The sequence below is a fragment of the Psittacula echo genome, assembly GCF_963264785.1.
Source record: "Psittacula echo genome assembly, chromosome: Z".
NCBI classification, from domain to species: Eukaryota; Metazoa; Chordata; class Aves; order Psittaciformes; family Psittacidae; genus Psittacula; species Psittacula echo.
In genome coordinates, this window is record NC_137742.1 from 95,421,281 (window position 1) to 95,564,509 (window position 143,229).

Sequence of the window (143,229 nt, forward strand, 5' to 3'; positions counted from 1 at the left end):
CATAATAATACTCAATTTTGATTTGAAAGTTGACACTTTGTATGTCTTTTCACAGAATTGTAAACAAATACCGAGAAAACTGCTTCACCTAGGGTGCCTTCATGTGTGGTACAAACACTTGTCATTCACAAAAAGAGAGATGTAAATTTATTAAACCAGTAAACACTATTTTTGTAATGTGAGTCACTAATGCATCTCTGGCTTTGTTGTGCTTTGTTTATGGCTACTGTAGTCATTGACTTCCCTTTGTGCACTAAATAGTAAATCTAATCTTGTGGCCAATCAGAAGGTTGTATCACTTCTACTCTGCTCTGCTTTCAGCTGCTACCTGAAAGATGGAGACAAAGCACACTGCTGATGTGAGCTAGAAGGTACTCCACATTTCTTTCCTTGAGACTTGTGTAAAGAGATGCTCAGTGTGGGGTGTCTGTATCCTCAGTGCTGATTCTGAGTCCTCCAGAAAAATGTAGCAGATGTAACCTAAACATTCTGATTTTAGCTCATCATTTATATGATGTCTGAGGAAGGAGTATCCAAAACTGACTGAAAGACGTGATCCCTTGGGATATAGATCCTACATTGTCAGAGTTGTAACTGTGAACAGCTCAGAAGTAGTGGGTTAGAGTTTCATCTCAGGCTGAGCAAAGGGGATGCAATTTTTCTCTTATCATTTGAGCACAAGTCTGCTGTGTAATACCCTTGGTATTTTGCTTTTGAAGTAAGAAAAATTGTGATGTCTTGCCAAGGAAAATCTTACAAGCATTCTCTGTGCGTGCAGAACCTGTCTCTGTTGTCCTCACTCAGGCAAAATTCCCCATTGACTTAGGGGACTGCAGATCAGGTACCCATTTATCACCAAATCGTGATCAAGGATTTAAACACTATCATGAGTTATCAAATATTGATATAGAGACCATTTACAGCCTTGAAGCAATTTCATATTATTTTGGTAAGTGTTCTTGAAGTTCTCAAACTGCACGCGAGGCCAGCTGATAAAATAGATGCTTTCTGTAGCGGTACCTACCATTGTGATCACTGTCATATTGGGGTTGACAGCTGGAACTTACATGTGTGTGTAGCATCTTCCAGCTCTGTATATGCAAGTTGTGCCATTAATGCTTGACTAATTCCATGGGCACGGTAACTCTACAAGAAAGTGTAACTCCAGCTTGGTTTTACACCAGTAACGATTTGTCAATGTGTGCGTGCTTCTTTTCTATTGGTGTTTATGCTAAACAAAAGCCACGAGCTGAAGAATTGTCATGTCTTGCAATACAGAAAGCAGTCTCTGCTTTTAAAATCCATACTGTTACAGCATAATTTAAATGGAGTATTTATCAGTTTTAAATGTCATTTTGCTTTTCCAGTCTTTTGTATATGGGCACAATACTTTTTGTAAATTTTTTTATTTTAATTGTCTTCCTCTTTTTTTCTTTCTGATATTTGAAGATTTGAGCTCTACAGATTTTCATGGTACTCTTCTGATCATGTCTTCATAGTGGTAAAAGTCTGTATTTTTGTATGTAGGGAAAATGGTAGTTTTCTAACACTTATCTTGATCAATATAGTATGGAATCATTTGTGAAGGACTTCCTGTTTAATAAATGGACATATTAAAGTACTAAAACACTGTCTTCAGCTTCATCTATAAAGGCAACATATAAACTGAGTATACCAGAGGTGGTGGGTGGGTGGTCAGTTAGTTGATAATCCAGCAAATGCCATTGCTAAATGTACTTTCTATGCAAGACAACAGCATTGGGGTTAGACATCAAACCAGCCAACCCTGAGTTGTGACTGTCTCTGGCAAGACAAACTTTGTAGATACAGGAGTTAATGAAAAACCATGTGTAAGCAGTCCTTGAGAGGTTATGTGTAACACAAAGCACATGGTACTGCTTTATTGCTGAAGGGGGTTGCTCTTGTGTAAGCTTCCCTCTCTGGTATGCTGTTAACAGGCTGAAATGCTGTGTCATGTGGTTGGCAGCATCACATTCTGGACTGGAAAGGAATTCTGGGGCTGAAATGTCAGAATGAGTGGGTAGTACTCTGCCCCTCATGGGCGGTGGGATCCAAATCCTGCCTTGGTTCAGTTGGAATTTTTGGTATCCAGGCTCTTTAGGTGCAAGGCGAAAGCACTAAGTTAGTAAGGGTAAGAACTGCAGGAACCCGTGGATGGTTGAGTGATAGTTATGAAAGATTTGGGAATATGGATGATGCTCTTGAAACACTGCTTAGGGATAATGTGTGGGAGGTGGACAAAGGTGGGGGTGCAGTTTTGCTTCTAGAAGGATTAACAAAGGAACTCGTGCTCATACAGCTTTTCTGCTACACGATGGGCCAGGTCATTCTGCCTGTGTGGGGCTGTTGGCAGTGTTTGGTATTGTCATCTGCTGCGGTATTGCATCCATTGGACCAGCTTAAAGATCAGACCTTAAAGCAGTTGATGCTAGTTCTCTGAGTAGCATTGTTTTACCTTCTGACCTACAGGTTTTACAGAAAACAGTGTACTGTGAATTCTTCCAGTAAAGGAGGAATCTGTGTTGCAGTGAGGGGGTTTCTGATGCAGTCCTGTTTATTTAGAAATAAAATGAGAGAGATGGTGTCTCCATCCTGTTTTTCTTAAACCAATACTCCCTGCTAAAAGGTGTCTCACGCATTTATAACAAGATAATCTAAATTTTGTCTGCTTCTTTGATGTGTTCTCTCTCTCTTGTTCTCTCTTCATGCTAAAAAAAGATTAAAGGAGGGCTAGGTGGAGCTGCTGCTTGTATTTTTACGTATGCATGGTAATATGTATCTCGCACTTGCTTTTCAGGAGCAGTTTGTATCCTGGGCTTTGGAATGAATCACTTAGCGCTACTGGTTTCAGTCTCTGGTGAGGTTGGGCACAAACTGCCTGCTATGAGGTTTATCTCAGCCTCGTAGCAATGTGTATGTTTCCTCATTTATTTCTGCACTTTAGCAACGCAGGTGTTAGCAACACGCACTGTCAGTGTTTGGTTACAAGTACATGCTTGCTTAATGATACAGGCTGCTGGCCTCCTAGCAGGGGAAGATGCAGCTATAAAATTCAGCCTTAGAAATTTGCACAATGAATGCTTACCAGAAGCATAATGAATGAAAAACATCTGCTTGCCATGCAGAGCATTAAACTGTCTTCTGCCTCCCAGCACACCAGGCTGGTGGAAGCATTCTTCTCAGATAGCACATCACAGGCTGAGATACACAGCGCTTCACTTGGAATTCCTTTGTCAGTTGGAAATGTAAGACTTATGGAACTTCAAACAGTGTCAGGTGAAAAGCAAAATTAAGTGAAGTAATGGACAGAGTGTTACAAGGGCAGCTGAGCCTCTTATCTCAATCAGAATCCAAAAAGGCTGCTTGAAAAGGTCTTGAGAATTCCTTAACGTCACCTGACCACAATCACTGCACAAGACTGGAGCAATCTTCCATAAGGAAGTATGTATAAAAGCTTTTTGATAGGCAAAGGTAGGAGGGAGACCCTTGAACAGCATGAGAGCTGTGTGAAGTATTCACCTGCGATGCCAGCTGATCCATTTCCCTTCCTGTTAGTGACTTTGATTCACAGTGGCTGGATTATGAGAGTTCTTGTGTTGTTTCTACACAGATTTGTTCCACTTTGGAAACTCACCACTCCCTGGGTTTGTCTGCTGCTGAGCGCTCTTCAGCAAGCACTGGAATTAAAAAGGAGAATGGCTGCGTGCTGCAGGTGTGCAGCTTGTGTCACAAGTCTTGAATCTCAGCTATTTTGGTCTTGTTAGTTGAGGAAAACCGACCAACCAAGAAGCTAAAAAACCAAGTAGACTCTTCCTCTCCCTACACTGGACTCTGAGCTTAGTGCAGTATTGCTGGCAGGAGATGAAAGACTGAGCCAATTCCCCACAAATCGGAATTGGGTTTAAAGTAGTTATTTTTAATCGAATTTTCTATTCTGAAATTATACTTATAAAATACTGAAGTGTATTCTATTTCAATCATGGGAACAGATCTTTTTAAATAAAATGCTGGAATCTCACACAAGGGCTTGACCCTGGGAGGCAAACAGCTTAGAAATAAATAGAATCATCAAACACTTGAATGCTGGTAACAAAATTCTCTGGATGGGCAATTAATTGCCTGCCTGCCAGAGCAGTCCTGAGGCAGCTCGTGAGCAATTTTGTTTGCCTCTTCCGTGGATTTTAGGTAGAGCATGAGAGATTGAAAAGTCCTTGATGGGGCTAAGCGTTACTTAGCAACAACTAAAAACACTGATGTGTTATCAGCATTGTTCTCAGACTAAAGCCAAAACACAGCCCTTTACCAGCTACTGAGGAGAAAAATGACTGCTACACCTGAACCCAGGACAAAAGCCTTAGCAGATTCTGGGTTCTAACATGTCTGTGACAGGTAAACCCAAAGGGGACTGCTGGTTATAGTAGTGTCAGCTGCCAAGTAGGACCACAGTATCTCCAGTATCTACTGAATACGCTGAAACTGATTCTTGGTTAAATTCTTTCATGCTTATGTGCTAAAGAGGAAGTTTCTTCTTGCAAGCTGTGTGAGTGTTGAGTCTTCAGTGCTGGCTCTGAGCTATTGGCCACCTCCCCAGGACATGGAATCCTGCCCTATGGAGCTCCTTGAAACACCATTAATCCCACTGGGCAGAGGCAGAGCAATAAAACCAGGTCTTAAATGTAAGTAAAGACACCCAACGCTTCTATTAAAAGAGGTTTAATCCAGCGCGGTTTCTAAATACTAACCATGTACTAGTATCCAGCTGTAACATGCAGTACAATTTTTTTAATTAAAAAAGAGAAATACAAAATAATTGACTATAAAAAATGAGCCCAGGTCCCCTGACGTCACAGTACGTGCCAGTAAAATACGACAAAAAAGAACAGAACTATGGAATCTCATGCAGGAAGAGGTCCAAAGAGCCTTCTCATAATAGCAAAGATTATTTGTTTATTTGATTATTTGTTACAGTGAGAAGCAACCCTTTGTTTTTTGCTTCTGTTCCCTCAGTGGTCTGGAGACGAGATGTGGAGCTGCCCAATGGACAGCTCTTGTGTCTGACAGCACCTTCCCAGGCCCCTGCTTACTGTTGGGTACCGGATTCTGCCCATCAGCAGCCAGCTGCTAACAGGGAATTGGAACCTGAGTGGTGATCTTGTTCCAAAGGAAATCTGCTTTTACTGGTTTATCCCCATTTTCCATTTACTCTGTCAGTACCATCTGTTCTCATTTTAATTACTTCTTCTGAAGGCCACCTGTTCTGGTACTGTATGAATTATTAAAAACGTACACAGGTTTCTTTGAAATAGACCCATCTGATGCCGTATGTAGGAAGCACACTGTGCTTTTTCCAAGCAGTGTGTGGTGGACACCAAGTATGTCAGGATCGGTTGTGCTACCACTGCGAGCACCTTCAGAAACTTCAAATGCAGGCGGCTTTTCCCCCAGACTACTACACCAGCGATGTAAATCGTGTCTTCCTGGGGTGGGTGGGAAAAACCCAACAACCAAAACACACACACCCCAAAAAGGGGTCTGGGAAAATGAATTTCATTGCAGACATTCTCCAGTCTGGAGGTTGTTGTTTTGGCCTTTCACAGTGGGGGGGATGCACTGCCCTCCTGGGGCCCAGGGATCCTGAGTTATACAGAAAGAGCTGTCTGCTTTGCACACCCAGCAGACCAAGTCCAGCACTGCTCCTCCTGGGAGGACAGGCGTTTGCAACACAGGGCATGAGGTCAGACAGTGGTTGAGATCCTGCACACAAATATTTACAGGCTTCAACAGGCAGCTGTTGGATGATATTTGACAAGCCTTCCTCACCTGCATGTGCAAACACATACAAGGGCTTCCACACAAGTGGTAGAGAGGAGGCTGCTAAGATGATGCCTCATCTGTTCTACCTTGTATCTGTGGTGACATTGCAGAGATGGGATGTGACCCCATCCAAGCAGCTTAAAAAGGTGATACTGAATGCTTGATGAGGCAGCTACGCTGCAGCACAGCTGCACTCTGAGGTTTGTTCTTGCTGCAGATTTCCAGTTATCGCTTTTTCTTGTCGCAGATAGGCAGTAAATATAAATGTGTTGAAACCAACCTGTCAGCTATAACCTATGCCTTCAGTGCTTGAGATGGTGGAATACTCAGACTTCAGATAAAGAAATACTGTTAGTTAATCAAGAAAAATACAAATAAAGTAGAGGCATTCTCAGCCTCTCTTCTTTGGCACAGCAAGAAGTATAAAAGCTATGAGTGTTACAGATTTGGGATTAATAAAGCATATTAAAAGCTCCACTTACATGATTAAAATATTATGATCCTGTTTACTCAGTACATTGTAGTGCTGAGGAAGGATGGGCAATGGAGAATTGAGATGGGCTGTCTGGATACAGACCTCTGGGAGAGGTTGAACTACCGTAAAACATGTAGTTCTGAAGGATTGTCTAATGGCATTGGGAATAGTCTCCTCTTCCACATCACTGCCCTGTTTGTGCTTTCATGATTCTGTAAACAATGAGGTGGAAAGAGAATACCAAGGCTGAAATAAGGGAAATATTTCAATCGGCAGTGCATTCAGCAAAGAGGAAAGTGCCTGATGATCTTCCCTTCACACTTGGTTGCTGCTCAGTTCTTCAGTCCGAGTCAGAATTGGAGTCCTCATCTGAAATGTAAGACAAGAACCAATAGTAAAAATGAAAACTGGCCACCTGCACATCCGCCTCAGCTCTTGCTGGGAGCGGTACACTGCTCTTTAGCAGGCATGTGCTTCAAAGGATGTGGCATATTTAGGAAAAGGTTTGTAACATGACCGTTCTTTCTAGTATGATGGAGCTTTAAATGGTGTCTCAAAGGACTTGAGAAATGCTGCTCAGAAGCACTTAGACCACTCCAATATACGTAACAGTTCAGACAGAAGAAGCTGCAGAGGTATTACTGTTAATGTGATCACCAAGAGGAAGTCTGCTGAAGACCCGCTTCCTGTACTAGAATGTTGGTGGGGGTCACAGTTAAGCACTGCCAGTTAAACCTATCTGAAAGCTTTAAGATGTTAAGAAATCCCAACAGGCACAGAGGGGTACATCTTGCCCAAGCTTGAGACTCCGCTTGCAAGGAAGTGTGGGATGTTTGACCTCAGCAGGGAAGAGCCCCAGTGTGAACACAAGTTTGGTGCTGGAGAAGCAGTGCTGCAGGGCAAAGCTTTTCTTGCACAGTCAAATCTTCAACACAAAGCTGCATGACTGCATATTTGTAAGTTTATAAATTTGTCTCTCCATCTCCAGGGAAATCTGGTCTAACCTTTAGCCTGAATCTGTACCCTTGTCATCTGATTTTCTTCTGAGGTTTGTGGGGATGGACAGTTTTTAGTCTTGTCTGTTTCCTAGGATGTGTTCCTTCAATTCTTCATTTCTTTGTTTCTCGGCCTAAAGTTTGCAAAACATTTTACAGTCTACTAGAATACCTAGAAAATACTATTAGCATTACTTTAGACCTTCAGTGAGTCTGTACACATCTGGGGTGTTTGTTTCTGAGAGGTTTTGGAGGGTGAGATCTTTTGATCTGTTTTTAGGTGTGGAGCAGTCATTCTCATCTGTGTGGGTGCAATGAGTAGTAGTGAGGCATGACGCCTGATCTGAACTCCTGAGTACTGCAAAATAGCTACTTGTGTCCTGGCTTGACTTGAAATGAGTTTTAACTTCCAACAGCAGGTCCCTCTTTTTATCTTTGACTGGATCTGTCTAACCTGAGGTAGACTGTACCTCCCATATTAAAAAGAAATTTGATAACAATCCTGTTAATTTTATGCCTTGTGGTCCTCAAATTTCAAGGTCATTTGCCCATAGATGGTTAAAGCTTGACCCTGAATAATAGGTAATCATGACAAAGAGATGGTAAAAAGAAAGTGACATGCAAAACTGTGGACTAATGGACGTTAAGTTCTAAAAAATATTTTTCAAGTTATAAAAATTAAGTGAATTATTAAGTTATTTAAAAGGGCAGATGTTTGTCTTTGAAGTAAGACACTTTGGGAAGAAAAAGGTCTGTTCTGCACAATAATTTCTATAATGGGATTTGAGGCCTTTCAAAGTTAGATGGCGTAAAACTCTTGAGAAACTTCCCATTCCTGGCTTGCCAGTTCTCTTTATGAATCACTTAAATTCCAGATGTATTTTAAGACTAAGCAGCTTCATAATTCCGTATAGTTGTGGCATACAAACCCAAGGTAGCCAAGAATAGAAACTGTTCTGAGTGAGTGCTCTTGCTCCCCTGTGAAGGGTGAAATGGAGAAGAAAATCTCACATTACGTGCTCATATAACCAAAACAGGGAATTTCACCTACCCTCTGACTTGTGCCCTTCAGGGGAATCAGAACTGCCTTGCTTGAGAAAAGTAACCAGGTCATTGAAGGTTATGTAGAAATCAATGGCATACACTATCGTGGCTATAAATCCAAACACCTAAAATGGCAAAATAATACTCTTTAACGACAGGTCATGTCCAAAACAAATGAAAATAAGCCTAACCAACACAACAATTCTTAAAGAAGACTGAGGCTTAATTTTTTTGGCCTGTGCCTTCCTAAAAAGACAGGGAAGGGAAATGCCTTGTGACCCACTGCCATCAACTAAATTACAGCTAATTTGGGAGCCTGAGTAGCAACGTCTGCCATTGCCCTGTCAGATGCATCCTTAACTGTTCCCCAGGCTACATCCCTCCCTGGCTCTGGGCACATTCTGAGCATGAGCATCAGCGATGCCCTGTGCTGGGAGCTAACACAGATTGTAGCCTGCTCCTCCAACCTCCCAGGGCTTCTCTTTGCCACCAAGAAATCACCCCAGTTCCTCTGGAAATACTTTTTACAGGTTTGCAAGGAGACATGTCTACTGCAGAGTGAACTAGACTGAGATTAAATGATTCCGCAGGAACCCATTTAGTGTCAAAGAAGTGGCAGCGTGGCAAGAATAGCCTGGCTTTCACTCTGAGAAGCTAGGGTAAATGCAGGGTGTGTTGCACCACATTTAAATGGAGTGACAAAGATTGAAACAAGGTCTTTGTTTTGAAATCGTGTATTACTTGGGATGGTTTGTTAAGGGCTGATGGGTAATTCTGCTGGGTATTGTTCTTCCCTATCTTTTAAAGTTATTATGCAAATTTTATTTATGTTGCATACATTATTGATGTTTAGAGTCAAGTTGCGGGTGGAGAGGCTGTATCTTATTTCTGAACACAAAATGTTGTTGATGAATGCTCTCTCGGGGGCAGCCCATACACTGGAGTGTAAAATGACACTGCTCTTGTTTCAACTCATCCAAGTAAAATGAAGTACTAGAGGCAGGAGGCTGAGATTACTTAATTTAGGCTGTCCTTAGTAGTCACATGTTTGATTTATTTTTTCATTATTATTATTCCCTCCACTCAAGGAACTTGATGTTCTTTGCAGCAACAGAAAACTCTTCCCTGTACAGCTGGTGAAATTAAAAAGCAGAATGGGCGTCTTCCATAAGTAGTACAGTTAACACTGAGCAGCACTGTCAGGATGAAAAAGCTATTCACTGATTCAAAACTTGTTTTTCTAACTAATTGACCATTTCTTCCTTGCCTTAGGCAAACCTAAATCTCAGTTAGTTAATTGAAGAAATGTATGATACTTGCAATGGGGTCAAAACTGAATTGTTTCTGAAGTACATCCATACCCATTTCACCAAAATACTCAAGTGGAAAGCTCATGTCTACTTACTCCTGCTGCTTTAGATGCTCCGTCGTTATATTTTGAGACAGCAGCAATTGAAATGGCAAAGTAAATAATGGCAGCAGTGACACACCTCAAGAAATCCTGTAAAATAGGCAATGTTGCATTCTCAGATTAGTCATGAATCCCAGCACAGAAGATCCTGTAAAAAAGATTTCAGAAATGGCCACTAAAACCCTCTGTTGTTGCATCAGTGGACTGGCCTGATGCTGCAGCGTGACTGCAGACTGCTGTTTTGTAGCGGATGAATTGCTCATCTGGGAAATATTTTAAATGAGAGATGACCAGAATCTTGGCATAAGCTTCTGCTCTTACAGATGCGGGTAAAAATCCTACTTTTACCAGGCTTATGACAGGCAGACCTTTCTTCAGGCCGAGAAGGGCTAGCTTTCTGTGAGGCTAAGCCTGGAGCACAGCACTGTCTGCTCTAATGGAAGAATCATTTGAAATACCTAAAGAAATCTCATCTTTACACAGAACTCCTGCAGTACCGGAGGCTCTGCAGGAGCATACCAGTTCCTATGGGGAACTCGGGTGTGCCTGTTTCTGTATAGAAGTAAGCCTGTCTGTAGGAACTGTAGTAGTTAGGAACGAAATACTTTTAACATTTAAAACTATGATTTATACTTAGTACGTACACTTGTAATTCTGCAGGCTAACCTAAGTGAACATACCTGTTGCTGTCAGAGAAATATGTGCTCCTGTGGCTGAGACTGCAGCTTGGCAGGGCAGGGGCCATGCTCTGTAACACAAGCAGTGGTGTGCTGGGGAAACAGTGTTTCTGAACTGTGTATTAAATAAGGAGCTGTGATTCCCAGGGCACGTGTAAATCATGTGAGCTGGAATACTGATATCCTGACCTCCGCTCACAATTAGATCTTCTGCCTTTTCAGAAGGCAGATGGATAAGTAAGATACTGCCTCAGAACACAAATCTTACAAGAAACTCGACTCTCTTGAAGTCAGGACAAGGTCAGTTATCTATGTTTGGCAGCTGGAGTGTATTATGGTAATGGACATAATAAACATGCAAGAGCTTTTTTTGGTCTTAGTTCTGGAATCAGAGGTGCGTAAAAAACAGGAAAATGATGGGACTGAGATTACCATCGCGAAACCACGCACAGTCACAGTCAAAGTCACTGCTATTTTTTATCCACCAGTGGACTTGCTAATGTTATTTTTATACATTGAGAGCTCTAATTCAAATCTCACTTATGATGAACTATTGCTAGACTGTACCAAAAGAGAATCCAGATCGATTAGATTACCATTCTTTTTTGAAGTATTTGTACTGGTAGGCAAATGCTCTCTTTATAACGTAGATTTGAAGCAACAGAGACATCCAGTGGCAGCGTGCAGTAACCACCTGCAATTACAAACCTGGAAACTGCCCAAGGAATAGCCAGCCAGTGTTTCCTTTGTGTGAATGAGCATCTGCTGGCAAGAGCTGCAGGGCTTCTCCCTTAATGAAACAGCTGTCAGCTGGTTTGCACATGAGTATGACTGCATCTCAACAGCACTTACCTGAGAATTTAAAAACACTAGTAAAGTATATGCATTGCTATATAGCCTGCCCCAGCTTCCCCATTTTTAAGGGTGGCTATAGCTATATTAAGGAGCCCTGAGCAGTGGTTAGGCTTAGGCTGGTGTTGCCTGCTTCTGAAAATCCAGCCCTAAGCCATTTGCCTGGAATAGGGCATAAATTCCATGCCTTAATACAACCATGCTTTGTGTCAGCACCAAGAAAGCTATAGTATGTAATACAGCATAGTTTAAAGAGTGCTCTGGGTCCTTTTAAATACAAGGCAATGCAGACAAGTTTCTAATAAGAGGGATAAGTTATTAACAGTCAGCCTAAATTCCTGTATAGTCCATTTTACTCATCTTACACTGTACAGTGAAATCTTTGAAACTGCACATTTCACTTACCATCAAAGGCCAGTAGAGTCCTTTAAACTTCTCATTAAGTTTGGAAGCGTAGGCAAAAAAAAGGAACAGTGCCAGCAGAAACTCGAGGAGCGGTGCCATCATGAAAGAGGTAGCTTGAGACGCAATATAGCAGATAAAGATGATAAATGACAGCACCTACAGTAAAGAGAAAACTAGTTATTCTCTTGGACTAGCAGAGCCTCAGGCAGCTGAGCAGCTTTGAGGCAGTGTTCTGTCAGTGCTGCTGGTGATGGCATTATCTTGCTTCCTTTTTTTTCTTCTTTCCTTAGGCCAAATGAGTTTTCTTGTTTAGCATAGAATAAATCTAAGGTAATGGCATTTATTTCAATGTGTATGAAATTGACTTTCCGGAGCGCGGTGGATTTGCACCTCTCAGAGTCAGTAATTTGCTCTGGATTGTGAACACTGCTGACAGTGTAATTCTGAAAATAGAGTGGGGCATTGCCAAGCAAAGAGAGCTTTAAGCTTTCAACTGTGACTGCTCTCATTTGAAACCCAAATCATTGCTCAGATAGCCCAGAGTAACACAGCACTGAATATCTTCTTAGAGCTAAAAGAAAAAAGTCTGCTGTTGATGGATAGAAAAGAGCTGAGAAGTAATTACTCTGTGATTTCTAGAAGTCTCAGGGTCTACTTTTCCAGTGTAGACAGCTGGTTTAGAGCCTAATTGGATAGGTAACTCCCATACATTTGATTTACCTCCACGATAATTTATAATTACAAAGTAATAAGAAATAGCATTTGTTTTCCCATTCAATTAAAAGACCCTCAGAACACAGTTTATGGCTTAAACCAGAGAGTTTCACAACGGAAAAATGGTGAAAGAAAACGCATTTTCACCTAAACCACAGCACTGAAGTGCTTCTGGACTTTCAGCTGCTGTATTTGTGAAAGTGGGAGGTGAGGAAACCATGCAGAAACTTTACAAAATTTTCATATGACACGCTGTGAGCTGGTCACCTCTGGGCAGAGGCTCCAGCCCTGCTGCTCTACTGCATTCTACTGCAATCTACTGATTGCTGTTTTCTTCAAATTAGCTCAAAATAATAATACTAATAAAACGTAGCTAGCATGCTGAATAAAACACCTCCCGCAAGTGTATTATGTGCTAGTTTACACCTGAGTTGCTCTGTTCAGCCTTTCTTCTTGGAGACAAATCTCTGCCTAAGCAATGCTCAGAGATGCTTCTGGTCAACGTAGGTGCTGTTTGCGTGTTAGATTACAAGGAATTTCTGAACTTTTAAATGCTAAACTGTGGCACTGATATTCTCACTCATATAATACTGAAAATAGATGTGTTATTTTTCCCCAGATGGCACACAAAAAGGCAGATGTGGCTTCTTGCAAAGCACAAATGTTGGCACTGTGCTCATCAATGCATTCGCCTCATTCAGTTTCATATCTATGGATTTATTTGCTGCTACCACATGTTCCTGGGAACCAATAGTACCTCAAAAAAAATCAACCCCAAATCATTATTATATGTAAGTGAAAAGGCTCCTAGAATTAATTAATAAATATTCTTATTAGCAGTCAGTCAACCTTCAAATACATATATCAATAGAGCCTATTTAGGTTTAAGGCCAACTACAGTTCAAGCCTGTTGAAATAAATCCTTAATTAAAAAGCCTTTATTCCAAGCCTGGGTTTTGGGGAAAGTGGTCAGTCCTTCACCAGGATGGTAATAGCTAGAGTATATTGTTTAGATCCATTAGGGCTGGGTGGTGAAGTCTGAGAGGATGTGACATTTTTAGTAAGATACTATATTTATCTTAATGTCTATGCATTGTTCTCGTTTCACTGGGTTGTATGAACTGATCTGGTGTAATACACAGAGTTCACTTTTACATCTAGGCCGTTATCCTGTTTTGTTATTATTTGCTTATTGCTTCCATAGCCTCTTTGCAGCTTTTTCCAGGGTTTTCATATAGCATTCACTGTATCTTCTCCTTAACGTGGTATTGTATTTCTGAAAAGTAGTGAGTTCTGTTTGAAAAGAAGTGGATATAACAGAACTTGCAAAACTACTAAGAGGAAAGAGAGGACTTCCTCCTTCCTATCACACCTCCTATTCCCTTCCCACCCCCAAGGAATTCAGCCAGAAAGACTGGACTTTAACTCTGGCAGTCTGCTTCACTTGCATTTGTGGAACATAATTTAGACATGGTTTCATGTTTTCTTCATTTAAAAAGAAATCATCACGTAGCTAGGACATTTTTTTTCTTTCATTCTGATGTTTAAAAGGAAATCTCTTCCTTTTTCTGGCTAAAGGCAAGTGTGATAGCTGAGATGTATAGACAGAGGGGTAAGCAGGGACAAACAGCAGCAGGGAGGAGAGGCCTTCAGGATAAGTCCCACCTACCAACCCCCTTTCAGTAGCTGAGCATTAGACCTGAACTGAACTTGTTAGATCACTTATGAAAGGATGAAATGCAGTGTTAAATAATACATCATACTACAGCAGCGAGGGGAGGTAGAGAGGCAAATTTCAGGTATGTAAGTTGATGACGCACAGGGAGATCACTTTGATCTCGATTCTGTTCAATACAGTAACTCCTGTGCTCTGCCTGCCTTTATACAGAGAAAAAGTTTTCCTGTCAAAAGCCTTAACTTTTAGGTGAAATGAAGAGCCTTTGTGTTCTTTTAAGATCAGCTTTACAGTAGTTTATGCAACTTAAGGTTCCTGCTGTCTTTCCCTCACGCTGATGGCCCTGGGCTGGTCTGTGTGGTTTGAAATGCAGTGCAGTGCCCAAGACTCTGCTGTTAATGTGGCTCAGGATGCAACAGAAACTTGTTTTGTGATAAGAGCACACCGAGGGGCTCCTGCTCTGGTGTGCTGCTGGGATTCCTGCTTCGGTGCAAGGTAAGTTGCTGAAGAGACAAAGGCATCAGTCTGAGCATTTCAGCTTTCTAATTCGGACTGATCCAGAGAACTTGGCATCTGGGGAAATACTGGTTGTCCATTTAAAAATCTAGTTAACAGGACAGTTACTTGCTCAAACAAATCCTCAGTTACCGGTAGGATTGCAGCAGTCTCCTGCTGCCTGTTCCTCAGCCCTGATGAACAGTACCAATACTCTTGCCATCACCACCACGAGTGGGGGGCTCGAGTTCCAGCCCATCGCAGCTCCCTGCTCCTCACCTCTACTTATCAGCACCCCCCTGTTGTGCTGGTGAAGTGCACATTAAAGCCACATTAAAAATACCCAACACCCTTGATTTGCAAGAATTCCCTTGATTTCAATGGATTCCTGATGATACAGTAAAAGGGAAAGAATCTGACATGAAGTGTGATTACTGCTCTCATTTTGGAGGCGTTCAGAGACTGGAAAGGCCCAAGGAAGATTTTGTGAAATACCCACCTATAAAATAATGGACCAGATTTTGAGAATGAAGGTTAAAAGATAGTATTTTAGACGCTACAGCCTTCATTGAAGCAAGGCTGGAAGGGCAGGCAGGCATTAGAAAGAGCAAGAGAAACAAAAGGAAGGAGGTGCCTGATGGCTCTGTAGGGCTTGTTCTTTTTTGTTTTCTTTGGTCTCCCTGGTGGCAGTGTCACAGCCCTGACGTGGATTTTGATGTCAGATCTACTAGGTAACTTGGGGACAGCCCTGTGTAATAGGAGAGCCCTAAAGCTGCTGGCTTTTGATAATGTTTCTCGTTTCTTCGTTTAGAGATCATTTCCTCTTCTGGTAAGTGGAGTGCATGGACTCCCTGAGCAATAGTGGATATTACCTATTACTGCCTTTTCTGAATTACAGAGGTAAGTAGGTATCTTATCTTGTCTGACCATTGAATTGCAGTGCCACTAACTGCAGCACCTGACGTCATCTAAAAATCTGTAATTTAAAAAACACACCTCTCCCCCCACCATACACTGTCTGTCTGTACCCAGAACTCATGAACACCTATTTGCTTTCCCAGACTTCAAGTTTTTGAGACAAACATCTGGCAAACCAAAAACTGCTCAAAACTGACAAACTCTAAAGCAACATTCAGAACATAACCTGACCCTTCTAAAGACCGTCAGATGATCAAAGCATATCAAGCTTGTTCTGCACCTTTTTACTGCAGCTACATGTTTAAAAATGATTTCAGAGAAGGCCAAGCAATGGGATCTTGTAATTTTTCAACAGCTCTGTATCTGTGCTATAAGAGAAAACAAGCCAAAACCAAATTCCAACAGCTAGAAAGGAAGTTCGGCTCAATGCATTTGCAAGTTCATTTCTAGTACTTTCAGACTCAGAAAGCACCGCTGCTTCTGGGAAAAAAAAAAATAGTGTTTTATCAGTTTTGTCCATTTGCATATACAAAGGGGAGGTCTTTGTCCCTTGGGATTACATCCTCAGCATTGACAGCAGCTATTGAAAGTTTATCGTGATTGCCAGCTCCACTGTGGAATAAGACGTGGATGCAGAAAGCTGTAGCTCAGTGAAGCACAGAACAGGATCCTTTTATAGTCTGGAAGTTGTAAGATTATAGAAAATCCTGGCAAAAAAAGAAGCCTGATTTGTTCACTGAGCACCTTTTTTTTTTTCGTGTGTGTGGGAATGAGACTGTACATAAAAGAGAAAGAACTATTAAATATTACTTTTTCTTTTTTAAAGGAGCTTCTCTGGTATTGTGTTTCAAAATAAATTTTCTCCCACATTAATTCTTACTCAATACTGTGTTGCACGGCTTCTTCAACTGGCCAGGCATTATGAAGTTATACTTCATTATATAATTAGCTTGCACTGGAAGGCATGAAAAATAGAGTTACAATGGTTAGAGAGCACTGGGCTCCTTAAGGGTGGGAGGACTGCTGAAGTGCTGAGGTCAGGGCAGATCGAGAAGGCGTTAGCTCTGTGCAGGGAGAACAGAGCTGCTGCAGCCCACTGGGGACAACACACATGCCAGGAAGCAGCTGACATCATTGCACACTACTGCACATGCCCCAGAGCCCTCCGCTTGCCGTCCACACCATCAAATGCATCAAATGCTCCTCATGTGCCCTCCTTGGAAAAGAACAGGTTTGCTTAACAGTTTTAAAAGTGGCTTGTGGTGATCTCTTCTGGGCAATAGTAAATTTGTTATTGCTCTTTGGCAGAGAGAGTGACAGTAGGTCACAGAATGGTTTGGGTTGGAAGGGACCTTAGAGCTCATCCAGTTCCAACCTCCTGCCGCAGGCAGGGACACCTTCCACTAGACCAGGTTGCTTCAAGCCGCATCCAACCTGGCCTTGAACACTGCCAGTGATGGGGCAGCCACAGATTCTCTGGACAATCGGTGCCAGGGCCTCACCACCCTCACAGGGAAGAACTTCTGCCTAATGTCTCATCTAAATCTTCCGTTAGCTTCAAACCATTGCCCCTGTCCTATCCCTACATGCTGCTCTCCACATTTCTTGTTGTCCCCTTTAGGCACTGAAAGCTGTTCTAAGGCTGAACAAGCCCAACACTCTCAGCCTGTCTCCATAGAACAGGCACTCACCCAGCGGTCTCTGCTATGTTACTTCTTCATTGTACTTATCACGGAGGCAGTTCTGGTTCCCCCAGAGTTAGCTGCAAGAGTTGCTTTCTGGCTACAGGCGCAGTCAAAGGCACAGGGATTGTCTTCAAAGGAGGTTTTACACAGAGCAGCTGGAAGTTTCAGTTATGAAGGTCAGTTCAGAGGAGACTGAAAAGACAGAAGAGAGACAGGAAAAGAGAAGAAAAACAGGCACAATGATTTCTACATCCTTTGTGTGACCACAAAGGTGACACAACCTTATACAGGACAACCTTATATAGTCATACTACATTTCTATTAAAAAACTACATAGTGCCACTGTGTACTGGCTTCAGGGGACTAAGGAGATGACAATCACAGTAGTTGCCAGAACAAGCACAAAAGCTTGACTGAAACAGCCAGGATGAGCAGCAGGACACATAAATGTAAATCTTGCCTGGACAAGCTCTGGTGGCAGGTATGAGAGCGTCTGTTAAATGGTTTCAACATGGGATAGAGGGAACTGAAAAATGCATCTCTTAATGAGGGAAAAGAGCATGGGTGAGATGCTGACCTTCAAGACAGCAACTTCAGTACTCAGAAAAAATAAGTAGCTTAAGAGGAGTGTTAAAATATATGGAAGAAATAATGGTATGAGGAGGGGACAGAAAGGGAAAAAAATCAACCTGGGAGATTAAAAATGGTGATTAGAAAGTGGAGGTGCAAGACAGTAAGAATAAACAGGCTCAGGAGAGACAGCAAAGCTTATACATGTATTTGATGTTACTGCTTTGTGGCTGTGCAGCTATCCCAGGTGGAATAAAAAATTAATGAGGCAGGAAGATGAGAAGGAAAAGGAACAGAGGGATGGGGGGAACTTCCTTCTCTGAATAAAATTTGAGATTCTAATTAAGCTTCTTTCTGTAATCGGCTTCATCACCAGCCTAACTTGCTCTAGAGGAAGCATCAGAATGCCCAGACCTGATAGACCCCAGAGCACTCTGCATGCCAACATGAAACTTGCACCTGAACACTGTGAAGATCCATACTCGCTTCATGTGAAAATGTATGAAAATGTATGAAAAGGTTACTTTTGACAGCAAGTGGCTATAAGGTTCCTTCATCTGAACAAAGCAATCCTCGCTGCTGAGGGAATCTGCTGAAGCTGACTTCTGTTCCCTTTCTGCCATACCCAGAAAAGCAGAAGTGTAACCATCTACTCCAGTCAACACAAATCTGCAAGTCGCTGCTTTGCTTCAGTGGTAATATATTTTTCAGTATGTGGTCGTTTGTATCTTACATGTTGAAAAAGCTGACTTGGCATTTCCTGCAGCGGAACAGAAAGCCTCCGATTTACCTGCAGACATGCCAGTATTTGCATGACTTTAAATACAGAGAAATAAAGCACATCCCTTGGGACTTGCCAAGCTGCTGAATAATAATAATGTGAGAGAGGTATTTGATAATAATGAGAACCCCATTTTCTTTCTAAACAAAGGACACTATTCAAAATCTGTATCTCATGAATTATTATTTACATATGTTTATGCAGAACACAACTCCGCTCCACATCAGTGCTGTGTCAAAGAGGGAAAAATCACACATTTGAGAGGAGAAACACAAAGCTAAAGATGAAACACAGATATAAACTGTGATAGATTTAACTTGGACTCATCTTCAATTATTTGGCACCGCATTTCTCTAATTGTACACAGACTGGATTTGTTCTGGGGCCTATGTTGCCTTCAAGGGTTTCTTCTAGTAAAGCTGAGACAACAGGAGAGAAACTACCACTGCCTCCCCTCTGTCAGGAAATGACACCCTTGGCACGTGGGCTGGCCCACAAACGGCGACAGAAAGCTTTGCGGCAGCCTCAGCAGATCGGATTTTAGTGCTGCATCCAGCCAGCCAAACCCTCGGGAAGCCCTGAGTGGTCTCACACAGGATAAGCCTCTGTTTTGTCAAGACAGAGCAGTTTTTATTACTCCAAGGAGGCATAATCAGTACTTCTCTATGACAACAAAAGGGTGAGTCTGATCCCATGACCAAAACAGTATTCCTCAAATATGTCATTATTTGGAGATGTTAAAAAGCCAGCCTGTCTGAAAGTCATCGTTTACTGGCTGTAGGCTTCTATAGGAAATTCCAGTATATATTATAGAACATAACAAAAATGAGTACCAAAGGAGGGAAGTTAGTTGGTTTGGCATGTTCTAAACGTGTGTTTTTGCAAACTGCAAATGCTGTATGACCGATGGGGATACATGGAGTTTTTACAGCACATGTGGCCTCAGCTCCCCAGCCCGAGGTCTGTGTTCCCCACTGCGAAAGTCATCCTCATCTCCTGGATGAATGGGTTTTCCTCTCAAATCCAGCCGTGCATCTCCTGTCTGTTCCCAACAGCTTCACAAACTCACAGGGATGGTCAGGGAGTCTAACGGCACTGCCCCCTTCTGCCCACACCTCCCCCTTCTCCTGCCTGAATTTCCCCGTTTCCTTCTCCGAGCTAGCACAGCGGATAGCCATACACACCTTACATGTCTTAACAGTGCTCCATGTTTAGTTTAGCTCCATGACTGCCAGTTTGAGCTGTCCTAATCTTAGACTACTTGCTGTCAAAAAAATAGAGAAGTTAGTGTTTGAATCTCTCCTTATTTCTAGTATAAATGATGTTGAAGGTATAATTTTCAAACAACTAAAGTCCTCTTAAAATTTAACTTTTTATTTGAAATACCCACTGCCCATGGGGGTAAATTTTCTTAAAAACCACCAGTACCTTAAGGGGAGCTGCAAGAAATTTGGAGAGGGACTTCTTACAAAGGCATGTAGTGTCCGTCAGAGGGGAGACTTAGATTAGACATTAGGAAGAAACCTTCCCTGTGAGGGTAGTGAGGCCCTCGCACAGGGTGCCCAGAGAAGCTGTGGCTGCCTCATCCCTGGCAGTGTTCAAGGCCAGGTTGGATGGGGCTTGGAGCAACCTGGTCTAGTGGAAAGTGTCCCTGCACATGGCAACGGGTTGGAGCTGCATGACCTCTAAGGTCCCTTCCAACCCAAACCAGCCTGTGATTCTCTCTCCCTACCAGGCAGGTACTCTTTCATCCATCAGGCTTTAAGCCTTTACAAGTAAAATACCAAAAAGCGTTACACTAGAAATCACCAGCCTGATCTTGGGACTTGGCCCTAGAGCAACAAATGTGGTGTAGTTCTGGGGGAGCAGTGTTTCCCATTATTGCTGCCGCTGACTGTTTGGTCTTTTCACAGTAAGTGAACTGTCCCCACAGCGTGTCTCTCTCTGAGGTCAGGGCACACGCAGCTTTTGGTGCACTCAGGACCAAAGCTGGTAGATAATTATGCCCTATGTAATGCCACACACCATCAGTTGGTGAGTAAGGACCTTCCTGATGTACTGAGAACATACTCATACCAAGCCTCCCTCCATGGCACTAGGAGATAAACCAGATCTGGTCAGCTGTGGTCACTGTATCCACACTGCGGGTAGGTTAAAACGAAATCAAAGCCGTTTTTACCCGAAGAGCGTTCCTGCTAACGAGGAACAAGGCCGGCGGCACCGGGAGCTCAACGTGACCGGTCAGTCGGTTTCCGAGCGCGTCTGCCAGGACAGGCTCAGCGGCGCCGCACCCCGAGCTCTCCCCATGCCGCAGCGGGTGCTCGCGGGCTGCCCCTCAGCCGCGCCCGCCTCAGCCAGCACCGCGCTGCAGCCGGGCGGCTGCCGGAGCCAACTGCCGCGTGCGCGCCCGGAGCCCCCTCCGCGGGTGGGGGCCGCGATCCGGCCCCGGCGGCCCCCCCCTTGCCCCGCTCCCGCCCTTACCGACTCGGCGAGCAGGAGCCGCCCCTTGCGGGAGCGCAGCAGCTCCGCCGGCAAAAGCAGCGGGCGCGGCCCGGGCGGCGGCTCGGCTGCCCCCGGCTCCTCCATGGCGGCGAGCGGCGGCCGCGGGGCGCGTGCGGGTGCGGGGTGTTTTTTGAAGGAGGGAAGCGGAAATCGTGACCCTGCGGAAACGTGAAAAAAAACTTTCAGCATCCCCAAATCTGGGGGGTGGCGGCCGCGCCGCGGGCATGGGACGTGCCCTGCGACACCCGTTTGACTGTACCCACCCTTCTCACGGCGCTGGGGAGACGCTGCGGGTGTTTTCGGAGCTATCCTGAACACGAACGTTAAAACTGAGGGATCAAAACGCCTCGGCAAGGAAGCGTTCACACGGGCTTAAGCAGCCATCGGCAGGGAGGCTGGTCGCTGGAGCGAGGAGCACAGCACAGCGGGGTGAAATCTGTTCCCAGCAGTGTTTACTGGTACATTAAATACTTCCTTTAAGTACGCTTAATGAATGACTGTTAAATAATGCACGTAAGCCCATGTATATTTTCTTTTTATTACAGAAAGACAAGTGTAAAATTAATCTTCATTCAGGTAAAAGTTAACCTTCATACAGGTAAAAATGTAATTAGACTTACAAAACAGGAGAATTTTCTGTGAAGTTTATACTTGTGAACAAAGGTGAACACATGAAAAATACAAATTCTTTAAAAAATAACAGTAAACCGGTCATCAGTGGAGAAATCGTTCTTTTACTAAAATGTTACTATTATTTGGCAGGAGCAGTCCTTTCTCTTCGTCCACCAAAGCTAATCTTCCAGAAAACAACTGCATCGACAACACAGAGAATAAGCAATATAAACCCAAACACCTATAAAAATAATAATAAAGTTAGTTTCCCCATGGAATCTCTTTCACTGTAGTGATTCATATACCATTCCTCAAAGCAGCAGTAGATACATCTTCCTAACCTGGTTCTTGTATAATCTAAATATATGTGAGATTCGAGGCAGCTGATAAATAACATCTGTATTTAAACCCCATCAGCCTTTCATACAGCAGTCCACAACCTGGCTTTGCCCGAAGTCTATGTGAAGCCCTGGAGATTATGACTTCTCTTTGAAAACTGCATGATGCCAGATGCTGCTTTTATCCGAAATTAAAACTTTTTTGTGTCTTCAAGGATGCCTAATTAAGTATGGTATTGGCCTGGAGGAAATGCAGCATTTGTAGAAACAAGCTGATCGGGGACAAAAAATAGCACTCCTCTCCTCTGAAGCTCTGAATGGGAAACATTCCAAATTGAAAATATACACATATTTTAAAAATACACATGGAAAATGTCAGATGTTCTCCCCAAACTTTTTTTCCAAGGTACTTGCTCAGTCTCCTGCTTCCAACTTAATTTCACAACTGACAATATAAATTATATCCTAGCACTTATCAGGAAGTCTCCTTTCTGCTCAGGATGGCATGGCCAGCGAGAACGCCAGCCTTCCCTCTCATCAAGTCTCTTAAGCTGATTTTGAAAATCTCCTGAGGCTTCTGGGCTTCTGATGGTGGCTTGTCACATTTGAGCTTTTCTTGTACCTCGGAAGCCTTACGTACTTTCAAAACTGAGGGCCTCCCCCTTTTTGTTTCTTAATGTTAATTATATTCGTTTTCATTTGACTTAAAAATTACAGTTGTTTAAACTATTAAACTGGTTTGATCTTAAGTACACAAAAATCACATAGTTTGAAAAAAAATCAAACCCCTTTTCAACTGCCAGGATTTCTCAGTTTGTGTCAGAAAAAAATAATAACACACGTCAGGAGGGAGGTGCCAGCATGTCTGTTAATAAAGTTTCCACTCTTTTTTAACCAGAGTGTAGGAATTTCTTCTGAAATAGTGTAACCAAATGGGATAGTCCTAAAAGAGCTACAGGTTCTCCCACTGAGGATTGATGGAAGATTTATTCCATATTGCAAGATGTGGAAGCAAATATCAGTTACTCCAGGAGTTTTCAGTGTTAGTACTTCTGAATAGCAACTCCCAAGTCTAGTAATATCTTTAAATTATGTGTGATTTGAAGATTATTTTTTTAGTGAGATTCTATTTAGTGAGATTTAGTGAGATTAAAATTTTTAGTAAGATTGAACATGTCTTTACTTTTTAGTATGTTCTTCCACAACCGTTATTTTCACAGTCTTACCACAACAGAAGGATACCAAGAGGTGCAAATCCTGTCCACTTTAAGAACTGAAATGCCTTAATGTTGCTACTTACTCCTCCTGCCAGTGTCGCCTTGTTGGTCTTGATTACTACTGCAAACAAGCACACAACGAGGAGGAACAACGCTGCAATCACCGAGTTAAAAATATCCTGAAACAGCCAGTGGAAGCAAAATATTTATTCTGAAATACACACCTGAAGAACATGAACAGAGCCCAGTTTTGTGCAAATCATCAAAAATCTCTGATTTGCTAGGACAGTGGAACTACAGATACCCATGTCAGATCGATAGTGACACCCAGTGGTTTGATGTTAAAAGGAACGCTTGCGAAGAAACTTCCTCATTTTACCTTTCTGGGTTTTTTTTTTCAGTCAAATTTATGCAACTTGGCTACGCTTGATAGACTAAAGCAGCAAATAAATATTTCAGTGAAAGTGTATGGTTAATTTGTGGAACAAAAAATGAAAATACAGTATTACAAAGCTAAGCGAATGATGCTAACTGCAAGAGGGACTGCAGGGGGACACAAGCCAGCTGTTGAGCAATCAATGTGAAAGAACCTCTAGGAAAAACTGGATCAGCAACAATGGAACTCAGGTTTGCTCCAGCTTTATGGCAACGATGCCTGAGATAGCTGACTACAACCCTCAGAATGAGGCTGAGAGCTGGGGTTGTTCAGAAGGCTCCAGGGAGACCTTAATGTGGCTTCCAGTGCATGGCACAAGAAGAAATGTGGAGGGGCTTTTGACGAGGGCATATAGGGACAGGACAAGGTGGAATGGCTTTAAACTGACAGCAGGAAGATTCGGATTAGACATTAGGCAGAAGTTCTTCCCTGAGAGGGTGCTGAGGCACTGGTTCAGTGTGCCCAGAGAAGCTGTGGCTGCCCCATACCTGGCAGTGTTCAAGGCCAGGTTGGACGGGGCTTGCAGCAACCTTGTCTAGAGGAAGGTGTCCCTGTCTGTGGCAAGGGTGTTGGAACTAGGGTGAGTTTTAAGGTCCATTCCAACCGAAACCGTTCTATGATTCTATGCACAGGCCATCATCGGGTGGGTGAGATCCCTTCATTTTGGGGCCCGCCAGTACTCACGGCCAGAGGCCAGAACAGCCAGGTCATCTTTTTATCGAGCTTCAGCAGGTACAGGAGGAAGAACAGCGCCGTGATCACCACCTCCATGCCGGCCAGAGCCGCGTACGTCCCGCGGGAACGGCCGCCCAAGAAGCAGAAGAACATCACGCACGCCAGCAGCTGCGGGGACACAGGAGGAGTAACGCGTGTGTGTTTGTGGGGTGTGTGTGTGTGTGTGTGTGTGTGTGTGTGTCTGTGTCTGTGTGTGTTACCACTGAGTCGACCCCCGCCCGCACTCCCGGGCCGTCCCCGCCCTCTCGGGAGCGCAGGACCCCGCGGATAGGCCCGCCCGGCCCCGCCCAGCTCCGCTCCGCTCCCCTCAGCGCTTACGATGCGGGCGATCTTAATGCAGCCCCGCAGGGAGCGGGGGAAGGCGCTGTCCACCTCCACCAGCGCCATGGCTGCGGCGCGCCGCAGCACCCACACCCGTCCGCTGGAGCTGGAGTTAGGGACGGAGATAGGGCTAGAGCCAGCTCCTCCCCGGCGCTCCCCTGGCGACGGAAGTGAACGTGCAACGGCCGGAAGCGGTTGTGTTGGGGCAGTGCCGGGGCCGAAGACGGGGATGGGCGATGTGGCGGTTGGGCGCGGCCTGGGCGCGGCCCGGTGCGCTGCGTGGGGCCCAGGGCCGGCGGGGCCGGGGTCGGAATAGCGGCGTGGCAGGGGCCGCCTGTGTGGGGGGAGCGGCCGCGGGCTCCCCGGCGGGCGGCCTGGCGTTGCGCTCCCGGCCCAGCCAGAGCGGCGCTGGCGGCTGTAAGTCCGCGTGCGGGGGGCGGGGCCCGAGGTCGGGGCAGTGGTGGGACCCTGCTAGACAGGGAGGTGCGGGAGCGGCCGGCGGGGAGGAGACAGCTGCTCTCCGCACAACGACCTGGGTCGTGGCCACCCGAGCGTCAGCCAGTGGTGGTGGCGGCGGCAGGGGAGGGAGAGAGGGTTCAGAGCTCAGCGCTCTCAAATCCCTCAGCAGCGGTGACGCGGTGTGGGGAGCCACCACATCTCGTAAGAGGGTGGAGCAAGATTCCCCCTCTACCATTGCAGCCTGAGCAAACTTCCTTCCGGCCTCTTGCACGTCGTGGCCCTGATAGGCTTTGTGAGCCCTGACTGGGAGCGTTGAGGAACCAAGCCCACCCTTGTTGTCTGTTTTGTTTTGTTAAAGGTCTGGTAATCCTAGCGTTGCTTGTGTAAGCTTTATATAGGTAGTTTTGGGATGTAAGGCATCTAAATTACGTGTCTTGGAGGTGTGTTTGCATCTTCATGCTCGCCCAGTGTTGTAACCGGGCCTCCGAAGTCATTGGGCCTTGCACCACAGCTGGTATTTCCAAAATTCATTGGTTTTTTTCCCCCAGTGTAAACTAGCTGAGGATCTGTAAGTGTAAGAGAACTCTGAAGGAGGCACTCTCTATTTGCCTCCTTGTAGTGTTAAGGACAACAGAGAACTTAAGGTAAACCCTTGTCCGTGTATGCTGTAACGTGTCAGTTGCATGACCCAGTGATTACCCAGACCCTTAAAGATGGGTAATTTGGCAAAATTTTTTATTAAGCAATAGGGAACCTAAAAAGCTCATGGAGGGTTTGACATTAAGAGGCTCGCTATAGCTTTAAGTTGCAAAGAGCTCCTTCTTATTTGTAACTCCTGTTTATTTCCGATCTAGATAAACACCTGATAAAAGAAGATGGTAGGAAGACAGTTGTGAGTATTTGTTTTACTTGGGGCATTAAGGTGGGTCTGATGCTGCGGCTCGCTTGGCACAAGGCTATGCTTGCTGTGTTCTGTGAACTGCAGTACAGCCATGAGGGATTTGTGTCAGTGCATGGTGTTGCGCAGGGACAGGTGTCGACTGAAAATAGATAATGTATTTTATGCATTAAGCTGTCTGTTTAATGGATGCTGAATTTACTGCTTCAGTTGGCACTTATTTTAAGTTGAAGGAAGTTGAACGCAAAGTGTTGCAGTCTTGGAGGTGAGTTGTGGCAGACAGTGTGGGATAGCACCAGACCACCTATGACCCTCTGAGGCTCTTGGGGGCTGGGAAGACCGAGTGTCTTTGTATGAAGTAATTGAGTTGCGTTATAGGGAAATAGTATGCTTGATGTGGAAATAATAACGCATTTTTTAACAGTGATACTCTTTTTCATCAGGTATGTGTTGAGGGGAACATTGCGAGTGGAAAAACAACATGCCTGGATTATTTTGCACAAACTACTAACATTGAGGTACCGGGTGTGCATTTCATTGTCTTTATGTACATCATTAAGCAGCTGCTTGTCTTGACAAAATTGACGGAAGTATTGTCCTTTGGTGAGCTAACGGAGCAGTAGGCTGTAAGCCAGTGCACAGACTGGTGCCTGCCCTGCAAGTACAGACAGTCAAACTCTAGAAGAGAAATTCAGATCATTGTACTTTAGAGTACAGGATGCCCAAGTTTCAGTAAAACCTGTGGATTAGAGGTTGTACCTCTGTAAAGTAACAGCAGTCCATGTTCGTTGGGCACATTTGGGTGTGCTTGTTTGCTCTTTCATCTCACATCTTAGATATATTATGAATAAGCAAAGAAGTAATGATGTAAAATTCTGATGTCATGTAATGGAGATCCCAGTAAATGGATGGCTTTTTAAAAAATGAAAAATCTGTTGTATTTTTTTTCTGGAGATTTCTTAGGCTGGTATGGTATTTGATTTCATACGCTTAGAGCAAGATTAGTATTTTAGACAAAATCATGATCAGACCTTAGTGAGGTATTGCTTTTGTGGATATCAGGTAGGCATTCCCTGGCAGGCCTGGGAACACACTGATAAAAAGTACTACGCTTCCCCATAGAAATGCTGGGTTGCCAGATGTTATTTGGTAATTGAACAGGAATGATCCTTATGGGTAAGGATAAATCCAAAATGTAGCAACGTTTAATTTGCATATAGTGCAACATTTTTTAAAAAGCCAGTGAACTAACTCCCCAGGCTTACCAGCTTCTCTTAGGCCTGGCTCTGCAGTGTTATTAGAGTTTGAACCAGATAAGTCTGTTGTGATTTTACCTATTCAGGGTAGAAGCTTTTCTGGTCATTTTCATAAAAGTTTTGAGTACTTTTTGTTTGTTAGATCACAAAAATAAAATGAGAAGGAGTATGATAGCATTCTTATCTTCTTTGCGCATTTTTCTCTGAGAAATTAATTTGTGAGGAAATGAACTGGGCATTGAAGTGCATTCAGGACTCAGCTAAGTCATTCCTTCCCTTACATGGGACTGATTTTGAAAAAGCAAAATTATATCCAGGCTAGTTAGGTAGTTAATCCAGCGTTTTATTTTGGCTGTTTAAAAATGCTAAAATGAAATTGTATATTAATATTTCTCTATTTTTAAACAGTGTTCATTATTACTTTTTGTATTAGGGGATTCAGTGCTGTTTTCTGAAGAGGGATGAGCTTTCTAACACAAGTCCTGAATACTGTGACTTACTGAATGAGTGTTCATTAAAAATAGCTGTAGGTCTGTAGGGTCAAATTAAGTATTTTGAATCTAAACCGTGTTTAACATGGAATAATTACTTTTAACAAGGTTTTGACAGAACCAGTGGCAAAGTGGAGGAATGTTCGTGGTCATAATATCCTGGTAAGTCACAGGAGTTGTTTCTACAATTATAATTACTGCTCTTTTAGAAAGACATGAATGAGGACTTCTTATTGATCAGCAGAACTGTTATGAAAGGTATGGTCATAAACTCATACAACAAAAGATCTGTTTCAGTGATTAAGACATGCATCTAGTAGAAATATTGCATATAAAATGTGGTTTCATCAAGGACTAGGTCTTTTATTTTGTATGAGCTAAAGAAATTCACAGAAAGGTAAGTCCTGAGTGTGACAGTTGTTTCTGAATCTCATTGTGCCTGTTTCAGAGAAGGGAAGAAGGTCACTTGGAAAATAAGGGGTGAATCTGATAGGTTGATACTGTTTGACTGCTGAAGATAAGGAAGATTCAGTCCTGTGAGGTGTCAGGAGCTTCTGATGTCTTGTGGGTGGTTATTGTTTCTTGGAACTGTTCCCCACAGCTATGTCCCTGTGTCACAGCTGTGCTTGGGAACAGCTGTCAGAGCTCTGGATACATCTGCAGATCTGCTTTTGCTGGGGTGGTAGAAGTGGTTTCTGATGCCAGTCTTTGCTGCTTGTGTGGTCATCTCTATTGCAAAAAATCTCATTGCTGGCTGAGATGGGTATCTATGCTCAAGCTCATGTGGAATTTGCTGTCAGTGCAATGGTGTGGATACACCCCAAACCACACTGCCCAAACATGTATTTGATACATAGCATAGGTCCTCCAGAAAAGTAAGTTCTTGCTACTAGAAGTTGCTGATGTTTTACTCTCTTATTATTAGTAAAAGGATGGGACATGCTTAGCTGTGTCACACATTATCACAGCGATCTGCACACTTCAGAGTGTTTTTTCATTCTGATCTTGGATAGGGAGAAAAGGAGGAGGTCAGGTCTATGGACTGAAGCCATGCTCCTGACTTAAAGCTTGTCACCTCAGCAAAATAGACAATGAATGATGCTTTATTTCATGTCAGATCTTTTTCTCTGCTTTGCAGGATAGACTGTTGCTTGTAAATGTATGTGTGTGTGGAATTGCAGTGCTCAGAAAGTGGAAGATACAAGAACTGCTTTGAGGATGATTTGGGAAGAACAATTGTCTGTGTTAAAAGACACCTTTTCTGAGGCCCAGACCATACTGGAACCACATATGCATTTCTGGATGGCCTGGGTATTCTGGGAGTCTGTCAGTGCCCAAGAACAGAGTAGCAGATACGTTTGGGTTTTTTTAATTACTGAACATATCTGAACTGTTTCAAATGAGCTCTGTCTTGGTCCTGACCGTTCCAGGTGCAGAAACTAATTCCTGTTGACTTCAGAGAACGTTCCAAACACCCCACTTAGGCATTCTAAGGACCAGGACTGTAACTCTTGCATCAGTATCGCGGAGAGCAATTGATCACTTAATTCTTGTCAAACCTGGTGTCAGGTGTTTGCGTGCACTTCTTTTAGCAATTCTGTTGTAGAGCAAAAGCTCACTAAATACTGAACTTCACTTTTTTTGCTGTTTGACCTAACAAAAGTGCCTGCCTCTCTTGCTTCCATCTCTAACCCCAGGGCTTAATGTACCAAGATGCATCAAGATGGGGGATAACATTACAGACTTACATACAGCTTACCATGTTGGAGCAACATACCAGACCAATGGTAAATAAACTTCTTTTTATTTAAAAAAAAGAATTAGATGTGATTATGAGTAATAAATATTTTTAACCTTTTATCCAAAAGGCAACGTGCTGTTTGTGTTCTTTCCTTGTGCGACTTTTTATAGTGCAAAGACATTGTTGATACGCTCAACATGTGCTCCAGGAGTGAAACATCTGCCTCCTGCCTGCTTAGAACTTTTACTTGCCCAAACAAATACTGTTTTTTTAATACCACCCTTACAAGCTAGACTTGCACAGATGCCTTCCGTCATTACACGTCAGTGACTTGTCTGTAATTGGCATCTATGTAAATGGAGCTTAGATCTTTGGGAAATATTAGGTAATCTTAAAGGTAGTGCTAGTATTCATTCTGCTGCTCTCTGCTGTCTACCACAGATTTAGCCATAGCGCCTTGTGTTTATCCAAAACGCTTCCATTAAATTTGATACTTTTTTTTCCTCCAAATAGTTTGCATCCTTTTTTTTTCTTGTATTTTTTTTTTCAGTTATTCTGTATCTATTTTCACATGCTACCTTTTTTATCAAGATCTTTTCTCTTTCCTTCAAGCATCTTTTGTTACATTCTGTGCTACATCTTCCATTCCCTGATTACAAGATCTGATTTTAGGTGGCATGCTTATATCTTGGTGATTGTTCTTGCATTATGTTTTCTGAGTTTGTGTCAGGGCAAACTTTCAAAAGTACCACACGATAGTGATACTGCATGTATAATCATTAACTTTTTGGAAGAGGTGTTTTTCCAAGACAGGTGTCATTCTGCTACAGAAGAAGTTCATTCAGAAATTCCTGAGGATTGCCCTTTGTTTCAATCTGAGCTTTGCTGTCCTTTGTCACTTGAACTTTGCTGGAGCAGTGTTGCTTCCATGATCATTAACATGCAGAATACCTGATTGGAAGGAGCTGTGCCAGGGTTACCTTGCTCTGCAGGGGCTAGAGAGTGTCAGAGAATCTCTCTTCTCCATAGGAGGCACTGTTTGAACCCATTCAAGACTGACTAAGGCCAGTGCTTTGTCAGATGCAGTTACTTCTGTAGAAAGTTCTGTTTCTTGGTACAGTTATCCTGATGTTAGGGCTGTGCTGTTGACACAGGAACACACTAGAAGGTGGCAATGATTCAGGTAGCAATCATTCCTGATGCTCTGCAAGTTCTAAATGGATTGCTGCTTTTTTATATACTCCTAGTTAACCTCAGCTGAAAGGTACCTTTGAAACTCACCTATGAGTAACAGATTAGTTTTGTAGGTGGTTAATAATGCAGTGATCATAAGTAAGATTAAGAAAACCTGCTTTGTGTTCTTCCAGCCCTCCCAGTAAATTTGTTTATCACTAGATTTGGAGGAACTGAGAATGTTACGTATTTCGTAATGTAAAGGACATGATGTGCAGTATAAGCCTCAAAAGAAACAAACGTGCTGAAAAATGCAGATTGTCAAGTTTTATTTTCTAGATATCCCCCGTACGAATGATGGAGCGATCGATTCACAGTGCAAGATATATTTTTGTAGAAAATTTGTATCAAAGGTACAGTATATAGTCTTATACTTTACTTTCTTGAATTAATATATATATAATTGACATCTATATAATAGATGGTGGAATTCAGGATCTTGTGTGGTAGGACCAGTACAATAGCAAGTAGAATGGCAACCCTGGACTTTAGCAGGGCAAACTTTGGCCTTTTCAAGCAATTGCTAGGGGAAATCCCTTGGGCAAGGCTGCTTGAAGGTAAAGGGGCCCAAGATAGTTGGTTGACATTCAAGAATTGCTTATTCCGAGCTCAAGAGCAGAGCATCCCGACACGTAGGAAGTCAAGGAAGAGGGCCAGGAGACCTGCGTGGCTAAATAAGGAACTGCTGGGTATGCTCAAGTGGAAGAGGAGAGTTTACAGGTCATGGAAGGAGGGGCTGGCCACTCGGGAGGAATATAAGGCTGCTGCTAGAGGATGTAGGAAGGCAGCTAGGATGGCTAAGGCCTCCTTAGAATTAAATCTGGCGAGAGGGGTCAAGGACAACAGAAAGAGCTTTTTCAAATACATAGCTGATAAAACTAACACCAGAGGCAAGGTTGGCCCACTGGTGAATGGGATGGGTGCCCTGGTGACAGAAGATACTGAGATGGCAGAGTTATTGAATGCCTTCTTTGTCTCTGTCTACTCTGCCGGAGGCAGTCCTGAAGAGCCCTGTACTCCTGAGACCTCAGATGAAGTCAGGTCACTGGAGCAGTTTGCCTTAGTCGACGAGGAATGGGTTAGGGACCAGTTGAGCAATCTGGACATCCATAAATCCATGGGTCCAGATGGGATGCACCCGCGGGTGCGGAGGGAACTGGCGGAAGTCATTGCTAGACCACTCTCCATCATCTTTACCAAGTCTTGGGAAACGGGAGAGGTGCCTAAGGACTGGAGGAAAGCAAATGTCACTCCAGTCTTCAAAAAGGGCAAGAAGGAGGACCCGGGTAACTATAGACCGGTCAGCCTCACTTCCATCCCTGGGAAAGTGATGGAACACCTTATCCTTGATGCCCTCTTAAGGCATGTCAAGGATAAGAGGGTTATGAGGGGCAGTCAACATGGCTTTACCAAGGGGAAGTCATGCTTGACCAACCTCATAGCCTTTTATGAGGAAATAACATTGTGGATGGATGATGGCAGAGCGGTGGATGTGGTCTACCTTGACTTCAGCAAAGCATTTGACACAGTCTCCCACAGCATTCTCATAGCTAAATTGAGGAAGTGTGGCCTGGATGATCAGGTAGTGAGGTGGACTGCAAACTGGCTGAAGGACAGAAGCCAGAGAGTTGTAGTCTATGGGGCGGAGTCTAGTTGGAGGCCTGTATCTAGTGGAGTGCCTCAAGGGTCAGTATTGGGACCAGTATTATTTAATATATTCATCAACGATTTAGATGAGGGAATTGAGTGTACTGTCAGCAAGTTTGCTGATGACACTAAGCTGGGAGGAGTGGCTGACACGCCAGAAGGCTGTGCTGCCATCCAGCGGGACCTGGACAGGCTGGAGAGTTGGGCAGGGAGTAACTTGATGAAATATAACAAGGGAAAGTGTAGAGTCCTGCATCTGGGCAGGAACAACCCCAGGTTCCAGTATAGGTTGGGGAACGACCTGTTAGAGAGTAGTGTAGGGGAGAGGGACCTGGGGGTCCTAGTGGATGGCAGGATGACCATGAGCCAACACTCTGCCCTTGTGGCCAAGAAGGCCAATGGCATCCTGGGGTGTATTAGAAGGGGGGTGGTCAGTAGGTCAAGAGAGGTCCTCCTTCCCCTCTACTCTGCCCTGGTGAGACCGCATCTGGAATATGTGTCCAGTTCTGGGCCCCTCAGTTCAAGAAGGACAGGGACCTGCTGGAGAGAGTCCAGCGCAGGGCAACTAAGATGATTAAGCGAGTGGAGCATCTCCCTTATGAGGAAAGGCTGAGGGAGCTGGGTCTCTATAGTTTGGAGAAGAGGAGACTGCGGGGGGACCTTATTAGTGTATATAAATATATAAAGGGGGAGTGTCATGAGGATGGAGCCAGGCTCTTCTCAATGGCAAACAATGATAGGACAAGGGGTAATGGGTATAAACTGGAACACAAGAGGTTCCACTTAAACTTGAGAAGAAACTTCTTCTCAGTGAGGGTGACGGAACACTGGAACAGGCTGCCCAGGGAGGTTATGGAGTCTCCTTCTCTGGAGGCATTCAAAACCCGCCTGGACACATTCCTATGTAACCTTATCTAGGTGTTCCTGCTCTGGCAGGGGGATTGGACTAGATGATCTTTTGAGGTCCCTTCCAATCTCTAACATACTGTGATACTGTGTGACTGATGATGTCTTTGGTAGTCTAAGTGGAGTGCGAGATCTGTCAGTTCTGTGTTGGAGTGGCAGTGTGTTTTGTACAGCACGTGCTACCCACTGGTAGAATAAATGGGCCAGGCGAGAGCCTTTTTCAGAAGTGCTCTTGTGTACAGAGAACATCTTGCTATTCACAACACCATTTCTTGAAATTATCTGTTCTCCAGCTGAACACAAAAATCCTGCTTAAATCAGAGACACATAATGAATAGGAAAAAACCATGAGGATATGTAGAACACACTGTAGGAGGAGACAGCTACCTAGCCTTATCCAACCTAGCATCCAGGATTGGCATTTCTTGCAAGCAGGAACTTGAGTGACAAGCAGGAAATTTAAGTCCCATGCTATTGCTCAGAATCAGGATTCCTAGGCTCAAAATAAACTGCAAACCTCATAGGCCAGTGAGTAGAGAAAGCATGAGAGCTGTTTGTCTCTAAATGTTGCCTCCTGAATTGGGTACTTGCCCCCAGGTGTGCTTGGGCCAGAGGTAGAGCAATCAAGCCTGTGAGAGAAGACTGTGGCCTGAAATAGATAAAAGCATTTATTACCTGTCTGATGTATAAAGCCCCTCCCATACTAACTCAAATAGTGCAGTAATCAGTAGTGTTTGCTTGGGTTTTTTTTATTTGTTTTGTTTAGAATGCTGAGCTTCCATTGAGAAATGCATGTAACAGACTTGTTTTAGTGGATTTTTCAGGGGTTTTCAGGGACAAAACCAGTTTCTTGCCCCTGCCTGCAAGGAGAATGGCCGCATGCCACAAGGTGGCATCCGTGCTACATAAGCTGCTAGTCTGTTACTGGAACTGCTTTGAAAGTTGAGAGAAACTGTGAGATGCGAGGCAAACTCTTTTTTTAAAAAGAGACATCATTTATCCCAGTCTGTATGCAGTGGGAGTGTACTGGAATCTCATTCCCATTTTTAATTACTGATTCTTAATACATCCTCTATAGACTCCCTTTTACCTAAGTTTGGTATTTTATTATTCTTGCTGAGATAACTCCGTGACAGTTGTCTCCAATATTGTCTATGCTGTCTGAATACTGAGTTCACATTAAGCATGTTGAATATTTCACTACTCTTTCCACAAATGTTTTTTACAATGGGAGTAAATTTTATTTACCTGATGTCATTATTTTTTACTGTGCTTTACTGTGGCTCCTGTAATGAATTGTCAGTGCTGCTCTGTAAATCAAGCCTTTCTGGTTTTGTGACACACACTCCAGTAGCTCAGATCTGTTTCAAATAATCCTCATGTAAAGAACTTGAGCAATAAATACCATTGACAGTTGGTATTTATTATTAACAACAATTTGTTGTTATTGTATAAATGTCAGTGTGGTTGATGTTTTTTTTTCTTAGTCACCAGATAATAATTTCTTAACTGTTAATGAAAATAATTAATGTTTGTAACTGTTAATAATGGAAACATTGTGTTAGTGAGGTTTTTTTGTTTTGTGCTTTTTTTTTGTTTGTTTTTGTTTAAGCAAAAAGATTTTGTCTTTTTATTGTATAAACAATGATTTATGAAGCTTTCAGTTTGGGTGGGCGTAATATTGCTCATGTTTTCATTTCACATATGGTGGAGTAAATTTGCAGTAATTCTAGTCAGGTGAAAAAAAATTAGTTTAGGTTTGATCTGTGTGTACTGTTCAGTGAGTGGTGGCTTTTATGTTTATTCAGCGGAAAAATGCCAGAGGTGGATTATGTTGTCCTAAGCGAATGGTTTGACTGGATCCAGAACAACACTGATGTTTCGGTTGATTTGATAGGTAAAATTCTGATGGGATCTGGACGGGCATGTTTGTGGATGGGTTTCCTTGCTGGGAGAAAAAATAATTCTTGTTTTTTGGTTCATAAATAATCACATTATTCAATGTAATGGTGCTTGCAGTGTGTAACATCACGACAGCATGAATTTGTGGATGGTTCATAGATTGATTAACAGTAATGCCAAAGGGGAGGTTCAGTGGTGGTACCCAAGTCAGGATTCTTCCCTTCTATAGTTTGTGAAGTAAGTTTCTTTGCTTTTAAAGCTGATTACATGAACATAACTATATTTTTTGTCATGACAGTTTATTTGCAGACTTCTCCTGAAGTTTGTTATGAGAGGTTAAAGAGAAGATGCAGAGAAGAGGAAAAACTCATTCCTCTGGTAAGGAGTTCCTTCAATATATATGTGGTTACAATGAGCATTAGAACCATAATTATTCCAATCTAAATATTAAAATCGTATCCTGAGTATTGCCAAAATGTGGTGCAGCTGTTTCTACTGCAAACTAAAACTTCAGTATTTAACTTTATTAAAAAAAAATAAAAAAAAATCATGCACACTGACTTTCGGAAGTGTTTTGTTTTAGTAATGTGTACCATAGCTGACTGTTCAGGTGCAGTATTAATCAACTGTTAATCTTTTCTAAGATGTAAAAAAGCAGTTGCTTCAGTATCACTAAATGGTGTGAAAGCACCCAGTTGAAGCACAGATACCTGTGCATGCAGATGCTGAAGATCTGTGTGGGCATTTTCTGTTGTCTGCTGTTACCAGGATGAAAAGTGTCTCTGCTTGTGTCTGTAAAGAAGAAACTTCTTGAAAATTGTTAATGTGGGAATCTGCTTAAAAATAAACTGGTAACCGAATGATCGCTTTTGGTGTCACAGTTTACAGAATGTCCCTTCATTAAACAAGAAGCCTAACCAGAAGTAAATGTAGTTACCTTTGCAGTCCACAGTATGTCTTCTGTATTTCCAGTGTCAGGTAGTTCAGTAGAAGCAATTGTCAGCTGAAGATACATGCAAAGAGCTAAATTTTGGGCCATGTGAAATTTTGCATTGGAGGATAATCCTTGCTGTAATGGATTTGAAGAGACATTGTGTTACTTTGCAGCTCTACTGAGGAGTGTGGGTGAAAAACTATTAATAAAAATGTTAATTGGTCTCCTTTAAAAAACCCCAAACGAATAGTTGATGAAAGGCAGAAGTGCTTTTAGAGGAAATTGAGTCAGTTAGGAAGACATGATCTGGGATTTTAAGGAAATACATTGATACAGAAAATGCCTTCAGTACAGATTCTTTGCAGTCTTGCCCTTTTTGTCCTTCTCTTTTTTGTACATTTCTCTGTAAAATCTTAACCTACACTATACCTCTCAGAGAGAAGTAAGTTTCTTGATCTTAAAAGGAGCTGAGAGCCCTGTACTCCTGTAAGCTGCGTCTTTGAGGTTCTTCATGGTGTGAAACCTTATACTGGAATTAATTTTTCTCAGAAACCTTATGATGCTTTTTAGTTTTGCTAGTGGAAATATCTGATACAGGCTTTTATATATAGTTCTTAACTCCTTCCCAAATGTATAAAAATTGCAATGTGTGTTTCTTCCCTGGGCTTACGTGTTATTTGAATGCCTCTTTTTTAGGAGTATTTAGAAGCTATTCATCAGCTCTATGAAGGGTGGCTCATTAAACGTACACTATTTGAAGTTTCCTGCCCAGTGCTTGTGAGTATTATTTAAGTCATAAACAGCTACGCATATGGAAGATTGTACTCTTCAAATAGCAAGTGTTATTTAGTGGCAAAAGTAACTAAATCTGCTTTACTAATAACCTTTGGGGAATGAAAACCTCAGAAAAACATTTATAGCTATCCATAATGTATAGCATGGAAGTCTGGTCTTCTATCTGTTTGGAATTTAAGGGTCTGTTCACTGTGATTATTTGCAGGATCAGACATGTAGCTTTTCAATGAATGCCCAATTCTGAGCAGAATGCTAACTGGACAGATCTCTAGGAGTGTATCTCTTTAGCATCAGTTGTAGTCCTGTTCTGTTTTGCTCAAAACTAATCATGTTTTATGGTGTCAGTTATTTCTAATGCTTATGTTCTTCTTTTCAAGGTTATTGGAGCTGATCATGACATGCAGAAAATGATAGAGAAGTATGAAGAAAACAAGGACCAGATACTAAACCCATCTAATATGCAACACCATTTATAGAAGTCTGCAGTTGCTGTATTTTATGAAACATGTTTATGAAGTCTGCAGTTTCTGTATTTTATAAAACATGTTTATGAAGTCTGCTTTAAGGTCAATTTTGAGTATTATAAATATTTCTAAGTATAATGGGGTTTGCTTTTGAATTACGCTTTGTGGAATGTTCAGTGGACTTAGTGCTATGAAATGTTGAGGTACAAGTCATAAACAGAATATAAGTTAATTCCCTTTCATGTTTTTAGGTTCTCCATCAGCTTTATTGTGTCAGTTTTACTCAGCTGTCAATTTTATCCCATTTCCCACTTCACTGCTGCTTCCTATAAGTAACCAGATTTTCTTCTTTTTTGATCCCCAAAGACAACCCTATTTTTGTAATTTGAAAGAAATAGTTTCATACAAGAAGTGGGATGTCCTTTTTTATTATTAGTGGAAGCAAATGAAGTTTCAAGTTAAAGCATCAAGTTTTGTTAAATAGGTCTTTTCAGGTTGAAAAAGGAGGTCTTACTCTAATCCTACCTATGCTAGTGCAGTTTCATTGAATTCAGTAAATTTCTTCCGCTTTGCATGAAATCACAACGTAGTTGTTCTGAGGATAACTACACAGTAGTATAGTCCCACTGAATTCAGTGGCAAAAAAAGAGTAACAGTTTTCAGAAGTGATTGCAGAGTGGCTCCGAGGCTTTTTTTAAAAAAAGGCTAATTTCTCTCTGGTGCTCATGAAGTCACTGGCCCTGCTATGGCTTAGTTAGGACTAGTTAAAATACAGGGTGCATAGAAGTGTATTTGTTGTTCTTTTCAAATGGTTATAAAAATCCTAGAGTTAATTGATCACTTAACTATTTTGGATTCTTCAGTTGTTCTTTTTTTTTTTTTTTTTTTTTTTTTTTACAAAGAAAAATACAGATGGCTGTCTGGGTTGACATCTTGATCAGTTTATTGTGACTTACAGGTACTTGGACAGCAGAGAAAAATAGTGGGGATTTCATCGTTAGCTAAAGTGTTGAGTTGTCCTTAATTTCTGTTTGACCTCAGTGTTGTTTTCAAGATAATCCTTTTAATGCAGTAGTTCTGACTGTTTTCATGTTACTTTTTCTGTTTGAGGGGAATGATTCCTGAAGTACAGTGTGTATATATATATATATAGGTATTTTTTTTTTTGTAATAGTTTTGGTTGGTTTAATTATAGCAAGCATGGTTAGCAGTGCTTAAAAACACACAGTTGAGCATCTATCATGCCTTTGTAGTGAATGCTTCTGAAAATGGCTAACATCCAGGACTTAAGTGATCAAAGTACCAACTGACTGCATACATTTGTCTGTAACTTGTTGGAGAATACAAATTTTCAGTTACGTGGCTTTTCCTGTTCCACCTGATTTTGAACAATATCTGATGGTGTCACTTTCAGAAATCATTTCACTGTTTTTATTTTAGTTTTGTGATGGCTGTTTTTGTGGTATGTCTAAAAAGCATTGTGATTGCTTTCCAAGTCAGGAAATGCAGTTCTTGTCTTGTTATTGCCATATTTCCATTTCCCCCTCTCCTCCCCCTCCCCTGCCAAATCTGTACAACTTAATAATGACTACTGCACTGCGAGAGCATTTCCTAGTGAAGTGCTAAATTAGTATACTGAAGCTTGTGAACCACGTGCTGCCATTCTGTTGTTCTGTTGTAAATCTTAAGAGCTCTAGCTTAAATGTAAGATTTTTGTGTGTTAAGTAATTATCTTATTGAAGCTTATTTGTTAGGGGGATTGTAATAATTCTTTAAATGATTAAATGTTCATCATTTTTTCTTCTGTAAGTGACCAAAAGAACTGTTTCTTTGGAAATAGTTTTATAAATTTGAAGTTCAGTCACCGGTAGTTTGTTCTTCATTGTAATTTCATTATGGGTTGTATTAGCCTAGGATGTGTATTTTGCAACCAGTTCAGTTGTTTTGTACAGAGTTATCTTACAGTACAAAGAATGTCACTGTTACCTTTATGATTTTTTGGTTAGATCCCCCATCCCCTTTACTGTATCAAACCAGTAGTTTGGATGGAGGTTACTGATATTCACAGCTATAATGGAATATAGATGGATCATTTATGTAACTTATTTATTAAAAAAACAGATGTGATGGCTAAAGATAGCAAAACAAAATAAATGTGCTATCTAGTATTTTTGTGTATAGATTTTCATATTCAGGAAGGTTGGGGTATTTAATGAAAACTGGGAACAAAACCCAAACAGGTTTCTTGTTATGTGTCGTAAATTTAAAATGTTTGCTGTCTGCTATAGATGTATAGATAAAAATACTTCAGTAATCATAAGTAACTGTTTTAACGCCTGGAATTTCTTTTCTAACTTGAAATCTCTCTATTGATGACAAGAGAGGAAAAGGGGTAATCAGCAGTAGTCTGATATGTATTTTGTTTCTTTTGTAACTAAGAAGCAGTGATGAGGTAGCATGTTGCAAAAGTACTCCTTTCTGTAGGCAGACTGACCTTCATTACCAGTGGAATGGATCATAGAATATAAACAACCTGCTACTGCTCTTGGCTTTTAAAATTTACTCGGTAGTTTGGATATAGCCTATGTGTGGCTTATAGCTGGTTTTGCATGCATTTTGGCTATTCTAGGGTATACTGTCAGAATACTAGAGCAAAATTACAGGTTTTAATTACTTTTAGAATCATAGAATAGTTAGGGTTGGAAAGGACCTTAAGATCATCTAGTTCCAGCCCCCCTGCCACGGGCAGGGACACTGCACACGAAACCATGTCACCCAAGGCCTCATCCAACCTGGCCTTGAACACCGCCAAGGATGGAGCATTCACAACCTCCCTGGGCAACCCATTCCAGTGCCTCACCACCCTAACAGTAAATAATTTCTTCCTTAGATCCAGTCTAAACTTCCTCTGTTTAAGTTTGAACCCGTTACCCTTTGTCCTGTCACTACAGTCGCTGATGAACAGTCCCTCCCCAGCATCCCTGTAGGCCCCCTTCAGATACTGGAAGGCTGCTATGAGGTCTCCACGCAGCCTTCTCTTCTCCAGGCTGAACAGCCCCAACTTTCTCAGCCTGTCTCCATACGGGAGGTGCTCCAGTCCCCTGATCATCCTCGTGGCCCTCCTCTGGACTTGTTCCAACAGTTCCATGTCCTTTTTCTGTTGAGGACACCAGAACTGCACACAATACTCCAGGTGAGGTCTCACGAGAGCAGAGTAGAGGGGCAAGATCACCTCCTTCAACCTGCTGGTCACACTCCTTTTGATGCAGCCCAGGATACGGTTGGTTTCTGGGCTGTGAGTGCACACTGCAGCCGGCTCATGTTCATTTTTTCATTGACCAACACCCCCAAGTCCTTCTCCGCAGGGCTGCTCTGAATCTCTTCTCTGCCTAACCTGTAGCTGTGCCTGGGACTGCTCCGACCCCGGTGTAGGACCTTGCACTTAGCATGGTTAAACTTCATCAGGTTGGCATCAGCCCACCTCACAAGCGTGTCGAGGTCCCTCTGGATGGCATCCCTTCCCTCCAGCGTATCAACCGAACCACACAGCTTGGTGTCATCGGCAAACTTGCTGAGGGCACACTCAATCCCACTGCCCATGTCACCGACAGAGATGTTGAACAAGATCGGTCCCAACACGGATCCCTGAGGGACACCACTCGTTACCGGTCTCCAGGTGGACATTGAGCCATTGACCACAACTCTTTGTGTGTGGCCATCCAGCCAGTTCTTTATCCACTGAGTGGTCCACCCATCAAATTGATGTCTCAACAAATTTAGAGACAAGGATGTCGTGCGGGACAGTGTCGAATACTTTGCACAAGTCCAGGTAGATGACGTCAACTGCTCTGCCCCTGTCCATCAGTTTCGTAGCCCCATCATAGAAGGCCACCAAATTGGTCAGGCAGGATTTCCCCTTAGTGAAGCCACGCTGGCTGTCACCAACCACCTCCTTGTTTTTCATGTGCCTTAGCATGCCTTCCAGGAGAATCTGCTCCAAGAGTTTGCCAGGCACAGAGGTGAGACTGACTGGTCTGTAATTCCCCAGGTCATCCATTTTCCCTTCTTGAAAATGGGGGTTATATTTTCCTTTTTCCAGTCGTCGGGAACTTCACCTGACTGCCATGATTTTTCAAATATGATGGACAGTGGCTCAGCAACTTCATTCACCAGCTCCTTCAGGACCTGCGGATGGATTTCATCAGGTCCCATGGACTTGTGTACGTTTAGGTTTTTAAGATCCTCTCCTACAGTGGTCCTAAGGTCTTCATTCTCACAGTCCCTGCGTTCGCCTTCCAAGACTTGGGTGGCGCGGTCACAGACTTTGCCAGTGAAGACCGAGGCAAAGAAGTCATTAAGAACCTCAGCCTTCTCCAAATCCAGGGTAGCCAGTTCTCCTGATAGCTTCCAGAGGGGGCCTACGTTGTCCCTAGTCTGTTTTTTACTCGCTACATACTATAGAATCCATTCCTGTTATCCTTAACATCCCTAGCCAAGTTCAATTCTAACTGGGCCTTAGCCCTCCTCACCTGGTCCCTAGCTTCCCGGACAGCATCCCTGTATTCTTCCCAGGCCGCCTGTCCCTGCTTCCACCTTCTATAAGCCTCTTTTTTCCTTTGAATTTTCCTGAGCAGCTCCTTATCCATCCAAGGAGGTCTCCTGGCCGTCTTGCTGCACTTCCTTCTAGTCACAATGAGTTCCACATCTAAACTGTGAAGTGTAAAAAGTGGTTATCTCCTCCTGTGTTGCCTTTTCCTTATTACATACTTTAGTCTGAAGAGATGATGTTTTCTCCAGACTTTGTCCTGGTCAGGGTGTCTTAGCAGATGAGTAACATCTGGGAGCAGTATATAAATTGATTTCAAGTAAGACAGACTGGCAAAAATAATAGTATTTAATATTTGCGCTGTCTTAGCCTGGCCTTTTGTGTCTTTTCTTCCAGCACAAGAAGCAGGCTCAGGAGATCTTTGTTGTTTGATTAAACTGTTCAGAACTGACTGTCCAAAACTATAGGCTGCAAGAAACCTTGAAAATTACTTTCACCAGTGTAATTACCACACAGACTACTGCCAACATCAGGGAACAATCCAGCATCTCTCTTCAGTGCACCTCGTCCTGCAGAGTGTGAGAAGTGCTGGGTATTCTGATGTCAGTTGTTCCGAAGATTCAGACCTAAGCTCTTGTTACTCTCCTGAATAATGGCTGTCCTAGCAAGTTACTGTGCTGTTTCATGACTTGGAGAATCCAGTCCTTCGTGTAATGTGTGGAGGTTTAAGTAAACATTGTGGATTTCTAAAGCAGGATGAAGTTGGGTCAGAATTATGGTGGTGTTTTTCCACCCCCAGCATTTGAGGAGGCTGAAAGTTACGGGCCTTTTTGAAGATGAAAAGTTTAGTTTTAGAGCAAAACCTAGCAGTTAGTACATTAGTTCCCACTAATTGAGTGGCATTACTAAAGAGAAATAGTGTCTTAGGTCTTTTTCCATCTTGTTTTTTTTTTTCCTCTTCTGTCTTAACACTGAAATCTGGTTTTCATTCTTGGCTTACAAACAACAGTTTGTTCTAAACCCAGGCTTTTGAGCACCCTAAGGAGAAGTCCAGACAGGCGAGGGTCTATGTGATATGAATGTTACGGGGAAGAAAAATGACTATTGCAAGAGATCCAGAAGGGAGAGGCTGTGACGGACTATAACCCAGCTACCAGGTCTGCTGCCTGAGCTATGTGTCTACACTCAATTAAAAGAGAACTATTCTAATCTAATGCTTGGGAGATCTGACCCATTCAGAGTGGTTGTGTGCAGTGTACACATTTGGAACAGAATTGGCCTACAGTGTCTGTGATGGAAAGACATCCAGTCAGTCAGTAAATCCCCATTCAATTCAGTCAGTCAGGATCAGCTGTAGCACAACTGAAGTTGACAGCTCACTAGAGGATAGACCTGTATTTTAGAAACACAAACCACTTTTCTTTAGAAAGGGCCCCAGGCAGCCCTCTTGCTGTCTAGCAGCACTGCCTAAGTGGTTGCTCTTACTTCAGTTATTAGCCAAGGAGAGGTGCAGTGGTTACTATCAACAGGGGCAGGAGGGCACTGGCTGGTCAGAAATCTTATGGTCCCTTTTACCTGTCCCTCTTCTCAGGTCTGACTGTATTTACAACTAGGATATTAAACCTACCTTACTCACGTGGAAGCAGCTGCACAAAGGATTGCTGCCTATTAAATATGACTTGCCTTTTGTTTCAGCTGGTTTTCAAATCCTTTCTCTTCACTCTTCAGCTTTAACTGTAAATCAGTTGCAAATCCAACAGTAGTTTCTAGTGCAAGACCTTAAAATTCTACCATTTGTACAAGAAGAGAAGTTAAAGGTGTTCCAGCAGCAAGGAAGAAATTCTTTACTGTGAGTAAGGCACTGGAACAGGTTGCCCAGGGAAGCTGTGGCTGCCCCATCCATCCCTGTGTTCAAGGCCAGGCTGGAAAGGGCTTGAGTGTGTGAGGCATCCCTGCCCATGGCAGGGGGGTTGGAACTGGATGATCTTAAAGTCTGTTCCAACCCAAACCATTCTGTGATCCTGTGAATAACAAACTTGCATAAAAATATCCAGAAGACTTAAGTGCATAGTAGCTCTTCCTATGAAGGTAGACAATTAATTAAAACACATAATTTTAATAACCCTCACAGGGAGAAAACACAGCTTTATAAAACCAAAATAGAAAGAACAGATGGGTTCTTGAAAGAAGAGCTAGGAGGCTGCTTGCTCCCCCCTTCCCCAACATAACAGGGGAGATTAGGAAGAGCAAAATCAAGAGAGCTTTTTGGTTGAGACAGAAGTTTAAGAACCAAAGGAAAGGGGGGGGAACCCAAGTGATGCAATGGCAGTAACTTACAACCTCCCCCAAGTAGACTAGTGCCTTGCCAGTCTCTGAGCAATGGCCACCTTGGCAGACAAAACCTCCACCTTCTTCTGCCTCCCCAGTTTTATTGCAAAGCACGATGTTACATGGTATGGTATATCCCTTTGGCCAGTTCAGCTCAGCTGGGTCCCCTTCCCACTTAATCATCACAGGGTATAGTTAGTTAGAAGAAGAGAAGGCTGTGACACTGCAAGCACTCCTCAGCAATAGCCAAAACACTGGTGTATTATCAACAGTTTAGCCACAAATTCTGAACGTATCACTCCAGGGGCTGCCGTGAAGAAAGCTATCTGAATCCTAGCCAGACCCAGAACAGAAGTATTAATTTGTATGTCTGTGTTAATAATACCTGTTTCTCTCAACCCCACCCAAAGCTGAAGGCACTCCGGTCACTTGATGTTAACTGTGGTCAAAATTTTATTCTTCCTCAACTGCTAGAATCAAGTGGTGAGGGGACCTCAACAATTAGTTGTTCAAAAAGCAGAGCTTACTTTTCCGCTCTTGAGGTTTTTCTAGTGTAACCCATATGCTCCTCTTTGAACTTCTGGGGGCTGAAAGTCAATTATAAACAATTTCAGCTAATTCCTTTATACATGAAACAAAACACTTAAGTGCTACTGGAAGTTACTTCAAGCAGTATTGAACTGTCTTTCTAGGTAGCAAGTGTATAAACACACATTGAAGACTGTGCAGAAATACAGTACCAGGGACTGTGTGCCTTTCTGAACTTAATTAAATGTGGTGTATGGCAGAAGTTCTTGGTGCTGGGACTCCAGCTTACAGCTGATCTGATCTAAGACTCCTGGCTCCCTTTCCTTCTCAGCACAATGCTTTTCACACAGCACTCCCACCTAAGAATAGCCCTTATCCCAGCACTAATACTCACTGGGACCCTTCTCTGATCTCATTTTTTTCCTACCATGAGAATGGCAGTTTTCCCCCTTCATTTAAGCAAAATGAACTGGCTCACAGAAAAGTCCAGTTACAGAGAAATAAAATCCAGAGCTGGTGCAGAACGAAGTGGCAGGAACAGAGGTGAAGGAAGTGACAGCAGTAGCTGGATCTCCCTCTTCCAGTAGCAGTGAACAACTACAATGCTTAGTGCTTCTGACATTTGTGGTAGTAGCCACGAAAAATTCTGGTAACGAGTGGAGACAGGTATAAGGAACCTGCAAAACAGGTTACTGCCTCTAGAAAACTGGAAGGGTTCACAAGGCTGTTTCCTTTGTTAAACCTAAAGGAATGTCATAGAACTTTATGAACTTATTTTCAACTGAAAACAGGAATCAACTGAAATCAGCTCAGAGCACAGCTTCATGGGAGTGTAATGAGTTAACAGAAGTGCACTCCAGTACAGCATTTGTAAAGCTATAAAGTGGGTCTTGCAACTTAGAAACACTTAGCTGTTTCTATTTCTATCATTGTACAGCATGCTATACTTGAAGAATACTTCAGAAATAGGTCTGTAAAACTGTTTTCACAAAAGCTAATTACCTCCTTGAAAACATGATCAAGGCCACAAGTGAGAGGAAAAAGCCCAGGCAGATTACAAACAGAAGCACTGGTAGACTCAAGTGCGATGGCATAACATTCCTTGGTCAGTTCTGTCAATAATGACGTAAGGCTCCTGGATTTCATTTGCTTTTGAATTACAGTTCTCCAGCTTTACTTCACTGGATTTGGGAGAGTCACATTCAGGCTGCAAGAGGCTCCTTCTGCCCTCCGTGCTGGTCCTTCTTATGCGTGAAGACCGAACATCAACACTTTGTGGTGGAATGTAGGTGAGGTTAGGGGGCTCTCTAATGTGTCTGAAGCACACAGAAGCTGTATGTGCATTAGCAGTATCCATTAATAGTCTTTTGCTGTCAGAACCAGTAGTGGAATCCTCCACATTCCCAGCAGAACAGCATAGGTCTGAAGATAGCTCAGTATGTGCAGCTGCTCTGTTTTGAATCTGATCATTAGTCAGAAATGTATGGTTTATTTTGGAGTGATTAAATTCTCTTACATACCTGTCACTTGTACTTGCATATGATACTGACTCAGGTTGTCCAGTTTCCTCCACTGGATACGTAAGGTCTTTCTGAGTGTCCTTGATTTGTAGTTTTGTGAAGGTTAAAGACAGCTCACAAATTTCCTCTTCCCTATGGACTCTGCAGCTTTTGACAGATGCAATGTCCTTGTATGGCAGAGACTTCAGCTCATTGGGTGCATCTGCAGGGTCCAGGTCTACGCAATTTATGGCATCGTTAATTTCTGCTTCAACTGACCCTTCAGGGACTTCTTCAGCTTGGTACTCCAAAGTGGTTCTACTGTCACAAGAGTTGTCAGCAAATATCGCAAAGGCTGGCGGACCACTTGCTCCTGGTGAGAGTGGCACAGGCCTGATCTCATTTGCAGCTGACTCTGCAGTGCCTGCCAAAACACATTCTTCACTTAGACTGGCTCTTGGCTTTTTTCCAAAAGCTTTTGGAGAAAGATTCTCACTGAAAATAGGTGTTTGTCTTATCACAATGTCACTATATTTGATAAAGAAGTCCTCGCTGTCTAAGCATTTGCCTGGCAAATGTACAGTGTTAATGATTTGTCTTTGGAGTTCCTGAAGCCTGTTAGTGGATTGAGCAACTGCTAACTGAGGCAAACCATCTTTGATCTTCAGATCCCCAGCAGCTTCAAAGGATGTATCACTAGTAGATGAAGATTTCTGTTGAGTAGCAAGGCACAAAGATGTCTCACCATTTTCTGTATTTTCTAGATTTTCAGTGTCTTCTCCCTGGGGTGTCTGATCTTCTTTGTCTTTATTTCCATGATGCTGGTGCATTTGTGTTCTCTTCTGTAAGGTCTCCTCCAAATTGCCATGTTTTTCTTCATTTGTCATTTCAAGGATGGTTTCACACTCAATTCTTGCCAGGAATATTTCAAATGCAGTCTGCTTCGTTTCTTCATTGTTTCTCTTTTTGACAAGTGAAAACTCTGTTGCTGTTGTTGCAATGTAACCTATTTTCTCCAGTACTGTTTTTACAATGTCATCTGGGAGCACAGATTGAATATAGTAGACAAAATTACCGGTGAATGTCTGAAACAGAATGCAACATGGAAAAAACAGATGAACACTGGGGGAGTGTGGAGTGGAGAGAAGCATGAAAGACTTCCTAAAAATCAAAAGTACTTCAAAAATTACTTAAATCTTTAAATAGCTTATGTTCCTTAAAGTCTGAATTTTGAATCAAAGTGAGTTGGGCTTTTGTAACAGCACTATTTTGTCAGATTCTCAAGCATTATAGCTTTGCTATATATAGCACATTAATTTCAGAGAAGTTACGCCAGTTTAAAGCTGCTGAGATACTGGCTAAGACTATCAATATTCAAAAAGGAAGACTAAGAAAATCATTTTAGTCAAACCAGAGAAACTCAGAAATAAGTCTTATGCTCTCTAGAGAAAAATGGAAGATTTTTAAACAAAACACCATAGAATAAATCCCTGAGATCTAATCTTTTCCTAAAGAAAGACACGATGCACTCACTGTTGATCGTATTTCACAACTGATGACAAGACTTTTTATTTTTTTCCCATGATTCAGACTCCTGCTGTAACTTTACTACTCTCGGATTGCCATTTCTTTGAAAGCACTTTTTGGAAGGAAGATGTAAACCAGCAGAAATACTGCCAAAACACACTCTCTTTGCACAAGCTGTCTGCAAAACATGACTTGAATAAAATGCTGCTGCTGTGTAACGATTAAAAAAACTGTTCAACACCTGCTTGGTTTTGGAGCTACCCCAGGCACAAAGCCTGCTTTGTAAAGTAGAAGTGGTTTTTGGTTTTGTCTGAAACACTACAACAGGACAGACTATGCTGACCTAAGCATGACCAACTCTAGGCAAGTTAGAACAGCACTGAGGAAGGCAGGCATGTCATGACTTCCAGAATCGGGGTACCTTGTTTTCAGGCTACCCAGCTTCAGACTAACTTATCTACTTCTTAGACTGAGACCTAAGCATTGGTCTCATAGGCACAAGCTTGAGGGAGAACAAAACTGATCCCCCCCAAAAGGCCACACTATAATGTAGGACTACTCAGTCCATTCTCAGATAGATTTGTCAACAGTACCTTTCATCCCCCAGCTTCTATTCTTTCTCAAGGGAAAATATGGAGCAGGCACTACTCTGTGTGTGTGTGTAGTCTCAGAGCAGGAGAGACACCGGAAATGTGAGCTAGTATCCTGCATATGACCAGCAACTTTCTATCAGACCTGAATGTACACAAGATACTGGTTGTTCTCTAAGTTGTGCCTTGCAGTAGAATTATTTCAGGCCTTCAGCAGGCCATCCTGCACTCTGGATTACACCCAGTGGTCATCAAAGTTAGATTTTTCAATGAAGCCTGGGATCCTTGTGTTATGAAAGCTGAACCCATGAGCTGTAGACCTGCTTTGCTCTGTTTTAGGGACATGAATGAGTATAATAGTATTTTAAAGCTGTCTGAATGTGCAGATTGGACCTAATGGGCAAGAAGACGGAAAGAAGTGGCTTTTCCTTACCAGCACCTGTGGCTGTAGGAAAGGAAATAAGTTTGCTTCTTGGGTCTTCAGGGATTTTGTCTAAATACAGCAGAGGCTGCGTGTGTTTAAGACTGCTGTCTCTTCTGAGCAACGAGATGTGTTCAGTGTACTAGGGAAGCAGGGTGACCTTGACCACCTTGCTGCCAAAAACAACGGCATTTCCTCTTTCAAAGGCGGTTTTCCTATCCACTTGACCACCTGCTGTCACCAGAGCTAGGATAGATGGTAAAATCTCTGGATCAAAGGGACACTGGCTCATCTGGCCTTTGGCATCAAACTTAGCAAAAGTGGTAACTAATACTGAAAAGCATCCCCTCCTTATAAGCAAATAAAGGTTAACTCTCAGACTGTTAAGAGTTTAAGCCTTTCATGGCATCTTTTTACTTCACCGTGTCACAATAAAAGGTCTCTGCCCAGCGCTCCCGGGAAGGCCCCCGAAGGCCCGGCCTCAGCATAGACAAGACTGCAAACAAAACGAACACCTTGCAGGACCCTCACTGCGCTCAGGGCGCTCCTAACCCGTTCTAAATGGGCTCCTTAAACGCTGCCCCTGGCTCCCGGAGCGCGGGCGCTTTGGCTGTGCCTTCTGCGCCACAGGCCCGGGGAGGCCTCGGAAGGCCGCGGCCGCCAGAACCCGAGGCCGGAGCAGCCTTCCCGGGCCTGGCTGCGCCCATGCCCGAGCCCTACAGCGCTCCCCTACCTTCAGCGACCTGATCTCTTTCCGCCACGGGGAGAGCAGCAGGTTGACGCACAGCAGCTCCAGCACCTCCAGCGCCTTGCGCAGGTCGCTGAGGACGCTGCCGCCCCGCTCGCTGCGGGCCTCCCGGCACCGCTCCGCCATGCAGCGCACATCCAGGGCGCCGCGCCGCCGAGGTCCCAGCAGCCGTCGAGCCCTCGCCTTCAGGGAAGCTTCATCACACACCACTAGCTCCCCTTCCGCCCCTCGAGTCGCGTAATAGGCCAGATAGTCCCGCAACACTTCCTCATCCTCTTCGCCCACCGCCACCTCCTTCATGACAGCGCCAGATCGGCCGGGCCGCTCACTCGCTCGCCCGGCCGCGGCACCCTTCGGCCCGCCATTGGCCGCTGCTCCGTGGCGCCGCGCGGTCAGTGGTGTCCCGCAGTGTCAGTCAGGGCGGGGGGCGGGCGCCACAGCGACCCGAAAGCGAAAGGCGGGAGGGCAGCGCCGCGTGGAGTGGGTTTTGGTGCTGGGTGTGGCCGGTGACGCCCTGAGGTAAGTTCCGTGCTTCCGGGCTCCGCGGCTCCGGGAGCGCTGTGGTTAAATGGGATCTCAGTTTACCTGATCGCAGTCGTACTTCGTTCCTCGTGGATAAGCGGCTGTGTGGTGTTGCAAGCAAACTGGCTTTATCTCTGACTTTCCCGGCAAGAGGATTTAACAAAAACATACGCTTTTGATCGTCATTCCAAGTGAAATGCCATTAGGAAATACTTTTGTAGAATTTGTGCATGGGTAATTGCTATATAAAAATTGCTGATCTAGCCAAGAGGGAAGAGGGGGTCAAATCCCCATGCTACCACCACATGTTCAAATGAGGCCATCTGGCCGTCTGCTGCAACGTCTGAGTTTGCTGCCAAGTGTGCATGCACACGCAGGCAGGGTTGGCTGTGCTCTTAGCAGGATGCCTGCAGGCGGCTGCGCTCTCTTCTCGCCATATGCAAAACTTTACTGACCCGACGAGAGGGGTGCATTTTATGTTTCTGCTCACACCCTCCCACAGGGGCGGGATTGGATCCTTCCAACTTTGCAGTTTTTTTAACTTATAGAATAGCTGTGTTTTGTTAAAGCCTGGTGCGGTACAGCAGAATGATGTAAGGAATCTTGCTTTATTGCTGGTTCTTTTGTTTCACTTCTCAGTCAAGTGTATTTACATAAACAGTAAATACTGAGTTGTCGCATCTGTCTAGCTATTGCTTTATTGTTATTCTCTGAATTAGTTCCCTAGTATAGCTTCCAAGGGCGGAATTTTTCTGTGTTTTGAAGGTCCTAGTACTTCGAAAGCTTGCTTTCTGAAAGGGAAGCTTAATCAATTCCTTGGCATGCGGCATGCGTGTGTGTGTGCTACTAATCCCCTCACTGTCAGTGAGGCAGGGTATTTGCTTATGACCCAGGTCCCCGAAAGCCCCGTGACAGTTCCCTGAGCTATAAGGTTTTCCATCTTCCTTCTTCTTTCTTCAGTGCTATTTTTAAAACATTTTGCAAAGAAATTTTGCTCTTTTCTGAGTGCATTAATTTTGCTTTTTACTGATTTCAGTCTCCTGCAGAAATCCTGCTAGGAGCCATGAGAAAATACTTTTAATTTTTACAGTGTTCTTCCATTGCTTTGTTGTTATTTGAGTTTAGATTAAAACAAACAAAAAGTCCTTTGTGAATGTATTGGGTTAATTTGGAGTGTAAGAGAAGAAAGAATCTATCAAAATTGTTTTTTTTTTTTTAGTTCCTAAAAGACTACAGTAAGGCAAAAGCCTGGTCATTCATCCTAGAAGAGAAGAATTCCATAGAAGAAGAATTCCACAGAAAGGAAAGCCACTTCCAGGTGTGTATGCAACCTGTTGCTGTTTCCCTGTGGTTCAGAAGTTCACAATGTCAATACCTGGTGAATTGCGTCAGGCTATATACCTGACTCTATTTCATTGCAGTTGGGCAGAGGAGGGTTATTGAAACCATATTAATAGGAGATGCAGAAGAACAACTAAGGGAATCAAGGCATTGGACCCAAACCACAAATGGACCATCCTGGGTACTTCTAGGTTCCTTAAAGCTTTAATTTTATTTGTGACTCTCCTGGATATGGAAGCTATTTTTCTTGTTACTTTTTCTTGCTTTAATGGAAGTGAGGTTATATATGCATATGGACCTGTCTGAAATCTGAGCTGTGAATTTATTGTATTATTATGAGTTCAGCAGCCAGTGTTCAAGCATTCATTACTGTGAGCTGAGTAAAAGGGAAATGAGTATGAACTTTTCTGCCTGAGAAGTTTAAATTCATGAGATGCTGTTGGGAACTCAGAAAACATGGATTTTCTTTCTGATCTATTTACAATTCCCACTTCACATGAAGCTAGAGCTATAGGTGCTTGGATTTAATTGTGATGAATGTTTTCACTGAAAGCTTTTTGCTGTGACAACAGTATGGTGTTAGAAATGATGTAGTTCTCAGTGGGTCACTAATGTGGCCTGGGCTAAGAGAACTCGCTTTTCCCAGAGGGTACTGGCAGATCATCTAGGATTTGGAAAGCTGCTAATATTCAGTGACAGAAGTACAACTGCCAGTTCCCAGGCTGTGAAGCAGTGTTAGACACTGACAGACAGTCTTAAAGAGAGGACATGGAAAGCTGGACTAAGACAGGACTGAAACTTGGCCTTTCCATTCCCAGTGACATGTGGAATCTTTCTTTCTCTACAATGTATAAAATACAAATTCTCCATTTCCCTTCAGTTCTAGTATCTAATTTCTACATGATAATGGAGAACAGCTTTCTATTCGCTGTATGCAAAACCAAGAAAAATAACACCTTTCTTTTTCCTTTACTCTAGGCAGTTGGGTTTGCCAGCCTCCTTGACTTGTAGACCCTTGGCCTGGATTCTGTTTCCTAATGGAGCAGTAGTGAGGGGAGACCTATTTTGAATGATTTAGAACAAATAGTGTTGTTTATATGCCTGGGCTGCAGTTATTCGTTTTTCTTCATTTCTTTTCCTTGAAGTATGACATTACTGGCTGCTAGTTAGCCCCTGTTGGTCTCAATGTAGTTCTCAGACATTCTCCTGCAGTCTAGCAGGTTGCTTTGTGTTGTGTGTTTCTGAATTTGAGCCTGCATTTCTCAAGTGCAGGAATTGTATTTGTTTCATTGAACTGTACCTTGTTCTTTCCAGGCTATTTCTGTCTCTTCAAATCCCAGTCCTGCCCTCCTGCATACTTCTGACTCTCCTATTTTAATGTAATTTCCTGATTTTAATAGGTCCCCATTCTCTTTCAAAGCTCTGAAAACCAGCAACACTCAGTATTTTCATTAGGGCATAGGTGATCCCACCTGATGCAGTGTTTAAAAGTAACACAGAGCATCCTGTGTGATAATTATTATTTTAATTTACAGAAGTCTGTGGTTATAATTTTATTCAGAGAGTATTTAACCAGTTTAAGATGGGCAGTGGTTTGTCAGACTGTACTGTGACCAGTTAGATCATTTTGATGTGGTTTCCATTCAGGAAATACACTGTTACCTTGCTGTGCTAACAAATTATCTGTTTGAATATTTCTGGAAATATTGGCCTGTTATTTCCTGGTTTTTTAATTCTTTTTCCTAGGTGGTATGTTGCCATTTTCCAGTCTTCTCACCATAGTCATTTTCAGAGGTACTAATGAATGTGTTTGTGAGGGTTTCTTATGCTTTTTGAAATGCCTGAGAGTACTTCAAGGGTAATAATTTTCACTGCAGCAGAACTGCAGAGTCTTCTCTTTCTGCTTTTGCTGAGCTGGGCTGATCCTGCCTTACTGGTCTCCCTGAGCAGGAGAAACCTGACTGCTCTTATTGCTGCTTATTCCTGTGATTTCTGACAAATGTAAGATCCAAATGTAAGTGGCTGAAGCACAATGTTATGTAGTCAACAGTTGCTCAGTTGCCCAACTAACAGGAAGCTAAAGGCTATGGGTAGTACCAAAGTGATACTGACTCAATAGAAAGCACAATAGAAGCTGTGTCAAATACACGTACATTCTTTACTAAAAGCTTTGTGTAAAGATCAGTACACTAAAAATCAAAGCAAAAGAGTTTACAGAAATACAGTACTGTTACCACATAGCAAGAAACAGCATATCCAAACAGTTTTCTTTCTGATACTAGTGATGTAATGCATGAAAGGCCCATGTTAAGCCTGTTTTAGCAATTGTATTAAATTACGCAACAGTTTACAATAGAATCACAGATGGGTTAGGGACCTTAAAGCTCATCTAGCTCCAGTCCTCTGCCATGGGCAGGGACTTCTTCCACTAGACCAGTTTGCTCAAAGCCATATAATCTGATAGAAACATAGGAGTTTCTTAAAACGAGCATCAGAAAACATTCTTGTCAACTGTGCTGAGATTTATCCAGGATCTTAATTATTTTCCAATAAATGAAAACATGTTCTTTTTGTATCATTACAAGAAATTTTAACACTTTTCCAGTAGTAGCATTGGAAGCTGTTAAGAGCAGCTTTAGAGGTGTGAACTTCTCTTTCTAGTATCGTCTGTTTGCAGAGATATATGGGTTGGATTTAGAAGCCTTTTTCCCTACAACTTTGTTAGATATCACCTAGTTAAAAAGATTAACAAGAGTAGAAAATTCTAAGCTACTCTTGCAAGTGATTGTGGTAAGATACCGCTCAAGGTAGCACATTCTACTTTAAAATCACAGTTTGTTTTTTTCAATGCTTTTCCATAATAAATGACATGACATACACATTTAGTGATAACTTGGAAAAATATTACAGTATGGAAGTGTATGTTTCGGTTGGTTTCCAAATTTTGATGGACTGGTCCCTCATTGTAACTAGAAGGCTTGACTTTACGATGTGCTACACCACAAGAGGGAGTAGATGGCTATTTGTAAGCTATGCTGCTACATACAATGTAGATCACAATGCTAAGGATGCTTAACTTACAAAGTGAAGAAAGACATTTTTCTATAGTATTAATAATGCATTTCTATCATGAGGTAAAATACAAATCCCCTATTTTCATGAGGACTACTTAAAAGCATCTTAATTTGTAAACAACAGATACAAAGTTAGCAGAATAGCATAAAATCCCCGTCAAGTTAAAAGGCAAACAGGTTGAAAGGAGTTCCCAACATGCACAGAAACTGTAAGCATACATAACAGAACAGAGGCTTGCCTGACAGAGGTGAAAAGCCCTCTGTGTTACGTCTTCAGAAGAACCTTCAGGTTTGCTATGTTACAGTAAAGCACTCAAATTTTTGGAGGAGGGAATCACATTTGCCTTGTAATACTTATTAGATTTCTCCTTCCACTTCCCCAGTAGCAACCTGAAGCAGGTCTGGTCTCAGTGCTGTAGCCTGTTCTAGGCAGGTCTCCAAGAACTGCAGAAGACACAGCTATGAAGGCATGTCCTATCCTGCATAAATAAACCCTTGTACTTGCCTTCACTTTTTATATTCCTGCCAATAGACTGACTGGTACATTTTTATGATGGTTTTCATTTCTCACCCCTAATAGATGGTGTCGAGTTTTGATTCTCATTGCAGGATGCTTTGCATACTACAAAACTGTGTACACTAGTACTTTACACAGAGGAATAGTTCTATTGAAGATACAAATGTGAAATACAGCCTACATTCTGGAAATCCCTGCCAGCAGTTTTGCAATGCTAAACTGTGAGTTTTGTTGTTGTTGTTTTGGGTATAGTATCCTGAGAATATTGAGTATCTTGCTGAACTGCAAAAGAATTCTCTTATTTTAGCAAAATACACATTCACTCTCATCTACTTAGCAAAAAATGCATCCTTATCTCATAATGTGCATATCACTCAGTAATAGTATAATCTATACAGCAATAAGAACCATATAATTAGTTTCCATCTAAGTGTTAATTATAATTGTGTCAATCTTTGGAATGTTGAACGATTATTATAGTCGAAAATTATTTGGTATTTACAGAAAATCTAAGTGCAATTTTAATAATTTCGATGATGCTTCCTTTTAAACACAATTACATATTTACTGTACTCATTTTTACATATTCTGTAATGGGGGTAGTAAACTGAAGTCCATTTTATCAGTGTAAAATTATTATTTTTTTTTTGTCAGTAAAAATACCTCTGAGAGATAAGTGGCAATGATCCTCTGATAGCTCTACTAACTAGTACTCGCTGAAGGTGGATTTTAGTCCATACGTGGGGGTACAGTTCTTGTGTACCACGCAAGATTAAACTTTCACATTTGCAGTTTACCTCTGCTGTTCAAGCTAGCGTGGATCTCAAACTTGTATGCAGTTATCAAATGAATGTGTGAGAAGTCCAGATTTAAGAACAAAGGCCACAAAGATTTGTGGGTAGCAAAATTTCAGTGGAAAGGATCATGCCTAATAAAAGAGGTTTCTGCATGAAGTGAGGTTCTTTGTTACTGTGCATGCCAAGTCCAGCATCCATTATTTACATCACAGTAACGCAACTACTAGACGCCAAGGTACTTTGTAATGCTACAGGCTCCTTACTGAAGAAAGAGACCAGTTAGTGACTGAAAACGCAGTCATGCATGGGAATTGACATGAAGAATCTTCTGGGATTCCAGACAATGTCCTTCCCTCAGCACTAGCAGGTTCCTTTGTAGGGCATGCGGCTTCCAGGCCTGCACACAGCTGTAGTAGAGCTTCTGTACTTCTACCAGTTGGTGTTTTGAGGATCCGTTGCCACCTTGTCATCACTTGCTGCTGGTTTCTTCTGAGGAAGCCTTACAGCAGGCTTTGCAATGGTCTGTAAAGCTTGGTACTGGCCAGGCTTTTTCTTTTTCCAAAGAAAAAATGCCAAAATAACATTCTCCTTTTCCTCCTGTATGGTACTGTTAGTCATGCTTTGCAGGCAGTGCCTCTGTCTACTCAAAATACATATTTAGACGAAGAATTATTTTAAAATGCCTTGTTGCCAAGACACTGAATGAAATGTACTACAAAGACAACAAAATACTATTCCTTCTTGAAACCATGCAAAGTATCATAAAATCAACAAGTAGTCTTGAATGGGTAGCACGTATCTACATTAAGAGTGGCTGATTTCATTGTGTTTTGAAATGCTTCAAAACGGTCAGACGCAGATTGCCACTGGTTGTCTTTGATGCTGTGGGATGTCACAGAACTTTGAAGCCAAAAAGGGAAATTTAGGTAAACTTTCAAAGTTTTCTGTAAAAAATAAAATCTCATTGCAACCTGTTTAAAGATATAAAATATGTAAAACTTTCAAAGGTTTTATTTTTCCATTTAAACGGGTTCTGTTGGTTCTTCAGAAGAGTTGAAGGAAAGAGCCACTTTAATTATATGATCTGATTCAGAATGGCTTGATAGGTAGGAGAAGAATTTTTCAGCACTTCAACTGGAACAAGTGATACAGGGGTATTCTGTTGACGTGCTACTGTCTCGTACCGGGAAGTAGCCCCCAAAGCGAGAGGCGACAAAGAGATGGAAGAAGTGGGCCGCTGCAAGTTCTGCAGCCTGACTGGACAATTTGCAGTGCATGCAGACCCACATGCTGCTTCCAGGCCAATGTTTATAGATGTTTCATTTCTTTGACAAGGGTCCGTAACAGAATATGGGGGAGGATTATCTGCGGGCATATGCATTTGTCTTGCTCCTGGCCCCACGCATTCTTCATAGCTGAAAGAAAAAAAAGAGTTTTTCATTAGATTCCTGTGAAAAAATGCCACAGTACATTATTTTCAGCATAACTCAGGCAGGTAAAGTGAGAAGAAAAGGATCGTCTGGTGTTTTGTTCTTCAGCCCACGTTCTTGCTTACCCTGCCGTGTAAGACACTCAAGAACATTGGCACAGCTACAGGTTGGGCAGAGAACAGATTCAAAGCAGGCTTGTGGAGAAGGACTTGGGGGTGTTGGTTGATGAGAAAATGAACATGAGCCGACAGTGTGTGCTTGCAGCCCAGAAATCAACCATATCCTGGGCTGCATCAAAATGAGTGTGACCAGCAGGTCGAAGGAGGTGATCCTGCCCCTCTACTCTGCTCTTGTGAGACCTCACTTGGAGCATTGTGTGCAGTTCTGGTGTCCTCAACATAAAAAGGACATGGAACTGTTGGAACAAGTCCAGAGGAGGGCCACGAGGATGATCAGGGGACTGGAGCACCTCCCGTATGAAGAAGACAGGCTGAGAAAGTTGGGGCTGTTCAGCCTGGAGAAGAGAAGGCTGCGTGGAGACCTCATAGTAGCCTTCCAGTATCTGAAGGGGGCCTACAAGGATGCTGGAGTTAGACTCTTCATTAGGGACTGTAGTGATAGGACAACGGGTAATGGGTTCAAACTTAAAACAGGGGAAATTTAGATTGGATATAAGGAGGAAGTTCTTTACTGTGAGAGTGGTGAGGCCTGGAATGGGTTGCCCAAGGAAGCTGTGAATGCTCCATCCCTGGCAGTGTTCAAGGCCAAGTTGGACAGAGCCTTGGGTGACATGGTTTAGTGTGAGGTGTCCCTGCCCATGGCAGGGGGGTTGGAACTTGATGATCTTAAGGTCCTTTCCAACCCTAACTATTCTATGATTCTGTAATACTTAAAAGCACACCTCCAAATACCTAAAGATCATTCCAGAGGTATTGGTGAAAGTTCAGACCACATTCTCCTGCATGAAAGTAACATGTGTGGCAGGGCCATTCAGCTGAGGTGCCTGGGGATAAGGCCAGTTCCTTACAGCTGGTCATGCAGGAGCAAGAGTCCTGCGGGCTCCCACAAACCTGTGCATGGTGAAGCCCCAGCACAGTGAGGGTTCATTCCTGCTCTCATATGCATATAAGTAACTGAGTTACAAAATGTCTGGGGAAGAAGGAAGTGGTGGTGCTGTTTTGGTCAAAAAAAAGAGCAATGGACAGCTTTAGATGAAGTAAAGTTGTCACATTAAATGCAGTCCTCCTGACTCAAAGGTCTCTGATGCTCAGCCAGCTACAGGTGGTGGGTTGTTTGGGTTGCAGATCTATGCTGGCAGGGGCAGCAGGATTTCTTGCTCAGGTGCACAGCTGTGATGAACAATCTTGACAGACTTGTTCTGGTCATTCAGAAACTTGGGAGACTACCTGTCATGTTCCTCCCGTGAAGAAGGAATACAAGACAGACCAATTTGTGGGGTTTCTGTCAGGAGCCATCTCAGGTCTATCCAGGCTTCATAGTTCTGTCTGTGTCACCAAGCTAGAGCCAAACTATTACCTCCTCACTCTGCTACCATGCTTAGTACTTGCTGTCCTGCTGTGAATGCAGACAGGCACCTTAGATTGGAGCTTGGGCTGCAAAGCCTAGTAAAAAATGAGCCTACATAGACCAGCATGTCTTTGTGTTTTCCCATGATCTGTGTTGCAGGAAGAGGATCGGAGTGGATGGAGTGGGAATAAGCAGGTTTTCTGTGCATTTCTACTGTGCTGTGCTGGCACTGCCCAGCCCTCTGAGCTAAAGGGCTCTGCCGGCATGGCACTGTGGCCTTAGGGAGGGCTGAACCAGAGTGGGTGAATCTGGTCTGTTGTCTGGGTGGTCCACTGTCTGGCTATCCTAGCATCACCTGTTTGTTCACAAATTAAAGCTGACTCCAGTTTTGCTATCAAACCAGCCTAAGCCAGGTGGTATTGAGGAAGGTCCTGTGTTTCCCGGCTCACTGGCTACAGGCAAAGTCAGGAAGAGTCATAACATCATGATCTTAAACGTTGGATCTGCTTTGTGACTGCCTTCTTTAATTGTGGCAAATCTCTCAGTTCTGAAGGAGGAAATGTTTCCTGTAAATAACCACTGCCTACTCAGTTAACCTGAAAAGCAGTTCTGCTGGAGCCAGACAAATTAAGAACCCATTTCCTCAACCACACTAACTGCAGAGCTATTAAGATCTAGGATATTTCCTGAAACTTTGGATATTTAGCATATGCCTTCCCAACAGACTGCAGGCAGTTATTCTGCCCCCTGTAATTGCATTTCTGCCAGGCTAAACCCAAGCTAATAAACCCTACTTGTAGATTGTAAATGGCTTGTGGCAGGGCAGCTTTCATTGGTTAGTGTGAGCTCAAATCTACTGCAAGTAGAAAAATACTTGTTTCTGCTGTTCTCATTCACACCTTTCTCTGAGCACTCCTGAGGATCCTGATGGTATTGTTCTTAGCCCGAGTGATGGAAGTGGGTTTTGGAGAAGGGAAAGGTAAGAAAATGAAATCTTAGTACTAGGTTACTAAATAACTCAAATATCCTCAGGTGTGTTTATTTTTACATCCCTTTTATCTTTCTATTCATGAGGACAATGGTTTTGAATTCAGACTAAAAATTTCAATTGCCCCATCAGAAAGAATACTATTCAAAACCAACTCTGTTCTAAAGATCCTGAATAGGGTTGCTAAATACTTCAGAAACAAGTCCCAGTATGTAGGAGGTAGAACTGCTTTTATCTAGCATAGATAAACAAATAAGGGAAAAGATTTGATAATTTCATAGATAATTGAAAGGATTTCAGTCCAGTCTCTACTAAACCCATTGACACTTTCAAGCATACCTGATATTCTTTTAAAAGATCTTAGTCCTTAGTCAGAGATCAAGGACCTGATGTCCTTAACTCTTCATGAACTCAGTGAAGGAAGAGCCACTCTTTGCAGGATTATTTACTATAAGCTGCGTCTTTACTTAGGTTTTGCTGACCCAAAGCCCAGGGAACTTATTTAAAATCTTTCCACAGATTTTGACAAACTTAATCAGGCTAATGAAGAGCACCTACTGGGTCCTGTTACCACAGTAGAGTGAGTTTCAGTTTTTGAAAGGCCCACAGTGAAGTTTTAGGGTGAAAAATGTTAAATCCTTTTGCTGAGATGTAAAAGGGAAGAAACATTTCTGTCTCCCAGTTCTGGGCTTGGGCTTGGGAAATCTGCTACTCACCTAAAAAAAGAAATGGGCACAGCATGAACCTTCTACTTACTGTTATCTGATCATCTGCATTTCTTTGCCTTGCGTTTACTTAATATCTTTCATAGACTGCAGCTCAGGTCTGTAGAACTAAAACGCTCAGTGGGATAAACAGTGAAATGATCTAATGTGAAGGAGGCTTTTAAGCATCAAGGCAAATGGGTAGCAAATTATGGTTTTCAAGACCTGTCATCTTAGTGTTTAGTTCCAAATATCAATTATATTAGTATTAGGGCACTTTTTCCTCATACATACAATGGATAAAAAATAATTATCTCTTTTCAACAAACCTGAATGCAAGTAATATTCTCCACCCTCATTCTTGGCAATTAAGATCACATTTTAAAAATTGGATATGGCAGTAAAGAACACATACTAGATTTTCAATTCGGTAACTTTTTGGCACCTTCACAGCTGTACCTAAAGATCATTGTGGCCAAGGAGACAACTACAAATCATTCAAGTACTTGTTTGTTTTTTAAATAACTTCTTATATTTCATTAGCAATTTATGGTCTTGATACTCAGTTTCCCATAATCTCTTCTAAGCAGGGTATCTTTGCTTGTAATGCTGACATTGCAAATAACTATTGCTATGATACTGGTAGTGGAGGCTGCAAGTAAGGTTCCTAGCATTTTCTGTTCAGGATAGAAGGGAGATGAATTAAGGTCATGCAAGCAACTTTAACTTTGTGGGCTTTTTCCCTAGCTTCCAAGTGTTTTGTGTGTGGTTTTTTTTTTCTTTCCTCTCCTCTGTTTAACAGCCTCAGTAATTTGGTTGTGCTTTGAATGCTAGTCTACTGCTAGTCTAGAGGTATTCCTGCAGTATAATTAGCTATAAGCATTAATTTTATTTTGCAGTCTCTCCTTCAAAGAAACCATAATATGTAAACTTAGACAGCTTTACCAGGATTTTAAGCAAGTATTATAAGAAGTAATACGCAGTTCTACAGGCAACCATTGTCCAAGTCTGTTGGTGGCTGGAAAATCATTCCTCAAAAGAGGAATTTAAAGAATTACTTATTAAAAATTATAATAGACATAATTTCTTGCAGTTGATTACCATGTATTCAAGTGACTGACACTGGATGAAATCCTTACTGTTATCTTAAAATAAAGTTTCATGTTTAAGGAGAAGAGGCGAATGCGCTCTTGCATTTTACTGCAGTTGAGGTGTGTATCATGAACTAAGTGGTACTGCAAAGTTGTCCTGCAGTGTGGGGTCTGCACCTTCTGGCATACCTTTTAGGTTTCTTTCCTTTGCTGCTGTCTACAATATTTTTTTTTTTTGGCCTAGTTTCTTGTCAGAATTTATTGTCATTGTAGACTATGCTATTCAGTTTTTAAGGGATAATTATATGAGGCAAGGAGGGCTGATGTCTCTTATCTTACTATCATCTTACCACATGTGAACGTGATCTGCAAAGACAAGAATGTTGGTTAAAAAATATAGCAGCTCTTCAAGCTGACCTTGTTGACTCAGAAGGCTGAGGAAGGGGAAATAACTTCATGAATTTGTCAGGTCTCATTGCAACAAATATTAGGGTAAGCTTGTTGCTAAGGAAACCCAAAAGCTTATTTAACTAGCTGTCATTCAGAAATTATGACCCACTCTGGGGAAAGAAGGAGATTCTGTTTACAGAACTTCTTAAGATATAAACAATGGCTAGTGAAAAAAAGGCAAATCTGGGGAATTAATTCTTCTTTGTGAAATAGATGTCATTTTATTTACTCTGTTCATTTGTTATATTTTCTGACTCTACTGAAATTGCTCCTGTTGCATTGTTTCTATTTTGCGGATGACGGACTGTCTTCTTTTAATAATGGTAAACAGAATCACTAAATCTGGAAAATACATGTGCTGACAGATTTAAGCTTTGATGAAAACAACACAGAGGATATTTGTATGATGTTGTTACCTAAAAAAGGAAAGCTGAAACTAGAAAAATACACTAACTCTGTAAAAGAATAATCAAAGGAAAAAATAATGATGTGCTTGATGCCTAAACAAGTAGTTCAGCTCATGATGCCACCTCTGATCATGCAATCTACTGATGATGCTATCTTTGATCGTGCAATCTATTAACAGCTGGTTTTGTAGGACAGCAGCTTGGGAATCTGTCAGTGTTTGAGGTGTTTTTTCTAAGAATACATCTATAGTGATGTTATACATCTTTGGTGATGTACAACTACCATGAAGAAATGTATAATTTTTGACAGAACTGCTCTTACAGTTACATAAGTCATGAGATGAGATATTTTTCTACATTTATTTTTGATACTGACAATTTCCATTTGAGAAACTACGTGCATTTCAATTCTGTAACTTTCTGGCATCTTCACAGGCCTACCTACAGATCACTGTGGCCAAGGAGACAACTACAAATCATTCAAGTAGTGTTGAACTGTGACTATATTTTGAGTTTTCTTTTGCATGCTTTGTCAGTGATTAAAGCATTAGTTTAATATTCTAATATAATAGCAACCCATTCCATATTACTGTCTCATTCATTTAGTTCCATTCTTGAACAGTGACTTAGAATAAAGAGCCAGAACATCCTTATTAAAAAAGAAACACCCTGAACTGCTGGGGCCTAGTAATTAGGAGAATGGTAGTGCAAGAACAAGCAAATACAGTTAAGTGGCACTTCCTTCTATGCAGTTTCAGTCTTCTTAGTTACTATGTTAGTGTGAAACCAAAATCCATTTATCTTTGGGCCTGGATAATATATGAGAATTTTCTACTATGATCCCAAAATACAGTGAGTGAGTGGCTAAGTAACAAACATGTAACAGCTAGAGGAAACAGCCTCAGCATCAGCCAAGAGAGGGCCCTGAGGAATGATCCAAAGCTCTGCACTATTGTCTGGAAATGTTTGGTTGCACAAATGGGGCTATTTAAACAAGGAGGAGACTCCTTTTAAAGTACTCTGAAGGAGCCTCTCTGTTTCTAATAGCTGTAAAATAACACTGATCTCCTAATTTAATTGACTTCTGAGCTCCCAGAGGTGTGGGAAATGCACCTCCAAGCTGCCTACCTGATCTTGAAATAGGTAACCATGAAATGGTTTCTTTTTTTTTCTCTCTTGAAGTTTTTAAATAGTAAAAAATGTAACCCAAGGTATTGTTCAAGGAAACATTTAAGGTTTGAGTAACTTAACCCCTGAAGAGACAGGAAACCTAGAATGATTTTTTTCCCTTGCTTTTTTTCTGTTCATAGTTGTTTCTGGAATTTCTGAATGCATGTAACTACAATAAGACTATTTGTGTGACTATTTGTGTTAATGAGCACTAAAAGTCTGGGTCTTTATTCTGTGCTATGTGTCAAGGTAATCTTGAGGAAGTTGTGACTCTTTGATGAATAAATATTCCAGATGAAAAATGAAATGAAATGTAAACTGTGTTTTCATGAGAACATACACCAGACAGCATTTGAAACTGTATCGTACAGTTTCAAAGTAATTGTGCAGCTTTAAACAATTGAAATACATATTTTAAATCAAGCAAGTAATTCTATGATGAAGGGTTGGAACTAGATTATCTTAAGGTCCTTTCCAACCCTAACTTTTCTATGATTCTATGATTTTCTGTGGTACATTTTAGCCTGGCAATAATTTTATATAGTAAGAACCACTTAATCAAAAGCAGTGTTAGGTTTCTGGATTTGGGAACCATTATTCAGTAAATGACAGTGAAGCTATGGACCTTGTTCAGTAATAATAATTAGTTAAGACAAAATAATCTCTTGTAGCCTCCCAAGCCATGGAGCTAATTCACAAACAGGGTTCTAAACAACAATAGCATTCTTTACAAGTCAGCAGGAATGCTTGGCACCTGCTGATATTTGAGGGAGCTTGCCATATGACATGTTCTAGAATCATATTCCTAGAAAGAGCTTTGCTTTACTTATTCTAGAAATGAATTCTGAGCAGGTGAAGGAATTACTAGCTGCAAGATGCAACAGGCTTGTGTTGGAGTTTTTTTTAATATGTACAGCAATAGTACATAGCAATAGTTTGCACTTCTAGAGTGAAAACTGGGACAGGTCTAGAGAAAGGCTGGTCAGATGAGACAGCCTCCCAGCAGATATTTTTGATGACAGAAAGTGAAGGGAATGTTGTGCCTTGGCCTCACAATGTGCAGGCTGAGGTGTGAGATTTTTGACTAAACTACAAGAAGCTTCAAAACCGAAAGATATGGGTATTTAAGATGAATGGAAACGCCACAAAAAGAAACAGTCAGAAAATGGCTGTAAACAAATTTAAGCTGGAAATAAGAAGGTTGCCATAATAATTAGGAATTAGGTCTGTCCATAGGTATTCTGGAATGAGCATAATGGGGACAAAAGATCTCTACAAACTCTGCAATGGAATGCAGATGTAAATGCATCTGTGCAATTACAATTACAATTGTAAATATTTGTGCATGTACAATTTACAAATTACCATCTCTGCAATGGTAAATTTCTATTAAAAATGAATACCTGCAGCAGCAGGGGTGGGATTGGGTACCTGCATAAGATGCTTTCAAGCCTATGTTCCTCTGACTGAAATGGCTTCCTGAAGGATGATCTGTTAGTAGAAAATAGCAAGATGAAGGCAATGTGAGGGAAAACCTGTCCATAGAGTGGACAGAACTTGATGGTGCTGCCACAAATGTGTCATCAGCTGAGAACCTCACTAGGGCAGGGCTCTGTTTGGAGATATACCAGAGGCATCTGAAGTACCAGTCTGGATACACTTGTTGGAATCTGACGTCTCCAAGGGCTGGCTTGATCTCGGGCATTAAGACAATCTACCTGTGCTCACTAGATGTGCTGTGAAATGCAGATTTTGGGTAAAAGTCCCTTCACAGCAGAGAGGAACTAGCTAACCAAGAAGAAATTAACTTGTTTCTATATATAATATTAATTAGGAGTAGCTACAGGATGTGAAGGGAGAAGCTTTTGGGGATCTAGCTGCTCAGAATTTGGAGCTGAAAGAATTGAGTGTTTTATCTCATGTCATGATTTTCAGTGGATTTAACTGTCCTATTTCCAATAATATTTTTTACTTTACTGACCACAAATCTCAGGATGTTGAAGTGAAATCTGAACTTAACCACAAACATCCATCTTATGCTTGCCAACTGTCATTGGAATGTGCCAAAAACTACTAACCCTGCAAGCTTGTAGGAAAAGTGGCCTTGGCAAAGGAATATAGCACAACATAGCGAGTTTTAAGTTACTTTCCAGAAAGCCTAGTTCTGTCATTCAGGAAAATCTGGGAAGCTGGTTCAAGCCTTCTTCCCTCTGATATGGCTAACTTGTATTCTCAGGATTGGGGAACGGAAAAAATGTCTTAGAAAGTACCTTAAGTAGTGTGTTTGGTTTTTTTTTGCTTTCATATTTTGCGAGAAATTAGGGTCTGTCTTTAAGACACGAGCATTTCCTTTTGCCACTTTAAATGGATTTGCCCATTTAAACAATACAGACTGAACATGGGTATTAAGAGTACTGGAATTTCTGCAACCTAAACCACACAATTTTCTATGAAATTGGTCCTATATAAATTGGGCAAAATGACCAGATGAGGTAGGGTGAACACACTTAATCGTGCAGTCTCTTCCCCCTGAAGTTTTTAATGTGAATACTAGGATAATGGGTGACTAACAGGTTTTCATCATACTGTGCCCTGCAGGACACATTTCAATGTGAAACAGAAAGGGCTTTTGTGGCTTCCATTAAAACTATTCCTGAAGCTAAATCCCTTCATCTCGCTCAGGAGTCATTCCTCAGTGATGTTTAGTATTAGACAGTCATGAGTCACAGATGAAAAACGTGATAACCTTGGTTGCCTAAAGCTCTGTACATACCATTAATATCCAATCACTAAAGAGTAAAAAAGCACTCAGTTGAGTAGGGTGAAATGCATTTCCTCTGCCAAAAAGGTGAAAAGCTGATAAAATTCCTTTTGTGCCAGGAACCTCAAATCTCGTTAGTGTTAGGATTTTAGAGACTCTCATCAAGAAAATGCAATAGTTTTTAATTTATTTGGTCCTTGATTGGTACTGTACTTCAAGCCATTTAAAATATGTAAGATCAAATTATTTTTAAACAGCTTTCTTATTACGTATGTATAAAAAGATAATTAGGAAAGCTCACTATATGTGTCTATGTTACAACGAGCTCTAGGCACAGTGAACATAAGCACGAGCTTGTGATTTCTATCTGTAAAGGTATTATCCACAAAGTGTCAACAGCATGTGTTTGGGATATGTAAAATGACAACTACAGCCAGCTTGATCAAACTTGATCTTGAAAATGCTTAGTTTTCATGCCCACTGTATTTTGTTTTTATATTTCCCTTTTACACCTCATATAAAATGAACCTGACAAATGCTAACACAGATCTGAGATTCATTAGGAAATCATTAGTTATCCTAAAGCGATGTTTATGGATAGTAGCACTGTATATTTTGGGCTGTCAAGACAAATTGACCAAATGGCTTCTCTGTAACCACCTTCCAACTGTGGCAGGCTAATGTCAAAACTCAATGCATGGTATTCCTTTAAATCCACTAAGCAAGTGGTTAGTGGAAGCGTCTATGGTGATAATAAAATTGAGCCTCAAATGAAATTTCTGATTTAGATATCAACATAGTTAAACCATTAACATCCCAAGGCATTTTTCATAAATTATTTTCCCAATTAAAGTTTTTATATAATTAGTATTTTGTATTGGACTTTCAACTGGCGAGTCAAGACTGTCTCAACTGGGCAGACCTGAACAGTTGGTGCTCTCTCGGCCGTAGAAATGGGCACTGTTAACTTTGACTCTGTTTCATCAGCCTTCCCCTAAACTTCCTTTTCCACTCATTTCATGGTTTAAAGCCCAGCTGTAAAATCTAATGAAAATATTCAACACTGATTATAATTATCCCCTTGGCCAAATAGAGGTGGTGTGCTTTCTCCTTAAATCATTTCAGCAAGTATCATTTTAGCAAAAATAGTACGCTGAAGAACACTTGGCTCCGCAGCACCTGGTACACACTGTTGTAATACTGTGGCCTTTTGCATTAGAGCAGGGTGGTTAAATGAAGTTAATGCCTTAGTGTCTGGGGCAGCAGGACACTACCTTTCACTCCTGAATTCCTTCAATTCAAGTATGTTCAGTGTTATTTTGCCAAGGCAGTTGCTTTCCTCACTGCTCTTCATTCCTGTTCTGTTCATGCTACAGTTGCATTATTAGCTTTTGGGAATGCTAGTTTAGCTTTAAATGACATCCTGCACTGCATGAATTAGAAGGAGGAATAGCCAGTGCTACATTTAAGTAAACATACCCTTCAAAACACATGTAACGAGACTGACCCCAGTAAGTTAATATTTTAAATAGAGAAGGTCAACCATGTCTTGTTTTTGCTTCAAGGCTATGTCTGGCAGTCAGTTTTCCTGCTATTAGCACCCATCAGTCCAAATAATTACCATGCTCTACTAATTAGAAAAAATACACTTTAGGTTATGCCATTGTGGGGAGCATAAAGGTAGCTATGCCAAAATTTTTCAGGCTCTTATATAATGCAGTGTATTCATACAATGCTTTTCAACGAATGATTTTCTGAACAGAAAGTTACAATGGACTTTATAATGTATCATTTGTAATTGTAAATATGTCTCTATGTAGCTTTGCTTTCAGCCGTCTGCTAAGCTGTACTTTTCCTGAAGTTTTCTCCAAGTTGTATTGCTGAGATATAAAACAGTAAGATTTTGATGACTTGCCCAAACTACTTTTTCTAAAATATTTAGCTCGTGTAGCAGTGAGAAAATAGCACATTTGACCGTGATGCAGAACCTCAATTAATGGGATAAGTATTTCCTCATGCATGCCGAATTGAATCTTGGGCCCCTCAAGGACTCTTGAGGAAGCAGTGGTTGGACACCTTCATGTCTCTCTGATCGTAGTACTGGGGTCCCAGAATAGTTTCTTAGAACAAGACAGGACACAAGATGTTAACTTGTGCCAGGCTTATTGCAGAAGAAGCTGGAAAATTTATAGGGAAGCACAGATTATCTAGTGCTATCCTATAATACTCACATATTTCCTTTCAGAGAACTCCACAGAGGTGGAAAATCCTTCTTTGTTTCTGTTTCAAACTGGAAATGGAAGCAACCTATAGTTGAATCTTAGGAGAGCTGTCCACTCAAGAAATTCTCAGAACTTGTTCTCAGAAATGTGTCTGACTACCCCCACAAGCTATTGCTTGGGTGGCAGCTGGCAGGCTTATATTAGTAAAGACTTGTGAATGTGGGTCCGAAAAACAGTCTAAATGTTTAAGTGGATTTATATGAAGTTCTACAAATTTAGATGCCAGGCTTAGAATAATTTTTCATATGTGAGCGTTAAGCTAAAATATTTACACCATCTCTAAAAGCCCATTTATTATATAGTTTGACTTTGCAATAAGAGGTTGCTTCTAGACCATGCATAAAATTGAAAAAGCAAAGATGTACATGTTGTATGTTAATATTACTGACTTGCTCTATATTGCATGTGTATACAAGCAGTCAGGAAAGGGGTGGTCTTATGAATATATTGGTTTAATTCAAATCAGAGTCTGCTTAAAAGAAATAAAAGAGAAAAAAAAAAAAAAAAAAAAAGGAAGGGGGGTGTTATGGCTGTTTAACCATTATTTGGTGTTTGTAAGATGCAGCACTACAGAAAGCCTGAAGTGATGTTCTGTTTAAAAACAATTTCTGTTGATTCTTTGGAGGGAGTAACTGAATTCCTTCATTTATTAAGCTGAAGGTGCATCAGCCATGCATAAGGGATAGAGATGGCTTGACATACAACTCCTGTCTCTCACTATGGCCATTTTTGTGTTGTGTGAATGCAGGCACCCCAATGTGGAAGGAGCTGCTATATAATTTCTGGAATAAGTGTCTTTGGAAAGAGCCTCTTACAGTGATGTTTCCTCCCCAGGCAATCAGAACTGTCTGATACTTGAAGGATGCTCTTCTCTGAAGATGCTACTACAATCCTGGCAACTATGGCTCTCCAGAGCAGGTTTGGGTTAAACAGCTAAAACGGTATTTGTCATCCTTTGCAGATTACTGATACAAGATAACCAATCCCAAACAATTTCCTCCCTATCCTAAATTAGGAGATAAAGTACAGTTACTAGGTATGCTAGAAAAGTGTGTTTTCTTCAGTCCTGCTTTTTGATAGAATAGTGGAGCTAAGAAAGCTGAGAAGTCTGACTTGCTAAAAAATATAGGAAGGTTTCTTGCACTTCTCCCTCTTCTGTCCCCCCCCCCCCCCTTTTTTTTGTTTGTTTGGGGTTTTTTGGTTTGGTTTGGGTTTTTTTTGGTTTTGATCTGAAACTGATCTGAGCAGTCTCAAGGTCAGTAATAAATGTAACCTGGAAGATCCTGGAAAAAAATAGGTATTTTTTTTTCCTGGAAGTGAAACTTTGACTTGTAAAATAACTTCTTTCAAGGAAATATGTTACTAAGTGATTTTACTTGTGTGTTTCATTAGTATGCCATCAATATGATAAATTTTAATATGAATGTTACTAAATAAGAATTGGCTGTACACACATCTTTAGTAAAGATACAGTCTGCTAAGGAAGACTTGTACTCAAACTAAACAAGGTAGGTCTGTATTTAGAGTTTGTGTGACCTCATTTTCAGTGGGTATAGGCCTACCAGTTTTATTTTCTCTTTAACCAGCTTTGTACATGCAGAATTGTAACACTCATTCTTAGAAAAGTACTTACCGTGGAGGTGAATCGGAATATATGACATTGACCACACGTTGACGTGTATTCACACTGGCACCAAGCTCAAGATTTGGGGGATACTCCTCTATGCAGGTGGCTCTCAGCTCTCCAAAAGAGCCACCGTAAGAGAAGCCATCTGGAGCTGGAAAAGAAGCAATAAATACTTGCTGCTTTTTTCCTCTATGGTTTCTCTGAGGCAATATCACTGTTCATAACACTGCCATAAATTGGAAAATAAAATCTACCAGAGGCAGAGGAATTAGTGGTGTTCTGGAACAATCAGGTTTCACAGGACATTTCTACTCTTTTAAGAGCAAATTAGCATCATTTGTAGACAAACTGTCTATGGTGTTTCAGCTATGACACTAAATATTCAGTGCTGCCCTACAAGATGCAACTGTCTAAAGCTTTTCTTGTGCCTCAAAGGTTGAAAAGGAGCACTGGTTCTGCTGCATGTAGCCTCAAACAGTAGCAGCATTGCTGAAGCTCCCAGGAGTTGCATACATTGAAACCTTGCCAGTTCTTGCAGGTTTTTAACAGAAAGCCTATGTGTTTGATTATAGGTCTGTGTCTTGAGAAAAAGTTTTTCTCAATAAAAACACAAAAAGTGGAAACCATGGAAAATAGTAGAGAAAATCATCCTCCTGCCTGCTTCAGGCCTTTCTTAATGGTTCCATGCAAGAGCTTCGTAGCTCCACAAAAAACAAAAGTGAGTGCGATTTTCTGTTTTAGAGCATAGTTAGCTAATGCTCAACATTATGGGGTAAATTTCCCTAAGAATGTCCCAGAGTGTGGAAATGCAGCAGTCTCTGCTCCCCTGCCCCCTGCAATTGTCTTCCAAATAAAGTGATCCCTCCTTTTTGCTTGATGCATTAAAATACTACCTGGAGAGAAGGGCCAGCTTCTAAAGTGACATTGAAGTAGCAGTGTCTCTCTCAGCAGAGGGTAGAGGACAGGATTCACTTAAACTGCCTGTTCCTCCTTCTGGCAATTTTCACCTCTGCCAATGTGTTCTCAAGGAATTTACCAGGACTAATCCAGTCTGTCATGCACTGTGCTTTCCTTTGGCTTGATGAGTGAAGGAAGCCAACTTTGTAGTGACTCCCACTGTTCCCATGTTGGCCAGTGGAAGTGTGCTGAGATATTAGGATAGCTTGTGCTAATGTAAAATTTTCACTTAGGTAGACTGGCTCGATTTAGTTTCAGATAATTCTTTCAAATTTCCCTAAAAATATCACCATGATTTTCTATTTCTCTAGCATTGACAGTTCTAATAAGTAGTTTGAAAATTGTCCTTTATGTTTTCATCTGGCTTCAGGGTTTTTAAAGGGGCTGAAATCAGTAATGATTGAATTTTAATGCTATTTTATCATGACAAAATATTTCTGTTCATGGGTAAAACCCACTAATGCCAATTTGCATTTAACTATTTAATCTCAAATTTAGCTACTGAAAAGTAGGAAAAATAGATGTTACAATAATAGTAGACATTAGTTTTCTGGACTTTCCCCCCTTTTTTACCATGGGAGTTTGCATTTCCCTTCTTTTTGAGTCTAAAATTTGTTCCCAAAACAAAGATGATATTCATTTATCTAGATGAATGTTTCTGGAAAAGCCAAAAATAATTATCTCTGGCTCCAGGTGGACAAACTGATCCTAGAAAATGTGTTTCTTTTAGACACAAAAATACTGGTCAAAATAATTAAATGACTGACTTCAGTGGATACTTGATTTACCTTAGTGAAATCAAGATTTGAGCCAATGCTTTTTTATGTAGCTCACTACTATTATCTTATCTATATAAAGAAAAAACCTCAACAATATGCAAAGCACAGAAACTGCAGATATAGGAGCCTAACCACAGGTGACATAACTGTTGTTGCTCCACTCAATTCATTAACCCATTTATCTTTTGAATTTTTACTAGCTGAAGACTTGAGAGTATCCTTTTGTAACTGTTTTTTCCTTAAATATAGAAATAATCAGATCCAGTCATTTCCTTGACAAAGTGGCTTTTAACTTCTGGTCAGCAAACCCAACATTGCCCAAAAATAGAATTTTGTAATTAACTCCTTCCTATTCCCAAATCCTTTTGAGGTACCAGGGGTTTTGTTGTGGAGGGAGGAATTACAGTGATAGCAACTGGGACTTTTTTCATAGAAAACCAGTCTTTTTAACGATGATGACAGTTGTAATGACATTCTGATGCCCTGATGTTCTGTTTATATCTAGTTATTAACTTGTGGTCAGAGAAGTAGTAATTGCCCAGTCACTGTTGTAGGTTGTAGGAAATTAAAACATTCTTCGCTTTCCAACAAATACAAATCACGTTATATGCTATACCAAGGCTATAAGGGGATATGAAAATAAACTTATCAGGAGTCTAGCAATGGAGAAGAAATACTATACTGTATCAAGGGAAAATAAGCTGTTTAAGAAATGCTGTTTTATTGGCCTTGCATGGAACTTGTACTATGTGAATTCAGTGCCAGCACAAAGACGGTATTAAACTACAAAGCTGCCCGTGACCTACTTATCCTATTTTTTTAATTATATTTTCATCCCTTGCACAGCAGCCAGATGCTTTTTGTTGCCTATAGCACTAGAGTATTAATAAAATTAAGCATTACCTTGCTATAACTAGCAATCTTACCATAAAAAACATCTGTTCTTGGACGCTGCCGTCTCAACCGCCTTTCTTTTCGCAGACCACCAACAATGATTGTAATACAGGACAGAAACAGCACAATTCCGATCACAACTCCAGCCACCAGAATAGGTGAAAAAAAGAAATGGGTTTCATTTCCGTGATCACTGTAGTTGGGGAATTCAGTATCTGAGTCGCTGTCATTCACGACTTCTGTACAGCAGAGAGAGAAAGAAATGTCAGCTGTGAAGAAAGACATTTACAAAGTGTGGTTATACAGATGCCAAAACTAAGGGCTTTCAAAGCCTTAAGAGACAGCCTGAGACAGATCAGTCATATGAATTCATGCTTTTATGGACAACCTATTTACTAGATTGCTTGCTGGAGCTGTTAGTAACTGACTCTGGGAGAGTCACTCAGCAATTGTTTCCCTGTTATTGGGGAATATCCTGCTGGAGTTGATGAATGTTACATAATTTTGATTACCTATTCCTGGAAAGATTCTTTGTATAATTATGCTGAAAGAACTGAAGTGCACAAGGAGCAATGTGAAAACTCAAAAACTTGGGCTCCACCTGGTACAGAGAAATTGTGTGTTATGAAGTGTGAAGAGCCTCCAAGGTTTTGCAGACAAGGGTGAATCAGAGGGGCATGCTCTCATTTGTGGAATGAGTTAGCATCCTGAGAAACTGATCTGAAGCAGAGGGGTGAAGTAACTCATTCTTAAGTGACGCACTGGATTTTCATAAGACATGGCTTTTTATTAAGCAGAAGCTTGGGCAATATGACCTGAACATCTAATAAATTGTCAAAATAGAAAACCATCTTAATGAGACTTAAAATTTATTCAGTAAAAACCTGAAAGTAAATAAGCTTAACTTATTGCCCGTTAGGCTCCTCATGTTTAAATAGTAACCCAAGGATGGTGCCACATCTGTGCTTCATCTGTGCTAGTATTCAAACTGGCTACCTGCCTTACGGAGAGGTTAGGTTTGGTGCAGTGATTCATCCTACCTCTAGTTACGCCTAATATTGTGTAAGGAAGGAGCTGTGTGGACAAGCAGACCTCGCCTTCAGTGTTGTGGGGGAGTAGGTATGTCCTGTGCTTCACCAGGTGACTGCAGACTTTGCTGAGCTCTACCTGGCTCTGTGCCTTTGTTCTGCCAAGCAGTTCTACACAGCAACATTACTACTCTTACTTCCACCCCATTTTGATTTTTCAGTTGAAAGGCACTCATGGTGTATGTGGCAAAAACTGTAACTGCTTTCCTCTGCTAACAAAAATCAACAGACCCTCAAGAGGTATTAAGGTCAATAATAGATCACTTAAGGGAAAAAATGGAAACCCCAAGGATATCCCAAACTATGAAAAGTCAGAATACCTCCAGTAATTTATTCCCAGGTCAAATAAGCTTTTGAGACAAGCTAAAGAGAGCATCAGAAGTTAAACAGTAAAGTTCCTCTAGAGAACCAACTGGTGATACATGGTTATACATGTGAACTAATTGCCCAGAGATGTGTTTATGAGGGATTGTGCTGCTGATGGAGGGGAGGTAAATGTTAGAAATTATGGGGAAAAGGGTTTGGGATTACAGCAGATAGAATCCCTGCTTAAGCAGAAGGCTCTGTATGTTTACTTGTGGAAAAAAGTTCGTCATGCAGGAAAGGTAAGTGAATTTGGGCCCAGGTCTTGTAAACAACTTGCAAACCCCACCCATTTTCCTAGCCTTAATCTGTAGTTGATTAAAACAACCCAAACAAACCAACAAACCACAATCAGACACTTCCCCCAGATTAAAAGGAATCTCCCACTAACTGCTCAAGATCAGACTATGTACTGAGTAAATTCGGAATTTTATTGATGCAAGAAATGATTAGAGATGCTGATGTATCAAGACTAGCTTTAAATGTGGCATGGGTTTATTTTTATATCTGGCTATATGGCAGCTGAACAGGTAAATAATTTGTTTCCTACAGAAACTAAGGCTAACAATATTTTGCTCTTTTGAGTGTTTTATAAAGTGATTATATGCTTTTGGAAGTGCAAGTGCATGGATAGATGTTAGCAGATAGTTTTCAGCAATGTTTTCCTCACTCTTTTCCTTTGGGAAGTACCACTTAGTGTCTTGCAGTCACAATAAGCTTTAAAAAAATGATGGCTTCTGGCCAATGTATATTATCATTGGCTCATGCTTGGCATTAAAAGCACTAACTAGAAACAGAAAATAACTGGGGAATTAGCATGTAGTACAGCTTTTGTTATTTTTTTAGAATCACTTGACTGTTGGTTGAGAATCTTTATGAGCAATTAAGATAGCCAGGAAATGTGCTGAGCTTTTAGAAAGCACATTATGCCAACAGAGAAAAATGGACTTTCTGAAAATTCAGCTGGTTCTGAGGCATTAAATCAAAAGGGTATGAAAACCTGTCCTACTTCATACTCTTAGCACAGTTTATGGGCACGGGATATGTTTGAGGGGTAGATTCTGCTGATCTTGTGGGTCAGCAACAGTGCCCAGTACCGCCTACTCCCAATGGCTTTCCACAGCCTTGTTTATTCAGGCTTTTGTAAATTGGGTCTTTTGAAAGACCAGAATATCACAGCAGTGCCAGTTTAAATCACAGTCGCAGGGAATTGACACCTGAACTGAAAGCACTTGTGGATGCTTTACTGGTCATTTTGGCTGACTGGCAAAGATAAAAAGGAAGAATTAACTTTGTTGCCATCGTGGTGAGAACATTGAGCCTGTTCGGTTTCTTTTGTGTGTGTGTGTGTGTTTGTTTTGGTTTTGTTTTTTTTAGTTGTGTATGGAATCCAGCTGGTATCTTAACACACTGACTAGTTTGGAGATTCCTGTGGTGTCACTCAGTGTGAGCACTAATATTTGGTCTTATTTTGCTTTGTAGGAATTTAACAGATTAGCAGTGACTTCAGATAGCGGGTGCTCTCTCTTACACTCTCCACTTGTACTTGAGGTGATGTTTTTTAAGTTTCAAGACAGCTCATTTATCTAGCATGTTCTCAGGGCTTCCTTAGCTGTTCCAAATGTTTTTTATCTCTTGTTTCTCACCATCGTGACTCTTTCTCTTTTTTCATGGTCTTAATCTAATTGAACCCAGTTTCTAGTAAAGACAAGATCTATTGCAATATTGCTCTTATTAGAAAGAATGAATAACTCCTGTTAGCCTAGATCCTAAAACAATATGCAGTTGATAAACTTCTCTTATGGTGTTATTTTCAATTTGACACTGAGTCTAGTCCTATGGACTTTATACTGACTTACTACTGTGGGAATTGCTCAGGTGACTAACTACTACAGAATGAAATACTATGTTGATATAAATTCTGTGGGTTTTGCTTTTTGGCGGGGGGGGGAAGATGTTTACATTACTTTTGGCAAACAAATGCCTTATAAATTTTTCTCTTCTTATCCAAATATACCTTCTTTTGATAAGCTGTACATTTCTGTATATAAAAATGTGATGTGTTTTCATTCACAATAGAAGCATCTGGAAATGTATGTGAAGCCTATAAATATAACAGCAATAGCAGAGTGCTAATTATTTATTTTTTTTTTTAAGGTAAGCTGTATTTTTTCCACGAAACAGCAAATGGTAAACAATAACACGCATAAATATGAATACTTTATACCTAATCCTCTAAATATGAATTACACAGGATACAGAAACCATTGTTTCTCTCCAGTTATGGGAGTTGCGTAACTAACCAGACATGGCACAAACAGAGTGTGCTGGCTGTTAACAGCGGTGAATACAGTGCAAGGGGCACATATGGCTGAGCGAACACTTAATTTATGATGAGAGTACTAGTGGGAAATTGCCTACACTGTCTATTCAATGTTAGACAATAAGTTATCAAGCTGAAAAATCCCTTAAATATCACATTATATTATTTTGCCCAGCGCTCCTGCATCTCAACAGACCAACTTGTGAAGTAGCTCCATGTAACTGAAGGAGGTGTAGTACAACTCAATTTCCTTGGCGTATATTGCGCTCTGTCCTTCTCATTAACCTATCTTTGAAAGGGACCCTTTTTACCCTTTCTAACTTGACAGTAGCTAATGTTGAGGTTTTAGTTGGGTCAGATCCTGTCAGAGGGAAATGCCTTGGTGTGCAGCTGTGTTATGGAAGCCTGATACATCCAAGTTACAGCCCTTCATTAGGAGCAGCTTCTCTCTTACTGAAAAGCAGTCTTTTACCTGCTTGTATCTCAGATGAGACAGAAGTGAAGCACTACATATAAATGAGTATCACTTCCCTCCATACTGACATAGTTCTGTGTTTTTGTTTTTTTTTTTTTTTTTTGTTTGTTTGTTTGGTTGGTTGGTTCTTGCTGTTTGTTTTTGGCTTTTTTTGTGTTTTTTTTTTTTTGTCCTCTGAAGGCACATCAGAACTAGTGAAGCCTCAACGGTCTCTCTAATTGCTTTTTTTTGTTCCCTTTAAAAATCAGAGATAATTTTAAGGCTGGATCTTAGCAAGATAACCAAACCTCTTCCCCTGGTTTCTTTATCTTAATAAAGATGATAATTCATATTATCACTGGAGAGGATGAGACATGGAGTGGCTTTGTTTCCTGGACTGAAATGTGCCTGAACAGCTTATGAAGAGGTGCTGATATCTTGTACTGGAAGGATTTTGTGTGCAGAATTGTACCCCAGTACATCCCTGCCAGCCTCAGTTAAGCCTTGGCTGAGGACAGAATGAGGTTAGTGATTTCTTGCTGAACTAGAGCTGACACACACTGACAGAACAATGTTGTAGTACATGCACACCCTGGGTCAGTACAAGTTGTTTGGTTTGATGATCTAGCACCTCCTATTGCTTTAATATGGTATGCTAACCAAGTGTATAGGACTGGAAATGAATAGGAGGATGGTCTGTATAGGATAGTGCATTGAATGCTTTGATTTTTAAATAATCACAGTGTTTCAAATACTAAGGCAATTTAAAGTATGTTTCTGATATCCTTATTTTTCTTAATCACTGGTGGGGAATATATGTTGGAATATGCGGTCTCTTTATCAAGGTGAAGAAATTGACAGATGGCAAGGAGTTGAGAGGTCCCAGTGAGGCACACTGGGATTGATAAGCTATATTAGTGGAATTGGTAAGATTTTGTTGATCCTGCCTTAATGAACAGTTCCCGTTCAGAGATGATTTCGTCTGCCCAAGAGTGACCAATTGGATTCTGCACTTGCTGCTGTACTGTGAAATAAGCCTCTGGCTGCAGCTGCTATCAGGCTATCAGTGCTATCGCACTGCTCATTTCTGTAGCTCCCAGGCATGAGTTCACAAAATGAATAAGTTAGGTGCATTACAAAAACAAGCTGAAAAAGGTTTTTGGATCACATGCCCTGGTTTTGTACAGAGCATCACTGTAGCAAGGGAGAAGGGGATATTATTCAAGTCGTTGAATGTAAAGGCCCCATACGAGCTGAATCTTTAAAAAAACCCCACAAAAACAGAAAACCCAAACCCTCTGCTGTATTCAAAGCTATTTCATCTGGATCCTGAGGAAGGTTGTAACCCCTCACACGAGATAAATGCCAGGATATCATCTGCTTATGGGGCTTACCTTGGTTATCCCAAGTATACACCAGGAGTGGCTTTAGACTGAAATCTGTCCTGTATTTGATTTACACTTACACTTTATTCAACTCTTATTTTATGCAAGCAACCTGCCAGTTTTAAATGGAATTGCAATTTAACAGGTTTTTATTTTATTTTTAACCTCTCCAATCCCTAGGTGTAGTGAAAGTATTAAAAAAATCAGTAATTCCAAAAAACGAAGAGCTGATGAAGAACATAAAAGGCACAGCTCTGCTCTGTCAGCCATGGTATTGAAATCAGCACATTTTCCATGGTAGTTTAAGTATCTCTGCATCTCACACTGCCTCTTTGACATTTTTTGCTGCATGTTCTAATCATAATTAAAACTTTTCACTGATTAACAGTAAAAAATCAAAACCTTATTCAGACATGAGACAGTGTGATACAGACATTTCAGTTTTATCTGATGCACTCAGCTTAAAGTGAATCTGGAGTATACTTACAGGTACAAAGGCTGCCCATGACCTTGAGAAGCTCATCCAAGGCAGAAAGGGTGGCCTTTCCTCTGAGATATCTAACTCTACCTTTTTATCATGTCTACTGGCTATCAGATAATGACTTTTCTCTTCTTGCATTGACATCCTTATTACAGAGCCAGAATGAATAAGATTGGATCACCAGCAGCCTGTGAATTGAGAATGTCAGAAGCAAAGAGAATGTGCCTGCATAGGGGCTCAGAAAATAAATCTTTTCAGATGCTGTGGCTTTAGGGTATTATGTTGATGTCACAGCAGCATGTATAGGTGCTGTTTCAAATTAACAGGAAAAATATTCCCATCTTCAGATCCTTGGTCTATTTTATCAACATGATAAATACCACTGCAGTAAAACAAATCACTCTGGAAGTATAACAGCCCACTTTGTGATGGACAATATATTTCCTCCCCTATTTTCTCATATACAAACAACATTGAACTAATACAATTTTATAAGTGGGACCTGAACCTATTACTTCTTTCAGAAACTCTGTATTAGGGCTTGGAAATAAGCATCATGAGAATCCTATTTTACCCATTAAAGTGAAGTTACCTTCATAAGCTGAGATCCACCTTATGTTGGTAGTGACTGACTGGGGCAAAAGCAGTATTTTGTTGTTGTTGTGAAAAACTCTCGTATTTTGGCACATAAACTTCTCACATAGAATTTAGGGGGCAAAAATTAGCAATATAATATTTTACCTTTTTATTCTGAGAGGGGAAGGTTTGAATAAAATGTAATTGGCAAATAATTCTGTATTTTAGAATGTCTTCTCCACAGCAGATTGAGCTCTCTCTGCACTGTATATAATGTGACCTAAAAGGTAGCTATAGGGCAGATGACAGGTCATGTAAGATACAGCTCTGGCAGGAAACCTAATCTCTCCTGGGGGAGGGAGCTCAGGGATGGGAGTCACAAGGGATGAAAAAAAAGCTGATTTTTTCTACAGAAAAGTTCCATTCTTTACAAACTTTACTTTCCACCTCCACAGAAAAAGTGAAGGCAGTGATGAAATTCTTGCTAGCGCTAGCAGTAACAACTGGTGAGCAGCTGACTTGTGTTCTCTTGCTTACTATATGTATTTAGGAATCTGTGTATCAGCTATCCACTTTGATTACTATTAAATTGGCTCAAATTTCTGATCATTTTTAAATTACAAAGTTTTGTTTTTTCTTTGTGTTACACTGAACTACTCGATTGGCTCTATTAACCAGCATATTTCAGCAATTGTTAACCTGCTCATGTTATCTGAAAATCTGGAAAAGAGCTAATAAAGATATCTGCAATAAAATTCTGAGACTGAACTAACAACTGAACTTCAGGAATCATATCCACCTTACAGGTACCTCAAACACTCCTTCTAGAGTGCTTGTGGCTATGTGGTGCTCCTCAGTTAGGACTTTTCTATTGAAATAATCCTATTTCTTTTTCCAACCTCATCTCCGGTCTTCAGTAGTAGTAATCTACTAAAAAAAGAATATGTAGAGTAATGATTGACACTTATTGCTTAGAAAATAATGACAACTAAAATACTGATCTAGCTAGTTATGTAAGGACCTGGGTGCTAAGACAGAAACCTGTTAACAAATGCTGGAATTCAAAGATCTTTCTTTAAGGGGTGATATCATATATAATATTTCACAGTCTGTCTTTCCAGGTGATGTGATTTTAAAAAAAATAATTAAAACAGTTTTGCTGTGTTGTTATGCACTTCCATGTGAATTATGGTGTTGATGTTACGGGCTGTACAAAGCCTATAGTATGACGTAGGTTATCATTTGTATCTGTAAAAGCTACAGCAGTATCTGCCTGCATAAATCAAGGAGTTTTCTTATACCATTAAGAAGCGATTTCATTCCCTCAGATTTTGTTTGAATAGGCCTAGGACTTCTGCTTAGACAGCTGCAGGAATGTCAATAATAGCAAACCAGGTATTGATTCCTGGGATGATTTCAGTCGCCTAGTCTTTTTGTTGCTAAAGGAACCACCAGAAGTCAAGGACACTGAAGGATCTGTATAAAAAGCATGGGGAAAAAATCCTTCTTCTTTAAAATCCCTATTGCTTGTTATAAAAGACCCGTCTAGTAAGAGGGTTGGTATATTGGAGTACAGGACTTGCCATACAGCCAAACACTATTCCATGTATCTGCTGAGCTGCTTGGTACATACCATGTATTCTGCACTCTCCCATATTTATCTTTGGCCAGCAGAGCTGAATTGGGTTTAAAAAAAAGTATTTAAGACATTCAGCTGCCTTCCATATACAGCTTATTTTATAGGTTCCATGTAGTTCCTTATAAATAATTTTATGTTGGTTTGAGATGGCAGAGGAAGGACTTAAAAAATAAACCAACCACCTACCCCCCCCCCAAGCCAAGTAGTAGTCTGTAGGAAAGTACATTTATTCACCTTTCTATATCAACTACAGTGTGTATATGTGTGTATTTTAAATATAAAAATGTAATTCCCAATTCAAGGCTAATTTGGCAGAGGACAAACATCAATAGCTGCTAGAGATGAGGTGCTACACCTTCCTGCCTGCTGAGAAGTTGGGAGAGGTCCTGGGTTGCTCCCCAAACAGAAGACATGCTAAGAAGGACTCTCATTTGCAGATGTCCTGAGAGAACATCTGTGTGTGCTGCACCACCTTCCCAGCAATCAGAAGTCTAGGCTGTGGGTAGTCCTCCCTGTTCTTAAAACTAAGTTATTTGTTAAAATGTGGTCTTTTGCATGAAAGAGAGCAGAAAATGGTTTGGTCCCAGAAAATAAGTGTGCTCTGTAGGGGTGGTTCTAATAAAGCTATGTAAATGAAAGCCCTTTTAGGGATACTGCCTGGAATAACATGGAGAGGGAAATTCCATCCAGCTTTCACCTGTGTGTTCACATAATTTTTTTTTTTTTTTTTTATCTTCAATCTAATGTTAAAGGTCACTAACTGTTGTTCTTGCAGTTTATCAGACAATTGTGATTTCATCTCTGGGACAATTTCTTATTTTGGATGAAGCAGAATGATCTTCCTTTGACTATTAACCCACCACTGCAGCACAAATTGACCTTTGATTGCTTCCTGAGCCCTGCTGTTAACTCCTGACATGCCTGTATACAAACCATCCTATCTCCCTTACTTCCATTAATATTCCTATTGGAAATGTGTCTGTTAAATTGTTCCTGTTTACCAACTGGAGGAAAAGAAAAGAAAAAAAAAAAAAGGAATCTTTGAAAAATCTATGGGATTCTTGGTGGCGAAAATACTATCTTGGCTGGTGTAAAATCCTCTTCCATCCCCTTTCCAGTGCATGGGTAAATACATGCAGAAAGATACAAACAACTTTATAATAGAAAAGGAAGTTATTTCTGTCCCTGATCACACATGACTGCAAAGGGATTTTTCATTTACATACCTTCTAACAGCAAAGACTTTTACAAGTGTCAGTTAACAAAAAAGAATCACAGCCCTCACTCACTCCCCCCCAAAAAATACAATACCTCCCACCCCCCAAAAGGTACCGCTTATTCAGTTTTTTCTTACCTGCTTTAATTATCCATTTTAACTATGTCCTGACAGATGTGTTGTTAGGCTCCTTCTCATTGTTAGGCCAAGGGGATTCACATGGTGTGACCAGTTTAGGTGATTCAACTCAACCTAGCTAAACGTACTTGTTCTCTACCAAAAAGGTATATATTACATTATATATGCAATATACAGGAGAACTCACAATGTCCTTCAGTGTGAGGGTGATGTAAAGAGTTTACATTAGAAGAATTTATCACCATCCCAAAACAGATTGCTAAATATGTGCTAGATATGTGAACTGTATGCACCTGCTCTTACGTGGAGGAATATTTGATGGATACAACACAACTTCAATTCTGGCATCATCAATTTGTTGTGCATAAACAACCAGATTAAAAAGCAGTCAAAGATTAAGAGGATATTTAAATTTTATATTGTTTATTACATCAGTAGACAATGATTTTCTTTGTGAAGAAACTGACAGCATGAAAACAGCTCCTATTTTATACAACACAGTAAAATTACAGTGTGTGAGCTGGAGAAAAGTGAATGCTATTCTGAAAAAGGCTTATTCATGAAAGTGATGTAGCACTGAAAGTAATAAAAGGGGGAAAATGGTGGTCCAGGGTTACTAAAGAAATATCAAATCCTAGCAAGACGCAATAGGATGTGTGTCATCTGTACTGGACACTATCTTCATAATGACCTTGCAATTAAGGACTTGGGAGAAATCCCTGCCAACAGCAGTAGAGTCCCAGAGCTTTGAACAGCTTTAAAACCCTGGTCCTTTTTCCTGTAAATGAAAAGAACCTCAAGAGGTATCTTTTTAAGAGGTCCTAATCAAGAGTGGTGGGGGTGTTTTGATACTGTACTACAATGACAGGTTGTTCATGACTTGGAGCAGAAAGAGGTAAATTGGTACAGGAAGGTGAGTGAATGTGGTCTGAAGTTAAGTGGGTTTTTTTCGGTTTGATGGTTTGTGAGAGTCTTTCTCTGGTTGGTTTGTGGGTGATTTTTGTTAGTGTTTTCTGTTGTTTGGGTGTTTATCTTGTCTCCTCACCCCCCCAGTGAAGGTATGAATACTGTCCAAAAATAAAATCTCACCTTCCAGATAGCTTCTACATTGCTATTAGTTGGAGAAATGTGCTAGAAATGTTAAGTATGGTAACCAATGTGTTTTATGGAGCTACACCTACAGCTTTATCATATTCAGCCTGTGCATGTTACAGTATTACAATTAGTTCTAAAGACTGTACTGAGGATTACATAGTGCGAGGACTTTCACTTTAGATCCTCTGGTATGCTTTGTACTAACAGCATGTGATACAAGAATGATCATGCTGTTTGGATTATTAAATTGATATGTTGGTTATCAATACTATCTTGTTAAATCCTTCTGGGGGTTAGATCAGAGTTTTCTAATGAGCAGCTGCTGCATAGTTTCCTGAAATACCAGATTTCAGGGTTGGGCCAGAGAAGACAGGGTTGCTGATAAAAACAGATGGCCTCATTGCTAGGCCATACCTGAGCCTGCAAGCACTAAATGCTTGTGAAGGTATGGGCGACATCACTGATGCAGGAAGTGCCTAGGCTGTTCAGTGTGCTTTTTGGTTCAGTCACTGCTGCTGTTCATCTCCTGTGTTACTTGGAGATAAACCCTCAGTGACAAAAGATTAGAGATAGCCTAATAATGTGTATGTTTGTTCCTCATGTTGCCCTTTATCAATGTTTAGTTACCCAAAAACTGCTGAGAGAAACATACGTATCAACCATAGAAAATTACTGTGACTGGGATAAAAAGTGATGAACAATGTTTAATACATTAATTTGCAGTATTTGTCAAGATGATTATGGACTGTATGAATTATGTGCCTATTTCCTCTGATTAATTTAGCACAAGATTTTTTTTGCTCTCTCACTGACTAGGAAGTAGTATCACTGATGAAGTACAGGATACCCTGTAATTTCTTTTGCACTACCCTGTATCTGAACAAGTCTTCAGTTCATGAGTCATTATAGGAGGAATCAATACAGTGTCCAGTCAAATTATCTTGTGCACTGGCTCAGTTATCTGCTTATCTCTCAATTGTTCCCAAACATAAAATTACAAAGAAGCAGACACTTCACTGAGGTAGAATTCCAAAGGAGCAGGATGCCAGTAAGATGTGCTGGGGGAATGCTGTCTTTTCAAAGCTGCATTCATACCACTTTTACATGTGCAGTGTTCATGTATATGCATAGTGACCATGATAGAAGATCAGATGAATTATTCATCCATGCAAGCATCTTTAAGTCAGGAGCATGACTACAATCATTATTTGTAAGCTTATCAAATTAGATTTGAAATGACCTTTTTTGTTATGGTTGTATCTTTCAATTAAGTTTTTATTTTTCTCCACTGGCAAATTGTTTTTGATCTTAGTAATATTTTTTTTTCTGTAAACTCTAAAAGCAATTTTAAGCAGAGAAATATGACTTAAAGGTTTTGCCTCATCCTGAAGTAACAACTTTTAATTCTAATTAATATGTTCCTGTAAAGAAACATATTTCTTTACTTAATATATAATTTTATATATATTAAGTATATATATTAATATATATTAATATACTTAGTTTTCATTATTAGTATTGAATTACAAGAATAAGTGTGGGAGAAGGGTTTTTGAAACTTGGAATAACATGTAGTTGATCTCTCACATTTGCTTTAGGTGTGGCTTCTTTAGTGTGACAATAGCTTCCTGAGTGGAAGGAGGAAATTGTGGAGGAGATATTAAGGAAATCCTCATCTGCAAGAATGGGATCTTTATTTTCAAAGACCATTTGTACCAGTTGTTTCATTAAGCTTTGTCCAAACAAAAATACACTTACTTGTCCCAGTAGTTAACATTGAAGAGCCAGTGAAAACACTAATACCTCTTCCATCTGCTACAGTACCTCTTCTCTGCTCCTCGCACAGAACAGCTTAGTTAGGGTGGACAGGAGAAAGATGCAAGAAGGTCAGTCACCAGGCTGTTCAGTTAGGTCAAAGACTGGGTTAAAAGGATTAGTTGTGTTATCACAAAAAGCAGTCCTGGCTGCAGTGGGCAATTTGGGGCTCTGAGCTTTGGGGAGAGAGGAGTGGGTTGTAGCCATGGGTCCCATCAGCATGCATGCAATGTTTGTATGGAACCTCTTTCTATGGTAGGGATGTGGTGACATTTGTGATAGATGTCTTTGAATTAATGGAATATTTCATTAGTCTTATTCACTCTACAGACACTGTCCTTTGGATTCTTACTCAAGATAATTTAATATGAATACATCAAACCCATAAAACCCGTGTCTGCCTCCTACAAATGTGTATATACATATATTATCACATATAGTTGCTGTGCTATGATCCCAGATCAAGATTAATATGAAATCAGTTTGCCTAATATCAGCTTTAATCTTACCTTTCACTTATCATTCTTTAATAAAAAGCTTTTCTAACCCTTGTTGGCACTGTCTACTGATAAAATCATGCTTTTTCTGCAGCTTAGCAGACTGAAGCAAGGTTTTCATGTTTCCATGAAGTGGCAGGAAAGATACTGACTTTAAGGCATGTTATACTTCCATTTGGTGAATGCCAGTTTGCCTGTCCTTCATAACTGCAGAGGTAGGTGTCTTACCCATCTCTTCTCTTCTGACTTGGATGAAACAAGTGCTAAAGGGCTGAGACCAGAACTATCACCATATAACTGATGCTGTAGGTGCCCCATTCTTCTAAGTAAAGTATGGCAGGGCATTCTGGTCCCAATATAATGGGTCACATGGCTTTTCATAGGTTATTGAAGGAAAATCTGTGGACTTATTTTGCATTGTGTTAGCTCCCTGTTAGGATAAAAGAGTGGCCTATACAATGGGGAGATGTGGTGCTTGCTAGACTTGGCAGTGCAATGGGCAGCTGCATGACAAGAAATCTACCACGATTATAACCAACATACTTTCTTCTGTCCTGCCAGAAGAGATGATGTATCAGGAACTTGGTATCCAAAGTCTAAATGCTAGTTCCCCTTTTCAAAGGGAAGGCATGGTATTAGTGCCAAAGAGTAGTGTGTTACCCAACACCACATCATTAGGATGTTAGCATCTCTCAGGACACAAGTCCATTTCTCCAGCACCAAACACTTCTGCACAATTTAACACATCAAGACTGTAAACCTCCCCCCTTTTTTTTTTGGCTTGTTCAGTCATGAAATCCCATGCTGACCTCTTCGTACATGGATGATCCAATTTTGTCAGAACAACTCTACTGAAAGGGCCAGCAGTGTTCAAATTGCATTGCACTCCTTTCAGGACAGATGGTAGCACTGAGGCTGTGAACTGACATACCAATGCATCTGAGTAGAATGCGGCTTTAACTGAATGAGTTGCATATGTCAGTAACCAAAAGGGTAATTAATACCTTAACTCTGCTCTTCCTTGAATTGACTTGTGATTTAAATTAAACCCAACCAACACTGTCTGCAGCACATCATGTATGTCTTATGTTCTATGTTAAGTCACATTCTAATTTTCCTGCTCTTTCTGTGTCCTGTAGAAGTTGATTTATAAGCACACTTACCTTATGTGGAGCAATGACTTCTAACAAATAATATACATAGGTTATGTGAAGATAGAATATAGGGAAAAAAAGAGTCTTGCTATGGAAATATGTTTGTTTTGTTTTTGGTTTGTTTTTTTTTATTATTATTTTTTATTTTAATATGTTTTCATCACTTCTGCGGTGGGCATTACTGTGCTATTTATTCTTTATGGTGAACATATGACACTTATGCCTGTTAGTTTTATTTCGTATTTGGTCTATGTTTTTAAAAAGTGGGAAATGTAAGTAACATTCATACTATCTCTATGTATTTTGGTTTTATCCTGAGGGTCTTTCCTTTCTCCAGACAACAAAAATGAAGATGTTGCATTGTACCTAAATCGTTCATGCATTTTTATCATCAGGTGAATTTCTCATCCTTCTTGTTAACTCATGTTCCAGAGAATATTTCCAGAATGGGGTTTCTATAGTACTTTACAGGCCAATGCTGTCTACTATCTCCAGTGTAGTACTCAGGGCAAGAAAGTGTTTGGAGCCCCAACAAAAGCTTGTGGACTGTCCTCATTGCACCTTACTGAAGTGATGAATCTCTTGTGTTTTTGTTGAGTGACCTTTTTGTTTCTGTACCAGCTATATACTTCTACGTGTTTCTGTTGTACTATATAATATACTGCATTCTTAGTTACTGAGAATCAGAATTCCTGCAGCAAAGTATGTGTGAAAAACAGCTGGCTGACAAGCACAGGGATACACACTTTATTATCTTGATATTAAACTAGTTTCAAGAAAGAGAAATATATCTCTGCACTGTTGACACTGAGCCATCAGTTTCACTCTGAGAGGAGGAGAAAATACAATGATATTTGTAATTCCCTGTGAAATGCAAATAAGTTCTGTGTGTCTCTCTTCTGGAGATTACTTCCCTGAGTCAGTGGAGTTCATTTACATTTTGGTGACATCTGCAAGAATTTTGCCAGCACAGTTTATTACTGCAAACATAGTGTCAGTTCTGACATTGCTCTTTCCTGGGAGAATCCCCAGAATGGCTGTTTCTGTTCTTAGTAGCAGACTTGCAGCTTCACTAGCAGAGGCACACAGAAAGTAATGCCAACCCTAACCATTACTGTCTCTCATCTGGTTGAGCACCATTCTCTGGATTAAGCCACCACAACTTTTCATGGCCATGGTGTGAAGCACACTGTGTGAATACAACCCTACAGCCCTTCCCCACAACATTTTTATTCTGGAAGCAGGATTGGCACCCTGACCTTGCCCCTAGAGCAGACACAGGACTGGTCCCCAGGCCTTGTTTCTAAAGCAGATGCACAACCAACCACATTGACACAACTCAGGAGGGCCACACTACTGCAGTGTGGCTCACCTACACACACCAGGCAGATCCAGCTCCCCAACAGGCATGTAATTCAACTTCATCCTGTGTTCCTGAGGCCAGATAACTGAATCCATGGAAAACAAAGGCTATTCCTGTAATTGCACTGGAGGTTGTTATAAAAGGATGCTTAATTCCCAGCAAAGAATCTTTTTTCCCCCATGTAAGTGTTATGGCAAGTGCAGCAATAAAAAGGATTTACTAGTGCTTTAGGTCAGAAGCATCATCTAAGTTAGATCCTGAACTCTTTAGTCTTCATTTCACATATCACTGGTTTGCACATTTCTCTGGCTTTCCCATGCAGAAGGATTGAGGGGATTATTTCTACTTCTCTCCTCAGAGAGGGTGTCATCAGGGTTTCATTCATTTATAAACATCATTTACTATTTCTGTGAATTACTGTTGTTTATGAGAGTCTCTGATGATGCTTAGTAAGATAGATCAGGACAATACTTTGTTGTCTACCTTTAGATATTTTTAACGCTTTTTTTTTCCTACCCTGCTCAGATATTTATATATAATATGCATTTATTTGACACTTTTCTCTCTGGAACAACGCCTGGCAGCTATAAACACTTCTCTTGCAATGTAATGATCTGAACAAGCCTCTTCTCTTAGCCACTCAGTTGAAATCAACAAGTTTATTTCAGTCATGACTTAAGGCATATTTGAATTTAGGATTTCAAGGAGGCTTTATGCCCCCTGGTCCTGATAACTGTTCTCTATTTACTCTGTGTTTTTCAACTTATTCTCAATTCTACTGCATATAGTGTTTTCCACTAACTCATGTTCTGTAAAGCTAATGTGCCAAAAAGCTGGATTCTGCTATTTATTCATAAAGAGGCTGTGGACAGAGATGCTAGGTCTCAATTCAGAAAAGTGCTTATGTGCACAGTTTATGCACTGTAAATGCATTCTTGATTTTACTCATACAAAATTTTCCAGTTCAGCAAGCACTGAGATGCATGCTCAAAAACTGTCCTTATTTTACTGATTTACACTGTGGGAACACTATTTGCCCAGCTGATGGGATCTTTTTCTTGTCTTGCTGTTCTGAAAGTTTGTATTGTAGAAGTGTTATAATAAAGATTACTGAAATTCATGGACTTCATATCATAAATGAAGGAAAAGGCCTATCAATATAACTCTTTAACTGTATTTCAAAATATAACAACAATACTGACCATTTCACCCTGTGAAACTGAGCTAGTCGTTCTTTATATCCTGTCAAATAGGTTAGTATTATTACCTCTACCTTGAAAATAGCTGTATTTAGGAGAACTGAGCATTTTCTAAGTTCATGGGGTACAGGGGGTGTGTTTCTTATCATCAGAATGACTGCCCTGTTTCAGGAAGACCTAGCACTGGCATCTTTGCTTGATAGTACCTGATCATATTCCTTTCTTAAGGTGACTGATTCCCATTAGCCACTGCTAACGTCTCTAGCTGGGAGACAAAGGGTGCCAGTACCATACACGCTTGCCTTTTGTATTTACTGTATGCCAGAATTCCATGCTTAGTTATTTTCTAAACCTACCATTCTTTTCAACTATGTGCTTATGAAAAGACAAGTTGTCATATTAAAGATGTGTAATATTGATAAAAGTTCTGCTCTACTTAACAGCTACTTGAGGGCTCCTTCAATTATGTCTGTTGTTTGTTTCTCCTACAAAAGTTGGTAGCATGTGAGTAGGATTTTTCTATTAGGATTAACAAACACTGACCATCAGCTGGCAGTATATTATGCATCAAATAAAACTTAATGTCAGCAAACACAAGAGAAAAATATCCTGAATAAACATAACAGCACTAGGAGAACTAGTCTTCCAAATTAATCTTTAGAAAGAATAAATAAAGGTTGTAAAGGAAGAGGATATTGTTGTCATTAGTTTTGTAATCTAGACTAAGGTCTGGACATGTTTATAGACAAGTCCAGCAACAGCATTCTTTTATGTAATAGGCTGCATAAGGTAACAGAAGAGTAGGTAGTAATTTTCACAGCAACTGAAGTTCTCCTAATAAAACAGAAATAAATTTCATTATATAAATAAATTTATAGAAATATATATAATTTATATAAATGTATATAATTTATATAAAGAAATAAATTTCAAAGAACTGAAATCTAACTGGAGGCCAAAGCATCTTCTTGTGACTAAGCAAGCAAAGACACTCTCTACTCAGAGGGTCTATATACATTCCCTGAAACCGCAAGGACTAGGAGAAGCCTTGATACAAATTTGCAATGAGATTATGAAATGACAAATCCCCTTTCTTCAGTTGGAATAACTTTAAAACAACATCTAATGAACTTAATTTTGAATTAATGGAAAAAAAAGATGCATTCATTAGGTTAAATTTTGTATTTTCACTGACTGTTGTCACTCTATAATCTCAAGCGCTGTTATGTTCATGTAATAGCTGTTTAAAATAACAGTACTATGCCTCCCTTGAAATCTGCTTTTCTGACAGGAAGTGTCCAATATCAGAGTTCTAACATACTTTCCTCAGCAGTCTCATGACAAGATTATGTTAACCACCTGGTTGACTCCAGGCAGGATTTGCTAGAGAGAACTTCCATTAGGCAGGATTTGATATTTTATATTTTTTTATGTGATTTTATATAAAGAAACTGCGTAGAGAGTGATGGAGATTATTAATCCAAATGGCCTGTGGTACTTAATAGAAAGGCAATCTGTGTAGATGCAGCTTTTAGACCAAACATAAACCTGGCTCTGGTTAATATGAACTTTGAGTAAAGTCTTCATGACAGAGTTATTTTAAGGTTTTGTGCAGTGTTTAATTACTTCAATAATAAACAGAGAAGTATCAAGTGACAGACACCTAATTTCTTTGGTACAAAAGACTCCAGTTGTGTAACCCTTGGAGCAAGGATTGCACAGGTTCTGACCCTCTAGCTTCAGTGGGGCAAATTCTTTGGTTCCAACTAAAATGTAGGTTTAAATATGAAGCAGAATTTTAGTCTTTAATACTAATTTCTCATGATTTCAGGAAAGTGTCTAGATAGATAATACAGCCATAAAAAAAAAAGAAAAAGCTCATAGGTAGAGTTGAGACACTAAAAGATACATAAAATCTTCGTATACTTGTAAGCTTCTGTGCTAGAAGACTGGAAAAAGAGGAGGTGAAGGCAAGTAAATCTGAATTGCTACAGGCCAACACTATTTTGCTGAGTGTATGTTCTGAGAAATGATGTATGGTTAATGCTTGAGCAAAGATTATACGTTTGATTTTCTCTTGCAGCAAGGGAAATACTAGCTTGTCTTCTCAATTGGAACCAATCCATGCATTGCTTCTCAGGACAGATCCCCTTGAGTACATGCAATACAATACTTTTGTTAGGACTTAGCGCTGGTTCTATTTCTGATTCAAAACGATTTAACAGCAAAAAATCACCTTCACTCAAGTTAAGAAAAGAGAGCATGAGAAAGAGGGAGGAAGAGCAAGAAGGACAAAAATGAATTTTTTTCATATAGTGATTCTGGTTGACCAATACAAGAAGGAACAGGCAAATATAATCATACTGAAAAACACTTCAGATAGTTCATGTTCTTTCCCATTAGGCTGAATTTCATGGTAGCTGCACATTAAATGAAATACTTTTATGTCAGTGTTTTGCTTCTTAAATGCAAAAATTAAGCTCTCAGAGTAAGCTAAGGTAGTAACCATTTTGTCTCTGAAAGCCAAGATAACTGTGGAGGGTAAAACCCTCCATCAGTAGATACTGTGGATGTTGATTTAGGGGATCCAAGACTTTCCTGATTCCCTTTCCTTTCCTGGAAATTGATTTTATTGTGGTGAGCTGCAAAGTTTTTCCCATACATGCGTATAAATTACTGTAGTTTGTCTTCCCTTTAAAATCACCATTCGGTGTGTAAGCCCTCTGGAATCCTTCTCACTGTCTTAAATAGGAAACATTGAATGTCTCTGCCATTTGCTCATAACTGGACAAGTAATAATGTCAAGAGTTCCAGTGTGAATGGAGTGCTCACAATAGTGAGGATATCTTCAAAATATCATGGCCTCATTCTTGTCTTACAACAGTGGGCCACCAGAGATTTCAGTGAGCTACATGATTGTAAAACTGGTGTAATACTGTTGAGAAAGAGCTCTCACTTTTGGTTTCCCCCTTCCTAGGTATTTATTTCTAAATCCTTTTCTTAGCAACTCTTTTTCCTTTGCCCTTTCCACTTCTGAGATCCCGCTAGCCTGCATAGCTGATACCAAGAAATGTCTTTATTCTAAATGAGTACTGAGACCACACGGCAGTGGTTACCGGTACAGGGAGCTCCCATTATAGACACAATTGCGTCTGATTTTATGAATGCTGGAACAAAAGGTTCTCATTTTATTCCCTCCCAATGCCTAAGTACATGAATCTTAAATATTAGGTTAGGTATTAACGACACAGGGGCAGGAGGTGATTTTTAAAGTAATTTCCATTTTACTGTATCATTAGTCTGCTTCCGTGGTTGATGTACGGTCAGTGTTTTAAGAAGCAGATCTCATGTATTCCACTTAGCTGCTGACAATAATGAATGCATGGGGGCATAGTGAGCACGTGTAACAGACTTGAGGAACTTGGCCATTTATTTCTCTGTTTCAATAATAAAAGGCATTCTCAGACCAAAAAAAAAACCCAACAAAAAAACCAGACTGTTGGACAAACTTCTAATGTGTACACCATAGAAAAGCCTTTTGTTTTTGTGCAAGAAGCACAACCTTCCTTCATGCTTTTGGATTCTATAATCTGAAGTGGTGTGTTTGTTTAAAGGCCTGAATAGTCAGTCACACCAGAGCTGCTAGTTTAAACCTATGTTGCATCAGAGAGGAACTAGTTCAGTTCAAAGCAAAAACCCACATGCTTCTGTGATGCATTTTTAAGAACTCTAGTGTTGACAGGAATGATTGACCAGTTTTCAGATTGATGCAATAATTTTCTTGGGGCAATAGCAAAGACATCCCTTCCTTTTACTTTGGTGGCTGTATTTTATCCTGGTGGTTCTGGGTGACTGTCCTGTTGTATTAGTTGATAGCTGAGACTGAATTGCTGGTTTATTCCAGCTTTGCCAAATGAAGTTGTATGTGATCAGCTTCTCTGGGAATCCCTGTATAGCTGCAGTCCACCAAACTTTCTGCAGTCTCAAACACTGATAACAGACTTGCCTGTGAGTAGAAACAAGTACCTTAGTCCTCACTGTGGGTACTTACTGGGGAGTGAACTGTTTTTTGAGCTGCTTTTCGCAAGTATCTGAAAAGGTTCTGACTTTCCAGTTTGATGCATGTTGGGGTACGTTTGAAAGTAAAATTATTGTACACCTTTTTTGATGTGGCTACAAAATATATGTGTGTACTTTATGGTCTATGTGCTGCATAAACACTAGGTGTTGTAAAGAAACAGTACTTTTACCGCTCTTTCAGCTTTACTAAAAGGTATCTCGGGTTTCTAGAAAGCCAGAGGTGGGGGAAAGAAGTGGAACAAAATTAAAATGGAAGGAGCTAAACAAAATAACACAGTAAAGCATGTTATCAGCATTAGAAGTATTTTTGGACTTTGGTAAACATTCCATATAATGAATTTAAGAAATAGATCTCTGCATACTATGTGACAGATAGTGACCAGCTGCTTGGCAATGTAATTAATTGATCCTGTCATAAAAGTGCTTGGCTAATTGCATGGAAGAGTCTTGTGAGTAGACTCAGAGGGTTCATTTGCTGTCCTGTTGAGTACTGTGCAATATGCTTGTATGCTTAATCCTTCCATTAGAAGCAGGGATTGTGATCTGAACAGCATTTATGGACAGTTCTCTATACAGTACAGTATATGGAGAGGACCTCTATACAGACAATAGGAACTCCTGCACTCAGGAATTTCTAGGCTCAAGAAGTCATCTCAAGCCTACTTTCATGGGGTCAAGCTTTCAATAAGCTACGCTTCAATCAGAACAGATGCTTATGAAGATACCACCATCTTATTTTATTGTTTTTCTCCTTTTGCTAGCGATTACTCTCCACATAATTCTTAAGACTCTGATAAAACTTCCTAGTAAGCTTCTGGCAAAATCTGAGGAGCTGATTCAACTCCCCCTAATTAAATATAAAGCTAACCCCTCCAGCTAGTGTTGTCTTTAGCAAAGATTAGGGAGTACGCATTTTAAGTAATACATCAACTGGTTTATGAGGATGATTTTTTGCAGTTAGTGGATGGAGGTGAGCAGCTGTGATGGCATGATCTTTAACAGAGCTTGCACTGGAAGAAAGAGCTGGTGTATATACTAGTTCTACATTATGATTTATGATGAGAATTATAAACTTCCACCCCAATGGAAACTCATTTCAAAACATTAGCTTAGCATCCATTGAGGCTTTTTTAGTCAAGGTTGACCATATTGCATGGTATCAATTTGGACTATAGCTTTTGTTTAAGTTTAAAAACAGGCCCAGCCAACAGCTGTCTTTTTCCTCCTCCTTTCCAGTTAATTCATCATAACTACAGATAGTAATAAGCTCTACCGCATGTTAGTAATGTGCACTCATAAATACACATACTAGTGATGACACTGCTGGTTACCAGAATTTTGACTCAGAAAATATTACTTCAGCTTTTGTCCTTGAAGAAACAGAAATTTAGCAGAAAGTCAAAATTTTCATTGGGAATTTGTGTGTGTGGGGAAATGCAGATGTTGTCTCCATACATATGCGGGGAGATGACTGCTATACATTTTCTACTAGGGATAGTTTTGATAGTTGTAGCTTTATAGTATGCTACAGTCACCTGTAGTTAAAAAAAACAAGTGTTAAGTGACTTTGAGTGACTTAATGCCACTTATCAAAAGTTTCTTAGGTTTTTGAAATAATCAATGAAAGTAAATTTCTACTATTTTCATATGTATATAAAAAATCCTTTTCAATTAAAGAAAAAAAGACAATCCCCATGTCTTTGAAAACATCAAAAAAGATAGATCTATTTGTATTTTTAATCAATTTCCTTGAACAGTGTGACAAATTGTCCAAGAACACACAAAGTAAAGACTGAGAATGGCTTTAAAGATGTCTATTACTACTGCTTGAACAGAAAAACATGCAATAAGGAACTACAATTCCTTCTCAGTACCTGGTTTTTTATTATTTACAGATTTCATATGAAGTAGATGAAGTTTTTCTAGGCCAAAATAAAAAGAAAATTAGATTTCTGAATGGTGATGCCACTAAGTGTAAAGTAAATATATCAAATTTAAGATAAGAAAGGATAAGGGTAACTGATACGTAAAAGCCTGGTATTTTCCTTCATACTTTATGGCTCAAGGGTGCAGTACTTTAAATGACTCTTGCCTTCAATGGGCACCACAAGTTCTTAGAATTTCTGCCAGGAAATTCTAAAATGTATCAGATTGAAATAGACAGAATGACCAAAAGTATTTTCTAATTTATGGGCTAAATGTTTAGTATTACAAAAGCAGAAATTTAGAAAGAACAACAATAACTCAAGTGGAGTGCCTCTATCTTGCACACATACAGAAAGAAAAAGAGTAAAGATGACACATACATATTTATATATATTCACACTGACCCTTATATACTTATTACAGAATGTTACCTATAGATGAGTCACAAAGTGATTTTTTTTTTATTCTACACAAGTACTTTTTAATGTGCTCATTTAGTCATGTCATGTTCAGACATGATGTGAATGCAAACTACATATGGAAATACAACTGTCAGCTTTTAAATTCTGCCTGTCCCTGCCTTGTCCGTTATTACTGCGTAGCAGTGCTAGTCTGAACAGTATGACACAGAATGAGACAGTACACCAGATCTAATTGCCTCGTCATTCTGTAGAGATTTTCTGTTGGTGCTGATTTTCTAGAAGGTCTTGCTGTTATTCAGCAAAACCAACACATGATAGAGGTGCTTTTGCACTCATCTTGTCTGAACCATTTATGTGTCTGTGAAGTATATATGAAGTGACAGATGGTAGTACCTCGCTGGATGGCACTCTGCTCTCAGGTTCATCTGTGAAGAGCAAATCAGACTTTCCATTGAAAAATAATGAAGTTTTCCTCTAGGCAATTTCTGCTTTGTGTGCACTGTAACCATTGCAAATGATCTGTTCATTTTGTGTATTTGAGCTCTTAACTACTCTAACATTTTCAAAGCAAATGCGTGACTACTTGACTCTGTTATAGTCAGCTGTCGTTCTAGTTTTTTTTGTATTAGCAATTGAATTGAGAGTTTTACATTTGGAAAAAAAAATATGTTTACATGAGTGAAGGTACGGCCCGGCACAAGCAATCCAGGAGGTTCCTCGACTGTGTGGAAGACAACTTCCTTCTGCAAGCAATAGAGGAGCCGACAAGGAGAGGTGCCATGCTTGACCTCGTGCTCACCAACAGGGAAGGGCTGGTTGGAAATGTGATGCTCCAGGGCAGCCTTGGATGCAGCGACCACGAGATGGTCGAATTCGAGATCCTCAGGACAGTGAGAAGAGCATGCAGCAAGCTGACTGCCCTGGACTTCAAGAGAGCAGACTTTGGCCTCTTCAGGAACCTGCTCAGTAAGGTTCCATGGGATACAGCCCTAGAGGGCAGGGGGGCCCAAGACTGTTGGTTGTTATTCAAGGATCACCTGCTCCAAGCTCAGGAATGTTGCATCCCAACTAGAAGGAAGTGCAGCAGGAGGGTGAGGAGACCTCCTTGGAAGGATAAGGAGCTGCTCAGGAAAATTCAAAGGAAAAAAGAGGCTTATAGAAGGTGGAAGCAGGGACAGGCAGCCTGGGAAGAATACAGGGATGTTGTCCGGGAAGCTAGGGACCAGGTGAGGAAGGCTAAGGCCCAGTTAGAATTGAACTTGGCTAGGGATGTTAAGGATAACAGGAAGGGATTCTATAGTACATAGCGAGTAAAAGACAGACTAGGGACAACATAGGTCCCCTTCGGAAGCTATCAGGAGAACTGGCTACCCTGGATTTGGAGAAGGCTGAGGTTCTTAATGACTTCTTTGCCTCAGTCTTCACTGGCAAAGTCTCTGACTTTGCGAACGCAGGGACTATGAGAATGAAGACCCTTGGCCCACTGTAGGAGAGGATCTTAAAAACCTAAACGTACACAAGTCCATGGGACCTGACAACATCCATCCATGGGTCCTGAAGGAGCTGGCGAATGAAGTTGCTGAGCCACTGTCCATCATATTTGAAAAATCATGGCAGTCAGGTGAAGTTCCCGACGACTGGAAAAAGGGAAATATAACCCCCATTTTCAAGAAGGGGAAAATGGATGACCCGGGGAATTACAGACCAGTCAGTCTCACCTCTGTGCCTGGCAAACTCATGGAGCAGATTCTCCTGGAAGGCATGCTAAGGCACATGAAAAACAAGGAGGTGGTTGGTGACAGCCAGCATGGCTTCACTAAGGGGAAATCCTGCCTGACCAATTTGGTGGCCTTCTATGATGGGGCTACGAAACTGATGGACAGGGGCAGAGCAGGTGACGTCTTCTACCTGGATTTGTGCAAAGCGTGCGACACTGTCCCACATGACATCCTTGTCTCTAAATTGGAGAGACATCAATTTGATGGGTGGACCACTCAGTGGATAAAGAACTGGCTGGATGGCCGCATGCAAAGAGTTGTGGTCAATGGCTCAATGTCCAGCTGGAGACCGGTAATGAGTGGTGTCCCTCAGGGATGGATGTTGGGACTGGTCTTGTTCAACATCTCTGTCGGTGACATGGGCAGTGGGATTGAGTGCGCCCTCAGCAAGTTTGCCGATGACACCAAGCTGTGTGGTTCGGTTGATACGCTGGAGGGAAGGGATGCCATGCAGAGGGACCTCGACATGCTTGTGAGGTGGGCTGATGCCAACCTGATGAAGTTTAACCATGCCAAGTGCAAGGTCCTACACCTGGGTCAGAGCAATCCCAGGCACAGCTACAGGTTGGGCAGAGAAGAGATTCAGAGCAGCCCTGCAGAGAAGGACTTGGGGGTGTTGGTCAATGAGAAAATGAACATGAGCCGGCTGCAGTGTGCACTCACAGCCCAGAAAGCCAACCGTATCCTGGGCTGCATCAAAAGGAGTGTGACCAGCAGGTCGAAGGAGGTGATCTCTGCTCTCATGAGACCTCACTTGGAGTATTGTGTGCAGTTCTGGTGTCCTCAACAGAAAAAGGACATGGAACTGTTGGAACAAGTCCAGAGGAGGGCCACGAGGATGATCAGGGGACTGGAGCACCTCCCGTATGAAGACAGGCTGAGAAAGTTGGGGCTGTTCAGCCTGGAGAAGAGAAGGCTGCGTGGAGACCTCATAGCAGCCTTCCAGTATCTGAAGGGGGGCCTACAAGGATGCTGGGGGGGGGCTCTTCATCAGGGACTGTAGTGACAGGACAAGGGGTAATGGGTTAAAACTTAAACAGGGGAAATTTAGATTGGATCTAAGGAAGAAATTCTTTACCGTGAGGGTGGTGAGGCACTGGAATGGGTTGCCCAGGAAGGTTGTGAATGCTCCATCCTTGGCGGTGTTCAAGGCCAGGTTGGATGAGGCCTTGGGTGGCATGGTTTAGTGTGGGGTGTCCCTGCCCATGGCAGAGGGGTTGGAACTTGATGATCTTAAGGTCCTTTCCAACCCTAACTATTCTATGATTCTATGATTATATATTAAAAAGAGTTTGTTTCCACTCACTACTTACTTTATGCACACCTTTATAGAAGGGCAGAAAATAATACCTAGTGTGTGTAAGTTGCTGAAAGGATTTCATGTGATCTGGGCAAGACACAATATCAAAATTTATGTGCTCCCATTAAATCTTCCACAACCACACCAAATATGTTTTCTCAGAGAAAAAAAATAAACCACATGCCTAGCCCTAATCTCTGCTGATTAGATTAGGAATTAAGAGCATAAAAACCTGAAGTCTTGGCTAAATTCAGGTCATGTGTGTCCTCCCATACATGTTAGCCATAGCCCTTCTGAATTCTCAGTTATAAACTTAGAATCTTTTGTGCTCCATGGATCTGACCTGAATCCTGCTCTACTTAATGGACTCTGATCAGTTCTACAGAGTTCTTATGTTGCGTAAATGCTTGAACTCCACTCAAAAGGCAGGTAGTGGGTTGTCACAAGCAGGGATCAGTAAGACTAAGCAGGTAAGGCAGCTTGCTGTCTACACCATGCATGTTCCAGAGAGTTTTAGTTTGAATTAGCGCTATCTTGCCTCCATGTTTCTGAATGCTCATTAGAGGATGGAGTGTACTTGGCACACTCCTGAAACTCATCTTTTGGTTTACTTTCATCTGCTATTAGCTGTCAGTCTGCTTTCCCTGCTGTAACTTGTGCTCTTTTTGCAAGATTTCAGCTATGTTCTTCAATGTACATTGTTGTGTTAACTAAAAACCCCAAGTCTGGAAATATTTCTGGCAAGTAATTAGTGACAGCAGTAGGTCATAAGTTCTGTTTGTAGTGCAGAATAGAGGTCTAAAAGTCATTAAGTCATTTGTCCTGTTAGATGTTGCTAGTTACCAAATGGGTATGTTACAAGGAAGGTTTGAGATAAAACTGTAGCTTGACATTAACAAACATAACAAGCAGAAAGTAAGAACAGAAAAAGCTGAGATGGTTATATCATGAAGTGTTCTAGAAAACAGTAGTTGTTGAGATTACAACCCACTTTTTGTGTATTTCCAACAAATCTGGTTCTAAAATAAATGGCCAAACTATCTGCACTGTTTATTAAAGTTACCCTGTGACTCCTTTAAATACACTCTCTGACTTGACAGTAATTCTTACTTCTCTGCTGCCCAAATATTATTTTAATCAGATGGCAATTTGTTGATCACATTAATATTTCCAAATGCAGAGTGCTCAGCCAGCAGTCACTGCTCTGCAGAGCTGCCAGTGTCTAATTGTTTCTGGCAATGGTGACTGCCTTTTTAGGCCCTTTATTTATTTATTTTTCTTGTCCCCCTCAACTGGTGTTTCAGAGCAGCAGCCTTCACAATGCATTATCTTAATGCATGTTCAGCTCAACCAAACCTTCTATTCCCACTACTGCTGATATTTGTCTACTAATCTACTTGGAATCAGCATGCAGTGTAAATGATTTAGACATACGAATAAATAAATGTCTAAATATCTATATCCTTGCAACAGCAAAATCAGATAAAATGTAATGTTTAGAACAGTACGTTGCTACAAACACTGATTTGGTAAGCAAATGGATTCACATTTGTAGGCTGTTGTGTCACAATTTAGGGAAGTGAAGGGCAACTTACTTGAGCATGTCAGTTTGACAGACATGTAGTCTCTTTCACAGTCCTTCTTATAGCGACAGAGCAACCAGCTTAAGAGGCAGAGCCTGTCACCACACTGTAGTTCTTCTTTTCTGCCACAAGGCAGAATGCTCTGTTCATCTGAAAGGAGAACAAACAATGACTGATGTAAATTATGAAGATGACTTTGTGTAAAGAACTCCTTTCGGAGCAACAAAACCACAAGTCAGCTGAAAGTTAATCTTCCTGCTTTTGAAACGCCTGGCTGGATCAAGACATCTCTGTTAGATTTAAAAGGGTCTCAGACTCAAACAGTATTTCCTATACTGCTGTTGCTGATCATTTAAATACTGTTCAAGATAGGTGAGGTCTAGGTGAAGCACACCAAAGAACTCACAAGGGTATCACATTCCTGAGGCACCTAGCCTTCTGACTGACTTACATGCTTTAGCATCCAAACCAAAACAATTCATCTTTTTCCCAGCTTAACACACAAAATGGATAAATGAGGGGGAAAAAAGGCAGATCTGATATCTTGCATAAACCTGAAGGACTTAGCTGTAAGTATAACTGTCTCACAACCACTTTCCAGTTTGTCAGCTAAGGGTGGGGGCTCAGTCAGATACAGTAGGGAAGGATTTTTTGAATAATCTTAATAAAACCTTGGGTCATTTTCTTGAGACAAATTCAGGTTTGGCTTGAAGAGACATTAAATTCTATATAGTGGGGTCTGCAGCAAGCCAAATCTTTGACTGGCTCCACAGTTGTGTTCACTTCCCAGGACTGCTGTTGATTGTAGAAGGCTAAATAGAAAACTGAATAACTTATCTCTGCCTAGAGATGGGATAAAAAAAAAGAGTAGTTTTATCTTGTTCTTTGGTAGTGTACAATGGTTCCTTTTCTATTTATGCATACATATAAACAGAAATTTCCTACTCGCAAAGGGAGAGATTATACCAGCCTAAGCCCTGTAACTTGTGAGACACTGGAACAGGTTGCCCAAAGAAGTGATGAATGCTCTATCACTGGCAGTGTTCAAGGCCAGGTTGGACAGAGCCTTGGATGACATGGCCTAGTGTGAGATATCACTGCCCACAGCAGGGGGTTTGGAACTAGATGATCTTAAGGTCCTTTCCAACCCAAACCATTCTATGATTCTATGATTCTGGCTTAAGAAAAGCAGAGTTTCAGCCTATGCTAATATTCATTTGCACAAGAAGTGTGAGTGTTGGTGGGAGTGTAATCACTTGTCATTATTGTAACAGGATCACCCCTTCCTAGTTATTTTGTAATTTATCTTTTCTCACATTTCACCAGTAGTGCTATTGAGAGTGATCTTGTTTTGATGGCAGGTAAACTGTTTTCTGACAAGTGCATCTGGGTGTGTAAATGTATATACACTGACATCATTTAGTTGCACAGTTTTGTAGGGCCTTCCAAAACAAGAAAAAGAATTAAAATAGACAGAAAATAGTTCATTAATGACAGAATAAAAAGTTTGTAAGTTTGTCAAGGAAGACATTTGTGCAGGCAAACTCTTTGGAAATCCATTTTAAATTTCATGAGTGTATTAGAACTGTATGCTGGTTACTTTATGTGATCAGTCTAAAACATTCCAAATACAGGCAAATAAAAGGTCAAGCACAAATTGAAAAACACTCACTCTTGAAAGTAAAGGCAGAGAGGGCTACTGTGCATATTGGTACTCAACAGAAGATGAACAGTTCTGCTACATCACCTTTTTGTTTGCTCTCCAGTATTTTTAGTTTGGAGCATTTTTGCCATCCTTTGTAGCTGCAGAATCATGGAGTTTGGACTAAATTTCCAATTCTCCACACAGCTGCTCCAGTGGAAGATGTCAGTACCCTCAAATGCATTTATAAATATGACCAAAACTGAGGGAAGTGGTATGGTGGTTGTTTGGGTTTTTTGATAAAATATTATAGAAGCAGCAGCTAGGCTGTGGTACCAATACAGCCACTGTGTAAATAGGATCAACTTTTGCTAACTTTAGAGCAGTTACACAGTGATGGCAAACACCAAAAAGGAATTCACCTGCAAGAAAATGATGCAAAAGATAAAAATAATATATTAGCAAATTAATTAGAATAATTTGTGCTGGTATGCATCTCATATATTTATCTCTCCCATAAAGTCTGTTTAGTTTGTAATTTACTTTGCAGTGTCCCTAATTATTTTAAACCTCTTTGAACTTCCTCCAATCCACACCTTTTTGTATCTTTTTTGTTCACTGTTCCTATTTTCACTAGTTCAGCACCATTCTCCTCTATCACTGCTATCACTTCTGAGATGTAAGAAAGTTTTCTGCAGTTCCTGCCACATAAAATTCCTGTTTTAATTTTCACCGCTTTGGTCACCTGTAGACAAACACTGCTTCTGTCTCATCCAGAATGTCATACTTGCTTTCTGTTTCTGCTAGTTGTTGTTGAACTGTGTAAGTCACTTTGGGATACAGTCTTTATGAAAATGCTAGAAAACCACCGCAATGCTTTATTATCTTCAGGGAGAACCATTAGGATTGTAAGCTATAAGAAATTATATGGACAGATCCAATTTTGTATCTCCCAGATGTAGCAAGAGCAAATCATGTCTTTTCTGAATCCAGATGATACAAGTCTTCCATCTATTCTCAAGGGGAGCTGCCAAATAACAAAAAACTCCATGAAGACTTAAAATGTGTAAATGCTTTCTTGAGAAAGAAACTGAGGCACAAACCTATAGTTGTGCAGCAGGCAGGCACAGAGATAGGCATCACGTTTAGTATTGTACTGACTGAACAAATAACAATTTTAAGCTCTGTGCCATGAAAATTCTTTTGAAACTGATGGTTTTATTTGTGAGGAAATGGCACGACTTTCTGAGACCATGTTTCTGTATCAATAGAGGCTAGCACAAAGTATTTTGTCTTCAAAGTATGTTTTACCCTTAGGTAAAGTTGATTTGAAAACAATTTCTAGTACAGGTGACAGAGAGCTAACAAAGACCCTTTTGGAGAAGCACTTCCCAGTACTAAGCCCATCTGTTCCTAAGTGGAGCATGCCACACAATGGTGTGCTGATAGTTTTCAAGGTTTGTATTCTAGATCAGCACACATTTTAATGAATTTCTGAAGTGAAAATTAGTAATTTAAGACCATCAAAATGATCATATCAAATTTAGGTTAAGGTGTGATATTCTAGAGACATGTGATGCATAAAATTAATCCACAACTTGAAAATTAATCTGCACCATTAAATTACACAAAGTAGTTTACAGCTATTGTACAGTATCCTAATTTGTATTTTTCCTATGTTACTACTTTTCTTTTTTATTCGTATGATCATTGAGTTGTGTCTGTTAAAGTAGTATTCAGTTCTTTCATCAGCCACCGAGGCTTGTAATGCCCTCATCAGCCACCAGCAGGAACCAGTCTGCAGCAGAACCCTCTGCACTTTGTAAAAATCAGTCTTTGTTGCCTGCAGTCTGGCTTTCAGTCCTTTTTAGCCAGCTGTGGTAAGACAGTTGTGGTGCAGAAGGATCCTGCAGTGACACATAGATGATTTAACAACTCTTGAGTATGACGAGAGGATAAGAAAATAAACAACACATGGCACGTTTTAATTGGATGCTTAATGCTCTGCTGTGCTTATATGATTTAGATGAACATGGCACACAAACCTGTGCAAAATACAATATAAGGAAAGATACTCTTATCTTTCTGGTGACTTCATGTGCCCCTCAATTCCTTTGTATTTTTGCATTGATGACAACTTAAGAAATTTACAATAACCATAAGTCAGAGGACAGACACAGACATTATTTCTATACTATTATGGTACCTTGATACTACCTTTAGCCTTGCAATTTACCATGCCATCCTTAGCTGTATTTGAGAATCACATTTTTACATGTTTGAAATACTGGGGAAAAGTTTTTATTTCTTCCTCTATAGATGCTCCAGCACTACTGCAGCACGATTTTGCGTCTCCAACTTTGGGAAAGTTCCAGTTTACGACTGGCTTCATTCAGTAGAACTTTCTGTTTATAATCAGGACAGAAGTGCAGCTCTGAACATAGGTCTGGTTTTTTTGGTTTTGGTTTTTTTTTATTTTTTTATTTTAGACTTCTGTCAGTTTTTTGACATCTTTCGGGTTGGCTAATAGGATCAAGTTGCAGAAGTACAGTTTGCAATCATGTTTCTATTGAGGATTGTGCTGTTCTATGTACATACAAAATCTTTGTTGGTTGTATTCTGATTTTGTGCTCCCCTAAACACTGAGACTGATTGGGATTTCTGACTGGGATTGATGCTAAGAAATTTACTATACAACACATACTCTAGCACACATGAGCATGAATATTTTGTAACTGCTTCTTCAATCTATTATTTAATGTCCCATATTCTTTCTAAAGGAACATCTGATTCCACAGACGTGTTTAATGAGAGGAGCGTGATTATTAGTTAGCTTAACATACTCTTTGTGCTCCTCTTTGCAGTGTGTGTGCTCTTTCTTTAGCACCAAGTTCCAGGCCAAACCAGAAGTTGCTTTGGATTCACATTCCTCACCTGATGTGTCTCTGAGGCAGAGTTATAATTACAGTACTAAATGACTAGACATTGTTGGGCTACTTGTCAGCGTGGCACCTGCAATAAATCAGAAGTGTTAATTTGTCATTCAGAGCTTTTATTGTCTGTTCAAGTCTGCAGGGTTTTTACATTTGTTTGCTGAGCAGGGAATGGAGATTGCATAATAGGCTGCCTACTCACTGCACCTTTAGAGGCAAGTTTCGGGCAGTACATTAAGATGACAACAAGGAAACATGGTTTACAAATTTCTAAAACCTCTAGTCTCTTCTGCATTGGGATTTCTATGACCTACTTCTTAAATAAAATCTTGTACTTGCCAGTTGTTTGGGCCAATGACTTATGTACTATGTATGTTTGGAGAGTGAATGGCCATTGTGTACCTCAGAAGTCTGACTTGTAAATAATGCCAGATGGGGAGCATTTAGCTGAAAAGACTAAATTCTGTTAATAAGAGGAGATGGTTAAGTGTAGATTAGAAGCAAAGTTCTATATAAGCTTGCCCTAGTAAGACCTAGTCTTCCAACTGGGACTAAGTAGCTTACAATCTGCTGGATGCTCTGGCAGGTACTGTATTAGTCTCCCCTCCAGAAGATCTGGGATATCTTTTGTAAAGCTTATCTCTCGGAGTCCTTGGCTCTAGAAAGTTCTGATTTAACCCATTCTGTAAGTAGAGGCCTGTTTTTAACGTTTAAGTAGAAGCAGCCTATTGAATGATTCATAGTGACTCAGAAAACTCTTCTACTGTCTGAAGTGTTTAACTTTCTGATGCAAAATATCTAATTTTTCTATATCCCTTGGGTTCTTCAGTGGAACGGAGACCAACCTGTGTTTATGACCTAACTGGAAAAACAATACAGTCCAGCTGTAGCTACTTTTCTGCTAAGGAGGTGGGAACTGGAAGTTGAGGTTAAGTGTAACTTCAGAGTAATTCTGTCAGGTTTTAACCTGATGGATGACAACCCTAAGAACAAAGACAGGTATGGGATTGGACAAAGATGGAAAAAAAGATGCTACAACAGAAAACAGCTAGTGCAGCTAGCATGTTAGCAAGAGTCAGAGCCAAGTAATGGACAGATACCAGTCCATGAGCCAGGACAGCCTTACTTTCTCCTTAAATAGCTATGTAATCTAAAGAAATTAATTTTTCTGCCAACCTTTTTTTCTCCACTTACCTACTGTGTTATCTGGACACCTGCAATCTGGATGGACAAGGCCAATTATCTTGTGCAGGACCCAGCGCAGTAAAGCTTCTGTCTTAGTTGGGTCTCTAAAGCAGAAGTAATGCTGTAACTGTTTTGCAGCTAATTTAAACTAAAGCTAGGATGCTGAAAACCTGTAAAGATCAGATACTTTCAGAATTGCTTCTCTTAAACCCTGAAACTGAAAAAGATTTATTGCCAATAGGAGAAATTCAAAAGTAGAAAAAAGAAATTAAAAACTGCATGTATTTCACTATTTCTTTTTATAATGCTTATACAAAGAAAGAAAATAGTTGCTGAAAGGAAATTCCTCATTTTAATGATAGAAGTAAAGGGATTAACATACCTGCCACTAAAAACAGCAATTAAAAGATAAGAAACTTAGCATTAAAGAGGCCAAAGAAACAAAGTGTCACAGAAGCACTATTTGCCTTAAGAACAGACAGTGATCATGCAGCTTTGGCTGGAGTGTCCTCCAGTGAGTTACTTTCACACACAGTCCTTGAAGACTGTAGGAGTCACAATGCCATATAATGTCACTGTTTTTAAAAGACAGTTTGAGAGATTTCAGGAAGTTCTAGCTTGTATAAGATATGTACTAAGTCTGGAAGCTAGAATCACTGTTTGCATAAATGCTGTCAAAGCCAACCAAGTTGCTTGCTTCTGCCAGCTCTGAATTTGTGGCCAAATTCTGAAAGCATCTGAGGACACAAACTCTTAAGTAGGCTTTACAAAAGCTCATCATCAATTAGGTGTCTATATCTCTTTGAAAGATGGCCTGCATATACACATCTGGTCATCAACTGCATTTTTAGGTGCTTGAACGTATAGCTCAAATAATTATGTAATAATTAAACGTCAGGCTGCAAGAGCTAATACTGCTCAGCACCTGTAAAACCTATTCCCTCTAACCTCACTCTTCTGAGAAGAGGTTTCTCAGTACGGTTCCTTCTACCAGTTTGAGATACCCTTCAAAAACTAAAGCATCGTTTCTATGTATATTTGATAGGGAGCGCACTTGAACTCTAAGCTGTATTTTTGCATATAGTTGCAAAGGAATGAATTCTAATCTATTAATCTCTCCCCTCCCCCCCCCCAAAAAAAAAAAAAAAAAAAAAAAAAAAGAATCAGGAATGGGAAGTAGGAGTTGGAGAAGCTGCTGAAACCAAAACTGATACCTTCCTGGTGCAGACTGCAGTCTAATAAATGAAAAGGTGAAAAAATAATTTTTGATGTAACATATGATTTCAAGCCATCATAAAATAAATTGATGCAGAAAGATACTGAGCAGGATATGACTTTATAGGGTAGAATGACAAAGAATTCTGAGGTGGGGTTCTGGAGGCATTCGAACATCCTTCCTTCTGCAGCTGGAGTCACTAAAGCCTGAAGTGAAAACTGTAGGGAGATATGGGGTATGGTTTTAAGGAAAGGGAGATGGGAGCCTCTTTGGTGCTTTCAGAAAAAGTCTGCACTTTGAGGAGAGAGAGGGAGGAAATCAGTGAAGGAAAATGATCAGATTATTCTGGGCATTGAATTTTGCTGCGCACTTGGAGAAGAGGGGGCAACTAGAGTGTGTGCTTTCCTTGCTGCCTGGCATCACAGACTTACATAGTTTCTGGCATTCTCTGTTAGAGAAGAGACTGGTGATGGATGGTAGATGCTGGTGCTTTGATCACTGACACTTCTCAAGGCATCCCACAAGTGCAAAGGAATATACTGCTGTGGTGCGCAGAAATCTTGGTGCAGATCTATCAGTCCGTCTCTTAAACTCACTGGCATAATGTACTCACTCCAGGACTCCAGCTTACAGCAAAGATGTCACGCACAGGCTTGAAGCAATATCATCTTTCTGTATTTCTCAAATCTGGTGCAGCCAACAGAACAGTTGTAAGATATGTCCACAAACCCCAGAGCCTCCAGTTTCTTCATATGTTTGAACTGAGACACTGGGCTGCAATATGAATGTGAGGTCGGTTCACCAAGTACTGACCTCCAGACACTGTTAAACCGACTGAGTTAGGAGATAATTCTGGGGAAAACACAGGATTTGCTATCAAGAACATGAGCTACAGACTCCCTAGTCTGCAGCAGTGGAGAAAGTGTTTTATTCTTGCTGTGTACAGAAAGATTTCCTTGCTTATAAGTCTATTCCACCTTCGCCCCATCATCCTGGGGTCTCAGAGCACAACTAGCAGTGCTGTAGTCAGTGACAACACAGCTGGCAGCCAGCTGTGCTGTTACTGTGCGAGCCAAATGTTGAGGGACAGCATCCAAAGTGCCTACTGAAGAGCCTTATGGACTTAGGTCAGGATTTTCTGCATCTTTCCTTTTTAATAAGTATGTCCCTTTGCCTGGCTTAAGTGGGCTTTCACGTAGAAAGAGGAGAGGCACAGTATGAACCTTTTCATTCCTTCTTGATTTTTGTGAGACAGTGCTGTTTAGCAAGAGTAACTTTGTAAGCTCTATAAGGGCTATAACACAAGAATCCTAATGCTGGATTTTAAAAGGATGTCTGCATATTTTATAATTTGTTTTTCCTGATTCATGCATCCAAATGGATGTTTTATATATCTCTGGACATCCCTTGTGCTCTTAGATGTAACAGCAGAGACATAGTTGAATACAGTTATCATTAAGATTTACTAATACTTAGATACAGAACTAATAGTCCCTTACTCTGAACTGGTTTACTGCAACAGTTCTATTTCAAAACTTCACTAATGTAAAGTTAATACAATACAGAGTTGTCTTGCCACAAAATGGTCTCTCAGGGAGAGGCAGTGGCAGCAAAAGTGTGAGCTTAAGGGTCAAGGAACATGAAAATGAGGAATGGATAAGAAATTGTGTTGTTCTAATATGAATCCCCAAATTAAACATATACTGGCTACATGTGTAATGAAGTGCTATGAAATGTCATTTTATGCATAACATAAATCCAGTAGTTGTGTGGAAAAGTAACCTGAACAGTATGTTTGCACTATTAACCTGTAACAATGTGTGTTACAAGTATTCTTCTTGCCACCTCTACAGGCAATTCACTAATACATGAGCAGACTGCCACATGTAGCTATACCAATGCAAGCATTTACAATTTCTTGGAATTTTTGTATTGTTACTATGTTTTCTATGATTTAGGTGATGCCAGTTCATCATCTATTAGGGACCTGGAGAGGGAACAATTTTAATCAGCAGCTCCTGATTTTGTACTTGGCTCCTGAGCCCAACTTTAACATGTTTTTTCTAGGAGTTTAAGAGATTACCAGGCAATCTGAAAGACACCACTTTGCATTTCCTAGGTTTTTCACTGTCTTCAGCTTTAACAGCCCAGCTCTGCTCCTAGTTGCCCAAGTTATCTTCAGGTTAAAGCTTACGTATACCTAGTATTGACAGAGTGAGTAATTTCTCCAAGTTGGTGGGTTGTGGCGTCAAATGTTAAGCTTGACAGTATTTCTGGTCATGACCGATGGTAGCCGCCTGACTTTATTGTTCCTTTATGTATGTTCTGAAGTAAATAACATAACCTTTACCTCTTCTTTCTTTAAACTTCGGGTTTAATCATAAAATTTCTCTTGCCCATGGTGGGCATCTTAGCTCGAAAGCTGTTACTGAAGTAATAATTAGATGATTAGATATTAGGCAGAAGTTCTTCCCTGTGAGGGTGCTGAGGCACTGGCACAGGGTGCCCAGAGAAGCTGCCCGCCCCATCCCTGGCAGTGTTCAAGGCCAGGTTGGAGAGGATTTTAAGCAACTTCCTCTAGTGGAAGGCTGCCTGTGGCAGGGGTTTGGAGCTGGGTGAGCTTTAAGGTCACTTCCAACCCAAACCAGTCTGTGATTCTGTGATTCTGTGACAATCCAGTTACAACATTTCAGCATGGCTTTTCTTCAGCTAAAGTACTTCCCCTGAGAGATATCTTGGTTGTTTTAATTGTTGTGCATATAGTTTTACCAATGTGCATTCTTTCTTCTAAGAGATTAGTTATGCTGCTCTGCTTCCCTGCACACGTGGTTTTCTGCCAAAACACTGACATGGGCAGAATTGGCTCTTGTAATGTTATATTTCCTTTCAAATAACTTTCATGTAATTACTACTAAAGTCAGTCATAAAAAGGAGAGTAGGAGGAAGTCAAGTGTCAGGAATCATTTTATTTCAATGACTGGAAGTAATTTTTAACTATACTTGTTTCACTAGTGAGTGCCAAAATGATACAAATTTTGACTGATGTCAGTGCACTCAATTTGTAAATGGGGTTTAACAGGAATGTGCTAACTTCTTGTTGTAGGAGAAAATGCTGAAAAGGAGGATTTTTTTTTTTTTTCCAAAGGAACTATTGAAGTACCTGGAGCTAAATTTTATGTTCTTCTTTCAGACAATTCTCTCACTCATTTCTGTGAGTTTTGCCTGTATATAGATCACAAGGTTAAGTCAATTTCTATTAACCCAGTTGTTTTCTTAGCCAGGAAGCTGCTTGCTTTTAATGGATTGATGTTTATCTGCTGGAGGACTTTAAATATAATATTCCTACAGCTGTACATGGCTGCAAGGCATACTGTTAATGCAGTTAAAGAAAAAAAAAAAAAAGAAAAAAGACTACTTACAGAGATTGGAATAATTGCTGGTTATTCCAATACGGATGGAGCTTCCAGGGGTGAGGGTGGATGGAGGAAAATAACTGAGGAGGGAAAAATCAAAGGAAAAAAAAAAAAAGTTTCTTAATAGTTTAGCAGTTTGGTTTTGTTTTGCAACCAGCTGTCAGTCGAAGAAACACTGTGGTGTTAACGTGCACCCACTCTTGGGAGCAGGAGTAGACACTTCAGACTCTGAGTATATACATAGATGTGGCTTGAATGGGGGTGAAAAACCCAAACAAGTTGTTGCTCTGTACTTCCATAAATCACTCCCGTTCAGGAAACAATACTCTATAGGGCTTTAATGCCCCTCAGATTCAAACCTCCCTCTACACACACCAATGTGTTACATAAATATGCTAATTATTGTTGTTAAGTTATTCCCCAGCCTCTGAAACAGGCACCTACCATTGTAAAACAAAATAACTGTTTCCTAATTTAAGTGCATCTTGAATACATTAGGAGGCTGTATGTGTCAAACTGGGTTGGAATAAATTTATTCTAAAATTTGATACACATACTCCCCCTATGCATTTGAGCTTTAATATTTATAACTTGTGCTTCAAAGATTTATACTTGTTTGTTGCAGGCAACAAAACAAAACACACGAGTAAAAAAGTGTCCTCAATAACCAACCCATTAGATTTCTTGTAAGAGGGGCTCGTTTGCTTCTACAGTTGCATCTATAACACACAAGCTCCTGACAGTCAGTCAGATGTAGTATAGCCCCTGTACTGTGTTTACACCCAGCGGCAGCACGCTGTTCCCATGCCCCGTGCCACGGCGATAGTCGCGGCTCTTGCACCCTCTAGCCCGCATCCCGCCGCTGATCTGCCTCGGCGAGTCTCCCCAGCCCAGCCCGGTGCTCCCGTCCCGCACGGCGCCCCCGACAGGGCTCGGGGCTGCTTCCCCTTTCTCTCGGATGGGGGTTTCCCGAGTACCGGAAAGTTTCCGCAGAGCACTGCCCGGCTGCGGCCGAGCCCGCCCCCCGCTGCTGCTCGTCGCTCAGCACGCCTTACCCCAGTACACAGCGGTGACCCGTGCCTCCATGCAACTCCGCCGCGGCTGGCTGGCGGGTGCGGGCGCAGCGGGGAGATGCGCCCCTCAGTTTTCTCCTACGCGCAGGGCCGGAGTGGCGGTGGCGGCTGGACGGAGTTGAAGCCCATTAGCGGAGGGCGGGGGCAAATGGCTGACCCCCGCCCCATAGGGGCCGGCCGGCGCGCCCCCTGTCCTGCCCTGCCTCCCCCCGCGGGTGGCAGGGACCGAGCCGGGGGCGGTGGAGCTCGGAGGCGGTGGAGCTCGGAGGCGGGGGGGCGGGCGTAGGCCGAGAAGTGCCTCGCGGAGTGTTCGGAGCTGCGCGCATGTGCCCATGGCCCGGGCCGGGAGACCGCTGAGCTCAAAGGGTCTGGGGGAAGCCGAGAACCCCGGCTCCGCTCCTTCCGCTCCCTTCTGCAGTTCCTGGGGAAAGGGAAGTGTTAGGGAGGCTGCGGATTTGCTACTTAGATGAGGAGCCGTAGGCGGATAACGGCGCTGGAAAGCCGAGTGCGGACCAACAGTTTGGCTGAAGGAGAGGGTGCTGCCTGGGAATAAACCCGAGGGGATAGACGGGATTAGAGAGAGTAATTCGCGGTGTCTGGATGAGGGCCAGGACAAGAATGTAGTCCAAGTGAGAGCTAAAATCATTTACAATAGCAAGATCTACTTGTTACCAGGGGCGCTGGCAACGCATCTCACTGTGAACGAAATGCCCTAGTGCTAGAGACAGTGAAAATGGGATTGGAGTGAGTACTAAAGTATATGAGCTTTCATAATTGGTTGTTTACATCTAAGAAAATCATATCATTAGCTGCTTAGGTAGACACTGCAAGAAAATAAGGTCTTTTTGTTTTTTGCGTGGCCTGTCAACAGCTTGAACTTTTTTAGGAACCAAGTTACATTGGCAGTTTGTTTCTCTTGTGCATCTGTTAGCCCGTGAAGGCACTTGCAGAGTGGTCCCACTGATGCTGCAAGTGAGAGAAATGGAAATGGATGCTCACGAGTATGTAGACTGCCTTCTTTACTTCTCTGCTCCTTGGTGTCTCTGTAGCCCTGAGAGCAAGTTCTCTCATACTGAGGCAACTTTGCTGTCAATATGTAGGCTGTTTAATTTCTCCTTGGTTCAGCGGTGATCGGTTCAAAGTTGTGATGAAGTTTGGGGTGGATGGAAAGCTTGTGAACTGCTCAAGGCTACCTGCACCTTTTGCCAAAACTATAGTGCCTTGGTTCTTAATTAACACATGACTATCCTGAAGTCCCTCAAAATGCTGCTGCAAAAGTTATCTTGTGATTAATTTCTTCAACCCCTTAAAATACTTGATTCCTTGAAAGATGACTTCTCTATAATTTCAGTTAATGGATACAGTATGGCTTCATTTTAGGGTTCCTTGTTGTTTAGTTATAGTGTGAAGGTGTGAATCTGTATGCATCAGAAAAGCTGATTTTCTGTGTGTTGTTTTTTTTGGATCTGTATCCCCTTGGCCTCATTCTGCAGGTGAAGAGTCATATATGCATGTAACACTGTACTTAAGGTTATTAAAATATTATTTCCCCTTTAAATTTCAGGATTTCCAATGATTAGCTCTTCGTCAAGGTTTGGTAATGGTGTTTTTCCCAAAGGGCACCTTACATTTAGCCACAGTGTCAGTAAATTAACTTTAACCCTGACAGACTAGGAGACTTACGTTTGACTGCAAAATCTATGCTTAGACAATTACATAATCTGGCCAAGTGTGGGAAATACAGAGACTTTAGTGACTGCCTTGGAATACAGGGGGATTGCTCAGTGTTTGTCAATTGTGAAAAACATCCCTGTCCCAGCCTGGCTTTAGACCTCTTTCTGTGACAGTCTTGTCCTGTGCCTCCAGGAGCAGTTGCAAATACTTCTGAGGTGGTGGACATTTATTTCTGTGCAACACATGGTCCACCAAAACCTGCAGAAACATCACTGTAGTGAACAGTCACTTCCCTGGTGCTTCCTGGTGCTCAGCGTGCTCATCTTGAATCTACTGAAATGTTGCAGGTTTTGCTTACCCTCCCCATTTCCGAATGTGCATCACACGTGGGTGGGGATGGGGCTGGGTTTTACTCCTTTATCCTGCGTGGTTTTCAGCTTTTAGGGTTTCCTGTTTTCTCGTTCAGTTTTGCACCTCAATGCAACCTGGATGTGTTGTGGAATTCAGAAACAGACTGTCATTTGCACATTTAGCGCAGTATCCCAGCAACAATGTATTGTATCAAGGTGATATTATGGGTAGTTTACATTGTTACTTGGTTCTTTTTGTTGCATCTGCTTTTCTAGAAAAGTAGATCTGTATTACAGAAATTTCCCTTAGATAAATGATTTGATACATAGGGGTTTGTTTATGGACTGTATTTGGGAGAGCCAGAAGAAAGATAAGCAATACTCGGAATTTCTGCTGCTCACAGCTATTTACATTGGTTAGCTTGTCTTTCTTGTACCATCATGAAACCAGGAGAACCAAAGTAGAGTCAATCTCCAGTGGTTATGGATGGAACTGTACAAAGTCACTGTCCTTGGTGCGTATTTCTAAATTTATTGATAAGGGAAAATCAGTGAGAAGCCCTTGCTGAAGACAGTTTTATTCTTGGATGATTATATATTTTCTTCAATCTAGAGACTTCATTATAAAACTCTACCACTAGTGCAGGCTGCTCCAGTGACAGCCCTCAGCTCAGCTCACCATCTCCTGTGGTTTGACTGAGATTCTTGGAACTCAGTGGTGATGCTGAGGTATGGTAGCTGCTGTGCTGCCTACATGGACTTCTTGTGACAATTTTTGTAAGGCAGAATAACTTTTATTGCTATAATGAGATCTCTTTTTGACTGAGATTTTTTATGTATTAGTAACGAGACAATTGGGGTATGCTGTTCATCCTTTTTTATTTTTTTTTAGGGGAAAGGTGGTGGTGAAATAACTGTCAGTTTGATTAAACAATTACTTTTAGATAAAATGCCCCAGGATAACTAAAATTGATTAATGGTTGTTTATAGGAACAGGGAAGTATTTTCTGTGTAGAAATTTGATAGGAGCCATCTCATGTTTTCACAGCTCACCAGGTTTTGAAATGTAATAAAAACCATCCTTTGAAGAAAAATTTTTCGAATTATTGCCTTTTGGAAAAAAAGAAATGTTCATTCTGCTTTCTAAAAATTGTACTTAAAATAAGAAAGCAATTTCTGCATGGAGAGTCTTCATGCCTATCTTTTATTTTCAACTTAATTTTTGTGAAAAGCTTCAAACTTTTTGTAAGTATTTTTCAGATATTTTTAACATCCCTTTCCATTAAAGAATGGAGCAGCAGTAAAAATGTACTATTTGTAGGCATAAATTTGTGCACTAATTATTTTTTTCCTTCTTTGTTTCCATCATTCAATAAAGACCTTTTCCACTGATCTCAGGGAGCTGTGGAATAGCATAGGTGGGATGGGTCTTCTGGAGTTCGCCTTGCTCATCCTCTGACTAGAAGCAGATCCAGTTAGAGGAGATTGCCAGAGCCTTGTCCAGCTGAATTTTTTAATGGAAAGGATGCGATTTCAAAAATACAAAGTTACAGTGTTACATTTTTCAGCTAGCATTTATAAAAACAGGTAAATTTATTTTGAAAAATATTTTCCAGAGGTTTAAATCAAGTGATTCAGTTCTTCAGGCACAAAGTCTTTCAAGAGGCAAAATAATTTAAAGTTCTTAGTAGACATGAAATCTATCAATAACAAAGATTTTACAGCAGCACCAATGCTCAAAGGAAGAATTCATATTCCTTTGCATGCCATGTAAAGAAATGAGATCTAGAATGAAGAGGCTCTCCATTCTGCTTCTGTAGTTGCTATGTCAAGAAAGTGTTCTGTAGGAATTTTATGTCATGCCCAGATTCTCAGAGTCTATTTCACTGATTTTTAAAGCTACCAACTGTCTTTTTCTTTGGAACAAAAGATGCTCTTAGGCTTTGGGATGGGACCAGATACATGTCTCATTTATTCACCTGCTTGTGGACTTTTGTGGAAGATGGTGAATATGTATGTGCATGCTAGGAAATTGTTGGGTCCAAGGTTGTTATTGAGAAGCCAATAATATTTCCCCTACCTGTCAGTCTGTGATTTCAATATTCCTGGTGCCTACTGAGTTGCTGTTTAAGGATGTCAAATAGAAAATTTTACCTCAGTGTTCTTTTCCCTCTCACTCTGTGACTCCGTAATTAAATTTATAGTTAATTATGCAATTTATTTTGTGTTGACCTTTCAAGGACCTTAGAGCATCTGACAGTGAATGCAGAGTCTCCATGTTGATTTCCAGGAGTCCTTGTATCAACTTATCAAAAATCCCAGCGGTACTTTTGGAATTAAAGATGGCCAGTGTATTACCAAGAAATAATAACATTTGTGTTCCTGGGGATACATAATTATAAATGTACACAAATACATAAAAAGAAATACTGAATTATGTCATACACAGCATTTAAAATTGGGTAACACCACTACCACCAGCAATAATAGTAATTCTGCATGTCAGAATATTACAAAACCTTTTAGATGCTGTAGGTCCACTCTTTGATATAGGTGTTGCACTCGTTCTTAAAGTCCTGCATTTGGATGATTGGATCCACTTGTTGTCCCATAAAACTGATACCTGCTCTGAAGGTGAGGATTATCCGTGGTCTTGAGTGGAGCCATGCCTGAAAGCTGTGTCTTTGATGCAGAGGCCGCATCCTGTACAGGCATAACTTAGTGGAAGTGCAGAGTCTGGCTCGTGTGTGTTGTGTTATGGGGAAGGACAAAAGGGAAATCAAAGGAAACTTCATGCTATAGACTAATTTCTTGACTATTTAAAAGATCGTTCGTCAGTGTAATGCCAGTGGAGGTTAGGAGGTTTGTGATTTATTTTTTACAGAGGAACACTGAAGTATTTGTCATTTATTATCAGTAATCTTTTAAAATGAGGCTTTTGATAGACAGCTGTCAGGTGAAAAAGGCATAGCCTACAGTATTGTTAGTGTAGACAAGCATATGAATCTAGCAATGAATTTGTTAATCTAAAACAGAAGTACAAATGAGAAAAAGCAAGTATAGCTGCAAAAAAAATATATATACGGGAGCCAAAATTGACTTTTATCTTTCTGAAACTATTGTGTACTACCAAGAAATACATGGTGCACCTCAGTGAAGTACAAATGCTGTAATTCACTGTCCTTTGTGTTTTACCAATGATACACAAACCAGTATCTCTCCATTTTATTACTGTTTTATTTATGAAGTATTTGTGAATCTGTAGGGCCTCTGGAAAATGGGAATTTATAAATACCCAAAGGCACAAAGTTCCTCACTGAAACAGGGAACATTTTTTATAATAGTAAGGGGGAGATGCAGACTGGAGATCAAAAAGCTTGGGTATGCACCCTGGGGCTCATGAAACCCTTGTGCAACTTACACCTAGTTTCATTGGCATTGTGCATGCAAAAGTGAGGGTAAAATAAGACCCTGGAAGTAATGCTCAGTTTTAGGTAACTGTGAGGCTCCTACCTGGGAGGAGTTGCTGTGAGAAGAACTTGCACAGAGGATGATTCAAATGCAGCTGGATTTTAGATGAAACTGATTAAAAAAAAATACATCAGCAGCCTTCAAGTTGTGTTTCTCCCTCTATCTTGACTGACTGGCACTACCTATGAAGTGAGACATACTGTTTTATAAACTGTTAATGGTTAAAGTAAGGATGTAACATACTCTCGTTTAATAGTTCTGATCTGTGGAAAATAATGTGTGGTAAGAGAATCAAACTGGGAATTAATTTAAAACCTCAAGAGCAGAGAAGTTCACTCGCTAGGAAAGAGAAGCGCTGTGATAAGTGATTTGGAGAGGCAGGAAACCAGGGCAGTTAAGTGGCTTATGCAATTTTTTGCAGAGAAATGTAAGGTAGATCTGGGGACAAGAGGAACAGAGCAAAGGAAAACAAAAGGAATGGACACTGAAGGGTTTACAGTGTTGGAGTGTTTTTGTATTGGGGTTTAGGGTACAACTTTTGTCTCTGACAGGTTGGGCAGGGTGTTTAATACAGTGGAAAGAGCAAACAGCAGTGTGGCACAGATTGTTACTACTAAAAAGATCTCAAAAAGAAGTCAGAACTGAAAGCACTTGAAAGGTTGGTGGGCGAGGCAGTGTTTAAGAGATCAGCCGCATCAGTTTCTAGTCAGCCTTTGCGTATTTTGACAAAACAAGATATTCCCAGAATTGTAGATAAAATTATAAAGGAGCAGTTGTGAATGACCACTCTAGGATATAGGGGGACAAAAGGCAGTGGAACTGGCTTCTCTCTGAAGAGGGTTTTATGATTAAGTACCAGTGGAGAAAGCAGAAAGGAATGAGGGCAAAGAAGCCATTGGCTGCCTGAGTTGGTGACTTGTAATTACAAAGGACACTTGTGTGTTCTTAGTACCTGAAAAGGATAATTGACTTTTATGAAAAACCCAGTAGAAAAAAATGAAATGGTACAAACACACACACACCTGAACTGTGTCTCTGCTGCTCTTGGTCTTGTTATTTTACATTACAAACTGGACAGGTGAGATTATGGATATTAACCCAAATTTGCTCCAAGCTTACCTGAAAATGACCAACTGTGAAACAGAGGCCAAAGAAAGTGTGATTAGGCTTGACTGTTGGGATTTTCTTTCTTGTTTTTTGTTGTTAGCTTCAAAATTGACTTCTGTTACAAAAAAAAAAAAAAAATCCTGTATATGCATCATACATTATTATTTGTAATGGCTTGGTATTTTAGAGACTCCATTATTCAGACTATTGAAAATTCTTATCAATGACTAGCTGTCATTAAAGGTTAAATTATACACTTGAACATGGTGTGCAGATTCTGACCTTACTGTCAAGTAGCTCTGATCTTTTGTTTCTTCAGGTTTTAACTGAAAAACAGGTACCAAGGTAGAACAGGTCAACCAAGTGTCCCTACATGAGCATCTGTTAAGTACTGTAAATGAAGCATTCCATTTACCCTGGTAGGCTGCACAATTGTGATTCGTTAAAAGTTTAATTTCTGGAATATTCAGCTACGTAAATCTCTTTCCTGTATGGCCCAGCAGTTAGCTTTTCAGATCTGCTACACAACAGTGTAAGCAACACTAGGGAAAAAAAACCCAAAAGCTGTTGTCCCAGATGCCTGTAGTTTTCCCTTCCTATCATCCGGTGTCAGAAACAAGGATGTGATCCAGTGTTGACAGGACTAGGCATGTAAGGCACAGTAATACAGCATTTAGGTTGCACATTTCTGTTCTGTAGCACAAATTTGATTCCAATGTCTTTCCTGGATGTCTTCCCAACAGATGAAGCTTTGCTGTGAGGAAAAGTGATGGGGGCAAATCCCGTGTCATAGAATCAGAGACTTGTTTGGGTTGGAAGGGATCTTAAAGCTCATCCACTTCCACCCTCCTGCCATGGGCAGGGACACCTTTCACTAGACCTCGTTGCTCCAAGCCCTGTCCAACCTGGCCTTGAACACTGTCAGTGATAGAGTGGACATAACTTCTTGGGGAAACTTGTTCCAGTGCCTCACCACATTTTTGTGCACAAATGTTTGCATATCCGAAACTGATGAGCCTGGATACTCTTCATGCCGCATTTAGAGCTCTATTAAGTGAGACAAGGGCAGGGGGGCACAAAATTACAAAATGGAATATATAAACCCTTAGAACCAGTTTTAAGTACTGTTAAGTTTGATGGCTTTGCAACAGTAGCAATGGAAAATTACTGAGGTGCATGATACACACACACACACACACAAAAAGGTAGAGTATAGCTAGAGAACACACTGAGAATTCTTGTACAAGATAAATCGTTGTAGTTGACACAGTTTTAGGCCCTATGACCTTGGTACAAAATGAATGTAAGAAAAACAGGCTAGAAGAACAGGACACAAGGATAAGGAGTATCTGGGAATGGCAGGTGTCCAGGATGGGCTGCAGTTAAACTAACTGGTAAGTAGAAGTACAGGAGGATTGTTATGTCTGTGGTGTTAACGAACCCGTTAAGCTGGTATGAGCATCTACTGCGCGTGCTTCAAAGGCTGCCAGAAGTGATGAAGATTGTTGGAAGAAGCAAACTGGCCTCAGAGACCACCACCACCACAATTTTGTACGCATGCGGGGAACTTTCTGGAAAATAATGTAATCCATACGTAGCCTCATGAATATGTATGTATGCCCAGGGACCATATAAGGACACCTTGTGTAGCAATATGGGGACACAGGTTAGGAGGAGCTATCCCCTGTGTCTCCCAGCACTGCAATAAAGAATACCTGCTTGTCAACGTGAAAACTTTGCTGGTGAGTTTGTTCCTGGAGTTTTCTCCAAATCATAAGAATCCCCAAAACTCTGTGCTAAAACATTAAGTTTTAAAAGTTTAGTAGTAGGGAAAATGAGATGAAAATATGATAAAGACAACCTAGGAACAGTTGTACCCCAGTAGATCTAACATGAAGACTAATATCCAGCTTTTGGCAGCAGTCAAGTTTCAACACCTAAAGAACTGCATCAGCCAGTGTAGCCAGCAGTGACACTATGGCAGCTCAAGCCTCAGGGCTTTTTCATTAACAGTTCTTAGTGGAGTGACTTCTGTGAATTTGTCCAGACGTTTTTCTTTTCTTTCATTTCAGGTTTTTTCCTGCCAGTAATAATATTTTAGCTGTTGTATATCTGAAATGCCTTTGGTCTTGGGACCATGAGGATGGTTTTGTCCATAGCACAAAAACTTGACAATGTGAAGAACATGGACAGAAATTGTGCCCCTTATTTTTTCTCTCCTAGTTGTCTCCCCTGGTGTTTCCCCAGGCTCTGGGTGTTCTGGTAGTGGCTGCAGCTGCACAGCTGAGTACAGGCTCGTGAGTGATGCCTTCAGTCAGCATCCCCAGTCAGCATCATTGTCTTTTCCACTAGTGCTTACCCATGTTTAAGAATATGAGCATACAGGGAGAACAAAACTAAATAAAATCATAATATGAACTGCTGACTTCCAAGCTAATCTAAAACTGCCTCACGGTGTTCCCTACCTGTGCCAAAAAACACTCAAAAGCCCATTTTAGTATTTCTGAAAGTAAGTTACCTTTGCTCAGCCCATCATTACAGAAGGACTCAACCTGTGCTGCCTTCGGCTTCTCCATACCGTGTGAGACACTGTAAATGAGTTTTAAGCCCCAACACAATTATTCAGGCTTTGGAATATATCAAGATGGTTGAATCCTGCTTATTCTGGGACACTTGATGCCACCCAAGTAACTGTAAGGGTTTTTACAGGATACACCCAGAACTACTGCCTTTTACCAAATCAAGTTCCAAAAGTTAAGCTTGTGTGTTCATCTACGTATTGTCTGTTGGTTATTTCTTTGAATTCATGCTCACTGTGAATAATGTAAAACTCCAGGTTTAACTCCTGTTGGAAGCTGTGCTTGTGACATTCTGTGCCAGTAGTTAGGGGAAACAGGCCACAGTGATGTCATTTAAACTGATTTCGGTGCCATCTGCTGTATTTCAGCTGCAACTGCCGCTGTCTGGTGAAAGAACAAAAATTAAGTTCAGCTGGTGCACAAGGAAATGTAAATCCTGTTGTGTTTGGAAGAAGTTATTTACACAATGGTAGATTTTGGTATTTTCTATGTAATAGATTAATTGCGTGTCAATCTTCTTAAGAATATCCATGGCCAAAATGAAGATAACACACTTATTTTAGTACTAAAGTAAAAGTAAAGACCAAAATGAAATAGCTTAAATCTATTCATTGAAAAAAATTATGTATATATTTTTTTTTATATATATATATATATCATAATGGTTCTGTATGATATCTACCAGCAGATTTTGAATGATAGCTGTGGAGGAATTGTAGCAGATTGTACCACCAGAAAGATTGGTTGTGAACTCTCAAGGTTTAAGAAGGAGAGAGAACATGTGGATTTTTAAGTTCCAGATGCATTTGCTGTCCTGACAAGGAACATACATTTCTTCTCTTGTAAATGCAACAAACATAAATAACAGAGTAAGAATAAATACAGAGAATGCAATGTGACTTTATCTAGCCAGTTTCTACTTGTGACGTTTTAAAATGGAAGAACATGTCTCTAGTCTGCTCTGAAATGTCATGAAATGTCATGTTAAATTGACAAAGATATTCCCATGAAAGCTGTCCAGAAAATAGCTGGGATCAGCACTCTTACCTGCTACCTTTCGTTGTTTTACTCGTGTTTTGGCAACATGACAGCTAACACCAGCTGACACACAGGTGTGTCTGGCATGGAAAATAGTAATAAAAAATTTAGCAATGGGGCTTGATTCAAGTCAAAATGAAAAAAAATATCTATGAGTATATAGACCGTTGGTGAGAAGGAAGAAAAGTAGGAAGAGAGTTGGTGCATATTATAAGATAGGATGCCCTTGTTTATAGAGTCAGAATCACAGACTGGTTTGTGTTGGAAGGGACCCTAAAGCTCATCCAGTTCCAAACCTGCCATTGGCAGGACACCTTCCACTAGAGCAGGTTGCTCCAAGCCCTGTTCAAGCTGGCCTTGAACACTGCCAGGGATGGGGCAGCCACAGCTTCTCTGGGCAACCTGTGCCAGCGCCTCAGCACCCTAATTTTTTCCCAATGGCTAATATATATATATCTAATCTAAAATTTGTGTTATATATATGTTAAGATAACATTCCTTGCAGTGACAATAGTAGCAGAATCTCCAGAGTTGTTGCTTGCTCACTCTTCTTGTGTACCCACCAGAGAATTAAGCACATGGACTACAATACAGTTGTTGCCCACAGGCCAGTAGAGAAACCTGAAATTGTGGAGTTGATGAGTGTCGTGGTCTAAGCCCAGTTGGTAACCCAGAAAAACCACATAGCTGTTCGCTCACTCCCCCTCCTTACTCCCCCCACTCCCGAAGGGATGGGGAGGAGAATCAAAAGAATGTGACTCCCACTGGTTGAGATAAGAACAGTCCAGTAACTAAGGTATAACACAAACCACTGCTGCTACCACCAATAATAATAATAATAAGGGAAATAACAAGGGAAGAGAATACAACCACTCACCACTCTCCGACCAATACCCAGCCCGACCCCGGCAGTGCTCTAACTGTTCCAGGTAACTCCCCCCATTTTATGCAGTGGGCATGACGTGCTGTGGTATGGAATACCTCTTTGGCTAGTTTGGGTCAGGTGTCCTGTCTCTGCTTCCTTCCGGCTTCCCCTCCTCCCTGGCAGAGCATGAGACTCACAAAGTCCTTGATCAAGGTAAACATTACTTAGCAACAACTAAAAACATCGGTGTTATGAGCATTGTTCCCAGGCTGAAAGTCAAAAACACAGCACTGCCCCAGCTACTAAGTAGGAGAAAAATGGCTGCTACTGCTGAACCCAGGACAGTGAAACTGTGCTGGAGCATCAAGGCCTGTGTTTCCCTGAATAATGCTGGTTCTTTGGGGTTTAGTTTGTTCCAGGTAAAGCAGGGAGAGTGCCTCTGACACACAGTGAAATTTGTGTCTATCAGTGATCACTTCTCAGAGTGCAGATAGTTCCTGTGTCACTGAAATCTTCAAAAAGTGTTTGCATATCAGCGTGAAGCTACTAGACTGTATTATCAAAACAATGAATTTAATGTATGAAATGATCAAAGCACTAGGGAAATGCATTATTTAACACGCTGCCTCATGATGGCGTTTAGAATGGAGCTAAATACAGCTTCAGTTGTAATTATATATGTGTTTTACCAGTGGGACTCCCATGAATGTGTTTCAAAGCCATGCTGAGGACAGTGTTATTACACTGATTTTCTATTACTTTCAAAATCATTTTGTTTCTGACAATGTGAACTGACAACAAAATGAAAATGTGTCCCACCTACTTAGGGTTTTTTGGTACATGCTTTTTTTTTTTTACTTTTAGTTGACCCATGTGAGGGATTTGATGTAGATCTTATGCTTAATAGAAACCAATATCCAGCTGCATTTAAATTACTGCAGATGTAAGCCCATGGGGCAGGAGCTCCAAGGTAAAGGACAGTAAAGAAGAGCACTCCTTTTATTGCTGGAAAAGGATTAGTATTGCTGTGAAGTGATTTATTTACAGAGTCCATCTATCCTGAAGTGGCTCTTTAGGCAGGCTGTGCATGAACTTGGATTTGGGAACTGCATAGTGCTTCCCTAGAAGGTCTTGTAATCTGCATGGATGAAATGGTCATAAGAGATCGGGAAACCCAGGGAAACTGGGTACATCACTGCCATTAGTTTGTTGGCTTGCATGTGACTTTAGAAGCTTACAAAAGTAAAAGTGTACCTTTATGTTGGACATCTAGTGTTTCAAGTTTTATTATGTAAAACCAGTTAATTCACACACACACACACAAAAGGGATATAATAAGACCAGGTTGGATGGAATCTTGGGTGAGACGGTTTAGTGGGAGGTGTCCCTGCCCATGTCAGGGGGATTGGAACTTGATAATCTTGAGGTCCTTTCCAACTCCAGCCATTCTATGATTCTATGATTCTAGGAACCAGACACAAAATAACATAAAATTATCATATGAATAATGTAGTTTTACAAAGTTAAGAAAAATTCAGGTGATCTGACCTTATCTATTCCCTAGAGAAGTCTAAGCCTACAATCATTACCTATGTTTTAGAGTGCTTTATTTAAAACCACACAATTATTTGAGCAAATAATCTACCACTTTTTGACAGATCATTAGGCTCTTACATAAAAACCAGGATGAGTCATAACAAAAATCAGAATCCTCAGGAAGCGAGAGATGGGATTAAATGAAATGTCTTAATATTTAAATATGGTTTTAAAGGCTGAGGATAAATGGCAGACAATTGTTAATAACTTTTGTAAAGCAACTGGCTTAGATCATGTCTTACCATTGAAGATGAGTCAATCTGAAACTTAAAGCTTATCAACACTGAGTAGATCTGCTCTTTGCAGATCCAATATGTGCTATGATGCTCTCGTCTTTTACAGCAGGTAAGTAGATGTAGATGCAGGTTAGTCACTGGCATTTGTGAATTGCATGTAGACAAAGTGGGCTTGGGCTGCATCTAAAGGAGCATGACCAGCAGGCCAAAGGATGTGATCCTGCCCTTCTACTCTGCTCTCGTGAGACCTCACTTCAAGCATTGTGTGCAGTTCTGGTGTCCTCAACATTAAAAGGACACGGAGCTGTTGGAACAAGTCCAGAGGAGGCCACGAGGATGATCAGGGGACTGGAGCACCTCCTGTATGAAGACAGGCTGAGAAAGCTGGGGCTGTTCAGCCTGGAGAAGAGAAGGCTGTGTGGAGACCTCAGAGCAGCCTTCCAGTATCTGAAGGGGGCCTACAAGGATGCTGGGGAGGGACTATTAATTAGGGACTGTAGCGACAGGACAAGGGGTGATGTGTTTAAACTTAAACACAGGAAGTTCAGGTTAGATATAAGGAAGAAGTTCTTTACTGTAAGGGTGGTGAGGCACTGGAATGGGTTGCCCAAAGGAGTGGTAAATGCTCCGTCTTTGGCAGTGTTCAAGGCCAGGCTCGACAGAGCCTTGGGCGACATGGCCTTAGTGTGAGGTGTCCCTGTCCATGGCAGGGGGGTCGGAACTTGATGATCTTAAGGTCCTTTCCAACACAAAACCGTTCTATGATTCTATGATCTTCAGCTGCAAGGCAGATAGGAGTTTATGAATTTATATAGGGACCTCATGGTGTTATTTTTAAAGATGCAGAGAGGTGTGGGTGAGAAAATAGTTTGGGTGGGTAAAGGTGTGACAAGAAGGTGGCTTGGGGATCCTTTTTGGAAAATGTGGGATTGTAAGGGAGAAAAGGTATGTGTGGGAGCATGGATGAAGGGAACAGTTCCGAGTTTGGGAAAGTAGGATGAAGGGAAAACAAACTTGAAGCTGAACAAGTCCAGACTGTGTTCTAAGAGGAGCTACCTCTTGTTCTTTTTTTTGGCATCCCACCATCTGATGTCGGGGCTTGGAAAACTGCTTCTCTAGGTGACCCCCATTCTTAGTGTCTTAGTCCACTGACTGGCTATTTTTGTAGAAATATCTAGTGGGCATTGAATTTCTCAGGCTTCTCAAGTGGGTAAGTGTTGCAGCTCTTCATTACCTAGTAGAGAGAAGTTAGTTGGATGCAGTGCAATTACATGCTCAGCATTCAAATAATTCAAAACTTTGGTATCCTCAAACAAATAAGATATATGAAAAAGATATGCATATTTTAGATTGAGTGAAGCTCCTCTAAGCTGAATCTGAAAACCATAACTAATTGGAAATGGCAGAAAAAAGGCAATTGTGCTCTCTAGAGATAAGGGCAACTGATGGGTGGAGCAGCAGAAAAAATGCTATTAAAATGAGTGCATTGGAAAGTATAAGATCAACTGCTATAATGTGTTCTGTGTTGCAAATCTGATATTGCAGCTTGAACCATTCCCATTACAGCAAAACATTATTGAAAGGACCTAAATAGCTTGCCTAGCAGAGCAGCATATAGTAGTATCACTGTAATTAAACTTCCAACAGCATTCCATGATAAACCTATCTTAAGGGTCCTATAATCCAGCTTTCAAATCTTTTTTTGGTGCTTGCAATATTCCATACTGTAATCTAACATTTGTCCAAAGATTATAATGTGAGATTGTGCTGTCATAGTGGTGGAGCCTTGTTCAGATCAGAGGTGCTTAGATCAATGTATATGTTCCAGAGTCCTATGGACAATGTTGACTTTTTGCAGACTGTCCTGCCTGTAGGGAAATGCATAGGTGAACATGTGAAATCATAGCTTTTGTGTTCAGCAAGAGCCTTATCCGTGTGTGCTTCTGTAGTTGTGCAGTGCTTAGAAGAGGGCAGGAAAATCACAATGAAAGTCACAGCTTGATTCCTGTTTCATCTCCTCTGCTTGAGGAGGAATGTAATCAGCGCCAGTCCCTTTCTCTCCATGCGCAGTATTGGAAAGTCTCTCAGGATTAAGAATCTCTAACAGCCACTGCACATGTGTTAGCACATGTGGGTGGGCAGAAGTTTGGATCTGCATTGAAAATACCTCATCTGATAACGGAGCTAGGGAAGATTGCTAGTTCACTGCAGAGAGGACAAGAAAGAGCCTCAGTAAACTTCAATTTCTGCGCACTCTAGGTGCTTAACAATGACTCAGGCAGGCATCGTCTTTATGAATGTCCTGTTTTTTTAGGAAAGCAAGGAAGCCTCTGGAAGACTTCAGCTTCTAAAGGCAGCACTTAACAATACTTTTCTATCCAGTGTGTGAATGCAAGGATGTTTTCCTGGGCCATTGAAGGTTCTTAACATTTTGTGCTGTTTCTGAGAATCAGCAGATATGCACTTCAGTTTTCCTTTAGGAACTCGGTCCTAATATCTCAGCTACCCACTTGAGTCTCTTCCATCTCCTTTGGGCTTAATATAAGCATTTCACAGTCCTAACAATAAATAAAAAATGTATAATATTCAGTCAGGTTTTTTGCTAGTCATAAGTCCAGAGACTTTAGTTTAAGTCTGTAGTGGTTCTGAACTAAAATTTGCTCATCATTGGGCTTCATAAAAATGAAGGTCTCTCCTTTCCTAGAAGAAAGGAAAAGTTTTGAGACATTGAACTTTCAATACTGCCTGCTGTAATCAAGTCTCTGAGACAACTACCCTGTAGCAGTGTTGTGTTACTGTGCATTAAGGGCATGTTAAAGTGATTCTGTGTTGTAGCTTATGCAGCCACAGCTCTTGCTGCTTCAGTGATGACTGGAAGGAGGTCCTGTTTATAGTGATCCAATTCTAGGCACCTTCGACAAGCATCAAAATAAAATACAGTGCATAAACATATACAGTGTAGAACCTTGACTGTGCATGTTACTCTGTTCTCTACTTAACTGGAGTCCAGTTTAACCCCATTTCACAGAATCATAAAATTGATTGTGTTGGAAGGGATCTTAAAGCTCATCCACTTCCACCCTTCTGCCATGGGCAGGGACACCTTCCACTAGACCAGGTTGCTCCGAGCCCCATCCAACCTGGCCTAAAAGTGTGTCAGCTCTGAAGTTTAAATTCTGTATGCGAATATTTCCAAGACTGATCCCTTGAACGTTAGCCCAAACAGCTGCTTTCAGGGAAAGGAAGGCTTGTCCAACTGTTCAGCTGCTCTTTGAGGTCTTCAGAACTGTCCTGGGATAAGCTTTCCATGATCAAAGGAAATATTAACTATTAACTAGAGGTGAGTGTATTTCATGAGTCCTTTCCTGTGCTGTAAAGGATTTGATCCAGATGGCTTCTGAACCTGGTGACTAAAACTGCTACAGGTGGGTAGAAATTAAAAAAGTTCATTTTACAGCTATGCAGGAGAAACAACTGAGTGTTGATTATTTGTGGTGGTCTAAACCAGGACAATTTGGGCAGCTGCAATAAAAGTCTGATGTAAGTAGTATGAATGGCTAAAATAAACATGTTTCTTAGAGGCTGAACTGAAGTAATGAAAAGGCACTGAAACTTGAGTCCCTTGACTAACTGTGAGTCTTTTTCCATCCCATGTGGAGCCACAAGGAGGTATGTTGGTCATACATTTAGCATCTCTTAGAAATAAAATCTGTGCTTTATTTCTCACCAGTGTTGTCTGCATGCAGGAAATACACTTTGTGGCTATGCCATGGAATTTAAATGCCTAACACAAGTGATTTTAACTTGCAGATACGTACATGAGTACCTTGCTCTAACTCTCCCTCATTAACTGAGCTACCCATCACTTTTGCTCACAGTGACTTATGAAATGCAGGTTCTGCTCATGCAATACTACAGGTTCTCTGTTAATTGCAGTGGTAATAATACTATGTACATCATGCAGAGCTGCAAATATGTGCAGGGGAGTGTATTTTAATTAGAAGTCTCTGTAGATTTTTTTCAAAAATCTCTTGTGCCATAAAGTGTGCATAAAATAATGAATAGTACTAAAGCTTTCATCCTTGAAATAAGTAAGCATTAGAGAATGTTACTTATTCAGAATGCCTTTATGCATATTAACTAACCCTTGCAATGATATGGGGAAGCATGTATATATGGTTGCTGTGGTGCATGAAGGGGAAGACAGTGGCCAGATAACCTTTCAGGAGGGAGTCCCATTTTGAACATAGTGTGTAAAAGCAAATATCCGGGTGTGCATCGTGTACCTCAGATGAAAAGGGAGCTGTGTCACTGGTAGGATACAAGCCCAGAGTTCTGCTTTTGCAAATAGGTTTTTTTAATGTATATTGTTTGTAAGTCTCAGATTCCTTCCTGAAATATGTCTCCATAGAACACAGGCAACTTTGTGTAGGTCTGGTGACCATTTGATGTTCTGCCAGTTACCTTTCTCTGGAGGGCCGAATGGTGCTTCCAGTTCACTCAGACGTGATGTATGTGACAACAGATTAGTTATACACAGCTATGACCACAGAATGCCTTGTCTGCTTGCTAAGCACTTGGACCAACATCTAGAACAATTCAGATGTTGTGACAAAGTCCAGGAAACCCAGTTCTGATTAGGGTTGATGCTTCAGCATCCATTTATAGAAAGAATTATTTGCGGAGATTGTTTTCCTAGAATTGAAAAGAGTCACTTAATTTTTCTAGGTAAACCAGAGCTCTTTTAGTAAAGGAGGACAAGAAGGATGGTTATATTCTAACAGTTTTAAATGGCTCTCCAGTAAGGGTATAATGCTTTTCACTTACTCAAAGCTATCAGCCTGCCTGGCTTGATGGGAAGTATTGTCAGACCCATGCAGGTACTGAGAGGCAGATCTGAGTCTGTTCAAGATGTGATTGCTCAGTCAGGTGACAAGTGGTCACTGCCAAATAAACAGAATGAGATAATGATTTTTTTGTCAGCATGAGACATAGCTCTGCTGCCTGGTACTTCTGACTGCCCTGTGTCTAGCCCTCTGCTAGCTTTCTAGGTGTATTCCTTGATGCCAGCTCTTTTGCATGGTTGACTTCCTTGGTGAATCCCTGCTACTCTTACCTTCTGCTTCTGCTGTTGGTTGCTGTTGAGTACTAGAAGATAGTATAACTGGATATGGCCGTCGTGTGTTTCTGACCCTTGTGCAGTCTACATTAGTCCCACAGTTGTAGTTTTGCTGCTCTGGATCCTTACCTGGCTGCAATTGCAGAGCTCATGTCATTCTCAAGCTGTTAGGAGGGCAGTGCACTGCTTGTATCTGCTTGCCACCCATGTGTGCAATGGCAGAAATACTCCAGGTTTGGCAAATGGTCATATACTCAAAGCTGGAGTGGTTAGCAGTGACATTTGCAAGTTTCACTATCCGTATAGATGGCTCTTACCCAAGTGAGTGATACAAGGGAGAGCTTTGTACTCTCCCCAGGTATGTTACATACTCGTATAACCTCTATCCAAACTATAATGTTGCAATACTGTTCAAACAGTAATTCCTCAAGCAGGAAGCCACCTACTCTACTGTACTCCCAGGCACGGTACAACTTCACAGCCATTCCTGCTGGTGGTCTGGGAAGGGCACAGAATTTCCCCTTGCTGCCCTCTGTGGAGGCTGAGGCTGCCTGTGGATGCTGCAGAACCCTCTGACCTGGGCTGTGGCTCCGGGTTCTCACTTCTGCTTGCCAATCTGCCAGGACTGCAGCTTTAGGAAGAAACCTTGGCTGTTGTCAGCTGCACGTGTTGGTGAAATGGGCCTGGTTCTCTGAAGGAGGAGGCCTGTCAAGGGGGGACCTGTGGTCAGTGTGGGACTTGCTTGTAGCACCCTGGCTGCTGGCTGTCATACTGCGTGTCTGTGGGAGTGAAGAGGAGCAAATGGCAGCAGGATGGGACCCACGTGTGTTAGGGGAGCAGATGTGGGAGCTGAGCAGGCTAAGGTGGCTCAGCTGCAAATCGGGAATAAGGAACCCAAGTCCCTCAGGCTAGTCTCTGCTTACAGAGACTCTGCTACAATCTGGTACTTGTGTATAACATAACTTTCTGGATCAGAGGGAGAAATAACTTATTTGTTTTTTTCCCCTGAGAGAAAAAAGTCTGAGAGAGTTGGAGTTGTTCAGCCTGGAGAAGGGAAGGCTCCTGGAGACCTTATTGCAGCCGTTCAGTTCTTAAAAGAAGCCTATAGGAAATATAAGGAGAGATTCTTTAGCAGGACCTGTAGCAATAGGACAAGGGGTGGCAGTTTTAAGCTAAAAGAGGGGAGGTTCAGGCTGGACATGAGGAAAGAATTCTTTACAGTGGGGGTGGTAAGATCCTGGCACAGTTGCCCAGAGAGGTGGTGAATGAACCATCCCTGGAGACATTCAAGGCCAGGGTGGATGTGGTTCTGGACAACCTGAGCCAGTTGAAGATGTCCCTGCGCATTGCGGGGGTTGGAACTGGATGACTTTTGAAGGTCCCTTCTGACCCGAACTGTTCTGTGATTCTGTGATTAATCTGTAATTGTGCAACAGGTGATTTCTGTGAATATTCTCAACTTTGAGATGGTCACTGTGAAGTTCCTTGTACTTCTTTTTTCACTGGTTTGTTTGTGTGGCTACTTGGAAAGGTTTGCTGCATGGTTATACCATGAAAATAATAATAATAATGACTGTTGGATAATGCATGCCTTCATACACACTCATTGAAGGCAAACCCCAACAGTTTCACAAGAGTCACTAAAAATGAAAATTATTTGGTATTGCTTGGGAAAATCCTGATTTGTAGTTGAAGGTTTGTTTGGCAGGAAAAATATTCTAAAGAAGTAGGGTTGGACAACACCGTTTCCATAAAAAAACAGATTTCAATGTTGCCACCGAAAGTCAGGGTAATTAAATTCCTTAATTCCAATGTAGCATTAAGAAGTAGGCTTATTTATTATGTCACCAGGTGCACAGAGGATACCTCTGCCTAACTTGCATGCTGATTCTTACAGGTTCCTTGCCTGTAAGCATTTATCTCATACATATACATTGTAATTTCCAGAAATCTTATACATGTTATAATTTCTTCCCAGAACTAACTAACACAGGTTTCCATCCTCTAGAGTATGCATGGTGGTCAGGTACCTGGTGGTCCTATCTTTGTTGGCCTTCAGTTGAACTTCTGTTATCTTCCTTTTATGGTCTTAGGTTGGCTTTTCTTCTGCCTTTGTGAGGAATGGTTCCCAGTTCAATGAGCTGGAGAGGCACCTTGTGAACAATGCTTCCTAGTTCAGTGGCCTGGATAGGTAAAGAATGTTCTTTACTTTTTGTCTTGTTCCTTCTTGACAGATGTATGGTTTTGTTTAGTTAAAATTCAACTTGGTGGTTTGCTTTAGCTAACAATCAGTAAAACGAGTCCTCTGCTATAACTGTCTTCTGAGAAACTTAGCATTTGACTTCTAGCAAACAGGGAAACATGCCCCAACTACCGTAATCTGGACTGACGCTTGAATACAGGAGACATCTGGAGCTTGCATCCTTTCCCCACAGCAATTTCCGTGCCCTTCACGCCCTTCAAAACTCCTGCCTGAACAGCATCACTGCTTTTTCCTGTATAAATTGACGCTTTGTAGCTTTCCTGGCTTGTGGAAATATCGTGAAGTTGGCGCTAAAGCACGCAACCGATGGAATTATCTTTCTGGAGGTACTACTTTCACCGGACACGAGTAAGGTGCTCGTGCGACCTGACACAACAGCCAGGGGAAGCGGGAGCGCTGGGCTTGGGTGCCCCCCGGCGGCCGCTACCGCCGCAGCGCCTCTGCCGCTGCCTCAGCGCAGTGTATGGGATGACCCCCTGCCGACAGCAGGAGCCCACGATAAATTCACTTGTGATTTCCGCTGTTGTACTAGCGCGTGTGACATGCTGCTGCAATAATCTTACGCTTCAGCTTTTTGTCATTTTTTTAAGCTCTTCAGATTTAGTTTTCTAAATGGGGAGATGGAAGCACAGACATTTGCTCAGAAAAGACATTTTAAAATTATGGAATTTGGACTCATATTTTAGTATGTTTTTTCTGTACTGCCCTAGCTGTGTAAAAGTCGTTTGTAGCAGCCAGACGTTGTCCCAAGAAATATCAGCAGGGTAGGAGGTTTTCTGCAGGTCAGAGCAACAGGTGGCTACAAGATGCCTCCTTCTGAACCTTTCCAGTTAAGAATGTGCTGGATTGTAAAGGGCAATGCAGGTCAGGCCTTGCACTCCAGTGAGGCTGCCAGAAGAGCTCCTTGGACCATTTGCAGTCCAGCTGTTATCAACCCTCTGAAAAACCTTATTTTGGCTTATTTGTGAGATATGTTTGCCTGGTGAACTCTGTATTGCTTTGTTCTGCTTGTTTTGGTAACTTCGTTCAGAGCACTGGCTTTCAAGTACAGGTACCTTTTTAATGAGGAATGAAAGAACTGCAGAGATTTATGGTTATTGTGGCATTGATGAAGGGGTTAACTAGGATGAATTTAGAGAGCCTTGTGGGCAAGCAAGTGGGGCAGCCCCACACTGGGGGTAAGTGGAAGGAAATGCTGGTTTCCCTCTTGCTTTCAGGTCAGGCAGGAACAAAGTCAGGAAGCTGAGAGAGGTCAGCAAAGATCTGTGGGTTTTTATTGCTCATAAAAGAGTTTTGCTGGTGTTGTTTTCCTTTTTCTGATGCAGACTAAAAGGGTGTCTTTGCTGTTTTGTTTTCTGTCATGCTTTTTCTAGGCTAAATCATCCACTTTGATCTGATCAGTCTCTTACTCAGTTCCTGGTGAGACTTGATGACTTGTGCTACAGTAAAATTGTGATAGCTTCTTAAATGGGAGAGATATCACCTTGGTGATTTCTTTCATTCCAGGAAGCATGTGAATGTAAAACCACAAGAGTTTTATTTCTTCTCCCTCAAACTTGAAACATTTATTAAAAAGTAGGAAGGGAAAATAGGTCAGCAAAGGTGGTGATTATTCTTTTTTTCTGTCCTAGCCCCACCTGAAATGTCATGGAAATAAGTATCACTATTATAGTCAAATAGGATAGTGTATCTGCCAACTACTTTAAGCAATTTAAACTGTTTTAAACTAATTTACTACCACCATGAGCATTTTCTCTGTTTGCAACACACGCATAGGAGTGAAAACATGTAAAATAAATGTATATAGATGGATCCGTATTCTGAACTCCAAGATCTGAACTCCAAAAACCTTACATTACGTGCTTGCTCCTGTTAACCTTGGCTGTGCTTGAGCAGTTCTAGTGGCCGGGCTGGCTGGTCCCTTCTGGTGCTATTCAAAGCCCTTGTAGCTGAAAGGAGAAAAGGGAAGGACCCACTAACTGAAGAACAAGAACTCAGAACAGGTTATAATTTTTTCCTTTTATACCTAGTCCTTCCGTTTTCACTGGATTTGCTGTTATGTTCTTCAGACTGTATCAGTACTACTGGACTGCAGTGAGATAATTCTTTATTTCTCTGAACAGTGGAAACTGGTTCTGATGACGGGACCTTGGCTCACCTGACCTGTCTGGGACATACAGCAGTGGGCCTGGTAATATTCAAACAGCTTTTCATTACTGCTTTCATACATATAAAGCATTCTGCTCAAGAGTCATTATTTCATAAACATTTCTAATGGGGTGGGAGGAAAAAACCTTTATTAAATGGCGTGAACTTCTGCCTCTGAATGTAATAAAATAATGTTTATATGTTTTTAGGGATAAGAGATTAAAATGCATATTAATTAAATGAATAATGAAAACCTTTATGAGACTCTCTGCTACAAGTTGCGAGGAGCTGTTTAATCAAATTCTTTCTATGGAAAAATGCATTTCATTATAACATAATTAGCACATCTATTGTGGTTTTAATACAACTTGTGCTAAAGTGTGTTTGATCTGGAGTTTGCTTATGGCAATTAGCAGTGAAGGAATTGAACCTTTTTCTTTATTCCAGGCTTTGTAAATTATACAGGCCATATCTGGGGAAAATGGATGTGATTTTTTTAAAGTGCTAGAGTAGTCTTGGGAATGGACTGGCGTAGTGATTATTGGCAGCAGAAAGAAATAGTAAGAAACTGTGCTATCTAAAGCTGCAAATTTAAGGGTCATTTTTTCCTGCCATAGGTGTGTACTGTTGTTTCACATCCTGTCTAAATCCTGGACTGTGAGAAAGCTGGAGCTTTTTGTGTACTACAGAGTAGCTTGTGTATGTCTGTAGGAGCAGAAGAGAGAAGATGATAGCAGGCCAGGGGCTGGGGTGTCATCCTGTTTTTCCCGTTGAAGTAGATGCACCACCCAGGTGGTGGGCATAAGTGTAGTTTCCCTGCAGGTGTGTGCATGTACTGACCCAGGGTGTTGGTACATCTGTTCTGCAGCATGTTCTTTACCATTTGAGGAGTACTTTTCCAGTTGGAAAAAAGGACGGGATCTCACTAAACATGGTGGTTCAAAATCAGCCTGATGCCTGGCATACCAAACATCTGCTTAGAAACTGAATGCATTGTTCAGCACTGGCAGACACGAGTCCTCCAAAGTCAGAGGGTTCAACCTCACCAACTGCTGAAACCAGGCTGCACTGTTGGGCTGTCCTCTTCCTTACCTTGGGAGCTTTACTGACAGCTTTCCAAAGAGTGGAGAAAACTACTTCTACAGCAAGTCCTTTGGTGACTCTATGTCTAGTCTGAGTTCACTTAGAGTGTAGATACCAGTGAGTTCACTGTGGCACAAAGCCTGGCATGATATTTGGTGTGAAACTCATTAATGCAGACAAAATCCAAACTTGAGACTGACTTTATGTAGTAAAAAAAAAAAAAAAAAAAATACAGTACAGGAGTATAAAAAGAAACTATCCAGTGCAAACACCTTTATACAGAGGAAATTGATACAGTGTATCAATTTTATAAGCTTTATAAAACAGGCTTAAAAATAGCAATTACAGGTAATACTATCTGGATGATGCATACCAAAGTACTTAATGCACTAAATAATTCCATAACTAACTTTATCTGTTGATAGCCAATACCTTAGTTACTGATGAAAACCTTAATCTGTGTAAGTATTATTAGTTAGCATTCTTTATAATAAAATACCATGTGGAACCTCAGTAGCATACACTGTTGGCTGAATTAAGCAAAACAGAAGAGAATGAGCACATTAAAAATAAAGCCAAGGCTGCAACCCCCAAATATACTTCTTTTATAAAGGATATGATCCAAAGCTGATACAACTGATGGACAGAATTCTGGTTAGTTTTCCTTTAATTCATATTTGGAAATATGAGTGATTGCATTATTGATGATAGTAGGCATTAGTGTCCAGTTGAGTACTGTACTGGACAGCTTTTTAGAGTAGTGAGGACTGATGTGAGGCCATATTATCATGCGCTGTGATTTCCTGCCAAGAAAGCATCTTGGGGAAAGAGAGTGGAAATTAAAGATGACAAGAATAAGTGAAAAGCAAAATCATGAGGTTCCACTATACTGGTTTAGGGAAAAAAAAAGATTAGTGTTATTTTGTTAGCTACCAAATTTAAATAATCAAATCAACTAAACTAATACATGTAGCTCCAGCACACATTCTGCAAAATTGAGAGTCTGTGTGGTAGGGCTCTTCTGTTGTTGAAGGCAACAGGAATCTGCATTGCTGGAAGCCAGAGACAGGCCATTGTCCTAAGAGACCCGCTTTGTACAAACTGTGTTTGGCTGGGTAACTTCCTGCGTGAGAAGTTTCACTCTGTTTGTTTGTGGCTCTTCATCAGATGAGAAACTAAACACACACTTACCAGGGACATAGTAGCTGCACCTCCAAAACCTTACATGTGTTTGCGGTTCTTTAATGCAGAAGAATATGTGTGTGTGTGTTTAGCATTCTGATTTGAAAGTCTACAATATATTCCTAGGTGGAAAATCCCCATTTTACAGTACCTGCTTAGAAAAAACCCCAAACAGTTTCACAGTAATGAGGCCCTTCATTTGTTTGTCCCTGAAAAAATACAATTGCTTTAATAATGTAGAATAAAAGCCTATTCAACCTGTTCAGAGATCTAGAGAGACCTATGTTTTCATCTAGAGAGATTTACAGTATTGGAGTCTGAACATTCCCCTGATCTCCACATTTCCTGCCCTGCAGGATATGTTTCATTGAGTAACACTGAGATCCTATTTACAGAAAGAAAAAACAATTTTGCTGCTAGCTAAAGCAAATTCTAACATGCTAGAAAGGTGCCTGAAATCATCATCAGGCTGTTTAAAAATGACAGATGAAACCAGATTGTGCATCTAAAAACCCTGTCTAATTTAGTAACTCATGTATATAGTAGAAGACTGTAAAAGCAAGAATAATTAATATATTGAAAAGAAGGAAAATAATGCCTCTTTTTGAAAGTGATGGAATAATTTCTAATATTAAGTGATGGGCAGTATGTTCCTCCTATCCTCTGCTGGGTAAGCATAAGCATGGAACATCAATAAAGATGTTACAGGAGGGCCAGGCAAACCAGCCGGCTGGAGGTGCAGGAGGGTATTCAAAATATTCCTTCCCAATGCCACTGGACCTCTCTGCCGCTGGACCTCTCTGTCACAATGGATGGTAACCTTGAATGCTTGTTGATGAAAACAGTACAGGAGGAGAGGAATGAAGGAGAAACCAGGGATAAAACCATTTTTAAGGGGTGGTCTATCTGGATAGGGACAGGAGTTGTGTCCTAGAAGACTCAAGCAGGTCCTCAAGCAGCAATTTTTTGGAAAAGAGCTGCATGTTAGCAAGGATGGCAGTGCTGGGGGAAGTCAATATACATGATCTGCGTGTTTCTTTTTAACCCTACAGCTGTCAGTTTTTGTTTATTTCATGTCTTTTGAAATTCTAGTACAGCTTGGGTGAACAGCTGTGAGTTCTTCTTTGGCCATTATCAGTCTCTTGTCTATGTGTGGTGGGAGGGAGAAAATTCATGGCTAATTTGAACTTAATACACAAAATCTTCATTTGGTTCTGATCCATAGAGCTCAGCTAACATTTTAAACCTGGGTCCCCAGTCATTTAGAAAGTCGTAATCAATATCTGAGTCTGAGGAGCTGGATTCCAAAGAACTGAGAGATTCTGCAATGGACTCAGCACCTTCATAGCCATAAATGTGAAGTGTGTCGTATGGCAGCAAATCCCTGTCATTGTCGGCTTCGTCCTTCTTAACCTCAATCATTATTTCCATTTCTCCAGCACCAGAAGTTACATTTCCAGGAGGCTTTTGGACTTGTGCATATGGAGAGGGAACTGCTTCTGGCTTTGCACCATTCTTGCGGACAGAGTTGAGTACAGACACATCATAGCTGGTGGTATCCATTTCACCACCACCTTCTTCATCATAAGTGACGAGCTGCTCGTGAATCTCTGCCACATTCCTTCCAATACCACTCAAATCCTTCTTGTGTCTCTTTCTCAGAAGAATTAGCAATGTGATTACTGCAAAGAAAATTTAGATGAGCACATGTAAATAGAGAAATAAGGAAGTAAACCAAATTGCGTTTAAGATATGTAATAAAGTCTGAAGTGTTTTTTTTTCCAGTGTGATTTTTTTTTAACATATAATTATTAAGAAAAATAGCTTAAAATACTGTTTAATTGTAGGCCTCGTATCATCTCAAAGCAATTCAATCTATACAGGAATTGTACAAGTGACTCTTGAGCTGGAATCGCAAGTACAGATGCACCGTGGCACAAGTTCATTGAATCAGCTACTGCCTCGAACTGGTAATCTTTCAGTGCCAGGTGTCAAATGCTACTTATGTGGTAATTGCAGAGGAGACCTCTTCTCAAGCAAGAAAAAATGTTGCTCCTTCTCTGAGAGGTTCCAAATACAGCAAATAGGTACTGGTCAGCTGTTTTATTACAGATTAATTTATATATATATATATATGTGCTCACTGTACTGTTTAAAGGGTTTCCACAGTAGCTTAGCCTTTGGAAACAGGAATCCTGTTGTTATTGCCCCAGCACAGATGTCCTGTTTTATAGCTACATGTGAGCCTGGTGACAGTAAGACAAGTATACTATGCATATGTGCAATAACCTTTACAATGACTCAGCCTTTCCAATAGAATGAGCAGCTTTGTAACTGAAACTATGCTAAAGTCCAAATACCAAGAGCAAGTGGGATGAATCAAATAGTTACAGTATTTCTGCCTTCATGACCATTTTATAGCCAGGAAGCTTTTGTAGGTCTCAGTTAAGAAAGAACAAAACAATCTCCACATTTAAAGTCAGAGAACACTACAAAGCCAGATACTTACTGATGATTGTGAAGATACAGATAAAAATTGCCACCAGTGCTTGTATACTAACTCCAACTTGTTTAGCTCTTTCCTCACAAAATGTGAAGTTGCCTTTTTCATTACACTTGCAGACACTGATGATGAGTGTATTTGTGCTGCTCATCTCGGGATCACCGTTGTCTGAGATGATGATAGGCAGGTAGTGGATTTTGGCAAGCTCACGATTGAACTGTCCATATTTGACAGTGATATTAGCTGTGTTATCTGGAAGAAGTAAGGACATTTAATTAAGTGATAAACTCCACCAGATTTTCCTTATAGATTATAAGTCAGTTGGTATATCTTCCCCTTAGACAGAGCGAGCCTTTAGGGAACCCAGTAAAACCTAGGTGACAACAAGCAACAGGATTTTTTTTCCAGTAAATGAAGTCTTTAAAAATAAACAGTTATTTAGCTCAGCTAGAGCAGTCATAGGTCATTGCTAGAGCTTTTCTGCCCTGTGTCCTAGTGTCTCACTTTGACTAGCTGAGAAAAAACTTTGCAGGGATACACTACCATAGTTCTCAACCAAGGAGAAGTTGCTATCTTCTGTGGCCAGGGAGTATTTGAAGAACCCTCTAGGTGGTATTTCGTCCTTGTCAGTAGCTGAAATCCTGATGACTACCTACAAAGATGGAAGAGGTAATAATTTTCAGTATACATTGCTTCCAGTGATTTAAATTAGGGCTGGGCTGTGTATCCTGTATGACCCTTTAGCAAAGGATGGGACGAAGGTATCTTGTGATGCTCCCCTTCAAATTTTTTCAAGGCAAGTAATTTCCTTGTAGGTCTTCAAAAAGAGCAGTCTCACCCCTTCTTTCACAGGTGGGAAACAAATTAAAGCGTAAAAAAGTCTTATGCTCTAAGACATATGGTGTGTTAGAGGAACCCAACATGGCTGTCTTCTAGTGTTAAAAGTATGACTCCTTCATAGAATGTCATAGAGGCTGTCAATCCTCAGTGTCATGCTTGTTTCTTAAAACCTCTGGGGTAGATTAGTTGTATAAAATATAAAAGTTGTGTGTGATTATGTTCCAAAGAGATTTAAGAATACCTCATGTGTTCTAACAGTCTCCTTCAGAAAGTCCAGCCTGTGGCAGAGTCTGTTAATTAAACAAACCTCACATAGAATAGAATCTTAGAATGGTTTGGATTGGAAAGGACCTTAAGATCATCAAGTTCCAAACCCCCACCATGGGCAGGGACAACACACACTAAACCATGTTGCCCAAGAGTCCATCCAACCTGGTCTTGAACACTGCCAGGGATGGAGCATTCACAATTTCTTTGGGCAACCTGTTCCAGTGCCTTCCCACCCTCACAGTAAAGAACTTCTTCCTTATATCTAACCCAAACTTCCCCTGTGTAAGTTTGAACCCAAAATGTATGAGCTAAATACTTGTGTCTGAGGCCAAACATCTGAACCCACAAATACTAGCAGTGTTTGTTCCTGCAGGTACTAGCACTTTGATGAATACTACAAATACAATCTATTCAGCTATATTCTTTTTTGTATTTTGAAATGTTTTCATTCTCTGACTCTTCTATGAGCATTTGTGTGATAAAACTGAATTGCTAATTTTTGCTCTGCAAGACTTGCCTGTGCTTCATGGTTCAGTTGCTGATGCACGTACATACTTAAGTGCCTGGAGGGAGCAGAATTGTGTAGCCTATGTGTATAAGCAGATAAAAGTCAATATTCCAACAGTGTAAAATCCTGAAGAGAGATTTCTGACTACTGATTTTGGAAGTCAGTGAAATGATCAGGTGCTTGGGTATGAAAACTGAGACTAACTTTTATTCATAAAAGACATATTTTGCTTGAGCTTGCAAATGGGTAATTGAAGTATAAGGGAAAAACTCTCCCTCCTCTCTCACCTTTCCTGGTGCAGCATTTTCACACACTCGGGGTTCCTCAGGATAAACAAGTTCTGGAGCATTATCGTTTTCATCAGTAACTATCACATGAACTTGAGCATGTGATTCTCTGTCAGAAAGACGGCCTGAAACGACAGCAACAGTAGTACAGGTCTCTGAGATGTCTGGAATCTCAGTGCTGTCTAGGTCTTCCTCCTCCTTTCCACTGTGTCCGCCTCTGTGCCTCATGCATGACAAATACAGATTGTTTCTAGCTCCATCATTCACTTAAACTTTTCTTTTGACAGATTAAGATATTTTCCTAAAAAATCTCCTGTTAGACTAAGTCATCAAACATCTGTGAGGAAGAAAACGACAATTTCTTATGACTTCCCAATTCTTCACACTGTGTGGCTATGAGATCCAGCATCGTTCTCTGACACTAAGGCAACGGGCACAGAACAGGCTGTATCTATATTATTAGATACCTTTCACCCTCCAGGAAAGGCTGGCCTCCCCTAAATGCAGTGCATTCCTGGCCCAGGCCTGCGCTGCTTCCTGAACCTGAGGAAGCTATACAGGGATGCCTGTGCAGAGATGCTCCTGGGCATTTGTAGGTACTCATCTGATTTGGCAGATTGTTGTACAAACCCTGCAAGTATCCCTTTCATTTGTATCTTAGTGGAAACAGGCTGTCAGGTTGTGGCTCTACTTTTTTGATAAGACGCAGTCCTGCTGTAAAGCTGTACACTGATTTCTGTCCAATAGGGAAGTGGATAGCACTTACCATCTTCAAGGATTTCTTGAGCTGCAACAGTGATGTTGTATGTGGAACTGAATTCTCTGTCCAGGGGCTTGGGAAGTTGAATAATTCCAGTATCAGATACCCTGATATAGTCTCCATTAGGACTAGCTCTTCGTCTGATAAATCTGATTTTTGTGTAAAAAGAGATAATGTCAATGCAAGGTTGATAATGCTGTGTTTCTCCTAAGTTCTTCATCATGGAAGGTCAGAGCGTTCTTGCGTGACAAATTATGTTAATATTTTGACCAGGTGGTCTGAGAATATTGTGCTAGAATTACACAAGCTGTGAGAGCGAAACATATCTGTTGGAAAAGTTTCCTGATTATTGTCTTTTGCTGTTTCAGAAGTCTATTTTCTTTTCAAAGCATGTGCTTGGGACAGTTACAAGACAAAATGCAACAATAAACTATAATCATGTAAAGATATCCATGATTATGCATTTTACCTTTTTTTTTTTTTTTTTTTTTTGTGTGCAAATGTGGTATCGGTAGGCTTGCGTGGTAATTACATAGGTGAATATAATTTATGTTAGTATTTGTTGGTTACCATGTATATCCATGGGTACAGTGCTGGAAAAATCAAATTGGCTTGCAGGTTCTGAAAAATAGGGCCAACATCTCAGTTCTGTGTCAAATTCTTGGAATCATTAATTAATCATGAATTAATTCTCCACTTTAAAATAGAATTGGTAAAGCCAGGGCCATGTTACCTGATTTTCCGTTTAGCTGCGTCAGGGTCGTGTGCCCACACTGAACCAAGTGTTCTTACTTCTGCGTCATTTTCCCTCACTTTAAATTCATACGGTAGTTTAGTAAAGACAGGAGGCTCATCAACGTCAGTGACTTCAATGGTGACTGTTGAAATGCTCCTAGAGCCACCAGCTTTAAAATAGCGAAGATCAACTGTGGGATCAGTTGCTTCAATGTCAAACCTGTATTCTGCTACTTTTTCAAAGTCCAGGGGCTAGAAAAAAGACCAACACAGATATTTTGCCTTTGGAAATGTCAAAATAAACTTTGCATTAGCAAATTCAAGCTGTGTGCCCCAATTCAGGTTTAGAAATAT

The 143,229-nt window shown here is 40.8% G+C and overlaps 6 protein-coding genes across 17 annotated transcripts in view; 1 reads left to right on the forward strand and 5 right to left on the reverse strand.

Moving 5' to 3' along the window:
• Positions 1-6,075: 6,075 nt before the first annotated feature.
• Positions 6,076-21,389, reverse strand: CMTM3 (CKLF like MARVEL transmembrane domain containing 3). The gene is made up of 6 exons (XM_080637922.1): positions 21,298-21,389; positions 21,014-21,192; positions 11,695-11,850; positions 9,755-9,850; positions 8,357-8,474; positions 6,076-6,679 (listed from the first exon to the last, which is right to left on the reverse strand). The coding sequence occupies exons 2-6, from the start codon at positions 21,116-21,118 to the stop codon at positions 6,651-6,653; spliced, it is 504 nt and encodes a 167-aa protein (XP_080494048.1). The 5' UTR covers positions 21,119-21,192; positions 21,298-21,389; the 3' UTR covers positions 6,076-6,650.
• Positions 21,390-21,567: 178 nt separating this feature from the next.
• On the reverse strand, positions 21,568-24,893 carry LOC308231395 (chemokine-like factor). The gene is made up of 4 exons (XM_080636762.1): positions 24,691-24,893; positions 24,322-24,480; positions 23,285-23,380; positions 21,568-21,887 (listed from the first exon to the last, which is right to left on the reverse strand). The coding sequence occupies exons 1-4, from the start codon at positions 24,757-24,759 to the stop codon at positions 21,786-21,788; spliced, it is 426 nt and encodes a 141-aa protein (XP_080492888.1). The 5' UTR covers positions 24,760-24,893; the 3' UTR covers positions 21,568-21,785.
• Positions 24,799-37,493, forward strand: TK2 (thymidine kinase 2). Of its 2 annotated transcripts, none has more exons than XM_080636759.1 (10): positions 24,799-25,110; positions 26,007-26,074; positions 26,494-26,568; positions 27,906-27,959; positions 29,495-29,584; positions 31,051-31,124; positions 35,133-35,221; positions 35,525-35,604; positions 36,857-36,937; positions 37,333-37,493. In XM_080636759.1, exons 1-10 carry the CDS (start codon positions 24,930-24,932, stop codon positions 37,429-37,431), a joined length of 891 nt encoding a protein of 296 aa, XP_080492885.1. In that variant the 5' UTR covers positions 24,799-24,929; the 3' UTR covers positions 37,432-37,493. The 2 variants fall into 2 exon arrangements, with proteins under 2 accessions (XP_080492885.1, XP_080492886.1); XM_080636760.1 differs by having other exon boundaries at positions 24,805-25,110; positions 26,007-26,044.
• Positions 32,665-50,614, reverse strand: LOC308231391 (uncharacterized protein). Of its 11 annotated transcripts, none has more exons than XR_013958672.1 (4): positions 49,592-50,614; positions 45,824-47,405; positions 36,164-36,295; positions 32,665-33,973 (listed from the first exon to the last, which is right to left on the reverse strand). XR_013958672.1 is itself a non-coding variant. In XM_080636757.1 (3 exons), exons 1-3 carry the CDS (start codon positions 49,904-49,906, stop codon positions 36,250-36,252), a joined length of 1,425 nt encoding a protein of 474 aa, XP_080492883.1. In that variant the 5' UTR covers positions 49,907-50,614; the 3' UTR covers positions 35,690-36,249. The 11 variants fall into 11 exon arrangements, 2 of the variants coding, with proteins under 2 accessions (XP_080492883.1, XP_080492882.1); XR_013958675.1 differs by lacking the exons at positions 32,665-33,973; positions 36,164-36,295 and adding exons at positions 37,513-43,357; positions 44,821-44,880; XR_013958676.1 differs by lacking the exons at positions 32,665-33,973; positions 36,164-36,295 and adding exons at positions 37,513-43,986; positions 44,821-44,880.
• A 6,318-nt stretch (positions 50,615-56,932) lies between these two features.
• On the reverse strand, positions 56,933-112,043 carry BEAN1 (brain expressed associated with NEDD4 1; the record flags this gene model as incomplete). Its single annotated transcript, XM_080638387.1, has 6 exons — positions 56,933-57,272; positions 70,301-70,445; positions 72,957-73,163; positions 100,812-100,949; positions 111,195-111,345; positions 111,960-112,043. The coding sequence occupies 6 exons, from the start codon at positions 112,041-112,043 to the stop codon at positions 56,933-56,935; spliced, it is 1,065 nt and encodes a 354-aa protein (XP_080494513.1).
• A 26,117-nt stretch (positions 112,044-138,160) lies between these two features.
• CDH5 (cadherin 5) overlaps positions 138,161-143,229 on the reverse strand; it is a gene marked incomplete at its 3' end in the record, with an annotated part of 13,949 nt that continues 8,880 nt past the window's right edge. The window contains exons 6-11 of the mRNA XM_080636758.1: positions 142,874-143,127; positions 142,147-142,289; positions 141,381-141,505; positions 140,019-140,127; positions 139,482-139,727; positions 138,161-138,654 (exon numbers count right to left, since the gene is read on the reverse strand). Of these exons, the coding sequence (XP_080492884.1) occupies positions 138,161-138,654; positions 139,482-139,727; positions 140,019-140,127; positions 141,381-141,505; positions 142,147-142,289; positions 142,874-143,127 (1,371 nt within the window). The remainder of the gene's footprint in view (positions 138,655-139,481; positions 139,728-140,018; positions 140,128-141,380; positions 141,506-142,146; positions 142,290-142,873; positions 143,128-143,229) is intronic.

Excerpts from the sequence above, each read along its gene's own strand:
- LOC308231391 (XM_080636756.1), bottom strand. The coding sequence starts at position 49,906 with ATGAAGGAGGTGGCGGTGGGCGAAGAGGATGAGGAAGTGTTGCGGGAC. Across the intron at positions 47,406-49,591 it reads AAGAGATCAGGTCGCTGAAG|ACATTCACCGGTAATTTTGT; the intron begins GTAGGGGAGCGC and ends ATTCTGTTTCAG.
- CMTM3 (XM_080637922.1), bottom strand. The coding sequence starts at position 21,118 with ATGGAGGAGCCGGGGGCAGCCGAGCCGCCGCCCGGGCCGCGCCCGCTG. Across the intron at positions 11,851-21,013 it reads GGCTCCTGCTCGCCGAGTCG|GTGCTGTCATTTATCATCTT; the intron begins GTAAGGGCGGGA and ends TCTTTACTGTAG. Across the intron at positions 9,851-11,694 it reads GACTCTACTGGCCTTTGATG|GATTTCTTGAGGTGTGTCAC; the intron begins GTAAGTGAAATG and ends CCTATTTTACAG.
- TK2 (XM_080636759.1), top strand. The coding sequence starts at position 24,930 with ATGTGGCGGTTGGGCGCGGCCTGGGCGCGGCCCGGTGCGCTGCGTGGG. Across the intron at positions 26,569-27,905 it reads CACAAACTACTAACATTGAG|GTTTTGACAGAACCAGTGGC; the intron begins GTACCGGGTGTG and ends ACTTTTAACAAG. Across the intron at positions 31,125-35,132 it reads GTAGAAAATTTGTATCAAAG|CGGAAAAATGCCAGAGGTGG; the intron begins GTACAGTATATA and ends ATGTTTATTCAG.
- LOC308231395 (XM_080636762.1), bottom strand. The coding sequence starts at position 24,759 with ATGGCGCTGGTGGAGGTGGACAGCGCCTTCCCCCGCTCCCTGCGGGGC. Across the intron at positions 24,481-24,690 it reads GCATTAAGATCGCCCGCATC|CTGCTGGCGTGCGTGATGTT; the intron begins GTAAGCGCTGAG and ends GTGTCCCCGCAG. Across the intron at positions 23,381-24,321 it reads GGCTGTTCTGGCCTCTGGCC|GATATTTTTAACTCGGTGAT; the intron begins GTGAGTACTGGC and ends TGGCTGTTTCAG.